Raw genomic sequence first — 144179 nt, 5'->3', positions numbered from 1 at the left:
CACGGTAGTGGGAATGCCTGCGATACCTCCACCAGATGGGATGGGAATGCTTGCGATTCCTCTGCGTGGCGTGAGTGGGAATGCCTGCAATACCTCCACGTGATGGTAGTGGGAATGCCTGTGATACCTCCATGGTGGTGGGAGTGGGAATGCTTGCGATTCCTCCACATGGTGGGAGTGGGAATGCTTGCGATTCCTCTGCGTGGTGGGAGTGGGAATGCCTGCGATACCTCCATGGGGGCGGGAGTGGGAATGCCTGCGATACCTTCACGTAATTGGAGTGGGAATGCTTGCGATTCCGCCACATGGTGGGAGTGGGAATGCCAGCGATTCCTCTGCGTGGCGGGAGTGGGAATGCCTGCAATACCTCCACGTGATGGTAGTGGGAATACCTGTGATACCTGCACGTGATGATAGTGGGAATGCCGGCAATACCTCCATGTGATGGGAGTGGGAATGCCGGCAATACCTCCACCTGATGGGAGCGGGAATGCCGGCAATACCTCCACGTGATGTGAGTGGGAATGCCGGCAATACGTCCACGTGATGGGAGTGGGAATGCCTGTGATACCTCCGCATGGTGGGAGTGGGAATGCCGGCGATACCTCCATGTGATAGGAGTGGGAATGCTGTCAATACCTCCACGTGATGGTAGTGGGAATGCCGGCAATACCTCCACATGATGGGAGTGGGAATGCCGGCAATACCTCCGCATGATGGGAGTGGGAATGCCTGTGATACCTCCATGTGATGGGGGTGGGAATGCCGGCAATACCTCCATGTGATGGGAGTGGGAATGCCGGCAATACCTCTACATGATGGGAGTGGGAATGCCGGCAATACCTCCACGTGATGGGAGTGGGAATGCTGGCAATACCTCCGCAGATGGGAGTGGGAATGCTGGCAATACCTCCACGTGATGGGAGTGGGAATGCCTGTGATACCTCCACATTATGGGAGTGGGAATGCTGGCAATACCTCCACATGATGGGAGTGGGAATGCCGGCAATACCTCCGCATGATGGGAGTGGGAATGCTGGCAATATCTCCATGTGACGGGAGTGGGAATGCCTGTGATACCTCCATGTGATGGGAGTGGGAATGCCGGCAATACTTCCATGTGATGGGAGTGGGAATGCCGGCAATACCTCCATGTGATGGGAGTGGGATTGCTGGCAATACCTCCACGTGATGGGAGTGGGAATGCTGGCAATACCTCCACATGATGGGAGTGGGAATTCCAGCAATACCTCCACGTGATGGGAGTCGAAAAGCCGGCAATACCTCCACGTTATGGGAGTGGGAATGCTGGCAATACCTCCATGTGATGGGAGTGGGAATGCCGGCAATACCTCCATGTGATGGGAGTGGGAATGCTGGCAATACCTCCACGTGATGGGAGTGGGAATGCCTGTGATACCTCCATGTGATGGGAGTGGAAATGCTGGCAACACATCAATGTGATGGGAGTGGGAATGCCGGCAATACCTCCACGTGATGGGAGTGGGAATGCCGGCAATGCCTCTATGTGATGGGAGTGGGAATGCCGGCAATACCTGCAAGTGATGGGAGTGGGAATGCCGGCAATACCTCCACGTGATGGGAGTGGGAATGCCGGCAATGCCTCTATGTGATGGGAGTGGGAATGCCGGCAATACCTCCACGTGATGGGAGTGGGAATGCTGTCAATACCTCCATGTGATGGGAGTGGGAATGCCGGCAATACCTGCACGTGATGGGAGTGGGAATGCCGGCAATGCCTCTATGTGGTGGGAGTGGGAATGCCGGCAATACCTCCATGTGATGGGAGTGGGAATGCCGGCAATACCTCCACGTGATGGGAGTGGGAATGCCTGTGATACCTCCATGTGATGGGAGTGGAAATGCTGGCAACACATCAATGTGATGGGAGTGGGAATGCCGGCAATACCTCCACGTGATGGGAGTGGGAATGCTGTCAATACCTCCATGTGATGGGAGTGGGAATGCCGGCAATACCTCCACGTGATGGGAGTGTGAATGCCTGTGATACCTCCACGTTATGGGAGTGGGAATGCTGTCAATACCTCCACGTGATGGAGTGGGAATGCCGGCAATACCTCCACGTGATGGGAGTGGGAATGCCTGTGATACCTCCATGTAGATGGGAGTGGGAATGCTGGCAACACATCAATGTGATGGGAGCGGGAATGCCGGCAATACCTCCACGTGATGGGAGTGGGAATGCCTGTGATACCTCCACGTTATGGGAGTGGGAATGCTGTCAATACCTCCACGTGATGGAGTGGGAATGCCGGCAATACCTCCACGTGGTGGGAGTGGGAATGCCTGTGATACCTCCACGTGATGGGAGTGGGAATGCCGGCAATACATCCACGTGGTGGGAGTGGGAATGCCGGCAATACCTCCACGTGATTGGAGTGGGAATGCCGGCAATACATCCACGTGATTGGAGTGGGAATGCCGGCAATACCTCCACCTGATGGGAGTGGGAATGTCGGTAATACCTCCACGTGATGGGAGTGGGAATGCCAGCAATGCCTCCACGTGACGGGAGTGGGAATGCCGGCAATACCTTCACGTGATGGGAGTGGGAATGCCGGCAATACCTCCACGTGATGGGAGTGGGAATGCCGGCAATACCTCCACCTGATGGGAGTGGGAATGTCGGTAATACCTCCACGTGATGGGAGTGGGAATGCCGGCAATACCTCCACGTGATGGGAGTGGGAATGCCGGCAATACCTCCACGTGATGGGAGTGGGAATGCCGGCAATACCTCCACGTGATGGGAGTGGGAATGCCGGCAATACCTCCACGTTATGGGAGTGTGAATGCCGGCAATACCTCCACGTGATGGGAGTGGGAATGCCGGCAATACCTCCACGTGATGGGAGCGGGAATGCCGGCAATACCTCCACCTGATGGGAGTGGGAATGTCAGCAATACCTCCACGTGATGGGAGTGGGAATGCTGGCAATACCTCCACGTGATGGGAGTGGGAATGCCGGCAATACCTCCATGTGATGGGAATGGGAATGCCGGCAATGCCTCCATGTGATGGGAGTGGGAATGCTGGCAATACCTCCACGTGATGTTAGTGGGAATGCCGGCAATACCCCCACGTGATGGGAGTGGGAATGCCAGCAATACCTCCACGTGATGGGAGTGGGAATGCCGGCAATACCTCCATGTGATGGGAGAGAGAATGCCTGTGATATTTCCGTGTTGGCGGGAGTGGGAATGTCTGCAAACCTCCAGGTGAGTCACCTGAGGAAGGAGCAGTGCTCCAAAAGCTACTGATTCAAAACAAACCTTTTGGACTTTAACCTGGTGTTGTAAGACGCCTTACTGTGCCCACTCCATTGCAACGCCGACATCACCACATTAAATCTACATTGCCAAAGGAAAATGCGCTTTAAAGCACCAATTGCTGTCAATGATTTTCCACATCCCCCGCTGTGTAATTCTAAGCAGCGGGAGGCAACCTGCCATTGGTCCATGGAAGGATCTTCTGGTCCCACCGCTGTCAAAGGGATTTCCCATTAAGTCTCCCCCCCCCCCCTCCCCGGCCCCCCCCCTCCCTCCCCGCCCCCCCCCCCCCTCCCCCCCCACTCCCGCCGGGAATCCCACATCCCACGGCAGGGGTTCACCGTTGGTGTGACTGGACGCTGCTGCGAATGGCTGGAAAATCCACCCCCCACTCCCCCCTGCCCGCCATGGACAGCAGCTGAGGCGTGAAAACTATGGCTGGTTTGGCAGAAGGTAGCAGGAACTGAGTGAGGACATGTTGACTGATCAGATAAACAGCAATGTTGGCGTTTCACAAAGAGTTTCTTTCCAGATCCCTCCTTAAAATGAGTTTCTCTGAAGGGTACGAGTTGTCCATTATTTCAAGGATAATGTATGCTCAATACCACTCTTTGACACTGGGGTTCAACTACAATTGCTAGAATGGATGTTTCCTCTTCATTCTGGATTTGATTGCTTTATTTTGTGTTTTTGAATGTGGTGTTGGAGATTCTGAAAGGGAACGGATGCATAACATTTACATTCCTATTGCTGTTTATCTGATCATTCAACATGTCCTCATTTTAAACTTTAGAAGTCAGTGATGAAATACTGCCTTAAAGCAGGCACTTCAGCAAGAAAAACCACATTGAGCATCCTTTGAACTCAGGATGGCGCAAAGTACACTGTGATGAAATAAATGAATAATCTATGTTTGATGATGTTGGTTTAGAGTTGAATATTGGCGACAGCAGCAGCAGAATTCTCCAACTAGACAAAGTGCCATTAGGCTTTCTTTGATCTGAACTGGCAGAAAATATATAACAATTCAAAAGATGGTGCAGCTGGGGAGACATGGCTCTAGTTTCCAAGTGAGGCCTGCCCCAAGTTTCTGATTCACAAGTAGTGTGGCGACTAAGTGATTTTCACACTAACTTCATTGCAGTGTTAATGTAAGCCAGCTTTTGACACTAATACAGATTCTTCTTCTTATTATTATTATTGACAAGCAAACATTCAAAAATTGAGAGAACAGGAAAATCCAGCTGCTCCATTGAGCCTATGTAACACTTTGGGCGGGATTCTCCAATATCGGCGCGACGTCCGCCGACCGGCGCCAAAAACGGTGCGAATCAGTCCGGCATCGTGCCGCCCCAAAGGTGCGGAATTCTCACCTTGAGGGGCTAGGCCCCCACCGGACTGATTTCCACCCCGCCAGCTGGCGGGAAAGGCCTTTGGTGCCGCGCCAGCTGGCGTGGAAATGACTTTGCCGTGCGGCGCATGCGCGGGAGCGTCAGCGGCCGCTCACGGCATCCCCGCGCATGCGGTGAAGTGGAGACCATGGCGAAGGCGGAAGGAAAAGAGTGCCTCCACGGCACAGGCCCGCTCGTGGATCGGTGGGCCCCGATCGCGGGCCAGGCCACCGTGGGGGCACCTCCCGGGGTGTCCCCCCCCAGGACCCCGGAGCCCGCCCGCCTTGTCCCGCCGTTCAAAAGGTGGTTTGATTCTCGCCGGCAGGACAGGCATTACAGCAGCAGGACTTCGGCCCATCGCGGGCTGGAGAATCGACGGGGGGGCCCGCCAACCGGCGCGGCGTGATTCACACCCCCGCCGAATATCCGGTGCCAGAGAATTCAGCAATCGGCGGGGGCGGGATTCACGCCAGCCCCCGACGATTCCTTTATAGTCGAGCAGCATTTTATGTTGGAATACCTGAATTTCAAATTGAAGTATGTGTTTCAATCCCTTTGCATTTTGAAGGAAATAATATACATCATACCTGCTCAATAATCACCCATTTTGTGACGTCTCTGATGATGCTGAGATTAATAAGAATTTTTAATAAGAATGCGGATACATGCACACCGGTTAAATAGCGGGAGAGGCCAAAATCGGAATCCGCTCTGGGTGCGAATCGATTCAAGATCTAAACAGCCTGCTCCCATTGACGGGTTCCAGATCACACCCAGACGTGGCAATATTCCACTTGAGACCAATTAAGATCAATTTCCATCTCATTGATGAGATGGAAAAGGCAGCAAGGTGGCACAGTGGTTAGCACTGCTGCCTCATGGCGTCGAAGTGCCAGGTTCAATCCCGGCCCCGGGTTACTGTCCATGTGGAGTTTGCACATTCTCGTTGTGTTTGCGTAGTTTTCACTCCCACAACCCAAAATGTGTAGTGTAGGTGGATTGGCCACGCTAAATTGCCCCTTAATCGGAAAAAATGAATTGGATACTCTAAATTTAAAAAACAATTAGTGAGATGGAAGCTCAATTTATTGGCCTCACAGGAACTAACTGGCTCCCCAGCGAGAGGCCACATGGCCGTTGTTTACCACTTCTATTTAAAAATGGAAACCTAGCGCAATGGCTACTGACGGGCTCGGAGGAGGTGAGTAGCCATTTTCATTTTCGGGGTTGCTGCTCTAGTGCCCATGGGGGGGTGGAAGAGTTTCCGGGGGGTGATGGTCGGGGGGATGAGCGCCATTGGTTGGGGGTCACAACAGGGCTCGGGTGAGGGGCTCAGCGCCTACGGGTCGTAAAAGTCATCCTCCAATATTGCCTGGACCCTGGGGGTGTCAACACCACAAAGGCAGCATCCAACAATCAAACACCCAATAGCTGGGCTTCAGCACGTGTGCCGGAGTGTGGCGACTAGGGGATATTCACAGTAATATTTCATTGCAGTAAGCCTACTTGTGACAACAATAAAGATTATTATTATATTATTATATTGCCCCAACTAGAGGGTGAGTGTGTGGATCAGGGGAGATTACCTGATCAGTGTTCCCGGCAGGAGTCTCGGGTCTGGAATCTAGGGGCACCTGATGTGTCCTGGAGTGAGTGTGTAGGGTGGGGTCCTCCAGCACAACTAGCTCGTTGGATGGCACTCTGAGAGAAGGTGCGACACGTAGGGTGGGAGAGGCTTGGGGAATTTGATGGTTGTGGGGTACAAGCCCTAACTGATTGTCGGTCTCTCTCTCCTTCATCAATTCCTTCCAGCAACCAAGATGGTTTTGACGCTGTAGTGGTAGCCCTCATGGTACTGGGTGGCAGCCCATGCAGCCGGACACTGGAGAAGGCAGCAGCAGTGTCGACGCAGACTCAAGGCAACACCCCAGGTGCAGAGGGCCGCTGCACTCCCTGTAGACCCTGCTGCCCATCATGACAGAGAGGGACCCAGAGCACGACGCTGAATATGCCCAAGGTGTATAGATGTCGTTGGTCGTTTGAGGAGATGTCGGACAGCATGTGCCGGAGAAGGCTCTGTATCAGCAAGAAGATGGTGCAGCACCTGTGCCATGTCCTTGCAGACTTGTCACCCCGTGGAGAAGGAAGATAGCCATTCCCGGTGGCCGTGAAGGTCACCACAGCCCTGAACATTTATGCAATGGGTTCATTTCAGAGCTTGAGCAGGGCCTTGTGGGGTATTTCACAACCAACAGCCCACAAGTGCATCCACGAAGTAAGTCATGGCTGCCCTGTTTGCTCGGGCAGGTGATTATATAAACTTTGAGCTGGACCGAGCCCATCAAGATGCCCGGGCAGCAGGATTCTCTGCCATCGCTGGGATGCCCCAGATCAAGGGGGTAATTGATGGCACACATGTCGCCTTAGCACGCATTGGGGATAAGGAAGTGCCCTTCATCAATTCCTTCCAGCAACCAAGATGGTTTTGACGCTGTAGTGGTAGCCCTCATGGTACTGGGTGGCAGCCCATGCAGCTGGACACTGGAGAAGGCAGCAGCAGTGTCGACGCAGACTCAAGGCAACACCCCAGGTGCAGAGGGCCGCTGCACTCCCTGTAGACCCTGCTGCCCATCATGACAGAGAGGGACCCAGAGCACGACGCTGAATATGCCCAAGGTATTCCTTGGGGATAAGGAAGTGCCCTGGGGTTTCACTCCCTGTATGTTCAACTCGTGCAACCACCATCTCCAGATCATGCACATGTGTGCACACTTTCCAGGGAGCCTGCATGACAGCTACATCCTGGGACACCCGGAGATCCTGGGCCTTTTCGAGGACCACCCCAGGATGACGGTTGGCTCTTGGGGATAAGGGGTGCCCGCTGAGGTCCTGGCTGATGACGCCAGTTCGGAGGCCGGAGACTGATGCAGATACCCGGTACATCAAGGCCCATTCTGCCACCGTGCTGTCAATGAGAGGTACATCAGAAAACTGAAGGTACAGTTCCGATGCCTGGAACGCTCTGATGGTGCACTGCAGTACACCCCAGAGGGTCTCCCACTTCGTGGTGGTCTGCTGTGCCCTCTCACAACCTGGCACAGCAGCGGGACAACATGCTGTCAGAGGAGGAACTTGTGGCCTTGTCTGAGGAGGATGAGAAGGAGTTGGACCAGGAGGGGCTGGAGGAGGATCTCGGGAAGGACCCTCGGAAGCAGCCAGCTGAGAACAAGCGGTGATATGCTCGAAGACCAGGGAGGCCCTCATGCTCGCCTGCTTTTCATAGGATGAGGCTTTGTTCATCAGCTCACCCCCCTCTCCCACGTCGCTCCTTAATCCCAATCCTTCCTTCCCCCAATCCCTTCCGAATCCCTCTAACTCCCCCACAATCACTCCCTTCCCCCATTGACCAACCCCACCCCATCCACAATCCTCCCACACACCACATTCTCTCTCTGACTACTCTGTTCCACCCTGTGTAGCATCATCCCAGGGTGATGGGCCTATGTCAGCACTGTCAGCGGGTCAATATACAAGGCAGGAGAGTGATGATAACCCGCTGCGAGGTAAGCTCTGGTGCTCCTCAGTCTGTGCCAAAATCTGAATCCTGCCTTTCTGTTGATAGCTCGGCCACACCCATCACCAGCATGTAGGCTGCATCAGGGGCTCTTGCTGTAGGACCACTATGCCCGGGGTGGTTGGGGGAGGAGAGGGCATCAGGTGGTTTGGATGTGGACCGGCCCACTGTGAAGAATAACATGCATCAGCTGTAACATGTTTCAATTGTGAACATTCAAAAACCTTATCGTCCCTAGTTACAGATGGTGCCCCCCTACACTGACCCCGCCAGTGCCCGCTCAGTGATCCTCAATCTTCTTAAGCTCTAGTGCTCTGCCGTTATGTGCAGGTGTTTCCCCAGGATACACATCCTGCTACTTCTCGTGCCCGATGGCATTTGATGCCCTTGGCGAGCATCCTCTGGGTGACCTGTAGCCGGTCGGCCCTGGTGAACTTACTGGTGTCACTGGCATCGCGGTGTCACTCTGTTCTGCCCGCTACCCTTGTGGCATACCAGTGTCAAGAGGGGTTGGATTCAGGTGAAATGGAGACTGCTGTCGTTTCCCTGCTTGAAGGCACCTGGACTCCAGCTTCCAGCACTTTATCCCCTGGATGGTGCCAATGGGGCTCTTGGGGTCTCCATGTGATGGATGGGCAGCTGGGCTGAGCTCCAGAGGCCTCAGTGTCATTTGGCTTGGCTGGTCCTGGCGTCTCTCCGTAGTCTGCACCATGGTGTTGCACCTCACTGACTGAGATATGCTCCGTAGAGCCTTAGCAATGTCCACCTGCATCTGGGACACGCGCCTCAGTGACTGGGACATGCTGTCGAGGCCCTCAGCTATGGCCGTCACAGGCTGAGCCATGCCTTGGACACCGCCACTCATGATTCTGACCTTGTGCTGCAGGCTCTTCACTGAGGTTTCCACCCTAGCAGTGTTGGCCTCAGTGCCACAAATTGTCGGCATGAACTCTTGCGCTCGTAGTCTTGGGGGCTCTGCTAATCAGTTATGCACTCACCGGAGTGTTGCTGACATTCTTCCTGAATTTGAAAGCCTTGTCCTTGTGTCTGCTTCAGCTCTGGGATAACCTTGCCCAGAGGCTTGGCATCTGACTGGAACTCAGCTGTGTCCTGGGATCCAGCAGACCTCCAACTTGGATGTTCTTGCTTTCTCCTCCCTCGGAATGTAGTGGAGGCTGGAAACCTCACAACCTTTAAAAAGAACTTGGATGAGCACTTGAAACACCATCACATTCAAGGATATGGGACAAGTGCTGGCAAGTGGGATTAGCGTGAGATTAGGGGTATGTATTGTAAGTGCAAACTTGATGCGCCGTGTAGCCACCTGGGTTGGCCAATTCCCGACGTAAAATGGAGAACAGCAAAGGCTGAAGGGAAATTCAGCCAACACAGGCAGAAACTAGCAGGTGCAAGTTTACTGTGTATTAGACTCTGCAAAAGCCCAGACAGCATCGATACCAGCAACCATCTGCATAATAATGTAGCAGCCATCTACATACTAATGAGCGATCCCCGGGAACAATCGAAACATTTGAGGTAAACAAGGCCAAGCCAGACTCCTCGGCGCCAGCAGGAGCCAACACAAAAGAGGTTAACGGACACCTAAAGACCGCCCAACGATCAGGGAAACGCTCCAGCATTGGAGAAATTGAACCAAGCGATTGGAACAAAGTCCAATCACTTGAAAGCAGGTACGGGATCCGCCCCGAAGGGCGGGAAGCCCCTGGGGACTATAAAGTAAAGCCCCCAAGTTCAAATCGTCCTTCTTGACAGGGTTACTCAGCAACGCGAACCAACCCTTGACAGTGACCTGTCCAGCTGCCTCCAAAGAACGTCTCACGTCAACGCTCGCTACGAGATAGGCGCTCCTAGCTACCAGTCCATACCAGCTTTTGAATCCCGCAGACTCAGAACCCGAACGATAGGCCATTTGTTCCCCTGACCTGGTGGGCCAGTCCGAAGCTAAGTATAGGCCTGTTAGTGATAGAAATAGCTTAGAACCTCTCTGTTCACAATAAATTTCAAAAGGCCATTTGCATTTTATCCATGCTAATTAAAGTGTTTTGTTGTTTTTGAGAAACTAGGATGGGGCCAGAATTCTCCGGCCATTGGGATTCTCTGTTCCTGCCAGCAGTGAATCCCCGCTCATAGGTATGTTGGGAACGTTTAGCTGCCAATCCTGCCCTTCCCTCAGCCAGGTCTCTGTAATGGCAACAACATCATAGTTCCAAGTACTAATCCAAGCTCTAAGTTCATCTGCCTTACCCGTTATACTTCTTGCATTAAAACATATGCACTTCAGGCCACCAGACCCGCTATGTTCAGCAACTTCTCCCTGTTTAGTCTGCCTCAGAGCCACATTGTCCCTATTCCCTAAATTTCCTTCAATGCTCTCACCTTCTGACCTATTGCTCCCGTGCCCACCCCCCTGCCATACTAGTAGCATGCAGTCCTTTGTATGACTGCATGTTTCAGCACGGGTCCCCATTTTGTGCAAGGATATTTAAATCCAACCTACATTACTGAAAGCCAATCTGTTTCACTTAAAGTGGAGTGCATTCTGGTTGCAACAGGTGCTGGAAGTTGCTGGAGATGAGTGTCTGACTTGCAAGAGGAATGGTTATGGGCCAGAGAGCTGGTATATTCCAAGTCTCTGATACAGTACAAGTGGTCTTGTTGCAGGTAGTGGATAGGAGGAAAGAGGCCTCCTCACAAAAGTCAGTTGGGCCAGATGGTCATCCGTGTCAATGTAAGAAGTGTGTCTTTGAGGATTTGGATGCGGTGCAGGAAGACAAGTTATCTCACAAGTGATATCATGCCTTTAGGAGAGGCAGTGGCAGAGTGGTATTGTCACTGGCCTTGTAATCCCGAGACCCAGGATAATGGTCTGGGGATTTAGGTTCAAATCCCACCAGGGCAGTTGGTGGAATTGGAATTCAATAAAAATCTTGAATTAAAAGTCTAATGACGACCATAATACCATTGTCGATTGTCGTAAATACCCATCTCGTTCACTCATGTCCTTTAGGGAAGGAACTCTGTCATCTTTACCTGGTCCGGCCTACATGTGACTCCAGACCCACAGCAATGTGGTTAACTCTTGAAAGATTCTGTCAGGGATGGGCAATAAATGCTGGCCTAGCCAGCAATGCCCACATCCCATGAACAAATTTTAAAAATAGTGTCCGTGGTCAGAGAATTCATTCAGAAATGTCATACAGTTACAGCTGAACCTCAAGCCCCATACTCTATTCACTTAACTACCAACAATCTCTATCAAACACATTCATAGCTTCACCTCACCCTACACACTTGGCACTACCCTCACATACATATCTCAGCTTGCACACATTGGCAGCTATTCAATCATGTCAGAAACATCACCAAACATATTGCACCACACCCACTGAAAAATGTCTGTGCCTCTTACAGAACAAGGAACAAAACTAACTGGCAGGAGACAGCGGGGTCGACTGGAGGGGACAGTGCTCACCTTTATTAGGATGGCCATGATTGATGCCGTGATCAGCAGCAACACTGAATCCTTTGAAGATGATAATGCGCTTATATCTGATGCTCCCCTCACTTTCTCATCAGTCACAATCTCTTCAGATTTAAAACAATCAATGCTACCCTTGTGCCTTTCTGCTTCCAGTTTACCACAAACCCCAACCTAGCCCAGGCACTGCAGTAGGTGCAAGAAGTGGAAGAGCACAAAGACATTGATGATGAAGAACAACATTATTGACTCTCACTCAAAGCCAGCGTCTCAAAAACTGACACTATACATATAAAGGCAGGGTTGGCACATGGTGAGACATCATGGCCTGCAGCCGTGGCAAGGGGGAAAGGGTGGCACAGGAGCCAGCTTGATGGAGAGTGAGTCACACATGAGTTCTGTTGCAGAGGTCTGGAGTGAGGAGTTTGGTGCAAGGTGAAGAAAAAGCCTGGTGAGCATTCACAAAAAATCTTGATGTATTGGTAGATCTGCCAGGAAACCTGCTGGCACTGCTGTGAAGCTCAGCTCCAACTTGACTCATTTTAGGAAGGATGTGGAAGCTTTGGAAAAGGTGCAAAGAAGATTTACCAGGATGTTACCTGGAATGGAGAGTAGGTCTTACGAGGAAAGGTTGAGGGTGCTAGGCCTTTTCTCATTAGAACAGAGAAGGATGAGGGGCGACTTGGTAGAGGTTTATAAGATGATCAGGGGAATAGATAGAGTAGACAGTCAGAGACTTTTTCCCCGGGTGGAACAAACCATTACAAGGGGACATAAATTTAAGGTGAAAGGTGGGAGATATAGGAGGGATATCAGAGGTAGGTTCTTTACCCAGAGAGTAGTGGGGGCATGGAATGCACTGCCTGTGGAAGTAGTTGAGTCGGAAACATTAGGGACCTTCAAGCAGCTATTGGATAGGTACATGGATTACGGTAAAATGATATAGTGTAGATTTATTTGTTCTTAAGGGCAGCACGGTAGCATTGTGGATAGCACAATTGCTTCACAGCTCCAGGGTCCCAGGTTTGATTCCGGCTTGGGTCACTGTCTGTGCGGAGTCTGCACGTCCTCCCCGTGTCTGCGTGGGTTTCCTCCGGGTGCTCCGGTTTCCTCCCAGAGTCCAAAGATGTGCAGGGTAGGTGGATTGGCCATGATAAATTGCCCTTAGTGTCCAAAATTGCCCTTGGTGTTGGTGGAGGTGTTGAGTTTGGGTGGGGTGCTCTTTCCAAGAGCCGGTGCAGACTCAGGGAGCTGAATGGCCTCCTTCTGCACTGTAAATTCAATGATTAATCTAGGACAAATGTTCGGCACAACATCGTGGGCCGAAGGGCCTGTTCTGTGCTGTATTTTCTATGTTCTATGTTCTATGTTGACACAGAGCTGTACAGAGCTTGAAATCTATCCTTCCCAGCTGGAGTTAGGGGCCAAATCCATGAGATTATCCACAGATCCGAGCATCATACCTCAACTTCCATTGCAATACGAGCAGAAGACACAGCACACCTGAGTGCTGCATTGAAAGACTCATATTGAAATAATGCAAACTCAGCTTGCTGTCATGCACACTCAGACTGGTACCATCATCGCTGCAGATACCAGTGCTTAAAGAGGCCTGCAGGGTCTCTCAGCAGTGCAGGAATCTGTGCTTTAGCAAGTTAAATGATTTGTGAGACACCATACTGGGCGCTGACTGAATCGGTGGAGCGCGTGCACTCTGTTCTCTCTCAGTGTGATAGCTTTCATCCTCCAACCACTGCTACTTTACCAGTGCCCTTGCTGTTGCCTGCCAGGCAGCCAGCCAGCCCAGACAGCTGGCAAAGTGCTGCAGTCCAAAACCAGCAGTCTAGGGATGGAACTGCCTGATCCCACAAGGCTATCTGTCCCAGAGCAAAGAAGTAACCTTCCAGCAACCATGCTGCTGTCACTGGAATAGCAAGTGCACAGGTGCATTCAGACAGACAAAGGCACACGAAAGATAGCCACTCAGAGAATGTACAAGGTGGTTAGTTAACTTTTGCATGGAACATTTGATGGTTTGATTAATAAAGTTGGTTTGGGGTATTTGTTTTGCGGTATATATTTTAAATACAGTAGTCTTAAGAATGCAGAAGTGACAAAAGAAACAGAAGGTGAGTGATGATTCCTGTAAGGGGAATTGGGTCTGTGGTCACTGATTCCACAGTCAGATCATCCAATCACAGACACCCTGACCAGGAAGTGGAAATGTTTGCCTCATCACCTTCCTCCTCTTCTGTCACTTCCTCTTCCTCCTCCTTTTCAGCTAACGGCAAGAGATGTCTTCTCATGATTATTAGGTGATACAAGATGCAGCAAACCTTGACAAATCAATATCCACACTCTGGAAAGTACGACAGGTTCTTCCACAGCAGTCCAAGCACCCCAATGATCTGCTCGCTGCAATTCCATATGGCAGTATGGCTGTTGTTATTTGCATGCTGCCCGCTAGAGCATGGGTTGTGCACCAGAATCATAAAGCAGATTGTCCATGCATAGCCCTTTCCCTAGGTCTCTCATTGTAGCTCATAAGCTCATGGTACTATGGTTATAAAGATAATAAAGGCACCACGACTGCTTACAGGACAGCAGGTATTGATTTTCATGATGCGCTGAGTATGGTTATACTCTGGATGAACATTAAGGGAGTGGAACCCTTTGCAGTTGCGGTCCAGTCCTGAATTTAAAAGTAGTTCCTGCAACACAATGGGTGGCATTCTGCATCCCGGCAGCTGGCCAATGGTATTACAAAATTGTGGGCACATCCACGCCGTCGGGAAATCCACAAGGCATGAGTGCGCTGCCGGTGAAATGGAGGATCCCGCCGACGGAGAATCCAGCCCAAAGAGTGTGCAATAAATACACACGGCTACTACCCAGATGAGCGCAGTCTTTGCCTGCTTCACTCAGGATAGAAGACATGTTTTCCCTCTCTCTACATCTGGTGCATCAGTCATCCCCCTGATACCCCCAGCCCTAGCAGCAGGCCCCCCCGCGCCCGCCAGCAGCACGGATCCCAAATGAGCGTGGTAGCACTGGACACTGTCCGCTGCCGGCACGCCAGGTTCCCGACCAGTGACCCACGCCATTGGGAACTCAGCCCATCGGGGGCGGAGCATCGTGAGTGGGCCGGCTGATAATGTGCCAACAGCGTTATGGATGCGCACCTAATCATCACGAACCGGCGTCAAGCTGGCACCTGCCCCGAAGCTATTCTCCGCCCATTCGCTGATCCCAATTTCTGGTCTGATTACGGTGAATCCCACCCCTTGTGTTTTCCTAGCAGTTGAATACAACCGAGTGGCTTGCTAGGCCACTTCAGAGGGCATTTAAGAGTCAACCAGATTGCTGTGGGTCTGGAGACACATGTAGGCCAGACCAGGTAAGTACGGCAGATTTCCTTCTCTTATTAGTGAGCATTAGTGAACCAGGTGGGTTTTTACTACGATTGTTTCATGGTCATCATTAGACTTTTAATTCCAGATATTTTCCTGAGTTTAAATTCGATCACATGCTATGGTGGGATTCGAACCCGGGTCCCCAGATCATTATCCTGGGTCTCTGCATTATTAGTGCAGCGACAACACCACAATGCCACCGCCTCCCCCTTCTGGCTGCTAAATGCACGTTCAGCTGTGTGAGGCTTAGCTGGGTCTTTCGGGTTAAGAGTGAAATCGGTGTTACACAATGACCGACATCAAAATCTCCATCTTCTGCTCCCGGTGCCCCAGCTGCGGACTTATCCAAAATCACATCCAGTGTGGTCACAAACAGAATCCTCCATTCAGTGCAGATGCTATTTTGGCCATGATATGGGATCTGTTCCCCCAAAACAAAGGCATCTCAGAACAGAGTTCTTCAGCCAAAAAATCTAAAGAAAATACACAAGGTGTTCAAAGTCTACTGAAGTAGATGGAGTACTCAGCTGGGGTATTTTGTCCTTTTCTGGGCAGCAAACTTTAAGAAGGATGTCAAGGTCTTGGAGAGGGTGCAGCAGAGATTCACTAGAATAATGCGAGGGATTGGGGACTTCAGTTGCGTAGAGAAGTTGGGAATTGTTCTCTTCCGAGCAGAGAAGTTTAAAGGGAGGCTTATGATTATGATGCATTTTGAATGAGTGAATAAGGAATAACTGGCAGAGTGATTGGTAACCAGGGGCAAAATTCTCCCCAAACGGCGCGATATCTGCCGGCTGGCACCCAAAACGGCGCCAATCAGACGGGCATCGCGCCGCCCCAAAGGTGCGGAATGCTCCGTATCTTTGGGGGCCGAGCCCCAACATTGAGGAGCTAGGCCGGCGGCGGAGGGATTTCCGCCCCGCCAGCTAGCGGAAATGGCCTTTGTTGCCTCGCCAGCTGGCGCGGAAATGACATGTCAGGGCGGCGCCTGCGCGGGAGCGTCAGCGGCCGCTGACAGTTTCCCGCGCATGCGCAGTGGGGAGAGTCTCTTCCGCCTCCGCCATGGTGGAGACCGTGTCGGAGGTGGAAGGGAAAGAGTGCCCCCACGGCACAGGCCCGCCCGCCGGTAAATAGGTACTTTAATTTACGCCGGTGGGACAGGCAATTTATCGGCGGGACTTCGGCCCATCCGGGCCGGCGAATCGAGCGGGGGGGCCTGCCAACCGGCGCGGCCCGATTCCCGCCCCCGCCAAATATCCGGTACCGGAGACTTCGGAAACCGGCGGGGGTGGGATTCACGGCGGCCCCCGGCGATTCTCCAACCCGGCGGGGGGTCGGAGAATGACGCCCAGCATGTCACGGATTTAAGATCATAGAATCATAGAACTTACAGTGCAGAAGGAGGCCATGCGGCCCATCGAGTCTGCACCGGCCCTTAACACCCATTTAAACCCACACTTCCAACCTATCCCCGTAACCCAGTCACCCCACCTAACCTTTTTTGGACACTAGGGGCAATTTATGATGGCCAATCCCCCTAACCTGCACATCTTTGGACTGTGGGAGGAAACCGGAGCACCCGGAGGAAACCCACGCAGACACGGGGAGAACGTGCAGACTCCACACCAACAGTGACCCAAACCAAGAATCGAACCTGGGACCCTGGAGCTGTGAAGCAACTGTTATAACCACTGCGCTACCGTGTCACCCAATATTTGCCGGAAGGAATTGCCAAGATATTTCCAAAGGAATTGGAGAGGAGTGAAGGAGAATTCTTTGAAGAAGCCGGTTGTTTTGATTTCGAGTGTTCCATTTTAAAGGACAGTAGAAGTAGATTCAATAGTAACTTTCAAAAGATAATTGGAGGTGTACTTGGAAGGAATTAACAGAGTTAATGAGGAAAGAGCAGTGGAGTGGGACTAATCGAGTGGCTTTCAACCAACTGGTATAAGAATGATGGGCTGACTGGCCGCCTGTGCTGTCGGATTCTGTGAACTTTTGATGTTATGATAATATATTAAACATCGGATTAATCTGAATTTGAATGTTCCTTATTTTGGTTATTTTTGTTAAATTGGGATGGAGTACGGACTGAGTTGTTAATGCTGAATCTGGATTTGAATACAGCTCAAAAATATTATTTCTCTCACTCCTTGGAAAAACTCAATTAGCTCCTCAATGATCCACAGCATAAAATTGATGGGGACTCTTGAACACTTTCAAGGGCATCTGCCGTATATTTGCCGCAGAGTATTCTGTTTTCTAATTGCTTATCATTGGGCCGTGTACCTTTATTGATTGCTTAATGAAATAATCATTTTATAGTTACCTCTGAGGGAAGACAAGAGATCCATCCATCACATTAATAGCTTGACAGAATTATAAATACTTTGAGATCTTCATTTAAAAGATTAAATTCCTTCCTCAATTTGATAATAGATTTGAAATCACCCGACTATAAATTCATCACTGAATCTGCACATTTATCATGCATTGACTATTAATTGTAACACATAGTTTGGACCAAAGAATTCACTGCCATAGAGTCATTAAAAATGGTTAATTTAGTGAAATTGTTAATAGATGTTCTTAAATTCCACTGAATTGTTAGTTGGGTTTTGGTTAAGAACACTGCAATTGTCTGAACTAAATGCAATGAGAATGAATGGAGAAGTCAGGCAAAAGGCATCTTTGTTTGTTATTTAGTCCTTCACCAAATGTTAACATTGAAGGCAAGGCCATCATGAAGCATACTGATGTTATTTGCAACGGTATCCCAACTTGAAACACTGGTTCATGGGGGTGTATAGTTTTGCCTTGGTATGAGGAGACAAGTGAAACCCCGGTGAGAATAAACAGCCCAGTCATTGTGTAACAATTATTAAAGACTACATATTGAAGTAAAGAAAAGACAAACCCATGCCAACAGGACTACTCTACTCTTCGTCAATACGATATATGAATTACTAAATCATATCCAGTTTATGTAGAACACACTCCTTACTCCAAAATATACCTGAGGCGGGATTCTCCGACCCCCCGCCGGGTGGGAGAATCGTCGGGGGTCGGCATGAATCCCGCCCCCGCCGTCCTCCTAATTCTCCCGCCCCCAAAAAATTGCCCCAGCGTGAGTTGCGCCGCCCGCCTCAGAGAATGGCGGGGTCCGGTGCGACTCAATGGGCCCCGGGGCTGACCGAATTCCCCGGCCCGCGATGGGCCGAAGTCCCGCCTGTTCTTTGCCAGTCCCGCCGGTGTAAATTAGATTAGGTCCTTACCGGCGGGACCTGGCGGCGCGGGCGGGCTCCGGGGTTCTTGGAGGTCGCGGAGGGATCTGGCCCTGGGAGGTGCCCCCACGGTGGCCTGGCCCGCGGTCAGGGCCCACCGATCCGCGGGCGGGCCTGTGCCGTGGGGGCACTTTATTGTTTCGCACCGGAGACTGTGGTCTTCCGCCATTCCCGGTGCGGAAGCAAATCCCTCTGCGCATGTGCAGGGTTGATGCCAGCACGTGCTGGCGCTCCCGCACGTGTGCCGACTCACGCCGGCCGGGAGGCCCTTCGGCGCTGGTTGGCGTGGCGCCAAGACCCTTTCCCGCTGGCCGGCGGGGCGCCAACCACTCCGGGGCAGGCCTAGCCCCCGGGAGGTGCGGAGGATTCCACACCTTTGGGGCAGCCCGACGCCGGAGTGGCTCACGCCACTCCGTCCTGCCGGGACCCCCCACCGGGTAGGGGAGAATCCCGCTCCTGGGGCGTCATTCTCCGCCGGCGGGAGTCTCCGTTTTGCCGGCGCCCGGGGGTTTCCCGACGGCGTGGGGCTGCCCCACAATGGGAAACCCCATTGACCGGCCGGTGTAACGGAGCATCCCGCCGGCGGGTCGGGGCAGAAATGTGGCGGGGTGGGATGGAGAATTTTGCTCCTGATCTCCATAAGACTTATCCAAACAGTATCCAAATTAAATAACCACCTTATAGTTATCACACAATACAGGGATGATACTCAAGTCTGGGAAATGTTGTTTCCTGGCCCAGCGAAGATATTTCAAACTGCCACAACGAAGGAGTTCTGCACTGCCTTGGCTCTGAGACTTAGAGATTTGTTTCATGTAAACCTAACCTCTAGGCTGCTTGCTGGAAAACTAGCTTGTCTGCTTCTGAGGCTGATAGATGTTAACTGCCTTCCTGCCTTCTGATCGTACAGCCAAATATACCTTTGTTCCGCTTTGATTATGCCTTCTGTGTATTTGGATGTCTGCCGCTATCAACTTCCTTGACCATACATTAACATATGTATACCTCATTGATCTTCCCAAATGCATATAAGTTGTCTCCCATAAGCCATTCATATTTGATTCTTATCTAAATTGCCTTTTAAATTCATTGTGGGGAGAGACGCATTACATTGGGGCCCTTTGAATACTTGCTATTGGTGTCTCCAGGCAGATTTCTACCTGTTTACAGACATCTTGCATCCTATTATGTTTTGTTAAATTCATTTTACTGCTGTTGCTAGGAATATTCAAGACAGCCAACATTTCTTGCTCAACCATAATTGTCCTTGGAAAACTGATGGTGAGGTGTATTTTTGAACCACTGCAGTGGTTTCAGGGAGATTAAAGATTTTGACAAAATGACAATAAAGGAACAAGCAGTTTTAAAAAAAATCAGGGTGGTGTATAACTTTGATGAAATTTGGAAGTAGTTGTGCTCCCATATGTATCTGCTGCCCTTGTAAAAGTTACAGATTTGTGAGGTGTTGTCAAAGAAACTGCATTTGATGCAGTACACCTGGTAAATGAAACATATTGGTGCCACTGTTCAATGGTGCATGAAATGAGTGTTTGAGTTGGTAGATGTGGTGACAACCAGATGGACCACTTTGTGCTGGACGTTGTTGAGTTTCTTGAGTGTTTTGGAGCTGCATTTCTCCAGGCAAATGTAGATTATTCCATCATATTCCTGACCTGTACTTGTTGGTAGTGGATAGGCTTTGCGGAGTCAGGAGGTGGAGTCACTTGCCACAAATCATTGAACCGCAGAAGCACAGAATAGTTACAGCACATAAGGACGTCATTCAGCCCATTATGTCCATGCTGGGCTGTGCAAGAACAACTCAACTACTACCATTCCCCTACCCTTTTCCCATAGCCCTGCAATTGTTTATTCTTCAGATGCTTATCTAATTCTCTTTTGAAAGCCAAGATTTAATGTGCCTACTCCACAATTTGAGGAAGTGGATTCAAAAGCCCAATGGCTTGCTGCATTAAAAATGCTTTTGTTATGTTGTAATTGCTCCTTTTGCCAAACACCTTATGATGTCCTCTGGTTCTCGACCCTTACCCCAAAGAGAACGCTCTCTAACTACACTCTTCAAACCCCTCATGATTTTGAACATATCTATTAAAACTCCTCTCAAGGTCCTTATCTCCAAGGAGAACAACCCCAGGTTCTCCAATATGTACAAGTAACTGAAGTCTCTCATGCAAGAACCATTCTTCATCACTCTTTCCTGGGCCATCTCTCAAGCCTGCATATCCATCCTAAAGTGAGATGCCCAGAATTAGACACAATTCCAGTTGAGGCCAAATGAGTGTTTCATAAAAGTTCATCATAACTTCTATTTATAAATCCCATGTTGTCATATGGCTTTTTTAAACTACTTCTTCAACCTGTCCTAGCAATGTCAATGAAGATCCAGCCTCTGACCTACTCTTAGAACATAGAACATAGAAAAATACAGCACAGAACAGGCCCTTCGGCCCACGATGTTGTGCCGAACCTTTGTCCTAGATTAATCATAGATTATCATTGAATTTACAGAGTAGAAAGAGGCCATTCGGCCCATTGAGTCTGCACCGGCTCTTGGAAAGAGCACCTGGTCAACACCTCCACCCAACACTAAGGGCAATTTTGGACACTAAGGGCAATTTATCATGGCCAATCCACCTAACCTGCACATCTTTGGACTGTGGGAGGAAACCGGAGCACCCGGAGGAAACCCACGCACACACGGGGAGGATGTGCAGACTCCGCACAGACAGTGACCCAAGCCAGAATCGAACCTGGGATCCTGGAGCTGTGAAGCAATTGTGCTATCCATAGAATTCATGTGTTAAGGTTCAGTTCAATGGTGGTCCCCAGAATTAATGATGGGCAATGTAATGCTCATAATTCCACGGAATATGAAAAAGGGGTGGTTGTGGTAGTCATTTCTTGACACTTGCATGAAGACAAAGTTACTTTGCCACGAATCAAGAACAATGAACAAAGAACAAAGAAATGTACAGCACAGGAACAGGCCCTTCGGCCCTCCAAGCCCGTGCCGACCATGCTGCCCGACTAAACTCCAATCTTCTACACTTCCTGGGTCCGTATCCCTCTATTCCCATCCTATTCATGTATTTGTCAAGATCCCCCTTAAATGTCACTATCGTCCCTGCTTCCACCACCTCCTCCGGTAGCGGGTTCCAGGCACCCACTACCATCTGTATAAAAAACTTGCCTTGTACATCTACTCTAAACCTTGCCCCTCTCACCTTAAACCTATGCCCCCTAGTAATTGACCCCTCTACCCTCGGCAAAAGCCTCTGACTATCCACTCTGTCTATGCCCCTCATAATTTTGTAGACCTCTATCAGGTCTCCCCTCAACCTCCTTCGTTCCAGTGAGAACAAACCGGGTTTATTCAACCGCTCCTCATAGCTAATGCCCTCCATACCAGGCAACATTCTGGTAAATCTCTTCTGCACCCTCTCTAAAGCCTCCACATCCTTCTGGTAGTGTGGCGACCAGAATTGAACACTATACCCCAAGTGTGGCCTAACTAAGGTTCTATAAAGCTGCAACATGACTTGCCAATTCTTATACTCAATGCCCCAGCCAATGAAGGCAAGCATGCCGTATGCCTTCTTGACTACCTTCTCCACCTGTGTTGCCCCTTTCAATGACCTGTGGACCTGTACTCCTAGATCTCTTTGACTTTCAATACTCTTGAGGGTTCTACTATTCACTGTATATTCCCTACCTGCATTAGACCTTCCAAAATGCATTACCTCACATTTGTCCGGATTAAACTCCATCTGCCATCTCTCCGCCCAAGTCTCCAAACAATCTAAATCCTGCTGTATCCTCTGACAGTCCTCATCGCTATCCGCAATTCCACCAACCTTTGTGTCGTCTGCAAACTTACTAATCAGACCAGTTACATTTTCCTCCAAATCATTTATATATACTACAAAGAGCAAAGGTCCCAGCACTGATCCCTGTGGAACACCACTGGTCACAGCCCTCCAATTAGAAAAGCATCCTTCCATTGCTACTCTCTGCCTTCTATGACCTAGCCAGTTGTGTATCCACCTTGCCAGCTCACCCCTGATCCCGTGTGACTTCACCTTTTGTACTAGTCTACCATGAGGGACCTTGTCAAAGGCCTTACTGAAGTCCATATAGACAACATCCATTGCCCTACCTGCATCAATCATCTTAGTGACCTCCTCGAAAAACTCTATCAAGTTAGTGAGACACGGCCTCCCCTTCACAAAACCATGCTGCCTCTCACTAATACGTCCATTTGCTTCCAAATGGGAGTAAATCCTGTCTCGAAGAATTCTCTCCAGTAATTTCCCTACCACTGAAGTAAGGCTCACTGGCCTGTAGTTCCCTGGATTATCCTTGCTACCCTTCTTAAACAGAGGAACAACATTGGCTATTCTCCAGTCCTCCGGGACATCTCCTGAAGACAGTGAGGATCCAAAGATTTCTGTCAAGGCCTCAGCAATTTCCTCTCCAGCCCCCTTCAGTATTCTGGGGTAGATCCCATCAGGCCCTTGGGACATATCTACCTTAATATATTTTTTAAGACACCCAACACCTCGTCTTTTTGGATCTCAATGCGACCCAGGCTATCTACACACGCTTCTCCAGACTCAACATCTACCAATTTCTTCTCTTTGGTGAATACTGATGCAAAGTATTCATTTAGTACCTCGCCCATTTCCTCTGGCTCCACACATAGATTCCCTTGCCTATGCTTCAGTGGGCCGACCCTTTCCCTGGCTACCCTCTTGCTTTTTATGTACATGTAAAAAGCCTTGGGATTTTCCTTAACCCTATTTGCCAATGACCTTTCGTGACCCCTTCTAGCCCTCCTGACTCCTTGCTTAAGTTCCTTCCTACTTTCCTTATATTCCACGCAAACTTTGTCTGTTCCCAGCCTTTTAGCCCTGACAAATGCCTCCTTTTTCTTTCTGACGAGGCCTACAATATCTCTCGTTATCCAAGGTTACAAACTCCTTACAAACTCCGCCCCGTCTAAGCCCCTGGCACCAAGTGAGTCCCAGTCAATATTGGGGAAGTTGAAGTCTCCCATCACCACAACCCTGTTGTTTTTACTCTTTTCCAAAATCTGTCTACCTATCTGCTCCTCGATTTCCCGCTGGCTGTTGGGAGGCCTGTAGTAAACCCCCAACATTGTGACTGCACCTTTCTTATTCCTGATCTCTACCCATATAGCCTCACTGCCCTCTGAGGTGTCCTCCCGCAGTACAGCTGTGATATTCTCCCGAACCAGTAGCGCAACTCCGCCTCCCCTTTTACATCCCCCTCTATCCCGCCTGAAACATCTAAATCTTGGAACGTTTAGCTGCCAATCCTGCCCTTCTCTCAACCAGGTCTCTGTAATGGCAACAACATCATAGTTCCAAGTACTAATCCAAGCTCTAAGTTCATCTGCCTTACCCGTAATACTTCTTGCATTAAAACATATGCACTTCTGGCCACCAGACCCGCTGTGTTCAGCAACTTCTCACTGTCTGCTCTGCCTCACAGCCCCACTATCCCTATTCCCTAGTTCTCCCTCAATGCTCTCACCTTCTGACCTATTGCTCCCGTGCCCACCCCCCTGCCATACTAGTTTAAACCCTCCCGTGTGACACTAGCAAACCTCGCGGCCAGGATATTTATGCCTCTCCGGTTTAGATGCAACCCGTCCTTCTTATATAGGTCACACCTGCCCCAGAAGAGCTCCCAGTGGTCCAGATAACGGAAACCCTCCCTCCTACACCAGCTGTTTAGCCACGTGTTTAGCTGCTCTATCTTCCTATTTCTAGCCTCACTGGCACGTGGCACAGGGAGTAATCCCGAGATTACAACCTTAGAGGTCCTGTCTTTTAACTTTCTGCCTAGCTCCCTGAACTCCTGCTGCAGGACCTCATGCCCCTTCCTGCCTATGTCATTTGTACCAATATGTACAACGACCTCTGCCTGTTTGCCCTCCCCCTTCAGGATGCCCTCTACCCGTTCGGAGACATCCTGGACCCTGGCAGCAGGGAGGCAACATACCATCCTGGAGTCTCTTTCACGTCCACAGAAGCGCCTATCTGTGCCCCTGACTATAGAGTCCCATATTACTATTGCTCTTCTGCGCTTTGACCCCCCCTTCTGAACATCAGAGCCAGCCGTGGTGCCACTGCTCTGGCTGCTGCTGTTTTCCCCTGATAGGCTATCCCCCCCGACAGTATCCAAAGGGGTATACCTGTTCGAGAGGGGGACAACCACAGGGGATTCCTGCACTGACTGCCTGCCCTTTCTGGTGGTCACCCATTTCGCTGCCTGCACCTTGGGTGTGACCACATTTAAATAACTGCGATCTAGGACGCTTTCCGCCACCTGCATGCTCCTAAGTGCATCCAATTGCTGCTCCAACCGAACCATGCGGTCTGTGAGGAGCTCCAGTTGGGTGCACTTTCTGCAGATGAAGCCATCCGGAACGCTGGAAGCCTCCCGGACTTGCCACATCTCACAGTCAGAGCACAGCACCCCTCTAACTGACATTGCGTCAATTAATTAAAATTTAAATTTAAAAAAAAATGTTTTAAAAAATATATATTTTTTAAAATTTCAAAGTTACTGCTAACTATCTGTTTCCTAGCACTAGATTTCTAATAGAAATGCGAAAGCTAAATATAGTACTCTCCGATCTCTGGCTTAGATACCCCTCTAAATTATAATTAAGTAATTATGTTTAATTAGTTACCAATGCTTAATTTTTTTAATTTAGTGTAGATTCCCAACCAGCCACTCAGGTCACAGCTTTTCTGTGATGTCACTTCAGTTTCCCCCGACACACACAATTTGAAAAAGGTATAAAAGTAAAAATGCGTAAAAATCACTTCCTTACCTTCTTACCTTCTGAGTGTCTTAGATGTTCTCAGGTTCTCTCCCTGACAGAGACTGCTCCTCCACCTCTGAACCTTGACCTGCACAATGCTCCCAGAAATCACTTGCGCACCGCTCCCGCTGAAATCGACCCAGGTATAAATATTGTCTGGTCTTGTAACATGTCAGAATACACTATTTTACTATTTGAAGAATTGAAAATGCTCAGTGTTAAAGCCCAATTGTTAGTGAACTGCCTTTATGATGGAGGAAAGCAGCAGAAAATGATTATGTCACAAACATTACCCTGTGTCTGACCTACTGTATCAATGTCCTGGGACTGAGGTGATTACCCTGCAACAACTACAACTATGTGCTGCGCCACAGAAAAGGGAGAACTCTTTACCACCCTGAACATGATTTGCAACAACACCAAACTGAATTTAACTGACTGGAACAAAGTTTGCGATTCTTCAGATTGCAGACCCCTGGGTGAATGTACTGACCCAGCTATCCCCTTGATGCTCTCTGGCAAAGCTCGTGGTGTCATGTTGATGGCCTTGGCCAGCAGTCAATCAGCTCATTTGAAATCCGGGCCTTTGACGGATTCTCCTTTGGGATTGGTGGAGCCTTTCAGGAGGTTCTGGGGCAGAAGAACCAACCTCCGTTTTGTCTCAGTTCTGTGAAATCCTAGGAATCAGCACACGACCTGTCTAGGCTCTCTCTATCAACTCCCGAGTGGGTGACTTAAATGCTTCCATCCAAGCAGGGAAAGTAACTTCTGCCTTAAATGTCCCCGCCGGGTTGGAGAATCGCCGGGGCTGCCGTGAATCCCGCCCCCGCCGGTTGCCGAAGTCTCCGGCACCAGATATTCGGCGGGGGCGGCAATCGGGCCGCGCCGGTTGGCGGGCCCCCCCCCCGCTCGATTCTCCGGCCCGGATGGCCCGAAGTCCCGCCGATAAATTGCATGTCCCGCCGGCGTGGATTAAACCACCTTTTGAACGGCGGGACAAGGCGGCGTGGGCGGGCTCCGGGGTCCTGGGGGGGGGGCGCGGGGCGGTCTGGCCCCGGGGGGTGCCCCCACGGTGGCCTGGCCCGCGATCGGGGCCCACCAATCCGCGGGCGGGCCTGTGCCGTGGGGACACTCTTTCCCTTCCGCCTCCACCACGGTCTCCACCATGGCAGAGGCGGAAGAGACTCCCTCCACTGCGCATGCGTGAGAAACTGTCAGCGGCCGCTGACGCTCCCGCGCTTGCGCCGCCCGGGGATGTAATTTCCGCGCCAGCTGGCGGGGCAACAAAGGCCATTTCCGCCAGCTGGCGGGGCAACAAAGGCCATTTCCGCCAGCTGGTGGGGCGGAAATTCCTCCGGCGCCGGCATAGCCCCTCAATGTTGGGGCTCGGCCCCCAAAGATGCGGAGCATTCCTCACCTTTGGAGCGGCGCGATGCCCTTCTGATTGGCGCTGTTTTGGGCGCCAGTCGGCAGACATCGCGCCGTTTCGGGATAATTTCGCCCCTGATTGTTAAAAGTGAAAATGACTTAAAGAGAGCTTTGTAAAGCCTGCAGGTTCTGGTTGAAGACCACTATTATATGATCGCTGGCTACAAGAACCGCTTCGCCGGCAGCAAAGAACCATCTCACGTCTTTTAATCCTTGTTATTTTCAGTCCTTTCCCTACCCCTTCCACATGTTTGTCTTGTGTGTGTCTGGTGGAGGATGAGACGGGGTTTGGGGAATAGTTAGATTAGCAGACCATTGTTCTGTTCTTACCATTATATATTAATCTTTTTTCTTGTTATAAATAAAGTTTTAAAATGTTTTACTTATGAATCTTGTGCGTACAATTCATTTGAGCAGTCAAAGGTTAAATATCTAAGGAAAATACACCAATTATTGGTTAATTCACTTGTGTTGGGATTCCGGGTTCTGTGGGACTGGAATTTGATTGCGCACTCGCCCAGGGTGTCGTAACACTATCCACATATTTACAGTAGGTATGGAGAGGACTCCTTTCTACATCCTTACACATTGCTATTCATATCTAGACTGGCCCTAGCTTGAGGTCACATGCCTTCATGCAACACCCTGTAGATGGTATTCAACTCAGTGTCATGTTACCCCTTTAGGTCCCAGATCGTTCTACTACACTTAGCTCTGTTTAGCGCATGTTTTATTTGCTGTTTAGCATGCATTTAGTCCTGTGTTGTAGCTTCAACAGGTTGGCACCTAATTTTTACGTATGCCTGATGCAGCTCCACGCATGCCCTCCTGCATCCTTTATTGAAACAGGGTTGGTTCCTTGGCTTTCTGGTGCTGGTAACGTGAGAGATATGCTGGGAATGAGGTGACAGATTGTGGTTGAATACAATTCTGCTGCTGCTGATGGCCCACTGTACCTCATGGATGCCCGGCATTTGCACAATATAGAGTTAACTGTAAAGATAGCTACCGTACATGTGTGTAAGGACCTTTGTCATAATAATGTAATTCACTGAGAGGAGATGATGTGCAGCATTTCCAAGAGTAACTCCAGATATGCCTTGGTCTTATTTAGCCTTTGTAACTAGTTAGCATGACAATAAATGATTTTGAAGAAATGAACAGTGCCTCCAGCAAGATCTCTTCCAGATTAAGAAACTGAGTAAAGTCTGTGATTAACCCACAATAACAGTGTTGAGCTACTGGATCTGTCCTGAAATGATTCCAATTTAGCACGGTAGCTTGCCACAAACAGGATGGAAAATTATCTTCCGTGTGAAGATAGAACTTTGTCTTCAAAAGGACGTTCTGGGGGTCAGGCTGACCAATACTGACACAGACAAATGCATCGGCAACAGGCAATTTGATGAGAATGTGTTTAAGTAGATTTTTTCCCTCCAGTTTGTTTTCGCACCATCTGCCCAGTTCGGTGTTTATGTCCTTCAGGATTCGGTCTGGTGCATGAGAAAACTCATGTTGTACATCTAGGATCCTGAAGCTGCCAACCTTTTCTGTCCTTAGAAAGCTTCAGTGCAATGAAACTAATTCAATAGCTCTGACCCTTGCAAGTAAATGGATATATTGAGTTGTTCAACCGATCAAAGGGGAACATGGGACTAGTCGACATTTCCAGGCTTTGTAAATAATTAATTAGGGAGCTTATGTTTATTTTAAGGTCTTGCATTCTGGAAATAAAGGAGGTCAAGCCATCAAATTGTTTCTGACTTTATAATACTGGTTATCCTGATATCAATGAGAATAAAGTAGCTCAATAATGAAGCCATGAGTAACGCCTGTGAGGGAAATTAATGGAACTATTAACTAGCATTAATTATGTTTTTGATTTTGCTCATTGACAGCCACTCCACTATTAATGAGGATCTGAGGTGTTGAGTTTTTCCCCCGAGTACCTGTAATAGAAACAGAAAATGCTGGAGAAGCTCAGCAGGAATTGGAACATCCATGGAGAGAGAAACACAGTTAATGCAACTCTGCTTAATGCATAGTTTCAGAATATCTATAGTTTGCAGCTCTGTGTTCATAATGTCCTACTATTCCTGACTATTCTTGTCAACTCTGACCACCATGTGGAGATGACCCAAAGCGTGGTACATTGGCGAGACCATGCAGACGCTGCGACAACAGATGAACAGACATCGCGCGACAATCGCCAGGCAGGAATGTTCCCTTCCATTCGGGGAACACTTCAGCAGTCAAGGGAATTCGGCCTCTAATCTCCAGGTAAGCATTTTCCAAAGCGGCCTTCAGGATGCGCGACAACGCAGAATCGCCGAGCAGAAACTTATAGCCAAGTTCCACACACATGGGGAAGGCCTCAACCGGGACCTTGGATTCATGTCGCATTACATTCAACCCCCACCATCTGGCCTGGGCGTGCAAAATCCTACCAACTGTCCTGGCTTGAAACAATTCACGCCTCTTTAACCTGTGATTATCCCTCTCTCCAGTTGCTCCGCCTGGACCTGTAGACTTAATTACCTGCAAAGACTTGCATTCAAATTGCATCTTTGTCTATATATGTTTCTGGAACCGACCTCTTCATTCACCTGAGGAAGGAGCAGTGCTCCAAAAGCTAGTGATTCAAAACAAACCTGTTGGACTTTAACCTAGTGTTGTAAGACTTCTTACAATTCTGACCACAAGTACTCTAGCTAGGGGAAATGGTGTATCAGACTTGATTGCACCAAATCCAATTCACCCACCTCCTCTGAGCTCCTGAACCTGTTTTGCCAACACATTGAATTTAAAATGTTCACCCTTGTTTGCCATCCCCTCATTCCTCCCCTATCTTTGCAAACTCCTCGAACCATAATGTGGTGAATGTATTATGCCAATAATCCATCATTGTATTTGTATCTGTGCTATGCTGTTGCCCTTGTGGGCTCCTCCTATGGGTCACTGTATGGCATTATCCATAGGGGAACATGTGGAGCGTGTATGGGCTCCGCCCATGGCTCCACCCCTTGAAGGGAGGTAAAAAGAGCAGTCGACCTGTAGGCGGTTCTCAGTATTGTTTCAGTCGCAGGCAGGCACTGTTCTAAGTTGATTAAAGCCACAGTTTACTTCTACTTCCGTCTCGAGTGAATTGATGGTCGCATCAATTTAAAAAATATATATATTTTTATTCTCCTCCTTTTTCACATTTTCTCCCGCATTTACGCCCATCAACAATAAACAATAATCAGCAACAGATATGTCAATCCCCATAAAAATAACAATGATCCCATCCTCCCACCAACCCCCAAACATCAGCCCGCATGTTTACATAAACAAATGAGAAAAAGGAATCAGGGATTACCCATAGTCACCCTTAATATACACAGCCCCCCTCCCCCCCCCAACCCTCCCACCCATCCCCCCCGCCAACTAATGTCCGATGTTATCCAGTTCTTGAAAGTGCATAATGAATAATGCCCTTGAATTGTAGAACCCCTCCATCCTTCCCCTCAGATCGAACTTAACCTTCTCAAGGGTCAAGTATTCCAACAGGTCCCCCCGCCACGCCAGGGCACTGGGTGGAGAGGCTGCTCTCCATCCCAACAGGATCCGCCTTCAGGCGATCAACGAGGCGAAGGCAATGATATCTGCCTCCGCACCCGTTTCCAACCCTGGCTGGTCTGACACCCCGAATATGGCCTCCCGGGGACCCGGGTCCAGTTTCACGCGCACCACCTTGGAAATTACCCTAAAAACCTCCTTCCAGTAATCCTCTAGCTTTGGACAGGACCAAAACATATGAATGTGATTACCACCCCCCCACCACCCCCCCCCCCCCACCTCCCCCCCCCCCCCCACCCCCCGCAATGCTCACACACATCTTCTACCCCTTCAGAAAATCGGCTCAGCTTCGCCCGCGTGAGGTGCGCTCTATATACCACATTCAGCTGTATCAGCCCCAACCTCGCACATGAGGTGGAGGCATTCACTCTCCGGAGCACCTCACACCAGACCCCCTCCTCTATAACCTCTCCCAGCTCTTCCTCCCACTTTGCTTTGATCCCTTCCAGTGGTGCCTTATCCTCTTCCAAAATAACTCCGTACACCGCTGACACTGCCCCCTTCTCCAGTCCCCTTGTCATCAGCACCTCCTCCAGCATGTGGAGGCCGGTTCCTCTGGGAAGCGCTGTATATCTTTCCTGGCAAAATCCTGAACCTGCATGTACCTAAACACTTCTCCTTGCTCCAGCCCATACTTCACTTCCAGCTCCCTCAATCCTGCAAACCGACCCCGAAGAAACAAATCTTTTAGCGTCTTAATCCCCCTCTCTTCCCATTTCCGAAAACTTCCATCCCACCTCCCTGGCTCAAATCTGTGGTTTCCCCGAATCGGCATTTCCCTTGACCCTAAACCCAACCTGAAGTGTTGGCGAAGCTGCGTCTAGATTTTCAATGAAGCTATTATTACCGGAGTCCCTGAGTATTTCCCCGGAGCTATCGGGAGCGGTGCTGCTGTTAGTGCTCTCAGTCCCGACCCCCTGCACAAACTCTCCTCCATTCTGACCCACTGGGAATCAACCCCTCTGACCCAGCTCCGCACCTTCTCCCCATTCGCCGCCCAGTAGTACTACATCAGTTTCGGAAGACCCAAACCCCCTGCCTGCCTTCCCCTCTGTAGCAGCACCTTTCTCACTCTGGCCATTTTCCCTCCCCATATGAACGAGGTAATCCTTCCCCCAATCTCCCTGAAAAAAGACTTTGGCAGCAAAATCGGTAGGCATTGAAAAATAAACAGAAATCGTGGCAACTCATTCATTTTAACCGCCTGTACCCGACCCACCAGTGACAGAGGAAGGCCATCCCACCTTGCCAGATCGGCTTTCACTCTCCCCACCAAACTAGTGATGTTGTACCTGCGAAGCCACCCCCACCCCCGGGCAACATGCACCCCCAGATACTTAAAGTGAGTCCCTGCTCTACGGAATGGCAGCCCCCCCACCCCTGCCCCTACCCCCGGCCGAGATGCCACAAAATACTCACCCTTGTCCAGGTTCAGCTTGTAACCCGAGAAAGACCCAAATATGCGCAGTGGCTCCAATATTCCTCCTATCGACGCACTCGGCTCCGGCACATACAGCAGCAAGTCGTCGACATATATATGCTCTATCCCCCCCCCCCGCAATATTCCTTTCCATGCTCCCGAACTTCTCAATGCGATGGCCAACGGCTCAATCGCAAGTGCAAACAGCAGGGGGGACATAGGACATCCCTGTCTCGTCCCACGGTGGAGAGAAAAGTATCTGGAACTGATATTATTTGTGCGGACACTCGCCTTCGGCTCCTTATATAATAGCTTTACCCAGTTCACAAACCTTGGTCCAATCCCAAACCGCTCCAGCACTGCCATCAGGTACCCCCATTCTACCCGATCAAACACCTTCTCGGCGTCCAATGCCACAACTACCTCTGTTTCCTTCCCTTCCACCGTTGCCATAACGACGTTCAAAACCCTCCTAATGTTCGAAAACAGCTGCCTCCCTTTCACGAACCCCGTCTGATCCTCCCCTATCACCTTCGGAAGGCACTCCTCCAGCCTATCCGGTAGAGCCTTCGCCAACACCTTTGCGTCCACATTCAGAAGTAATATGGGCCGCTACTCCGTCGGATCCTTAACTTTTTTTAGCAACAGTGAAATCAATGCCTGCCCCATTTGCGGCAACACCCCCTTCCCTATCGCCTTTTCAAACATCCCCATCTTCAGGGGTGCCAACCTATCCTTGAATTTTTTATAATATTCCACCAGAAACCCATCCGCCCTGCCACCTTCCCCGACTGCATCCTCCCAATCGCATCCTTTATCTCCTGCTCCACTATTGCTCCTTCTAATGTAGCCCTGTCCCCCTCCCCTAGCCTTGGGTACTCCAACCCATCTAGAAATTCCTGCATCTCACGGTCTCCCCCGGGTGGCTCTGACTTGTACAACCTCTCATAAAACTCCTCAAAAACCTTGTTAATCAGCACTGGAGCCACCACCAATTTCCCTGCCCAATCCCTCACCTGAAGAATTTCCCTTGCCGCTGCCTCCCTCCGGAGCTGACCTGCTAACATACGCCTGATCTCCATGTTCATAAACTGCATCCCTTGCTCGTCTCAGTTGGCGCACTCCCTTCTTGGTGGACAGTCGGTCGAAGCTCGCCTGTAGTTCCTTCCTCTTTTCCAACTTCGCTGGGTCCCCATCTTCTGCATAACTCCTATCTACCTCCAACATCTCATCTATTACCCTCTGCCGCTCCAACCTCTCCTCTTTGTCCACCCTGGCCCTAAACAAAATTACCTCACCCCTCACCACCGCCTTTAAAGCCTCCCAGATGACTGCCTTCGACACCTCACCCGTACAATTGAAACCTACATATTCCTTAATTACCTTTTCAATTTTCTCACAGAACACTTGGTTCCCCAAAAGCCCCACATCCAGTTTCCACCCAGGTCTCTGCGCTGCCCCCTTCTCTCGCACCATATCCACCCAATGTGGAGCGTGATCTGACACTGCAATTGCCAAGTATTCCGACCCCTTGACTCCAGCCAGCAAAGCCTTTCCCACCACAAAAAAGTCAATCCGCGAGTATGCCTTATGGACCGCTGAGAAAAACGAGTACTCCCGTTCCCTTGGGTACAGGAACCTCCAAGGGTCCACACCTCCCATTTCCACCATTAGCCCAGCCAACGCCTTTGCCCCCTCTGATGGGACCAGTGAGCGCGGCCGTGATCTGTCCAACCTTGGCTCCTGCACCAAGTTCCAGTCCCCCCCCACAATTAGCTCATGCGTGTCCAAGTCGGTAATGGCCCCAAACACCTTCCTCGCAAATCTCACATCGTCCCAATTGGGACCGTATACATTTAACAGCGCCACTAATCTCCCCTCCAGCGCCCCTGCCACAATCACATATCTACCCCCCTGATCTGCCACCACCTTCTCCATCTGGAAGCGTACCCTTTTGCTGACCAACACCGCTACCCCTCGAGCCCTTCCATCAAATCCGGAGTGAAACACTTGGCTAACCCAGCCCTTTTTAAGTCTCACCTGGTCCTTCACCCTCAAGTGAGTCTCCTGCAGCATTGCTACATCGGCTTTCAAACTTTTAAGATGCGCAAGCACCTCTTGACCGGACCTCCTAGCCCTCTCACGTTCCACGTGACTATCCTTACTAGGGGTCTCTCACCCCCCCCCCCCCCACCTTTCTTATCCACCATCATCATAACACCGGGCCCTGCCCCATAAGCCTGACCCGCCCCTGTCCATTGTTAACATCAAACCCCTTCCCCCCTCCCAAGAACCCCCCATACAAAAACATCCCCCAACATCCATCCCTTCCCCCATCTCGCTCGCCTCGTAGGCCCATTGAAGCCTGCTATCCAGGCTCCAACGTCCGCAGCCCACCTCTCACCTCAACCCCGTTCACTAGCTGACTTTAGTTAGCAAGCGCGGGTGGCTCCCCCCGCCAAGACATCTCGCCCCCTTCCATCCAGTCCCAGAGAAAGAAACACCAAAACAAACCCAACAATCCAACCCCGACAATTCACTAACGTCGTCGCAACACAGAATGTCATTAACTTGAACTTTGTTACAATGCAAAGAGAAGTAAATTGCAATACAAATCAGTAAAAAGAAAGTTGTAACATTTATACATTTTCCAGCTGCTCAAACACAGTCCACAGTCTCTCTTCCAGCTCCGCTCTTCACGTCTGCCCTCACGAACGCCTCAGCCGCCTCCGCTTTCTCAAAATAAAAGTCTTTGGCGTTATATGTTACTCTCAACTTCGCCGGGTACACCATGCCCAATCGCACCCCCTTCTTGTACAAAGCCGCCTTCACTCGCCCAAACGCCGCTCGTCTTTTTGCCAACTCGACCGTCAAGTCCTGGTAGATCCGAACCGCAGTACCATCCCACAGCACCTCACGCTCCTGCTTCGCCCAGCTTAATACCTTCTCCTTCATTCAAAACTTATGGAAGCAGACAATTACTGCCCTTGGCGGCTCGTTCACTTTGGGCTTCGTCCTTAATGACCGATGTACTTGGTCTAGCTCATACAGGGTGGGGCTCTCACCCTCCCCCATCAGCTCCGCCAACATCTTAGCGAAGTATTGCATTGTCCCTTCGGACAAGCCCACAATTCTCAAATTGTGCCACCTTGAGCGGTTTTCCAAGCCTTCCAGCTTTGCTTGGAGTCCTCTGTTAACCTCCACCACCCTCCGCAGCTCATCCCCCACTGAGGTGACCTCCTTCACGTCCTTCATCTTCTCGCCCTGCTCTCTCATCTCGGCCGATGCCTTTGTCACCGCCACCCTCACCGGGCCGATTGCCTCCTCCAACAATGACTTCAACGCGACCGCCGTCTCCTTCCTCAAGGCCTCCATGTGCCTCCAGCTCCACCGCCATCACCTTGGTCATCTTCTCCACCATAAGTAGTGCGGCCCCGCCTTGCAGTTCGGCTTCCTTCATCCTGTCAACACCTTTGCTCGTCTTCTCCTTCAGCGGCGAAACCGCGTTTCCTCCTTTCTTCGACGCTGCTCTTCGCATCCTTTAGCGGCTTATTGTTTTTTATCTTCTTTCTTTTCTCCTCTCTCCCCTTTCACCCTCCTGTCCTTCATCAATCTGACTTATTCTTTTTTTGAGAAAAAAAAAGGGGGAGAGAAAAAAACAACTTTTACCAAACTTCTTTAAACCTACTTTCTTTCTCCTCTGCATTCACCCAGAGCTCCCCTGGGACCAGGCTTCAGCCTTCTTTCTTCCTCCTAGGTGGGAGCCATCCAATGTGGAGCACCCTCCCTACATAGTGCCCTGGCCTCGGGCCTGCCGCCTCGGTCTCCTCGTAGCTCTGCCCCCGCTGCTCTGACCTCGACGTGCACTGGGCCAAGCGACTCAGCCCCCGCCGCCCGACGCCCGCGTGGGTTTTTCGCCGGTTTTTAAACCAGCCCCGTTGGCTGCTCGTGACGGCCCCAAAGGCCGACGATAGTTGGGGGGTACGTGAAGACTCGGGGATTTCCCCTAAATCACCGCGAATCGCGGCCACCAGCGGGAGCTCTTGTTGCTGCGGCCGCTCTGCTCGCCCACGCCACCGCCGCATTTGGTCGCATCAATTTAATCAACTTAAACGCAACTATGGAATCGGCCCTCAAACCTGACCGACCGGAACTCGATCCGCAGGCCGCAGAGGCGAAATACATTTTTTCACACTGGCTCCGCTGCTTCAAGGCCTATCTCGCAGCTTCCTCCACACCTTCTACCGACGAACAGAAGGGTGAGCCATCACATCCCTGTTCAACTCGACGAGGCCTCCTCCTACGCAGACGCCCTCGCGATGCTCGAACGCCTCTAGGTACAGCCCGTGAACAAGGTCTACGCGCGACACATCCTCACCACTCGCTGCTAGCGCCCTGGGGAATCGCTAGAAGACTACCTACGCGACCTCAAAGCACGCAGCTGCAACTCAACATATGGAACTCGCCATCCGAGACGTCTACATGGTGGGAGTCCAGTCCAACTACGTGAGACAGCGCCTACTCGAAAAGGGGGTCCTGGACCTGGATCAGACAGTAAAGTTAGCCTCCTCTCTGGAAGTAGCGTTCCAGAGCCTTAACGCATTCCGGGCTGACCACGCGACCCCCTCGTAGACCCCTGACCAAAGACTACCCCAGGCCTGTGCCGCGTGGCCGCCCGTCCACCATGGGGGGCTACCCTGCTATTTCTGCGGCCAGTCCCAACACCCCCGGCAGCACTGCCCGGCCCGGAACGCGAACTGCAGCAGCTGCGGGAGAAAAGGGCATTTCGCCAAAGTTTGTCTGGCCATGTCCAAGAACTCTAACTCACAGGCCCGATCCTCAGACTCACAGTCCCGCAGACCCCACAGTGTGGCAGCGTGTCTGCCGACTCCGCCCCCTGTAGATGCATCATTAGCCTCGTACTATCCGTGGGGGCAACCATCCTCCAGCCCTCACAGCACGTGCGACTCACGTGGGCCGCCATCTTGGCCATCCTCCCCAACGCGGTCGGCCATGTGCGATCCATGGGGACCGCCATCTTGGACGCTATCTTCTACACGGCCCGCCACGCTTGACCAATGGGGGCTGCCATCTTGGCCGCCATCTGCTAGGCTGCTCGACGCGTACGATCAACAAGGGCAGCCATCGCGGAACTGCCCCAGCACCTCCGACCACGCCGGCTACCCGCAACTCAGCGCGGTCACCCTGGACCAGTCACGACCCAAGCACCTCCGGAGCTCCATGATGGCTGTCTGGGTAAACGGAAATGAGATTCCTTGCCTTTTCGACTCTGGGAGCACAGAGAGCTTCATTCACCCGGACATGGTAAGACGCTGCTCGCTCCCAATTTTCCCGGCGCACCAAACCATCCCCCTCGCTTCTTGGTCGCACTCGGTGCAAATCCAAGGGTGCACTACCGCAACCCTACGCCAATTTTAAATTATATGTGCACCCAGACCTCTGGCTCGTCCTCTCCTATTGGAACTAGATTTCCAATGCAACCTCAGGAGCCTAACCCTGAAGTTCGGGGGGCCCCTGCCCCCACTCACCATATGCAGCCTCGCGACCCTAAAAGTCTACCCTCCCCCACTCTTCGCAAACCTCACCGCCGACTGCAAACCAGTCGCCACCAGAAGCAGGCAGTATAGCATACAGGACAGGGCTTTTATCAGATCCGAGATCCAGCGACTCTTGCGGGAGGGAGTCATCGAGGCCAGCAATAGCCCCTGGAGAGCCCAGGTGGTGGTCGTCAAGACCAGGGAAAAGAACCGGATGGAGGTTGATTACAGCCAAACAATAAACCGGTACATGCAACTCAGTGCGTACCCCCATCCCCGGATTGCAGACATGGTAAACCAGATCGCACACATCCGGGTGTTCTCCACCGTGGATCAGAAGACGGCATATCACCAGCTCCCAATCTGCCTGGAGGACGGCCACTACATGGCTGTTGAGGCAGACGGCCATCTTTTCCACTTCCTCCAAGTCCCCTTTGGCGTCACGAACGGGGTTTTGGTGTTCCAAAGAACAATGGACCGAATGGTGGACTAGTACGGGCTGCGGGCCACATTTCCATACTTGGACAATGTCACCATCTGCGGCCATGATCAGCAGGCCCACGACGCCAACCTCCACAGATTTCTCCAAACCTCAAAACACTAAACCTCACGTACAACAAGGAGAAATGCGTTTTCCGCACAACCAGACTAGCCATCCTCGGCTACGTCGTGGAAAACGGGATTCTAGGACCTGTTCTTGACCGTGTGCACCCCCTCTGCAACTCCCCCTCCCCCACTGCCCCAAGGCCCTGAAGAGGTGCCTCGGGTTCTTTTCATATTATGCCCAGTGGGTCCCCAACTATGCGGACAAAGCCTGCCCACTAATCAAGGCCACCATCTTCCCACTGGCAACTGAGGCCCGCCAGGCTTTCAGCTGCATCAAGGCGGACATTGCCAAAGCCGCAATGCACGCGGTGGACCGGTCCGTCCCCTTCCAGGTGGAGAGCGACGCCTCAGAGGTCGCTCTCGCCGCCACCCTCAACCAAGCAGGCAGACCGGTAGCGTTTTTTTTGCGCTCCCTCACCACCTCCGAAATTCGGCACTCCTTAGTCGAAAAAGAGGCCCAAGCCATCGTGGAAGCCATACGGCACTGGAGGCACTACCTCGTTGGTAGGAGGTTTATCCTCATCACCGACCAACGATTGGTAGCCTTCATGTACCATAATACGCAGCGGGGCAAAATCAAGAACGATAAGATCTTGAGGTGGAGGATCGAACTCTCCACCTATAATTCCGATATAGTATATCGTCCTGGGAAGCTCAACAAGCCCCCAGTTGCCCTATCCCGCAGCACATGCGTCAGCGCGCAAGATGACCGACTACGGGCTATGCACGATTATCTCTGCCACCCGGGGGTCACCCGGCCCGTCCATTATATCAAGGCCCGCAACCTGCCCTACTCCTCCGAGGAGGTCAGAGCTATGACCAGGGACTGCCAGGTCTGTGCGGAGTGTAAACCGCACTTCTATCAACCAGATAAGGCCCATGTGGTAAAGGTATCCCAGCCCTTTGAGCGCCTCAGTATCGATTTCAAAGGGCCCCTCCCCTCCAATAACTGCAATACATATTTCCTCAACATTATTGACGAGTTCTCCCGCTTCCCCTATCCAATCCCTTGCCCGACATGACCACGTCCACTGTCATTAAAGCCCTACATAGTGTCTTCACTCTGTTTGGTTTCCCCAATTATGTCCATAGTGACCGGGGCTCCTCGTTCATGAGCGCCGAACTGCATCAGTACCTGCTCAGTAAGGGCATCGCCTCGAGCAGGACTACCAGTTATAACCCCAGGGGAAACGGGCAGGTGGAGAGGGAGAATGCGATGGTATAGAAGACCGACCTACTGACCTTGCGGTCCAGGTATCTCCCAGTTTCTCACTGACAGGAGACCATCCCCGATGCGCTGCACTCTCACAAACGAGACCCCTCATGTCCACCTATTTGTTTTCCCTAGGAGATCCACCTCAGGGGCCTCGCTTCCGTCCTGGCTGAAGACACAGGGGCCAGTCCTACTGTGATATACATGAATGATCTGGACGAATGTATAAGTGGTCTTATTAGCAAGTTTGCAGATGATACTAAGATTGGTGGAGTTGCAGATAGCGAGGAGGACTGTCAGAGAATACAGCAAAATATAGCTAGATTGGAGAGTTGGGCAGAGAAATGGCAGATGGATTTCAATCCAGGCAAATGCGAGGTGATGCATTTTAGAAGATCTAATTCAAGAGCGGACTATACGGTCAATGGAAGAGTCCTGGGGAAAATTGATGTACAGAGAGATCTGGGAGTTCAGGTCCATTGTACCCTGAAGGTGGCAGGTCGATAGAGTGGTCAAGAAGGCATATAGCATGCTTGCCTTCATCGGACGGGGTATTGAGTACAAGAGTCGGCAGGTCATGTTACAGTTGTATAGCACTTTGGTTAGGCCACATTTGGAATACTGCGTGCAGTTCTGGTCGCCACATTACCAGAAGGATGTGGATGCTTTAGAGAGGGTGCAGAGGAGGTTCACCAGGATGTTGCCTGGTATGGATGGTGCTAGCTATGAAGAAAGGTTGAGTAGATTAGGATTGTTTTCATTGGAAAGACGGAGGTTGAGGGGATTGAGGTGTACAAAATTATGAGAGGTATGGACAGGGTGGATAGCAACAAGCTTTATCCAAGAGTGGGGGTGTCAATTACAAGGGGTCACGATTTCAAGGTGAGAGGGGGAAAGTTTAAGGGAGATGTGCGTGGAAAGTTTTTTACGCAGTGGGTGGTGGGTTCCTGGAACACTTTGCCAGCGAAGGTGGTAGATGCGGGCACAATAGCATCATTTAATTTGCATCTAGACAGATATATGAACGGGCGGGGAACAGAGGTAAGTAGATCCTTGGAAAATAGGCGATAGGTTTAGATAAAGGATCTGGATCGGCGCAGGTTGGGAGGGCCGAAGGGCCTGTTCCTGTGCTGTAATTTTCTTTGTTTGTTGTACTCAGAAAACACGTCAGGAGCCATAAGTCCGACCCTCTGGTAGAGAGGGTCCAGCTCCTACACTCCAACCCCCAGTACGCTTATACCGAACACTCCAATGGCCGACAGGATTCGGTCTCCCCCCGGGACCTGGCGCCCGCCGATTCCACCACCACCACCATCACCGCCTCTCCACCAAATCCCGCCCAACCTACCATGACCAGCACCTCCCCGCCTCTATATGTTTCCCACGCTCCCTCCCACCCGCCATTCCTCCTTCACCGATCTACAGGAATGAAGCTCCAGAAGAGATGCGCCTGGAGTCCTCGTCTGTACCCGCACTGGCGCCCCCACTACCGATGCCAGCATAGACGAGCTCGACACCCGGGCTAGCAACAACGCCAGAGCTTCAGCGAACGTATGAACCCGTCACCCCCGCCGGACTTCATTTTTTAAACTGGGGGTGAATGTGGTGAATGTATTATGCCAATAATCCACCATTGTATTTGTATCTGTGCTGTTGCCCATGTATTTGTATCTGTGCTATGCTGTTGCCCTTGTGGGCTCCTCCTATGGGCCATTGTATGGCATTATCCATAGGGGAACATGTCGGGGGCCTGTATGGGCTCCGCCTATGGCTCCGCCCCTTGAAGGGAGGTATAAAGAGCAGTTGACCTGTAGACGGTTCTCAGTATAGGATCAGTCGCAGGCAGGCACTGTTCTAAGTTGATTAAAGCCACAGTTTACTTCTACTCCTGTCTCGAGTGAATTGATGGTCGCATCACATGCAACCTTCAGATCTCTGTGCTCCTCTAAGTCTGGCCTCAGAGCATCCCTGATTCCGGTTGCGATGCCATTGGCAGTCATGCCTTCAGCAGATTAGGCCCGAAGCTCTTGTGTTCCCTCCCTGAACATGTTTGCCTCGACCTCCTTTCAGTTCCTCCTTAAAAGAATGCTTTGACCAAGCTCTGAGTTAACTGTCTGCTTTATGAGGCTTATTGACAAACTGTGTTTGAACACTGTCCTGTGCAATGACATGGGAAGTTCATACAATATTAAAGGTATCATATAAATGCAAATGGTTGTTGCTGTTATTGTGTGCTTAATTGGAAATCGGAGCTCTTGAGTGATAATGTAATGGACAGAGATCCAATTTAGAAAGTAGAGCCTCAAACATTGAAAAGTAAATAGTGCATACTTCACAGCCAAATTTTATTTTTGCATCACGAGAGTTCAAATAATAAAGTGCCTTCTGAACCAATTCTATCTTGTTTGAGTGAATAAGAAAGGTAAACTTTCCAGTCCATGGAAAACTTTGCAAACCAGTTTCAAGAATTTTTTAAAAATGTTTTAACACATTGGTCTAAAATTTTATTGCACAAAAAAATAGGTTGATAAGGGGCACAATATGTACTTCAAGAGTTTATTCAGCATTGATTCATATAGCATATAATATAATATTTTTGCTTCTTGCTCTTTATTATTACACTGCCACAAACCTGCACTATTAATGGCTATATTCCTGTTTTAGAGCGAGATATCAATTCACTTTAACACCACTTAAAGACTGTCAGCACTTCATTCAGGCGGCAAACACCAGGGGAACAACCCTGAATTGAAGCAATAGTTGCTGATCAGACTACCCAGGTTTGGAAATACTACATTTTGTCAGTCTTGGTTGAGGCAATGGACAGGAGAGAGATCCCTGTCGGCATCAATTCTATTGCCAGCGGGAATAAGTTGCAGAGTTAGCAGATGTCAGGAGATTAGCTCCAAGGATATAGTTGGAAAGAATTCAATCAGCTCATTAGAGTATTCAAGGTAAGTTTTGCTTCTTTCTTACATTCTGCTGACACTGCCACCACCTCCAGTTGTGCTGTTCACAATACTCTCCTCTGCAGATTCTCTTCATTCTACTCCAGTAGTTAAATCATATTAACGACATACCATTTGGAGCATCACATAACTCGCAAAAGACTTTCACTTCCCCACAGCTCAGATCGGACACATTGCATATCCATGACCCGTAACATCCGGCTAGTGGTGGCAAGCTACGGGCCGTCGGTTTTAAAAGTTAAAATGCTCACTGACCTGCTCTCAGATAATGCAATGAACCTTCCTCTCTGTGTGGCAGCCTCGAGCCTCGAGCTCCAGCATGGCGCAGGAGGAGTACAGCCTCGCCCCCTTATTACATTATTTGCATTTTTAAAAAATTTAGAGTACCCTATTATTTTTTTTTCCAATTAAGTGGCAATTTAGCGCAGCCAATCCACCTCACCAGCACATCTTTGGATTGTGGGGGTCAAACCCACGCAAACACGGGGAGAATGTGCAAATTCTACACGGACAATGACCCAGGGTCGGGATTCGAACCCGGGTCCTCAGCGCCGCAGTCCCAGTGCTAACCACTGCGCCACATGCCGCCCTTTATTTGCATTTTAAACACATTTATAAACTCCCAAACACTTAGAATATAAAACATTAACCTTCCAAAAAAATCTCCCGATGTCTCCTGCCTCTGTTTTACAAAAAAATGAAAGTTCCACTAAAAAGGTGCAAAAACTCACCTAACATCTGGGCAGGTGGTCCAATGTGGGCAGGTGGTCCAAGGTGGGCAGGTGGTCCAAGGTGGGCAGGTGGTCCAAGGTGGGCAGGTGGTCCAAGTTAGCGCAGCCCCAGGATTTGTCATTTAACAGCTTCAGTGCAGCTTCAAACTGAGAAAAAAAACAACCGGGAGTTTAAACGGCTCGCGTTTCAAGCACGCATGCCCATACGTCCGCACTTCCAAGTCATCACGCCGCGCATGTGCACTGCACCAGTGACCGAAGTCGCTGAGCGGAGAGGAAGTTAAAGGCCACATGACCTTACTATAAGCACACTCTCTAATATCTCACAGACTCTTCCTAATCTTATCAGAAAAGATCACCTCAGCTCAAGACATGATGACAAAGTGGCTAACACTGCTGCCTCACAGCGCCAGAGGCCCAGGTTCCATTCTGGTGACTGTCTGTGCGGAGTCTGCATGTTCTCCCCGTGTCTGCGTGGGTTTCCTCCGGGTGCTCTGGTTTCCTCCCATAGTCCAAAGGTGTGCGGGTTAGGTGAATTGGCCATGACAAATTGTCCCTTAGTGTCCAGGGATGTGCAGGTTAGGTTATGAGGTTGGGGCGGGGTGGATGAAGGGTTTGGGCCTAGGTAGGGTACCCTGATGGGCTGAATGGTCTCCTCTGCACTGTAGGGATTCTGTGACAAGAGTCTGCCACCGTGGAGGAAGAGGCTGTCTGTAAGCTCTCTTTCCCCCCAGCCCCATTGAAGAAACCTGCATAAAAAGAGGAAGAGTGCCAGTTGTGGTGACTGGCCATGCTGGAGGTGACATAATGCAAGCTTTTCTCGCACCTAATGCTCTTTTGCCTTTGTATTTGTCTCTCCCTTACATGTTCTGTATTGACAAAATATATCCACTTTCATTGCTCTTTGCTCTCCCTGCACATCTCAAAAGAACCCTAATTTCTCTCTCTCATTTTGGGGACTGAAAATGTGGATACCCCTTTCCTGTTGCTGCAAGAGGGGTCCAACCTTCCTGCTGATACCGCAACACTGATCTCACCCTCACAGGTACCGCATCTGCGGGAGATGTTAACAAACTCACTAGTAAGGGGTACCCTGCCGTTAACGTTGGCTCAGGCCTCAATCTCGCTGATCCCCAAAAAAGACATTAAAAAAAAGAGTACAAGCCCTACAGACCCATCTCACTCCTTAACACCGATGCTAAGATCCTGGTGAAGGTCCTGCCAAGGTGGCTGGAGAGCTGCCTGCCAGAGGTAGTCACGGAAGATCAGACATGCTTTGTCAAGGGCAGGCAGCGAACAGCGAACGTCAGGCACCTACTGAACGTGATCATGAACCCATCAGGGGAAAGAACACGAGAGTGATCATCTCCGTGGACACAGAAAAGACCTTTGAAAGAGTTGAATGGAAATTCCTCAAACATACTGAAACGGTTTGGGTTTGCGCCAGAGTTCACCTCCTGAGTGGAACTACTGTACTGCCCTCCCATGGTAAGCGTACAGGCAAACTCCACCAGCTATAGATCCTTCTGACTGCACAGAGGCATGAGGCAGGGATGCCTGCTGTCCCCTCTGCTGTTTGCCCTGGCAATCGTGCCACTGGCGATCACCCTTAGAGCAGCGAAGGGGTGGAGAGGTATCCAAGGGAGAGAGAGAGCATAGAGTCTGACTCTACGCAAATGACCTGCTGCTCTACATCTCGAACCCCCGGATCAGCATGGAAGGAAGAATGAAACTCCTGAAGGAGTTTGGAGCCTTCTCAGGTTACAAGCTTAACCTGAATAATAGCAAAATCCTCTCTGTGAACCTGCAAAGGGGGGGGGGGGGGGGGGGGGGGAAGAGGAGCAAAGCTGGAGTGTTTTGTTATGCTCTTGATGTAGCATAAGCTGCTTCCTTGTGTCATGAAGCGTGTGACGTAGTGCGTAGGAAGCGATTGCGCATGCGCAGATCGCTGTTCCTTTACTTGGGGCCTTGTTCTGAATTGCGCATGCGCGGCTTCTTGCGCATGCGCAAACGGACCTTCCCGTTCTGTGCGCTCTTCGCACAACTGCGCATGTGCAGCACCTTTTCCAAGATGGCTGCAATTCAAAACTACCATTCGTTGCTGCAATGAAAAAATGAAATGAAATGAAAGCCTACCTCGCGGTGAGTTTTGGCGCCTCTTTTACCTTTTCTTCTTGTATGTTCCTCGCAGAATTCTTGAAATTTGTCCAGGACTGCCTGGAAATCGCTCTTGTTTTGCCCCTTTGAGTATTTGAAGGTCTGGAAGATTTCAGCTGCTTCTGGACCCGCGATAGTAAGTAGGTTGCTGAGTTGAAACTATATGGATTTAACAGTCACTCCTGGAACCATGTTTTGTTATGCTCTTGACGTAGCATAAGCTGCTTCCTTGATGTGCAAGGAAGGTTCAGACTTGGAGATAGCTTTAACACGTTTATTAAACTATTAACAATTCTCCTACTTAGATTCGACGCTACTGTTAATCCTGCGATAGCTACTCAGACGGATGAACCAGTCTGCTACAATCCATGTGGTGGGAGTGATGTTCAATCAACCCTGTGTCTGTACTCACTGAGAGTCTCCACTGGAAAGAGACTGAGCATGTGTGATGTGTCCTTTTATATCGGTTGGTGTAATGTCCTCCTGTGGTAGTGTCACCTCTGTGTGTATCGTGAATGCCCATTGGTCGTGTCCTATCTTACTGATCTATTGGTTGACTGTCTGTGTGTCATGTCTCTGGTGTTCCCTTTAGTGTCTAGCTAGGTGCAGTGTATGTACATTAACCCTTTGTGTACTTACAGTGATGTATATCACCACAGGGGGAACTGCTGTTCAAACAGGTCCAGACCAAACTTCACTACCTGAGGGTCCAAGTAGCCCACGACTCGACACAGATTCACAAGTGGAACCTGACGGGTCTGGTGAGGAAGATAAAAAGGACCTGCAGAGGTGGGGCTCACTCCCACTCTCCCAGGCAGGGAGGGTGCAGATGGTCAAGATGAATGTGCTGTCCAGCTTCCTCTTCATGTTCAGATCCCTCCTGATCTACATTGCCAAGGCCTTTTTCAACACAGTTGATAAGATAATCATGACCTTTGTGTGGGGCTTTGAAAGAGCCCAAGGAAAAGGAAGAAGGTCAAGAAAAGGAGCAGAAATGTGGGAGGCCTGGCCCTCCCGAACCTTCAGTTCTCCCACTGGGCAGTCATCGCAGAAAGAGAATGGGGATGGGTCAAGGAATCGGGAGCAGAGTGCGTGACGATGGAGGAATGTTCCTTTGCAGGGACATTCCTCCGAATGCTAGCCATAACCGCACTCCCATCCTCCCCAGCCAAATACTTGAAAAGACAGGTGGTAGTAGCCATGCTCCGAATGTGTAATCAAATGTGGCAGCACTTCGGACTAACTGAAATGTCCACCATGGGCCCCATCTGCAATAATCACAGATTCACTCCCACAATAATGGACGCCTCCTTCAAGAGGTGGAGACAGGACGAGGGGACTGATGGTTAGGGACATGTACACAGATGGTTGAGTAGTGACCCTAGGGGAATTCACGGAGAAGTTTCAACTCTGGAGAGGGAACGACCTGAGGTACATACAGGTCAGAAAACCTCCTTCGCAAGGAAACGTCAACATACCCCCTGATACCAGAGCATTCACTATTGGAAAGACTGCTGAATGTGGGCGACCTAGGGAGGAGAACTGAGTGGGTATGAATGGAGAACCGTTAGAAGAGGTATGCTCACGCCTGGACAAGACAAAGAAAAAGTAGGAGGCGGAACGAGGCGGAACTAGGCAGGGAGATGGGGGAGGACTCTGGATCAAAGCACTGCATAGGGTAAACATCATCTCCACATGCGCAGGGCTGAGCCTAACACAACTAAAGGTGATGCACAGGGCGCGCAGAACGAAAACACGAATGAGTGGGTCCTTTCCAGAGGTGGAGGACAATTGCGAATGATTCCAGGCAGGCCTGGCCAACAACTCCCATATGTTCTGGGTGTGCCCCCAACTTATCGAGTACTGGACGTCCTTCTTTGTGGACATGTCCAGAGTTGAGGGACTGAGAATGGAGTTGTGCCCATGAGTGGTGGTCTTTGGGGTATCAGAGCAGCCAGAGCTCTTCAAGTGGAGGGGGGCTGATGCCCTTGACTTTGCCTCCCTGATCGCCTGCTGGGGATCCCTGGCTGTCCGACCTGGCGGAATTTCTCAGGCTGGAGAAGATAAAGTTTGGCATCAGTGGGTCGGAAGAAGGGCGCGGGGTGGGGGGGGAGGGGGGGGGGGGAGACACGCGACAGAGAAAAGTCAAGGAACAAGGAAGAGAAATAAAGGGGGGAACGAATGCACCCAAGAGAAACTCAGGAGACAGGCAGAAGGAGAGGAAATAATAAGAGACCGGTTTGCTGGCAAATTGATGCCTGAACCACAATGTACATTAACCATTATAAATATGTGTTTTGGCCCAGTCTGGCAATGTGAAGTCTGCAAGAGAAATATTTTTATTAAGGGGGTATCGGCTGGATCCTCTTCTTTTGCTGATATAAGAACATAAGAACTAGGAGCAGGAGTAGGCCATCTGGCCCCTCGAGCCTGCTCCACCATTCAATGAGATCATGGCTGATCTTTTGTGGACTCAGCTCCACTTTCCGGCCCGAACACCATAACCCTTAATCCCTTTATTCTTCAAAAAACTATCTCTCTTTATCTTAAAATCATTTAATGAAGGAACCTCTACTGCTTCACTGGGCAAGGAATTCCATAGATTCACAACCCTTTGGGTGAAGAAGTTCCTCCTAAACTCAGTCCTAAATCTACTTCCCCTCATTTTGAGGCTATGCCCCCTAGTTCTGCTTTCACCCGCCAGTGGAAACAACCTGCCCGCAACTATCCTATCTATTCCCTTCATAATCTTATATGTTTCTATAAGATCCCCCCTCATCCTTCTAAATTCCAACGAGTACAGTCCCAGTCTACTCAACCTCTCCTCGTAATCCAACCCCTTCAGCTCTGGGATTAGCCTAGTGAATCTCCTCTGCACACCCTCCAGTGCCAGTACGTCCTTTCTCAAGTAAGGAGACCAAAACTGAACACAATACTCCAGGTGTGGCCTCACTAACACCTTATACAATTGCAGCAGAACCTCCCTAGTCTTAAACTCCATCCCTCTAGCAATGAATGACAAAATTCCATTTGCCTTCTTAATCACCTGTTGCACCTGAAAACCAACTTTCTGTGACTCATGCACTAGCACACCCAGGTCTCTCTGCACAGCAGCATGTTTTAATATTTTATCATTTAAATAATAATCCCTTTTGCTGTTATTCCTACCAAAATGGATAACCTCACATTTGTCAACATTGTATACCATCTGCCAGACCCTAGCCCATTCACTTAGCTTATCCAAATCCCTCTGCAGACTTCCAGTATCCTCTGCACTTTTTGCTTTACCACTTATCTTAGTGTCGTCTGCAAACTTGGACACATTGCCCTTGGTCCCCAACTCCAAATCATCTATGTAAATTGTGAACAGTTGTGGGTCCAACACTGATCCCTGAGGGACACCACTAGCTACTGATTGCCAACCAGAGAAACACCCATTAATCCCCACTCTTTGCTTTCTATTAATTAACCAATCCTCTATCCATGCTACTACTTTCCCCTTAATGCCATGCATCTTTATCTTATGCAACAACCTTTTGTGTGGCACCTTGTCAAAGGCTTTCTGGAAATCCAGATAAAACACATCCATTGGCTCCCCATTATCTACCGCACTGTTAATGTCCTCAGAAAATTCCACTAAATTAGTTAGGCACGACCTGCCCTTTATGAACCCATGCTGCATCTGTCCAATGGGACAATTTCCACCCAGATGCCTCACTATTTCTTCCTTGATGATAGATTCCAGCATCTTCCCTACTACCGAAGTTAAGCTCACTGGCCTATAATTACCCGCTTTCTGCCTACCTCCTTTTTTAAACAGTGGTGTCACGTTTGCTAATTTCCAATCCGTTGGGACCACCCCAGACTCGAGTGAATTTTGGGAAATTATCACTAGTGCATTTGCAATTTCCCTAGCCATCTCTTTTAGCACTCTGGGATGCATTCCATCAGGTCCAGGAGACTTGTCTACCTTTAGCCCCAGTAGCTTGCCCATCACTACCTCCTTGGTGATAACAATCCTCTCAAGGTCCTCACCTGTCATAGCCTCATTTCCATCAGTCACTGGCATGTTATTTGTGTCTTCCACTGTGAAGACCGACCCAAAAAACCTGTTCAGTTCCTCAGCCATTTCCTCATCTCCCATTATTAAATCTCCCTTCTCATCCTCTAAAGGACCAATATTTACCTTAGCCACTCTTTTTTGTTTTATGTATTTGTAGAAACTTTTACGATCTGTTTTTATATTCTGAGCAAATTTGCTCTCATAATCTATCTTACTCTTCTTTATAGCTTTTTTAGTAGCTTTCTGTTGCCCCCTAAAGATTTCCCAGTCCTCTCGTCTCCCACTGATCTTTGCTACTTTGTATGTTTTTTCCTTCAATTTGATACTCTCCCTTATTTCCTTAGATATCCACGGTCGATTTCCCTCTTTTTACCGTCCTTCCTTTTTGTTGGTATAAATCTTTGCTGAGCACTGTGAAAAATATATGTGTTGGTCTTGTTTGACCCAGCGAAATTGTGATGTAAAATGTTAAAAGACGTATTAGTGAGAGGCAGCATGGTTTTGTGAAGGGGAGGTCGTGTCTCACTAACTTGATAGAGTTTTTCGAGGAGGTCACTAAGATGATTGATGCAGGTAGGGCAGTGGATGTTGTCTATATGGACTTCAGTAAGGCCTTTGACAAGGTCCCTCATGGTAGACTAGTACAAAAGGTGAAGTCACATGGGATCAGGGGTGAGCTGGCAAGGTGGATACAGAACTGGCTAGGTCATAGAAGGCAGAGAGTAGCAATGGAAGGATGCTTTTCTAATTGGAGGGCTGTGACCAGTGGTGTTCCACAGGGATCAGTGCTGGGACCTTTGCTGTTTGTAGTATATATAAATGATTTGGAGGAAAATGTAACTGGTCTGATTAGTAAGTTTGCAGATGACACAAAGGTTGGTGGAATTGCGGATAACGATGAGGACTGTCAGAGGATACAGCAGGATTTAGATTGTTTGGAGACTTGGGCGGAGAGATGGCAGATGGAGTTTAATCCGGACAAATGTGAGGTAATGCATTTTGGAAGGTCTAATGCAGGTAGGGAATATACAGTGAATGGTAGAACCCTCAAGAGTATTGAAAGTCAAAGAGATCTAGGAGTACAGGTCCACAGGTCACTGAAAGGGGCAACACAGGTGGAGAAGGTAGTCAAGAAGGCATACGGCATGCTTGCCTTCATTGGCCGGGGCATTGAGTATAAGAATTGGCAAGTCATGTTGCAGCTGTATAGAACCTTAGTTAGGCCACACTTGGAGTATAGTGTTCAACCGGGCAGCACGGTAGCACAAGTGATTAGCACTGTGGCTTCACAGCGCCAGGGTCCCAGGTTCGATTCTCCTCTGGGTCACTGTCTGTGCGGAGTTTGCACGTTCTCCCCGTGTCCGCGTGGGTTTCCTCCGGGTGCTCCGGTTTCCTCCCACAGTCCAAAGACGTGCAGGTTAGGTGGATTGGCCATGCTAAATTACCCGTAGTGTCCATAAGGGTTGGGAGGGGTTATTGGGTTGCGGGGATAAGGTGGAAGTGAGGGATTAATGTGGGTCGGTGCAGACTCGATGGGCCGAATGGCCTCCTTCTGCACTGTATGTTCTATGTAATCTATGTAATTCTGGTCACCACACTACCAGAAGGATGTGGAGGCTTTCGAGAGGGTGCAGAAGAGATTTACCAGAATGTTGCCTGGTATGGAGGGCATTAGCTATTATTATTAGCTGAATAAACTTGGTTTGTTCTCACTGGAACGAAGGATGTTGAGGGGCGACCTGATAGAGGTCTACAAAATTATGAGGGGCATAGACAGAGTGGGTAGTCAGAGGCTTTTCCCCGGGGTAGAGGGGTCAATTACTAGGGGGCATAGGTTTAAGGTGAGAGGGGCAAGGGTTAGAGTAGATGTACGAGGCAAGTTTTTTACGCAGAGGGTAGTGGGTGCCTGGAACTCGCTACCGGAGGAGGTGGTGGAAGCAGGGACGATAGTGACATTTAAGGGGCATCTTGACAAATACGTGAATAGGATGGGAATAGAGGGATACGGACCCAGGAAGTGTAGAAGATTGTAGTTTAGTCGGGCAGCATGGTCGGCACGGGCTTGGAGGGCCGAAGGGCCTGTTCCTGTACTGTACATTTCTTTGTTCTTTGTTTCCAATAAAAATATTTTCAAAAAAATATATTGTCAAAAATGGAGTATAAAGAGTTAGCAGATGCAATATGCTGATGTACGTCACAGATAATTATGTACCACTGACATCAGTTAGTCATATCTTAGACTTGAGAGAGAGAGAGAGAAATGTTGTAAAATTATGTACAGGAGGGGCGGCACAGTGGCATAATGGTTAGTACATCTGTCTTACAGTGCAAGGGACCCGGGTTCAATTCTGGCGCGGTGACTGTCTGTGTGGTGTTTGCACTTTCACCCCGTGACTGCGTGGGTTTCCTCCCACAATCCAAAGATATACAAGTTATAATAATAATAAATAATAATTAGGTGGATTGACTATGATAAATTACCCCTTAGTATTCAAAAGTTTAGGTGGGGTTACTGGGTTACAGGAATAGGGTGGAGGCGAGGGTTTAAGTTGGGTGCTCTTTCAATGCGCCGGTGCAGACTTGATGGGCCGAATGGCCTCCTTCTGCACTGTAAATCCTATGGTTCTATGGTCTCTGGTAATGGATAGGAAGAAACCAGAGGCAAAAAATTTATGGCGGTGATCTATAAAATCCCTACAATGCAGAAAGAGTCCATTTGGCCCATCGAATCTGCACGTACCCTCCGAACGAGCACACTACACACTACGTAGGCCCACTTCCCCACCCTATCCCCATGCATTGATCATGGCCAACCCACCTAACCTGCACAGCTTTCGTCTGTGGGAGGAAACCGGAGCACTCGGGTGAAATCCACGCAGACACGAGGAGAAAATGCAAACTCCACACAGTCAACCAAGGCCAAAATCGAAACAGGGCCCTGGCCCCTGGCAGTGCTAACCACTGTGCCCCTGGCAGTGCTAACCACTGTGTCAACTGTGGTCCAGCAGGTAGCAAGCCTTCTTCCAGGAGGCTACATATGTCCACAGCCCCTGATGTGAAAACCTCAGACTGTGGACGTGAGACTGCTTGCAAACCCAGTAACATGGGCTGTGTCTCCTTTGCCCTTTGTGTGCCTTCTCCTGCGCTGATTTTGAGCCAAAGTTTAAATACTATTGCTCAACTTTGCTTTTATTTCACCAATTAGTTTCCTAATACTTGGGAAACTGAGGCTGCATGCATTAAATATAAAATAAAGTAAAATTAAATTAAAAAACAACAACTCATTAACATCTCCTTATGGCTGCAATAAGTACTCGTTCATCTGCACTAATTGAAACACTGCCTTCGGCAAGTAGTTTATTGATATCTAAACATGCCTCCATTAAACCCCAAAATGGATGTGCTGTAGCTGGATTGCAGCCACAATCCAAAAATCAATTGTTTCAATTATCCACATCCTCTCTCTAACCACCAAATCTTGGAGGTTAAGCGTGCCCTATTCTGAAAGCATATCATGCCTTTTTGAGCACTGCTGGTTCGGAGTTGTGAGATTTCAGAAGTCGCTTATTTTGACATCAATAACCACTTTATGCATCTGGAGCTGTTTGGTTAATGTTGTTTATATTCTCCAAACAAGCCAGAAATATGGATTTTAGGAGCTGACGTGACCCATTTATTCATTCATAACAGTGTGCTTATCAAGGAGCATTCTGCACGATAACTTGCAGTCTCAAACACAATCCTGTCACAAATGCAGGTAGCTGTATCCTTGCATCTAAATGCGGGTGGGAGTGTAACAACAGGTAGGGGAATCTGACTTGCTTGACGTTCCTCCTTTGTTCCTCTTCCTGGTTCTCCCAGAAGCTTTATGCAGAGTGGGATTATCAGCAGTCCAATGTTGAAAGTGAGCAGAGTGTCAGAACGCGCGCGGCCTTCTGACGAGGTGATAAAAGGAAGAATTTTTCCAAGCTTATCTCAAAAAATAGTCATCCTGTTTCTTTCAAATAATATACTGACAGTTTCAGGATCATTGCATACTTGTTTGAATGGAACATTCAAAATGCAGCACAAGGACTAATAAAACAGTTTAAAAATTGAGTGAGGTTGCAAATTCTCACCCCTTGTCCCAACGCATATTGGTTGATGTCTGAATATTTCTTGAATGATTTATGTAGATTTCAAATCAGTTTGAGCATTAGGGTGAACTCTCAGACAGAAAATCAACTGATCTTTCTCTTTCCGAAGGTGGCTGGCCCAGACTTACAACATTTTCAGTTTCTATTTGCGAAAACTCAAATGCAGAGCTTGTAGATTAGGTTTTGTTCTGTAGGAGGGAGCAAATAAAACGTAGCAATAAGGTGAACAAGTTTGTCTGTTTAACTAACTGGTTCATCAACATTTTATTAAACCAATGGGGCCATAAATATTTTTATTGGGCCAACTGAAGTGAAGCAGCTTAATGAGTCCGTTTGGACCAGAGAACAGAAGCGCTGTGTGAAACAATCTTGCTCGTAATACAACAATAATAATTTACCACCTTCAAACAAGGGAAGGAAAATATTCCTTTATAATGGAATATAAGGCCCCAAACCTTTTTTTAAGGGAAATGAAAAGTAGAAAATTTAATTGGTCATCTTGGTAATGAAATTACCGAGAATGAAGAGGGTTGCAAAGATTCCTTTTATCGAGAATTCCATTCTTTTGGCCTGCGCAGCCATCAGTGGGACACCACTCCGGAGGTCAACAGCATCACAGATGTCGGTCTTCAGCAAATACGATTCACTACACATGATATCGGCAGCACGACAGCACAGTGGTTAGCACTGTTGCTTCACCACGCCAGGGACCCATGTTCCATTCCCGGCTTGGGTCACTGTCTGTGCGGAGTCTGCATGTTCTTGACTGCGTGGGTTTCGTCCGGGTGCTCCGGCTTTCTCCCACAAGTCTTGAAAGACGTGCTGTTAGGTGAATTGGACATTCTGAATTCTTCCTCAGTGTACTTGAACAGGTGCCAAAGTGTGACGACAGTGGGATTTCCACAGTAACTTAATTGCAGTGTTAATGTAAGCCTACTTGTGAAACTAATAAAGGTTATGAAGATGAAGACACTGGATACTGTAATGACAATGTCCCCTGACAGCATTCCAGCAATAGTACTGAAGACTTGTGCTCCAGAACTGGCTGTACCCCTAGCCAAGCTGTTCCAGTACAGCTACAACACTGACATCTACCTGGCAATGTGGAAAATTGCCCAGGTGTGTCCTATACACATGAAACAGGACAAATCCAACCCAACCAATTACTGCCCTCTCAGTCTACTCTCCATCATCAGCAAAGTGATGGAAGGAGTCATCAATACTGCTGTCAAGCGGCACTTGCTCAGCAATAACCTGGACCGGGATTCTCCTCTACCCGGCGTGGCGGGGGTCCCGGCAGGATGGAGTGGCGGGAACCACTCCGCCGTCGGGCCGCCCCAAAGGTGCGGATTTCTCCGCACCTTTAGGGGCCAAGCCCTCACCTTGAGGGGCTAGGCCTGCCCTGGAGTGGTTGGCGCGCTGCCGACCAGCGCGAAAGGCATTTGGCGCCACGCCAGTCCGGGCCGAAGGGACTCCGCCGGCCGGCGGACGTCCGCGCATGCGCGGGAGCATCAGCGGCTGCTGACTTCATCCCCACGCATGCACGGGGGGGGGGGTCACTTCCGCATCAGCCATCGCGGAGGCTATGGCCGAGGCGGAAGGAAGAGGCCCGCCCATGGATCGGTGGGCCCCGATCGCAGGCCAGGCCACCGTGGGGGCACCCCGCGGGGCCCGATCACCCCCCCCCAGGAGCCCACCCGCACCGCCAGTCCCGACGGAAAGGTAGGTGGTTTGATTCACGCCGGCAGGACTGGCATGACAGCAGCAGGACTTCGGACCATCGCGGGACGGAGAATTGCCTGGGGGGCCCGCCGACCGGCATGGCGCGATTCCCGCCCCCGCCGAATATTCGGTGCCGGAGATTTCGGCGGCCGGCGGGGGTGGGATTCAAGCCGCCCCCGGCGATTCTCTGACCCGGCGGGGTGTCGGAGACCTGCTCACAGACACTCAGTTTGGGTTCCACCTGGGTCACTCAGCTCCTGGCTGCATTATGGCCTTGGTTCAAACATGGGCAAAAGAACTGAATGCCAGCGGTGAGGTGAGAGTCACTGCCCTTGACATCAAAAGGTCTCCTGTGCCCTATTGAAAGGCCTCCTGTGATCTAACTGCCTCCCCAGTAAGCGGTCACGCATGCACCCTTTAGCACACCTATTTAAAAATGTGAAGCTAGCGCAATGGCTACATGGGGATCTGAGGAGGTTAGAAGCCAACTACAAAATTGGGCAATCAGCCTGGGCTACTTCCTCAGTGCTCGGAGAGGGTGAGGGAGCCCCTGGGGGGCAGGGGAAACGGGTGAATAGGGGAGCTCCCATGGGGGAACAGAGCTGGTCGAGGGGGTCGGTCGCCATCGGAGGGGTGTCACCCTTGGGCTAGGGGCTGAGGGACTCAGCTCCTGCTGGTCCATCATGCCACACCCTGGATCACGTATATCCATACCATGGGCAACTTCAGCTGTTTCCTGTCTGTCCCACCGAACACCTTCAGGACAGAGCCCTGTCCGTGGTAATACAGTGCAGGTCACGATAACTCCCTCTCTCCGTGCGATCTCTGGCTGCACAGCTGAAGAGTATCGGTAATCGGAATTGGCATTGTTAGTTATGTGAGCACTCCATTACTGCCAAGTGGATTCCTGCGAGTAGACGTGCCATGTTGTTGGCGGGTAATACTGCCCAGCATCCCAATCAGAGTGTGAGGCCTGGATACTCTGTCTGAACACTGCCTTAGAAACTTTTACGTTAGATCGCGCCTAACGCCTTTAGTTCGGATCTTGTGGCACCGCAGGTAAAATGTGTGCATGCTATCCTGCTGTCCAAGAGTGCTGTTAAAGCCACATTGCAGGTATGATGTGTTTTATTTAGCTATGCAAATGATCTCCTGCAGTTTAGGACAGGGATTGCGTTTAAGGCTACGTGTGTTCTACTTCACTGCATTTCAGTGTCAAGATAATGAATTTTAACATGGGTGAGCACTAGGGTAGGGTACATAGAATAGAATTCCTACAGCGCATAAGGGGACCATTCGGCCCATCGAGTCTGCACCTCTGAAAGAGCGCAGGCCACTCCCCCGCCCGTAATCCCACCTAACCTACACATCCTTGGACAGTAAGGGGCAATTTAGCATGGCCCGTCCATATAACCTGCACATCTTTGGACTGTGGGAGGAAACCAGAGCACCCAGAGGAAACTCACACAGACACGGGGAGAATGTACAAACGCCACATAGACAGTCACCTTAGGCTGGAAATCAACCCGGGTCCCCCGGCATTGTGAGGCAGCAGTGCTAACCACTGTTCCATCGTGCTGCCCTAACTACATGTGGAGAGGACCCACACTGAAAAAACTCAGAGCACTTCGGGAAGCTGGTTCCAACCCGTAGACTAAATAAATAAAGTAAAAGCCTCTTAACACTGTAACAAAACAGAAATATTTTAAAGGAAATTTATCAAGCTTTCAATTAAAATATGGTTCTGGGGGTCCACTATCCACCCGTGCATTAGATTATTTGCACATATTCCCCTTGGAAGAAGCAGTCTGTCAATTGAGATGTGTTAATTGCTCAATTAGAGCAGTATTGACATGGGTTTTGCAATTTAACTTGGAGTCCATGCATTTCTCACGCGCGATGGAACTCAGTAGTGAAAGCAAATTGAGAACACAGAGCAATTGAGGAGCTGAAGTTAGGACAGGAAAATATGCCGATAAGTATCTGCAGCTGCTTTCCCACCTGTTTGTGTGACATGGATCAGCACAATACTTCTGCTGAGACAAAAAGCAACAAACTGTGGAAACCTGGAATAAGATCAGAAAATGCAAGAAATACTTGCAGTTGGATTCTCCGTCAGCGGAATCCTCCGCTTCGCCGGCAGCACACTCATGCCCGCGGATTTCCCGTCAGTGTGGGGGTCCCCACAATGGGACACCCTATTGGCCGGTTACCGGGACAGAGGATCCCGCTGCCAGTGGGCGCACGCCGCACCAGAAAACGAGTGCGGCGGGAAGGAGAATCCTGTCCTAAATATCTGGCAGCATCTGTAGAGATAAAATCTGGAGTTAATGGGCGGGATTTTCCTGTCCCCCAGTCACGTGTTTCTCAGCGACGTGCCATTTGCTGACAGAGGGATTCTCTTCCCGCCGCTTGTCAATGGAGTTCTCCATTGAAGACATTCTATACCATTGGGAAACCATTGGATGAGCTGCCTGCGAAAAAAGAGAATCTCAACAGCTGGAGAATTCCGGTCAATATTTCAGGTCTGTGACCTTTCATCAAATCTGGAAAAGTTGGAAATATTACAGGTTTTGAGGAAGTAAAAGGGGACGGTGTGGGAAGAAGAACCAAAGAGAAGGTCTGTGAAAGGTCCACGGGCAGCAAAGATTAACTGAAACAAGGTTCCATGATTCAAGCATAAAGGGAATGGTAATGGGACAAGTAACTAAATAAACAAAATGTGTTTAGAGGAAGTGTGAATGGGAGGATTCTGAACAGCTTCCATCCGATGACAAAAGAAAATAAAAAGGAGAGAAAAAGAAAATCAGTGAAGAAACATAATCAAAATGGGATAAAGGTTCCCAAAATTGTTGAATTCAATACTGAGTTCAAAGGGTGGCAAAATACCCAACTGAATGATGACGTGGTGATCTTCGAACTTGTGTCAAGTGTCAAGTTTCATTGGAACAGTGTAGCAAGCCAAGGACTATGTAATTAACACATTCTGCTATCTTACCTTTATGCCAGTCTCAGCACCTTCTTTAGTCTCTATTACTACCAATAACACTCTCTTTGTCGTGTGCCATAATGAGGTTCGATTCCTGTCGGGTGGTTTGGCGACGTAAATATTGCAATCCACCAACACTTAGAAGTCTTTTGAAGGTTGGGGTGAGCTGCACCATTAATGAGGTATGTGGGACCTGAACACGCTGGCAGGCCCGGCTCCTCAGAGATTGGGATGCCCTCCTGATCTTAGACCTCTCGCCAGCAAAGGCTCCCCCACTTCTCACTGGCATCAGGCTCCACAGTATCAGTGGCCCCACCCTTCCAGGTGAGTGGCACCCTGATATGGGGTAGGAAAAAGCACCCAACCCCCTCATGCCCAGCTTCCCCCTTCAGGTGTCACTCCCTTCAGACAGTGTCAACCTGGCACTGAAAGGATTCCAGTGACAATGCCATGCCATGTTCCACCTGGGGTCGACAGTGGCTGCCGTGGTCCCCGGTGTATCAGGGGCTGGATTCTCTTCCGGCGGGATGCTCAGTTTTGCCGGCAGCCCGGGGGTTTCTCGACGACGCGAGGCTGCCCCACAATGGGAAACCCCACAGACCGGCTGGCGTAACGGAGCATCCCGCCGATTGGAAAAAAAGGGGCGTGGTGGGGCGGAGAAGCCAACTGCATGTCTGATCTACATTTGTTGAGACTAGTAGTGACTCACACCAGCTTCAAATTGCGCCGGAGGGTGTGAGAATTGCAAGAGCCTGGCGAATCTGGTTTCGAACAGATCCTACTTATTTAACTGAAGATTTAAACATGCTAATTTGGTTCACGTGCTCATGCCAGCTGGGGAGGCCGGGAACATCGGAATCAGCACGGTAGCACAGTGGTTAGCACAGTTGCTTCACAGCTCCAGGGTCCCAGGTTCGATTCCCTGCTGGGTCACTGTCTGTGCAGAGTCTGCACGTTCTCCCAGTGTCTGCGTGGGTTTCCTCCGGGTGCTCCGGTTTCCTCCCACAGTCCAAAGATGTGCAGGTTAGGTGGATTGGCCATGATAAATTGCCCAAAAACGGTGAGGTGGGGTTACTGGGTTACGGGGATAGGGTGGAGGCGTGGGCTGAAAATAGGGTGCTCTTTCCAAGAGCTGGTGCAGACTTAATGGGCCAAATGGCCTCCTTCGGCACTGTAAATTCTATGATTCTATGAAACTGTTTGATGCCAGGAGCATATCACGTTTTGGGACTCTCGCGGAATTCTCAAGACATAGAATGATTTGCTTTGGGTGCAACATCACTCGAGAATTGCCCCTGCCAACTCTGTTTCTCTCTCCACAGATGCTGCCAGTCCTGCTGAGATTTTCCAGCATTTGCTGTTTTTGTGACAGAATGGTCAGATTGGGAGCAAGATGCAGAATTAAAATGACAGGTGACTTGCGTAGGCCCAAACTGCTCAACCCTAACCATAAGATAACCTCTTCACCGCAGGAAATGGTAAAGTAAACATTCTCTGAGCCGCATCTAATACAATTATATCTTTTCTGAGGTAAGGAGACCAAAACTATGCTTAGTACTTCAGAAGTGGTCTTATTACATACAAAGAACAAACAAAGAACAAAGAAATGTACAGCACAGGGACAGGCCCTTCGGCCCTCCAAGCCCGTGCCGACCATGCTGCCCGACTAAACTACAATCTTCTACACTTCCTGGGTCCGTATCCCTCTATTCCCATCCTATTCATGTATTTGTCAAGATGCCCCTTAAATGTCCCTATCGTCCCTGCTTCCACCACCTCCTCCGGTAGCGAGTTCCAGGCACCCACTACCCTCTACGTAAAAAACTTGCCTCGTACATCTACTCTAACCCTTGCCCCTCTCACCTTAAACCTATGCCCCGTAGTAATTGACCCCTCTACCCTGGGGAAAAGCCTCTGACTATACCTAAGCAGCTTCAGCAACATTTCTATACACTCAATTGCCCTTGCAGTAAACACCTACATTCCATTTTATCCCAATCACTTGTGTGTGATAGCAGACATTTTTAACTTGCTGCAAGAAGACGAGCTGCCAACTGGACATGCTGGGCATGCTTCACCAGTAACTATCAAAGGCACGATCTAACAGCCACGCGGTATAGTAGTGTTGACAGTCCAGGCGGCCAGACGCCAGAGAAGGCGGCGGCGACAGCGTCGACAGCGGCTCAAAGTGGCAGCACATGTGTAGGGCCCCATCCCATACTCTGAGGACCCGGACATCCATCAGGCCAGGGAACGATCCAGAGGGGTAGGCCGGCGACAGCCCAAGGTGCACAGATGCTGCTGGTCATCCGAAGAGATGTCGGACAGCATGTGCTGCCAGTTGTCGTGATGCGTTATCCTGTAGCAGTCGACACTCTCTGTTCTCTTGACACCCCAAAACAGTTACTGGTTGCCTGCTCAGAGATCCACAGAAGCGATGCCTTCTGCACAAAAAGCAGGGGAGTTTGGCCGACTCCAAACCTGCACCATCCTGACAGGTCAAATCACCTCCATCTGTGCTCTTCGATTAGATAGGGTGAATTTGACAAGGGTGAGCTGCCTAGCAGGGTGGGTTGTAAAGGATTTCTGTTGAGAAATCTGGAAGTAGTTTGGGTTTCCCTTTATGTTGTGGAGTTTTAACTCCATAGCACGTGGTGTTTGTTTCAATGGGTTCACCCCCTGAAATTTGTTGAGAGAGGCAAAAAGTGCTGGCGAAACCAATGATGCCAACACCCCGTGGAAGAATAAAAAGCTATCAGTCTGATTGACAGGATTGTCTCCCTGTTGGATGGGGAAAATTCCCAACAGGCCAACGCCACAAATAAGTCTATGCTTAATGCTAGCGGCACTTGGGAAGGTGCGGTGGGTGGTCTGTGGGATTGGCCCTCTATCCCATCCCAACCTATCCACAACACTTGGGTTGCTGTTGTTGCAAGTGGGTGTATGTGGTTTTGTAGAATAAATTAGGGGACAAGGGAAAACAATTACCTTCTTCCTAGTGTTATGGACCAGGGTTCAGAGAACCCCAAAGTGTATCATGGAGTTCACCTGACCCACAACTTTTAATAGATTGTGGTGTGGGGAGCACACGGCCCACTCTACAGGTGTGGTACAGCAGAAATGGAAAAGTATTTTTTAAAGCAAAACAATGTTTATTCTATGAACTCAAGTTAACCTTTTTAAAACATACAGTGAACACTATAGCAACCATTAATTCAAATACAACCCCCAAAGAATACAACACTAAGTAATCCTTTAAGCTTTCCTTTTAACATCCATACGACTTAAAACACCTTTTACCAGAAGCACATCAGGTTAAAGTAACTACTGTTATTAGTTTTAAATCACCAGGATTGATTTACAGTCTTTAGGTTACAGAGAGACTCTAATACATCTTCTGGCTGTGACTGCAGCTATCCAGCTCTTTATTCGCTTTTCTTCTCATGTCCTTCATGATCTTTGAGCTGCTCGCAGAAAAATACTTTTCACTGTACCTCGGTACACGTGACAATAACCCAATCCAATCCAATCCAATCCAATCCAAAACTAAACTAAAACACACCCTGCAGCAAACAGCCTAAAACTAATGTCAACACAAGTGAATTAATCAACAATTCTTCGAAAAATACCCTAGCCCTTGCCTGCCCAATAATTACAGTCACCATGTTTATAAATGTAAACACGATTACTGTTTATTTAGAACAAAAACTAACATGAAATATGCAGCAAATACAACTGGTTAACTATCATTTAATTCCTGGCTCCCACGTTAACTGCTCCCAACCTCTTTCCACACACACAAGACATACAGATACAGGGGAAGGGGAGGGTGAGGGTGGGAGGGGGGAGGGGAGGGGGAGGGGGGAGGGGAGGGGAGAGAGGGCAGGGGAGAGAGGGGGAGGGAAGGGTAAGAGGGGAGAGAGGGGGAGGAGAGGGGGAGGGGAGAGGAGAGAGGGGGAGGGGAGGGCGAGAGAGGGGGGAGCGGAGGGGGAAAGAGGGGGAGGGGAAGGGGAGAGGGGGGAGGGAAGGGAGAGAGGGGGAGGGGAGGGGGAGGGGAGGGGCAGAGGGGAGAGAGGGGGAGGGGAGGGGAGAGAGGGGAAGGGGAGGGGGAGAGATGGGGAGGGGAGGGAGAGATGGGGAGGGGAGGGGGACAGGAGGGAGGGGAGGGGGAGGGGAGGGGAGAGGGGGAGGTGGAGAGGGGGGAGGGGAGAGGGGGGGAGAGGGAGGGGAGAGGGGGAGGGGCAGGGGAGGGGAGAGGGGGAGAGGAGAGGGGAGGGGAGGGGAGGGGAGGGGGGAGAGGATGGGGAGAGGGGAGGGGACGAGGGGGGAGAGGAGCGGGAGGGAGGAGGGGAGGCGTGAGGTGAGGGGTGCGGGAGGGGGAAGGGGAGGAGGGAGGGGGATGGGAGGGGGAGAGGGAGGAGGGGGAGCGGGAGGGTGGGGGAGAGGGGGAGGGGAGGGGGAAGGGGAAGGGGAGGAGGGAGGGGGAGGGGAGGGGGAGAGGGGGAGGGGGAGGGGGAAGGGAGGGGGAGAGGGGGAGGGGAGAGGGAGGGGAGGGGGAGAGGGGGAGGGGGGGAGGGGAGGGGATGGGAGGGGGGGCAGGGGGCGGGGAGAGGGGGTGGGGAGGGGGAGAGGATGGGGAGAGGGGAGGGGACGAGGTGGAGAGGAGGGGGAGGGAGGAGGGGAGGCGTGAGGTGACGGTAGGGGAGGGGGAGTGGGGAGGGGGAGGGGGAGTGGGGAGAGGAGGGGGAAGGGGGATGGGGAGGGGGAGGAGGGTGGGGGAGGGGAGGGGGAGAGGGGAGGGGGAAGGGAGGGGGATGGGAGGAGGGAGAGGGGAGGTGGGGGAAGGGAGGGGGAGGGAGGTGGAGGGGGGCATGGGTAGAGGGGGAGGCTGGTGGGGGAGGGCAGGCTGGACGGGGAGGGGGGAAGGGAAGGGGGCAGGGGAGGGGGCGGTGGAGGGGCAGGGGAGAGGGGAGGAGGGAGAGGGAGGAGGGAGAGGGGAGGAGGGGGAAGGGAGGGGGAGGGGAGGGGAAAGGGGGAGGGGAGGGGAAAGGGGGAGGGGAGGGGAAAGGGGGAGGGGAAAGGGGAGGGGAGGGGGAAGGGGACAGGGGAGGGGGAAGGGGAGGGGGGAAGGGGGAAGAGGGGAGGGAGAAGGGGGGATGGGGAGGGGGGGGTGGGGGGGAGGAGGGGAGAGAGAGGGAGGGGAAATGGGGGGAGGAGGGGGAGGTGGAGGGGAGGAGGGGGGAGGGGGTGGGGAGCAGGGGGAGGGGGAGGAGGGGGAAGGGGAGGAGGGGAAGAGGTGGGATGGGAGGAGGGGGAGGGGTGGAGGGGAAGAGGGAAAAGGGGAGGAGGGGGTGGGGGAGGGGAGGAGGGGAAGGGGAGGGGAGGAGTGGAGGGGAGGAGGGGGAGGGGAGGAGGGGGAGGGGAGGAGGGGGGAGGGAGAGGGGAGTGTGGGGAAGGGAGGGGAGGAAGGGGAAGGGGGGAAGGGGGAGGGGGTGTCTTTGCTTCAGGTGGCGTTTTTTAGCAGCTTTGCTTCAATCCCGACCTCGAGTTGAAGGCTTTTACTGTGGGTTCATTCAGGTTTCTGTGGTTTCAAGAATGCAGTACTCACAACGTTTAGCAGCTTTCTGAAGAGAGTTATATTGCTCACAGCAGCTTTCAGTTCACGGTATGTCTTCAGGCGTCTGTAGCCTCAGGACAACAGCACCCAGAGGCTTTCTGGAGAGTGAGTCAAACCTCACAGTGGTTTTCTGGAGAGAGTTAACTGGATCTTTCTGGAGAGAGTTTGTTGGATCACTTCACAGTGCTGCCAAAATCAAAACTCAAAAGAAGCTCAAACATTGAAACTCTGAAAAGTTTATCAGTGTGATCAAATCCAATCTCCACCTGTTACCAGGCAGATAACAGCCTTTTGGGCCAATCCACTGGTCACCAGCGAATCAATCAAACCGAGTCCCAACCGAGGTCTCTGTCATTGATGCCGGCCAGTAAGCAGATTCTGTTTAAACCAGCACAGCCTTCTGGATTCTTCTTGCTTGAACGAAGGATACTGAAACGCTTCTTGCCTTAAAAAGGCATGTCCAAGAATCATCCATGGATCAAAAATGCAACGGCAAAAATAAAAGAAAAGGGAAATGAGGGAATAAACAGGAAGAACCCTTACAACTGGGATTGGTTTGGGGTATTTGAATTTGCAAAATCTCACTAACTCTAATCTATCCGTTTCTGAGGTTAAAATTCTGCCCTACGATTGCACACAACTTTCAAAGCAGAAAAGTTCCGCAAAATTACAATCGGCTGAATGTTTTCCAAAAATATTTATGCACACTTAATCTTTGTAAATCCAAATTTAAAACCAATAAAGGTGAGTAAATAAGCCTTTATTGAATCTGTCAATTCACCAGGATTATGTTAGCTAAAAACCAACATACCTGCACCAATCCTTTGATTTAAAAGGTTGGAAAATCCTAACATTTAGCCTATAAACATATGACAGGATCTAACTTGCACAAGCGATTGATTTTGGCAGTTTATCCCACTGAGCTTTTTCTTTCTCTGCTTTCTATCTATTTTCAAACCAATTACAAGTTAATTTCTTCCTCCAGACTCTAGTTTTGTTATGCCAATTCTGAATGCACTCGGAGGCTCAAAGAAGCTTAACAAATTGTCCAAAAGGAGAAAAGAAAAAAATTGAAGAAATACACAGTTAGTCAATTGGTGTTGAGAAAGGCAATTGAGGAAGGCAAGTTAACCGCTGAAAGGTTCACTGAGAAGGGTTCAGAGATAAAATGACAAGAGCTTCCTTGGTGGCTCATTTGGCAAATGCAGCTTGTCAATGAGTCGTTCAGATTAGAACTTCTAGGGTTGACACCTCCATCCAAATTGAATTCATTGATCTCAGCAAGGATGGCTGCAAGAATGCTGTAATTGACTCCAGTGCATCTTAGCTCGGGAGCAAAAAGTCTCATTCATGATTATTGTCAAATAACCCGCCTGGCGTGTTACAAACGATGACAAGATGAACATTAGATGTGATGCCTTCTATGGTTTAGTATCCTGTCCAAACTCACAGATGAAAAATATTTAATCTGTGTGAGGGGCAGGAAGGTGCCAAGCAATATCCCAGCAAGAGTCAATAATCTCAGGAGGAGAGAAAATTATTTTTAAAAACTGGGCAACAGAAGCTGCATTTTAATGTAATTCACAAAATGAACTTCTCTCTCCTTTAACAGTAAGTTATTTAAGTAATGTGAGAAATGAACATTTTGTGTTGTTTTTACATGTATAAACTCTGGTTCACAATTAAGATGTCAACAATGAAGCATGATGGGAAAATTAACATGTCAAGTTCTGAGTAAGCTATGGTGAGCGAATTGTTGTAACTATGTACCAGGATGACCTTTGGGGAAGAACGGGATGTACAATAACAGAAATTGCTAAGCAAGGGGGAAGATAGCAGGTGCAAGCAGGGGGCCTCATTCATATCTTTAATTGACGGTCCAAGGATATACCAGGAGCGGACAGAAATCACTATGCAAGGGGGAGGCCAAATAAGGGATCACTGATAAGGGAACTGCCCTTTCTATAGTTTGTGGGATGTGTTTCTCACAGATTGTTTCTCACGGATTGTATTTTCATGGATTGTATATAACAAAGTGATGCTGTGTGAATTCTGTGTGTCTGCTATTGCTTACTGGCGGCACCCGCTCTTGCAAGATCGAAAATAAATACTTCTTCAGAATTTGACTAAGTGTAAATTATTAACAGGTGAGCGGTGTTTCACACAATTGGGGGCTCGTGGCCGAGATAGTTTTCATTGATCGAGGGGGGCGACTCAAGAGGAACCGAGAAGACTCGTCCCGTTATTTAAACGGTCTCGTACTTAATCTTGAGTAGTCACCCACGGTCAACTGAACACGTTCCTAGGGTAGTCATTCTGAAGAAGCAAATAACGGATTATAGTGGCAGGCACGCCGTGAGTGAAAGTCAGGCAACTCTGTGCACGGAGCAAGGGAAGAAAAACGACTTTTAAGTATTACCTTGTTGACTTGGGTTCGTATCTAAACATCCGCAAGGGCGGATTGATGATATAAGGACTCTGGAGTTTATATCTAAACATCCGTGTAAGTGTATGGGTGGATTGATGATATAAGTACTTTCAGAATTGTGATTATTTTGACGGACCAGTCATAACTAGACACTTTACTTAGAAATAAGTGAAAGTTGAGTACATTACAATGGGAAGTAAAAACTCGAAACAAGGAGCCGGCGCCGATAAGAAAATCCCTAAGAATATCCCACCAAAACGTCCAGTGGGTCGGATGTTAGTGAATTGGGATTTTGAGAGCCACGTACAAAAAAATAAGGACAGGAAAACAATGATGAAATTTTGTTGCTTCACATGGATAAAAGAAGCAATCCGTAAACTCTCAGTCTTTTGGCCGAAATACGGTTCGGACGAAGATTGGGTGTGCCAAATTTTGAATATATATGTCAATGATAAAAAACCCTGTTCCGATAAAGAAGTAAGCTACGCGAGTTGTTGGCTTTCTAGCAGGAACGCCACCCGAATATATCCATTAATCCCACAGGGCGAAGACGTCCTAGATAAACAATGGGACGTCCTAGATAATTTGCCACCCGCTTATAAGAATAAGTCAAACGACAAGGACTCGCCAAATGACCAACAAATGAATAAAGGCAAATCAGAGAAAGTCAAATGATATTAAGATCCGCGAAAGGACAGGGAAAGGAACCAGAAATAACAAAAATTAACCTCCTTCGGGAAGTCCCTATTGGAGAGGGAGAAGTAGGATTTGTAAATTCTCCTTTAAATTCAGGAGAGGTCAGAGCATTCAAAAAAAAAGATATCTATGTACGTTAATGGAAGACCCCTTAGGACTGGCGGAACAATTCGATCAGTTCGTAGGTCCTAATATATACACATGGACCGAATTAATGTCCATTATGAGTATCCTATTCACGGGGGAAGAAAGGAGTATGATTAGAAGAGCAGGCATGCAAAAGTGGGAGAATAGTCACCCGCCAGGGGTAAACGGACAAACAGCAGAAGAAAAGTACCCCAATCAAGACCCACACGGGAACTATCAGTCAGGGGGCCATAGAGATCAAATGAAAGATCTGAGAAATATTATCGTTGAAGGCATAAGGGAAGCAGTGCCCAAGGTACATAATCTAAATAAAGCCTTCAAAATTAGACAGGAAGGGACGGAAACCCCCTCAGCATTCTTAGAGCGACTTCGGGAATCAGTAAGGAAGTATTGGGTGTTGGGTGTCTTAAAAAATATTAAGGTAGATAAGTCCCCAGGGCCTGATGGGATCTACCCCAGAATACTGAAGGAGGCTGGAGAGGAAATTGCTGAGGCCTTGACAGAAATCTTTGGATCCTCACTGTCTTCAGGTGATGTCCCGGAGGACTGGAGAACAGCCAATGTTGTTCCTCTGTTTAAGAAGGGTAGCAAGGATAATCCAGGGAACTACAGGCCGGTGAGCCTTACTTCAGTGGTAGGGAAATTACTGGAGAGAATTATTCGAGACAGGATCTACTCCCATTTGGAAGCAAATGGGTGTATTAGTGAGAGGCAGCATGGTTTTGTGAAGGGGAGGTCGTGTCTCACTAACTTGATAGAGTTTTTCGAGGAGGTCACTAAGATGATTGATGCAGGTAGGGCAGTGGATGTTGTCTATATGGACTTCAGTAAGGCCTTTGACAAGGTCCCTCATGGTAGACTAGTACAAAAGGTGAAGTCACATGGGATATGGGGTGATCTGGCAAGGTGGATACAGAACTGGCTAGGTCATAGAAGGCAGAGAGTAGCAATGGAAGGATGCTTTTCTAATTGGAGGGCTGTGACCAGTGGTGTTCCACAGGGATCAGTGCTGGGACCTTTGCTCTTTGTAGTATATATAAATGATTTGGAGGAAAATGTAACTGGTCTGATTAGTAAGTTTGCAGACGACACAAAGGTTGGTGGGATTGCGGAAAGCGATGAGGACTGTCAGAGGATACAGCAGGATTTAGATTGTTTGAAGACTTGAGCGGAGAAATGGCAGATGGGGTTTAAACCGGACAAATGTGAGGTAATGCATTTTGGAAGGTCTAATGCAGGTAGGGAATATACAGTGAATGGTAGAACCCTCAAGAGTATTGAAAGTCAAAGAGATCGAGGAGTACTAGTCCACAGGTCACTGAAAGGGGCAACACAGGTGGAGAAGGTAGTCAAGAAGGCATACGGCATGCTTGCCTTAATTGGCCGGGGCATTGAGTATAAGAATTGGCAAGTCATGTTTCAGCTGTATAGAACCTTAGTTAGGACACACTTGGAGTATAGTGTTCAATTCTGGTCGCCACACTACCAGAAGGATGTGGAGGCTTTAGAGAGGGCGCAGAAGAGATTTACCAGAATGTTGCCTGGTATGGAGGGCATTAGCTATGAGGAGCGGTTGAATAAACTCGGTTTGTTTTCACTGGAACGAAGGAGGTTGAGGGGCGACCTGATAGAGGTCTACACAATTATGAGGGGCATAGACAGAGTGGATAGTCGGAGGCTTTCCCCCGGGGTAGAGGGGTCAATTACTAGGGAGCATAGGTTTAAGGTGAGAGGGGCAAGGTTTAGAGTAGATGTTCGAGGCAAGTTTTTTACACAGAGGGTAGTGGTCGCCTGGAACTCGCTACCGGAGTAGGTGGTGGAAGCAGGGACGATAGTGACATTTAAGGGGCATCTTGACAAATGCATGAATATGATGGGAATAGAGGGATACGGACCCAGGAAGTGCAGAAGATTGTAGTTTAGTCAGGCAGCATGGTCGGCACGGGCTTGGAGGGCCGAAGGGCCTGTCCCTGTGCTGTACATTTCTTTGTTCTTTGTTTGTTATTCTGGATTAGACCCTAACGACCCAGTAGGACAGGGACTACTGAAGGTCCACTTGGTGACCAAATCCTGGCCTGACATACATAAAAAGTTACAGAAAATAGAGGATTGGAATGAGAAATCTCTAGATGAATTACTAAGAGAAGCACAGAAGGTATTTGTAAGACGAGGAGGATACAAAAATAGTCAACAGGCGGGGTGTTTTAACTGCGGGAGAATGGGTCACTTCAAACGGGACTGCCCGGACAGAAAGAGAGAGAGAGACAGAGAGAGAGAGAGCTACAGAGAGAGAGACAGAGAGAGAGACAGGCAGAGAGAGAAAGAGACAGAGGGAGAGATACAGAGAGAGACAGGCAGAGAGATACGGAGAGAGAGAGAGACAGGCAGAGAGAGCCACTTTGTCACTTGAGATATCAAAGGGCAAAAGTGTGGAAAAAGAATAGTTGTGTTCGACTGCTACTATCTAGAAAAATAAATTATCCTGCATCTAAATTTGAGGAATGATATCTGAAGTGTAAGTACTAATTTTTCTCCTGTGAAGCTGCACTGTGCTGCAGTATTTGTTAAATTATATAGAAATCATGTTAAAATCTAGTAGACGAGTTCATCAAAATGAGATTGCGGATCTACTTAAGGCAGCATCTTCTCCGCTCAAATATTAATTGCATACTTGCATGACTGGAGCAGAACATTATGAGTCTGTTAAATTATTCATTGGTCTGACAACAGCCTGTGCAAGTGACTTTCATTTCCTTTAAACCTCTATGGTCACAGTTAGTTGGACAGCAATGGCAAAGTTGTGTGACACATAGCTGCTCCAAATAAAACTGTGTAATAGCTTCAGTACCACCCGACATACCATCCAACATCTGCCTATGCCTTACGGTCCTATTAAGCCACATGTGCATGGAAGAATGGATTAAACAGATATGACAGGTGAAAAGCTTACTGAATTAGGATACAATGATTCTGCTCTGTCTCAATTATTGATATTTCTGGGCAGCATGCGGCGCAGTGGTTAGCACTGGGACTGCGGCACTGAGGAGCCGGGTTCGGATCCCGGTCCTGGGTCACTGTCTGTGTGGAGTTTCCACATTCTCCCCATGTCTGTCTGGTTACGCCTCCACAACCCAAAGATGCGCTGGTTAGGTGGATTGGCCACACTACATTTCCCCTTCATTGGAAAAGAAAAATAATTGGCTACTCTAAATTAAAAAAAATATTATTGGTATTTCTGTTGGTACTGCAGATATTTGATGAAGAATAGGTGTTTCACTACAACCTGCTTAATTTTCATGGTTTGTGCAACTTGCTAAAAATAAGCAAGATGATTACTCAAATTAATGATATGTCAGATTTAAGACGATGATGTTTGATGGGACATTTCAAGGCACAGAGAACAAATAGTGAAAGAAATTTGACTGAAAATTTCAGCAGGTTTCCTGTGAAAGCCAGGAGAATTTGTTGAAAAATGATTCACACTTACTAAAGTAAATCCTACTGATAAATCATGACCTGCTTTTATCAGGTCAGTTTAATGAATGTTGAATTTGACATCCTTTTCAGCATATTATTCCATGCCAAAGATATTTGAGGGGATAATTTAATTAGCACCTGAAATCGATGGTATGGTGGTCACAATGCGTGATTAATATACCACAGTTCAATGGAATGTAGACAGCACATCCGTTTTGATGGCTTTAGTGCCCAGTCAACACCGCTGGAAGCTAGTCTTCAACTCTTACAGGGTGGCTGCATTGTGGCTCGAACAGGTGTTGGCAGTATTGTAGAGTGACTTTAACAGGGAAGGGAGCAAGCTCCAGGTTTTCCAAATGCTGCACTTTATGCCTTGTATACAGGAGAACCTTTCAGTTCAATATATAGAGGGTCCAATAAGGGATGGCACAGTGCTGGACCTAATCCTGGGGAATGAAGGCAGCTTGGCAAACACCACTGATAACACATTGCATGTATTACGGTACTGCCACTGTATTACAGGTACCACAGTAAAGCCCAGCCTGCCGGCTCCTCCCAGCAGGCAACGTATAAAAGTGTATGCTCTCCTGCGCTGCTCCCATTCTGGTTCCAGCTGCAGGAGGCACAACATCTTGTGCAATAAAGCCCGATTGTTTAACCATTCTCGTCTCGTGGTAATTGTCAGTACATCAATTTATGGCACAAGATTTTAAAAGATGAACACCTTAATCAAGCCTGATCATCTGGAGCTGAGCCATCACGCAGCCAACGCCACGTCCACCTTCGAGCACTGGCTAGCCTGCTTCAAAGGCTACCTCAGAGCAGCCACTGAAGAACTCTCGGACCCACAGAAGCTCCAAGTCCTCTACTCACGGGTGAGCCCTCAAGTTTTGCCCCTCATCCGGGATGCGCCCACCTACATAGAAGTGATGACGCTACTAAAAGGACACTATATTAAGTCGGTGAATCAAGTGTACGCCAGGCACCTCCTGGCCACGAGACGGCAACTCCCGGGGGAGACTCTGGACAATTTCTTGAGGGCTTTACAGATTCTCGGTAGGAACTGTGACTGCCAGGCAGTTTCGGCAGTCCAACACACAGAACTACTAATCAGAGAAGCTTATGTCACGGGCATTAAGTCTACGTACGTTCGCCAGCGACGATTGGAAGGGGGTATGCTCGATCTTGCAGGGACTGTGCAGCTTGCTAATTCCCTAGAAGTGGCCTCCCGTAATCTTGAGGCCTACACCTCCGACCGCGCGGCACCCTCGTGGGCATCGTGGGCCCCACCAGCTGCCGACTCGAGTGAACCGCAAGCCTGTGCCGCGCGGCAGCCAGCCAACTCCGGAGGGCTCAAATGTTATTTTTGTGGCCAGGGCAAACATCCCAGGCAGCGCTGCCCGGCGCGGAGGGCGACCTGCAACGGATGCGGGAAGAAGGGCTACTTCGGTTCCGTTTGCCAGGCCCGGTCAGTCGCCGCTGTTTCCAGGCCCGGCATTGCTACACCCACCACGTGCGATCCAAGGGCGCCGGCATCTTCTCCATCACAGGCCACGTGTGGCCCGTGGGCACCGCCATCTTTGATGCCGCCCGCCATGTGCGCCCCATGGGTGCCGCCATCTTCGGTGCCATTTTGGACCGCGCCTCAGGACTCCTGCTCGTCTGGCCGTTCGCTGCCCGCTTGATAATTCCACCACCGCTAATCAGCCCGGGACCTCCCAACATCTTCCACAGCTCGCCTCCATCACCCTTGATCAGTCTCGGCTCTGCAACCTCGTGACCGTTACGACGATGGTAAAGATCAACGGGCACGAGGTGACCTGCCTCTTTGACTCCGGGAGCACAGAGAGTTTCATCCACCCTGCTACGGTAAGGCGCTGCTCCCTCCCGGTACACCCCGTCACCCAGAAAATCTCCCTGGCCTCCGGATCCCATTCCGTGCAAATCCGGGGGTACTGTGTCACGACCCTCACCGTTCAGGGCATAGAGTACAGCAACCTCAGGCTCTACGTCCTGTCCCATCTCGGCACAGCCCTGTTACTAGGTCTTGATTTCCAATGCCACCTCCAAAGCCTTTCTTTGAAATTTGGCGGACCCCTGCCCCCTTCATCGTCTGCGGCCTCACGACCCTTAAGGCCGATCCACCTTCACGTTTTGTAAACCTCACCCCCGACTGTAAGCCCGTCGCCACTAGGAGCAGACGGCACAGTGCCCAGGACAGGACCTTCATCAGGTCAGAGGTCCAACGGCTTCTGTGGGAGGGGATCATTGAGGCCAGCAACAGCCCCTGGAGAGCTCAATTGGTGGTAGTGAAGACTGGGGAGAAGCATAGGATGGTCATTGACTAAAGTCAGACCATCAACCGGTACACGCAGCTCGACGCGTACACCCTCCCACGCATATCTGACATGGTCAATCAGATTGCGCAGCATCGAGTCTTCTCCACAGTAGACTTGAAGTCCACCTACCACCAGCTCCCCATCTGCCCGGAGGACCGCCAATACATTGCGTTTGAAGGAGATGGCCACCTCTATCATTTCCTTAGAGTTCCCTTCGGCGTCACCAATGGGGTCTCGGTCTTCCAGCGAGAGATGGACCAAATGGTTGACCAGTACGGGCTGCGGGCCATTTCCGTACCTAGATAATGTCACCATCTGCGGCCATGACCAGCAGGACCACGACGCAAACCTCCAAAAATCCCTCCATACCGCCAAATTCCTTAACCTCTCCTACAATAAGGAGAAATGCATATTCCGCACCAACTGCTTAGCCATCCTTGGCTACGTAGTGGAACATGGAGGCCTAGGGCCCGACCCCGACTGCATGCACCCGCTCCTGGAACTCCCTCTCCCCCACTGCCCCAAGGCCCTGAAACGATGCCTGGGCTTTTCTCATATTACGCCCAGTGGGTCCCGAATTATGCGGAGAAGGCCCGCCCACTCATCGTCCACAGTATTCCCCCTGACGGCTGAGGCCCGCCAGGCCTTCAACCACATCAAGGTGGACATCGCCAAGGCCACGATGCACGCAGTCGACGAGACCCTCCCCTTTCAGGTGGAGAGCGATGCATCAGACGTAGCTCTGGCCGCCACCCTCAATCAGGCGGGCAGACCTGTGGCTTTCTTTTCCCGCACCCTCCATGCCTCCGAAATTCGGCACTCCTCTGTCGAAAAAGAGGCCCAAGCCATTGTGGAAGCTGCGCGACATTTGCGGCATTACCTGGCCGGCAGGAGATTTACTCTCCTCGCTGACCAATGGTCAGTTGTCTTCATGTTTAATAATACGCAGCGGGGCAAGATCAAAAACGACAAGGTCTTGAGGTGGAGGATCGAGCTCTCCACCTATAACTATGAAATCTTGTATCACCCAGGGAAGCTCAATGAGCCCCCAGATGCCCTGTCCTACGGTACATGTGCCAGTGCACAAGTGGACTGACTCCGGGCTCTCCACAATGACCTCTGCCACCCAGGGGTCACCCGGTTCTTCCATTTTGTCAAGGCCCGCAACCTGCCCTACTCCATTGAGGAGGTCAGGACCGTAACCAGAGACTGCTAAGTCTGCGCAGAGTGCAAGCCGCACTTCTACCGGCCTGGTAGAGCGCACCTGTTGAAGGCCTCCCGCCCCTTTGAGCGCCTCAGCATGGACTTCAAAGAGCCCCGCTCCTCCACCGACCGCAACGTGTACGTCCTCAACGTAATTGATGAGTACTCCCGGTTCCCTTTCGCCATCCCATGCTCCGACATGACTTCTGCCACGGTCATCAAGGCCCTGCGCAGCATCTTCACCCTGTTCGGTTTCCCCACCTACATCCATAGCGATCGGGGATCCTCTTTCATGACTAATGAGCTGCGTCAGTTCCTTCTCAGCAAGGGCATCACCTCGAGCAAGAGGACCAGCTACAACCCCCGGGGAAACGGGCAGGTGTAGAGAGAGAATGGGACGGTCTGGAAGGCCGTCCTGCTGGCCCTTCGGTCTAGAAATCTCCCGGTCTCCTGCTGGCAGGAGGTCCTCCCCGACGCGCTCCACTCCATCTGGTCGCTCCTGTGCACCCCTACTAATGAGACCCCTCACTAACGTGTCTTTGCCTGCCCTAGGAAGTCTACCTCCGGGGTCTCGCTCCCAACATGGCTGACAGTTCCTAGACCCGTCCTCCTCCGGAAGCATGTGCGGAGCCATAAATTAGGTCCCTTGGTTGAAAAAATCCACCTCTTCCACGCAAACCCACAGTACGCCTACGTGGCACACGCCAACGGGATGTGCCCTCCGGAACCTGGCACCCGCTGGGTCCCCACCCACAACCCCCGACCTGATACCGCTCCCCTCACCGGTTGCCTCTTTCACCCCTGCGCCACCCACCCTCCCACCAGCGAACCTTACCGCAGCCCCCACCCCAGCAGGATCTGTCCCCCCACTGGATCCACTAAGGGGTGATGAAGGAGAGGACAACATACTCCCGGAGTCTCAGGTGACCACATTGGCGCCCACACCACCACCAGGACTCTAGGCGATCGCAGCGGAGGGTCAGAGCCCCCGACAGACTCAATCTGTAATGTTTTCTTCACCCCCGGCAGACTTTGTTTTTAAACAGGGGGTGAATGTGGTAAACACCACTGGTAACACATTACGTTACTGCCACTGTATTACAGGTACCACAGTAAATCCCATCCAGCTGGCTCCTCCCAGCTGGCGACGTATAAAAGTGTATGCTCTCCTGCGCTGCTCCCATTCTGGTTGCAGCTGCAGGAGGCACAACATCTTGTGCAATAAAGCCTCGATTGTTTCACCATTTTCGTCTCATGGTAATTGACAGTACATCAACAAGTAGTTGAGGTGGGGAGCATTTTAGTGAGAGAGACCACAACATGGTACAATTTAAGCTTGTCATGGATTAAGAAATAGACAAGTTGCAAAAAATGGTTTTGGAATCGGGGAGAGTTATGTGTGGGGAACTCTACAGAAGATTAGTGGAGGGTGGCATTCAAAAAGGAAATGGGGAGGTATAGGCCCAATATATTCCCTCTAGGGTAATAGAAGGAAGCAACAACCCCAGAGAACCATAGATGATCAGGGATATTCAGGATATGATGAGAAGGAAAAGAGAGGCTTTTAGCAAATACAAGGGGAGCAAATCAACAGAGATATTAGTGGAGTGCAGAAAGTGCAGGATGAAGCTTAAGAAAACAATTAGAAGAGCAAAGAGCAGATATGAGAAAATTCTGGTAAAACTAGGAAAAATCCCAAGATATTCTATCACTAAATCAATGGGAATAAGGTAATCAGGAAAAGCGTAGAATCCATTCAGGACCAAGGGGACAATCTGTGGGTAGAGCCAGAGGACATTGGTAGGATGTTGAACGAATACTCCACATCTGCCTTCACCCAAGAGAATGCGAATATAGATTTGGAACTCAGGGAGAGAGACTGTGAGGGTGACGAGGTATTGGAGGTGTTGGCAGGCTGCTGTGTGAGATGAGGGCGGGCATTTCAGGGGCTCTGACACAATTTTTTTATTTCTCTCTGGCCACGGGGGGTGGGGGGGGGGGGCGGGTTCCAGAGGACTGCAGAACAGAAAATGTGGTTCCACTATTTAAGAAGGGTTGTAGAGATAAGCTGGGGCACTACAGGTAGCATGGTAGCACAGTGATTCACAGCTCCAGGGTCCAGGTTCAATTCCCGGATTGGGTCACTGTATGTGCGGAGTCTGCATGTTCTCCCTATGTCTGCATGGCTTTTTCCGGGTGCTCCGGTTTCTTTCCACAGTCCAAAGATATGCAGGTTAGGTGGATTGGCCATGCTAAATTGCCCATAGTATACAAAAAGGTTGGGTGGGGTTACGGGGATAGGGTGGAGGCGTGGGTTTAAGGGGGGTGCTCTTTCCAAGGGCTGGTGCAGATGGGCTGAATGGCCTCCTTCTGCACTGTAAATTCTATGATTCTATGATACAGACCTGTGAGTCTCATGTCAGTGGAAAATATTGGAGAAAACTTTGAAGGAGAGAATCTATCTCCACTTGGATAGGCAAGGTTTGATCAGGAATAGTCAGTATGGCTTTGTCAGAGGGAGGTCATGCCTAACGAATTTGATTGCATTTTTTGAGGAGGTGACCAGGTGTGTCGATGAGGGTAGTGCAGTTGATGTTGTTCATATGGATTTCAAAATTGTCTGAGTTGTAGGAGATAGAGGGTGATGACAGACAGCTGCTTTAGTGACCATAGCCAGTGACCAGTGGCGTATCACAGGGATATGTGCTGGGTCACCTATTGTTCATCATTTACATAAACAGATGGCTATGGGGGCAAGGATCAGTAAGTTTGCAGATGACAGAAAGATTGACCGGGTGGTTAACAGTGAGGTTGAGTGTCTTGGATTACAGGAAGATATAGACGGGATGGTCAAATGGCAGATATGTGGCAGATGGAAATTAACCCTAAAAAGTGTGAGGTGATACATGTTGGAAGGAGAAATTCGACAAGGAAGTATTCAATGAACGACATGACACTGAGAAGTTAGGAGGAAGAAAAGGATCTTGGCGTGTTTGTCAATAGATCTCTGAGGGCAGAAGGGCAGGTTAATAGGGTGGTGAAAAAGGCATATGGGACACTTGCTTTTCTCAATCAAGGCATAGATTACAAAAGCAGGAAGGTCTTGTTGGAGTTTAAAACTTTGGTGGGGCCACAGTTGGAGCACTGTGTGGTGTGCAATTCTGGTCACCACATTATAGGAAGGATGGGATTGCACTGGCGTGGGTACAGAGGTGATTCACCAGGATGTTGCGTGGGATGGAGCATTTAAGCTATGAAGAGAGGTTGGATAGGCTTGGGTTATTTTCGTTGGAGCAGAGCAAACTTAGGGGTGACCTGATCGGAGTGTACAAGATTATGAGGGGCATGGGCAGGGTGGATAGGGAGGAGCTGCTCTCCTTAGTTGAAGGGTCAGTCACGAGGGACACAAGTTCAAGATGAGGGGCAGGAGGTTTCGGGGGATGTGAGGAAAATCTTTTTTACCCAGAGCGTGGTGACAGTCTGGAATGCACTGACTGGGAGGGTAGCAGATGCGGGTTGCCTCACATCCTTTAAAAAGTACCTGGATGAGCACTTTGCATGTCGTAAGATTCAAGGCTATGGGCCAAGAGTTGGCAAATAGGATTAGGTAGGTCGGGGTGTTTTTCGGCGCATACTCAGTGTTCCGAAGGGCCTCTTCAGCACCGTATTTTCTGTGATTCAGGTGGAAAGGGTGAGAGATGTTCTGTCATCACAGGAGTTTAGAAGACCCCAGAGATTTATACTCAGGAGGCAGTGGAAGCAGAGAAGCATGGGTGTCAATGCCGAGAGTCAAACCCCAAAATATGTGTGCAATGCTGTAAGAGGTTGAATGATCTCCTACAAGTGGTCAAGGTAAGTGAATGCCCCTTTAAATCACTTATCCTGCAAACTGCGCCAGTAGCCTATTAAATTCAGCACACCCCGATAACGCACCTTCAGCAATCTTTACCAGTCCAGGATACCTTACCTGTATATACACATTGCACCGTCAAACATTTAGCACTTCAGCAAGCCTCACATCCATATCTCATATTTGCACAACTGACAACCACAAACGTGACAACCACAGCTACAAACAGATTCAACAACACTCACTAGTGTAAGGGCCCTTTCTGTTTATTCCCGTTTTTCCCCTTTCTTTTATTTTGCCGTTATTATTTTTGATCCATGCATGATAAATGGACACGTGTCTTTAAGACATCAGTAGAAACAATGAGGAATTCAGAAGTTGCAGGAATGAACACTCTGCTAGTCTCTGTTAGTTTGAACAGCTTCAGACGTTTCGGCACCAGAGAGAGAAGGGGTGGGACATGGTTTGATTGATTAGCTGGGGGGCTAATGAATTGGCCCAAAAGGTCGTGCTCTGCCCGGTAGCAGGTGTTGATTGGATCCTGTCCCAGTGAAATGACTTTCAGAGTCCCAACTAGCTCAGGTTGAGTCCAAGACACAGAAAGGCAAGAGCCTGATTTCTCTCCCTCTCCAGAAAGGCTGTGAGTGCTGTATTCCTGAATCTGCAGAGAACCTGAATGAATGAATCTACAGAGGAACCATTAAAGGCTGCAAACTCAAAGACAAGGAGCTGCTTTCTCTCTCTCCAGAAAGACTATGATTGCTGTATGTCTGAAACAACAAGACCTGAATGAATTTACAGCAAAACCTTAAACTGAAAGTAAAGTTTGAAGAATAGTAAGGTGCTAAATACCACCAGTTAAAAAATTGGGCCAAAGACTTTGGGCACTTTTTAAAATAATTATTGGTTAATTCACTTGTGATATGACTTTGGGTCAAGTGGGGTCATAATTGACCGTGTACTTCCTTCTTTCTTGGAGGACAAGGTTGTGTATAACTGGAGGCAGAACAAGCTAACCAGATGGGGTACAATTGTAGCTGCATGTCCTAAACCATGGAGGAGACAATGGTGGCCATTATTCCGATGGCCATGAAGCCATAGTCAGAGATGAAACTGAAAGGAGTGATGACCTTGTGCTCATACCTAATTTTCCTTCTTAATTATCACCTCCCACATATCCTACTCTCTTCTGATTTCAAGATTGATATGGTTGATGCATTTGTATGCTCACTTGACCCCTTAATCACTTTGCATAATTCCCCAAATTTCTCCTTTTAGATACCCAAGTAGTGCAAATCGGCCACTTAGTGGAGGAACAGCAAGATGACCTGATGATGAAGATGCACCATCCTCAATTTCACACTTGCAACCAGCAGCTCAAATGTTGCAGTTAAGTCCTGAATTTTCACAAGGACAGAAATAATCACCTGCTGAGTCAGAATGGTGCCAGAGGCCTGATTTCAGACGTTCCAGCCATTAACTTGCACCCACCATTTTCACAAAGGAGGAAAGGGACTGGGTGATAGTTTGCACCTCTGTGGTTCATGGAAGCAGTTCCACACTGAAAAATGTTCCAATTTTCATCACTGGGAGGTCAAAAACATGGAGGATAAATTCTAAAACTGCAGTTATCTGGAGAGGGAGGGTACCCTTTAAAATGAGTCCAGATCCCTTTTGGAACGGTAAGTTGTCCTTAGGGAGAGGTAAGGTGCCTTTTGGAGAGAAAAGGTGCCTTTTGGGAAATGTAAGAATAGATATGAATCTGTGCAAGAAGTGGATAAACTCGGTGGACCTGACTAGCTTTTAAATCATTTAAATATCCTTCCCTTTCATTTTAAAAAGTCCATAGTTTTAAAATAAATCAGTGCTTGCAATTTCACTCTGTTGACATAAGCCTGAAGACTCTAAAAGACAGGCTCATTTCCCCCTCAACACCTCTTTGAGGCTTGCAAACCAGTACCTGGTTTACATTCAGTCTGGCCTCCATAACCTTCTATTCTTCAGGTTCTGGCTGTGGTCCCAGATGCGACCACCACTGAAACCTGGTCCTGCTGGGCTTACAGGCCTGCTGGAAAATCCAATTGGCCCGCAGTTCTGAAAGACAGAACTTTGTCCCCAGATGGAGGCAGAACTCATCCTGGGCTGATTGACATCCCACCAAGCATAAAATGGCTGCAGGGCTATCACCTTTGTTGTGGGCCTGTGCCCAACTGGCTTTTTGAGTCTGGAGATGGGGAACATGGCTTCCTGTAAAATCCAGCCCAATAATTTTGTTCCTCTCTCACATGCTGAGTATTTCCAGAATTTCCGGTTTTCATTTTGGGTCTGAATTATAGAACATAGATAGAACAATACAGCGCAGTACAGGCCCTTCGGCCCACGATGTAGCACCGAAACAAAAGCCATCTAACCTACACTATGCCATTATCATCCATATGTTTATCCAATAAACTTTTAAATGCCCTCAATGTTGGCGAGTTCACTACTGTAGCAGGTAGGGCATTCCACGGCCTCACTACTCTTTGCGTAAAGAACCTACCTCTGACCTCTGTCCTATATCTATTACCTATATCTGCAGGATGTTGCTTTAGTTGCAGGGTTGAATGACTGTTTTTGGACAGGAGGAAGATAGACAATGGAGATCGCCAGAGGTCAGTATTATTACCACTACTTTTCAGAATATTTATGAATGATCTCGACTTGAGTGAACAGGGCAGAATTTGAAAAATTTGAAGTATTGTGAACAGTGAGGATAGTGATGGATTCAAAAGGACAAGATGATGACACATCTGGGGCTGGATTCTCTGATTTTGAGGCTATGTCCTGATGCCCGTGTGGGAACGGTGGCTTTTAACGACCAAAGATTTGGAGCGAAACGGCCACCGATTCTCCGTTTGGCTGGGGGCTAGCATCCGAACAGCGTAGAGCACCCGGCTCTAGCTGCTGATATGGCTAGAGAATTGCCAGTTCTGTGGCCGCGCATGCGCAGGGCAGCCTGCAGCGGCCACGCTGTGCAACATAGCGCCGGCCACGCACGGACCGGGACTGCAAAATTGTGCCCCCCCCCTTTGGCCGGCTCGTGAGCCCAGGACCAGCCCTCCAACAGTGCTACCATCCACTGACAAAGTCCCCCCTGCCCGCGGATCGGCCCTCCCCCTGACTCGGCACTGACTCCGCAGCCACCGAGTTCCCGACGGATGATAGCACACGTGACCGACGCCAGCGGGAACTCGGCCGGCCTGTGGCGGAGAATCGGGGTTTGGGCCTCAGGTAACGTCCTGAAGCCGTCAATACGGCTGCGCCGCCCCCGATTTCACGGAAACGGGTGGTCTCCGGCCGATTACCGAATGCGATTTCGGCATCGCCAACTGGAGAATCCCACCCCTTGAATATTGGGTCCAATTCTGGGCACAATAATTTGGAATTATGTGACAGCTTTAGAGAGGTTGCAGAAAACATTCATGAGAATGGTTTGAGGGATGAGGAACATCAAGTTATTTGGTTAGATTGAAAAAGCTGGGGCTGTTCCTTCGAGAAAAGAAGGTTGACAAAAAGATTTGATGGCATTGTTCAAAATCAAGAGGTAGAATAGATAGAGAGAAACTGTTCCTAATGGCAGAAGGTTCCAGAACCAGAGGACACCAATTTAAGGTACTTGACAAAAGAACCAACAGAGACTTCTGGAAGAACCATTGAATGCAATGAATGGTTAGGATCCAGTATGTACTACCAGAATCTGATGGAGCGAGATACAATCATGGCTTTCAAAAGGGTAATTACGTGAGCAGAACTTGTTTGCCAGACCACAGGGAAGAGTGGGGGTTTGGGATGAGCTGAGTTGCTCTTCCAGAGAGCTGGCAAGAAGACAAAAGGCTGAGTGATTTCCTTCTGACCTGTAACAATTCTGTGTTTGCAGCCAGGACAGGAGCCAAGGATAGCGCAAGTCTTAGGTTGCACATGAGTTCAACAGAAAAGGATTCAGGTGAGCAATTTGATGGAGGAGCAGAGACGAATGCTAATGGGTAGACAGAATGAAATGCTCTGTGCCCTGGCTGGTCTCCGAGAACACTTCAGGTCCATGGAGGGAGTGTGAAGGAATTTACGTTTATTTTTTCTTGGGATGTGAGCATCGCTGGCAAGGCCTGTATTTATTGCCCATCCCTGAATGTCCTTGAGTACGTGATGGGGAATATTAAATGCCCCTAAATGTTTGCGAGCTGCAATGGAGGATCACACCACTGTCCTGCAGACTACTGACATGCAACCGGCTTCCACACTTACAAACCAGTGATTACTGTTCAAAACAATTCATTAGGTATGAAAATCTTCAGCTTGCTGCCATGCAAACTTACTACTATTGTTCGTGTCAATTTGCAGTGTTCAATAGGGACTCAGAGCATCTCACAGCAGTCCATAAAACAGCCCTCTGGTGGAATGCCAGGATTGCTGAGATGCCACATAAGAGGTTCTGTGGGCCACAAACCTGTCTTCCAATCGGTGTGACAGTATTCACCTTCACATTCCTGCCACTCTACAGACTGACAGACTGATGCTGCCCATGTCGTGGTGGTGCAGCCTGCAGCTGAGTTTTCTGGGTCCCGGGCTGCAAATGTTCGCAGGGAACAAAGAAAAGTACAACACGGAAACAGGCCCTTCGGCCTTCCAAGCCTGCGCCGATCATGATGCCTATCTAAACTAAAACCTCTGCACATCCATGGTCCATATCTCTCTATTCCCATCCTGTTCATATACCCGTCAAGGTCCCTCTTAAATGCCACTTTTGTATCTGCTTCCACCGCTTCCCCCAGCGGCACATTACAGGCACTCACCAACCTCCGGGCAAAAAACATGCCTCGCACATCTCCTCTAAACTTTGCCCCTCGCACCTTAAACTTAAGTCCCCTAATAATTGACTTTTCCACCCTGGGAAAAAGCGTCTGACTATCCACACTGTCCATGCCACTCATAATTTTGTAAACCTCTATCAGGTCACCCCTCAACCTCCATTGTTCCAGTGAAAGCAATCCGAGTTCATTCACCTCTCCTCATAGCTAATACTCTCCAAAGAACAAAGAACAAAGAAAAGTAGAGCACAGGAAGGCAGAATCTGCTGTACCCTCTCCAAAGCATCGAAGGCAATCTGCAGTCGCTCCTTCCACTGAAAGTCAGCAGTCTTTAACCAGCCATGCTGCAGCCACTGAAGTAACACTGTGAAAGCATACAAAAGTCAAGCACTAAGTGCATCCTGTATTTTTTTAAACTTACCCCTCTTGAACCTGGGGCGTCTTTCTCCGACCCCCCGCCGGGTTGGAGAATCGCCGGGGGCTGCCGTGAATCCCGCCCCCGCCGGTTGCCGAAGTCTCCGGTACCAGATATTCGGCGGGGGCGGGAATCGGGCCACGCCGATTGGCGGGCCCCCCCGCTGGATTCTCCGGCCCGGATGGGCCGAAGTCCCGCCGATAAATTGCCTGTCCCGCTGCCATGGATTTAACCACCTTTTGAACGGCGGGACAAGGCGGCGTGGGCGGGCTCCGGGGTCCTGGGGGGGGCGCGGGGCGATCTGGCCCCGGGGGGTGCCCCCACGGTGGCCTGGCCCGCGATCGGGGCCCACCAATCCACGGGCGGGCCTGTGCCGTGGGGGCACTCTTTCCCTTCCGCCTCCGCCACGGTCTCCACGGCGGCGGAGGCGGAAGAGACTCCCTCCACTGCGCATGCGTGGGAAACTGTCAGCGGCCGCTGACGCTCCCGCGCATGCGCCGCCCGGGGATGTCATTTCCCCGCCAGCTGGCGGGGCAACAAAGGCCGTTTCCGCCAACTGGCGGGGCGGAAATTCCTCCGGCGCCGGCCTAACCCCTCAATGTTGGGGCTCGGCCCCCAAAGATGCGAAGCATTCCGCACCTTTGGGGCGGCGCGATGCCCGTCTGATTGGCGCCGTTTTGGGCGCCAGTCGGCGGACATTGCGCCGTTTCGGGAGAATTTTGCCCCTTTTTCCTAGTTTCCAGCTTTGGTTGTAAAAACTGGTCTGACTTTTTGTCTAATATTCTGTTTCATTCCAGTCCGGTTACACACAGAGGAGTCTGAAAACCTTTAAACTTAATGATGGTGAGGCAATAAGATGCTTATGATTTCCAATCTTTGAGGAAAAAATATGAAGAATAGCTCATTAGCATCTCAACCATAAAAATTTTGCTCCTTTTATGAAGATATCTATTTTCAAATGCTTTCGAAACACAACTTCATAAGTAACTCTTTCTTTCAATTAATTTCTGTGAGAAAATGATAAAAAAAATCATGGAAGATCTTTTGCCTTGTCGTCTTTGAGTTCCTAATTGGTTGGCTTGTTTCCATGGTAATTCTTAGCTCTTCAACGTGAATAAACATTTGACTTTCCAAGTATCACTGAAAGGTGATACAAAATAAATAGAGAGCCAGAGTGTAATTTTAATTGGCGTAATTGCTAATACAAAATAATTTAATATTGGTTTGTGCGTGTCACTTCTGCTTCTAAATGCAGTTAAACTCCTGCTGAGGGAGGGCCTGGTGGAATTTGTTTGCCAGGTGTGTTGACGACTTCAAGATGTAGGGCGAAATTTTCTGAAAAAAAAATGGCAACATGTCAGTTAAGCCAGGAGGATGGCAGCGAGAAGACCAGCTCCCAGATCTTCGGGCCTTGACTCGATTGCTGGATTCTGTGGAGGAGAGAGGGGCCATAATTTACCCATGGGTTGGCAGGACGGCGTTCAGCAAGGTCACCAGACCCATCTGAGAGATGGTAGCAGCACTGGTCAATGCCAGCAGCCTGACCAAGAAGACGAGGGATCACTGTCGGAAAGAAATGAATGGCCTACCACGATCCATAAGGGTAAGGGCCCCGTCTCCCCTTGGAACTCAACCCTTCTGTCAACTCCCGGAATATCACCTTGAACCCACAGGCCACCACTTTGCAGATTCCCAGCACCCAACCTCCCAGCATCATCCTCAGACCCCCCTCCATGGAACTCCTCATCAGAACCCTCCCTGCTTAGCGCTGTGTCCGCATATGCCAGTTGTCATCGACATCTGACCCGCCGGGCGTCGGGCTCACAAAACCCCCTTTTGTGTTCCTCCAGGAGAAGATTGCTCACAACCGCAAAGAGAGAGAGAAGGCAGATGGTCGAATGCCTGATCTAAGGATCCTAAATCTTTTAAAGGGGAGGGCCATGGAGTTCACAAGGGAGGAACAGGAGCGGGCCTCCACAGATGCCAAGGGTGGCTTGTGACAGTAAAGTGAGGAGACACCGCATCTTTATCCAGGTGACCAGTCTCAAATGCGTTTTTTGTTCTCCAAACCCTTGACCAGGCTATCTACTAAAACCATATCCCTTGACTTGCAGGAACATCAACTGATGGGCCTTTGCTTTCAACCAGTGGTGCCTCCACTGGCCACCCTCTACAGCACCTCAGAGGAGATTTTGGAGGAGGACATGGATTTTGCATCCCAGCTATTACTTGTACCATCCACCATCGCAGAGACAAGCACCTATGTGGGTGAACTTAGCAGGTGGGCTTCTGGGTCACTATCAGATGAGCACCACATTGCACCTTATGTACATCCCAGGCCCTGCAGTGTCCCAAAGATCTGATAGTTGGAGGTCTGCTGCATCCTAGAACTCAGCTGTGGCCTAGTCAAGTGCCGTGCCATTGGACACATTCGTCTCTCAGCCGCTGGAGATGCAAAAGCAGAGTCGGGAATACCAGGAGGGGTGGTATGGTGGCACAGTGGTTAGTCCTGCTACCTCATAGCACCAGGGACCTGGGTTCGATTCTGACCTTGGGTGATTGTGTGGGGTTTGCACGTTCATACCGTGTCTAGATGGATTTCCTCCGGTTTCCTCGCACAGATGTGCAGATTAGGTGGATTGGCCATGCTAAATTGTCCTTTTGTGTCCAACGGTTAGATGGGGTTACAGGGTTATGGGGATAGACCCTCCTTCTGCATTGCAGGTATTCTATGGGTTGTCACTCACATTCCTGCGTCTGTCAGTTGCAGCAGATGTTGCTGGCATCATCTGGTACCCAGGCCAACACTGCAAGGATGGCGTTATAGCAGAACTGTGGAGAAAGACTCCAGAGCCGTGACTGGAGAACTCTGAAACCTGACTCAGTCTCTGAGGATAATGGCTGAGGGGATCAAAACCATGGTGCAGGCAGTGGTGGGTCTCCAGGACTGGCAGCACCTGATAACATTGAGGCTTCTGGAGTTCACTCCAACTGCCCCTCTCTTCCATGGAGAAACACAAAGGCCCATGAGCACTTAGAGGGAGGAGGAAGCGCTTGAGCACCTCCTGAGGTTTTCCACTCAGGAGAGACTTGGAGTGACCAGCTCTTCTGAATTCACCCTCCCCCCTTTCTTGATACCGGCAAATCTCGCGGGCAGCGGACAGAACAGAGTGACGCAGCAGCATCAGTGCCATCCAAACGTAGACCAGAGTCCTCCAGGTCCCGGCCCTCCAGAAGATACCCGCCAAGGGAATCTCAGGCAACAGGGTGTGGAAGGTAGCAGGCTGCCTCCCGTTCTGATGTGCATCCTGGAAATACACTGAGACATAGTGGGAGGATTAGCAAGAGTAAGGAGTTGTAGGGGCATTGAGTGGGCATGGATAAAGTTAGGCACAGATGGCTGGCATTCATACTGAAATGTCACAATTGCACTTGTCACTCTTATTGTTCACAACCTTAGGTTTCATTGTCTTTGACCCTCCTCCCACAGGGGTAGGTCTTCACCCCATCTGGACACAGCTTTTCTCACAGGCCCTCAATGTGAGGGAAACGGTTAGGCCATCAAACTGAGAGTAACATACATCCTGGAAGAACTCTGGCATTAATCAGTGAATCCTACACCCTCACCCCTAATTCCCCTCTACTGCTGTAGGACTAAGAGATGTCGGATCGAAGTTCATGTGCACAGGGGCAGCACGGTAGCACAGTGGATAGCGCTCTTGCTTCACAGCTCCAGGGTTCCAGGTTCGATTCCGGCTTGGGTCACTGTCTGTGCGGAATCTGCACATCCTCCCCGTGTCTGCCTTGGTTTCCTCCGGGTGCTCCGGTTTCCTCCCACAGTCGAAAGACGTGCAGGTTAGGTGGATTGGCCATGCTAAATTGCCCTTAGTGTCCAAACAAAGGTTAGGAGGGATTATTGGGTTATGGGGATTGGGTGGAAGTGAGGGTTTAAGTGGGTCGGTGCAGACTTGATGAGCCGAATGGCCTCCTTCTGCACTGTATGTTCTATGTACTATGTCTGTGTGGGTTTCCTTTAGGTGCTCTGGTTTCCTCCCACAAGTCCCGAAAGACGTACCTTTAGGTGAATTTTACATTCTTAATTCTCCCTCTGTGAACCCTAACAGGCGCTGGAATGTGGTGACGAGGGGATTTTCACAGTAACTTCATTGCAGTGTTAATGTAAGCCTACTTGTGACAATAAAGATTATTATTATACATGAGCCGGGGAGTCAGCGTGCTGGGAGCAGACAGACAGGAGTCAGGATTAAGGAACAGCTGAGGAGCATCAGAGCTTTTCTCGCTGCAAATCGTCATGGTTTCATGTGGAACTCCTCCCTTGGCCGCAGAGAGGTCACGAGGCTCTTGGGGTGGAGGGGGGGCGGAAGGTGTAGAGCTGTCAGCAACATGATAGGTCTGTTGTGCAAAGTGGGAATCGATGAGGACAACCCTGGTCTTCCTGCCCATTCGAACATGAGCCCCCACCTGATCTCCATCCTCCGGCTCCTCTTAGTGCTCTCCCTGCACTCCCTCCTGGATTTCCTCCGCGTCTGAGGAGATTTCCATTCGGTCTGGTCATCATCATCATCAAGGAAGTCGCACCAGTGCTGTACCAAGTTATGTAGGGCACAGCAGATCACAAGGATGCGGGAGATCCTCTGGTGACTGTATTGCAGGGCTCCACTGGATCTGTAGAGGCACCAGAAGCACATCTTAAACAGCCCGATCCATCGTCCAATCACAGACTGGGTGGCACTGTGAGCCCCGTTGTGATGGGCCTCAAGACCTCAGTGCGTATCCCTTGTCTTCAACATCGAAGAACAAAGAACAAAGAAAAGTACAGCACAGGAACAGGCCCTTCGGCTCTCCAAGCCTGCGCCGACCATGCTGCCCATCTAAACTAAAATCTTCTACACCTCCAGGGTCCATATCCCTCTATTCCCATCCTATTCATGCATTTGTCAAAAGAAAATGCATCCTTGCATTCTTGGTGACCTTCAAATATCCCAGGGAATTGAGATTGACAAGGATGAAGCTATCATGCACGCTCACTGGAAAATATGCACACCTGAATGATCCGCACCTGATGGTCTCAGACCATATGGACATTATGGGAGTGGAACCGCTTCCTGTTAATAAATGGAAGTCCCTGATTCCACATAAGACCACATGAGTGCCATCGATGGTCCTCTGCACCTGTGGCATATCAACTATAGTCCTGAATCCCGCAGCTCCTGTCTGATGGGCTGAGTACGGTAGTCCGTTGCCCAGGTATAAAATGCATCCGTGATCTCACAGATGCATTTGTGGGTGGGTGACTGCAAGATGCCACACGGGACACTTGTTGAGCCCTGAAATTATGCTGTGGCATAGAGGACTAAGGCTGCCATCGCCTACAAGGCCACAGGGAAAAGGTGCCCTCCTCCTCCACATAGTGCCACGTTGGCTAGAATGTCACACAGGTGCCTTATTGTCTGTGGTGTTCTTTCTGTTGCTTATTTAGGATGGATTGTGTAGTGTTCCACAAAGACCACTGTATAGCTTTTACCTAAACAAAGCTATGATTTAGTTTACATTGCTAAACTGGGTTTCGACACTTAGTCCTTCTACAGGGATGGTGCAGGCGGGAGGGTTTCAGATTTTTGGATAACTGGGGCTCTTTCTGGGGAAGGTGGGACCTCTACAGACAGGATGGTCTACATCTGAACCTGAGGGGCACAAATATCCTGGGGGGGAGATTTGTTAGTGCTCTTTGGGGGGGTTTAAACTAATGCAGCAGGGGCATGGGAACCTGGATTGTAGTTTTAGGGTAAGGGAGAATGAGAGTATAGAGGTCAGGAGCACAGATTTGACGTCGCAGGAGGGGGCCAGCGTTCAGGTAGGTGGTTTGAAGTGTGTCTACTTCAATGCCAGGAGTATACGAAACAAGGTAGGGGAACTGGCAGCGTGGGTTGGTACCTGGGACTTCGATGTTGTGGCCATTTCGGAGACATGGATAGAGCAGGGACAGGAATGGATGTTGCAGGTTCCGGGGTTTAGGTGTTTTAGTAAGCTCAGAGAAGGAGGCAAAAGAGGGGGAGGTGTGGCGCTGCTAGTCAAGAGCAGTATTACGGTGGCGGAGAGGATGCTAGATGGGGACTCTTCTTCCGAGGTAGTATTGGCTGAAGTTAGAAACAGGAAAGGAGAGGTCACCCTGTTGGGAGTTTTTTATAGGCCTCCTAATAGTTCTAGGGATGTAGAGGAAAGGATGGCGAAGATGATTCTGGATATGAGCGAAAGTAACAGGGTAGTTATTATGGGAGACTTTAACTTTCCAAATATTGACTGGAAAAGATATAGTTCGAGTACAATAGATGGGTCGTTTTTTGTACAGTGTGTGCAGGAGGGTTTCCTGAAACAATATGTTGACAGGCCAACAAGAGGCGAGGCCACGTTGGATTTGGTTTTGGGTAATGAACCAGGCCAGGTGTTGGATTTGGAGGTAGGAGAGCACTTTGGGGACAGTGACCACAATTCGGTGACGTTTACGTTAATGATGGAAAGGGATAAGTATACACCGCAGGGCAAGAGTTATAGCTGGGGGAAGGGCAATTATGATGCCATTAGACGTGACTTGGGGGGCATAAGGTGGAGAAGTAGGCTGCAAGTGTTGGGCACACTGGATAAGTGGGGCTTGTTCAAGGATCAGCTACTGCGTGTTCTTGATAAGTATGTACCGGTCAGACAGGGAGGAAGGCGTCGAGTGAGGGAACCGTGGTTTACCAGGGAAGTGGAATCTCTTGTTAAGAGGAAGAAGGAGGCCTATGTGAAGATGAAGTGTGAAGTTTCGGTTGGGGCGATGGATAGTTACAAGGTAGCGAGGAAGGATCTAAAGAGAGAGCTAAGACGAGCAAGGAGGGGACATGAGAAGTATTTGGCAGGAAGGATCAAGGAAAACCCAAAAGCTTTCTATAGGTATGTCAGGAATAAGCGAATGACTAGGGAAAGAGTAGGACCAGTCAAGGACAGGGATGGGAAATTGTGTGTGGAGTCTGAAGAGATAGGCGAGATACTAAATGAATATTTTTCGTCAGTATTCACTCAGGAAAAAGATAATGTTGTGGAGGAGAATGCTGAGCCCCAGGCTAATAGAATAGATGGCATTGAGGTACGTAGGGAAGAGGTGTTGGCAATTCTGGACAGGCTGAAAATAGATAAGTCCCCGGGACCTGATGGGATTTATCCTAGGATTCTATGGGAGGCCAGGGAAGAGATTGCTGGACCTTTGGCTTTGATTTTTATGTCATCATTGGCTACAGGAATAGTGCCAGAGGACTGGAGGACAGCAAATGTGGTCCCTTTGTTCAAAAAGGGGAGCAGAGACAACCCCGGCAACTATAGACCGGTGAGCCTCACGTCTGTAGTGGGTAAAGTCTTGGAGGGGATTATAAGGGACAAGATTTATAATCATCTAGATAGGAATGATATGATCAGGGATAGTCAGCATGGCTTTGTGAAGGGTAGGTCATGCCTCACAAACCTTATTGAGTTCTTTGAGAAGGTGACTGAACAGGTAGACGAGGGTAGAGCAGTTGATGTGGTGTATATGGATTTCAGCAAAGCGTTTGATAAGGTTCCCCACGGTAGGCTATTGCAAAAAATACGGAGGCTGGGGATTAAGGGTGATTTAGAGATGTGGATCAGAAATTGGCTAGCTGAAAGAAGACAGAGGGTGGTGGTTGATGGGAAATGTTCAGAATGGAGTACAGTCACAAGTGGAGTACCACAAGGATCTGTTCTGGGGCCGTTGCTGTTTGTCATTTTTATCAATGACCTAGAGGAAGGCACAGAAGGGTGGGTGAGTAAATTTGCAGATGATACTAAAGTCGGTGGTGTTGTCGATAGTGTGGAAGGATGTAGCAGGTTACAGAGGGATATAGATAAGCTGCAGAGCTGGGCTGAGAGGTGGCAAATGGAGTTTAATGTAGAGAAGTGTGAGGTGATTCACTTTGGAAGGAATAACAGGAATGCGGAATATTTGGCTAATGGTAAAGTTCTTGAAAGTGTGGCTGAGCAGAGGGATCTAGGTGTCCATGTACATAGATCCCTGAAAGTTGCCACCCAGGTTGATAGGGTTGTGAAGAAGACCTATGGAGTGTTGGCCTTTATTGGTAGAGGGATTGAGTTCCGGAGTCGGGAGGTCATGTTGCAGCTGTACAGAACTCTGGTCCGGCCGCATTTGGAGTATTGCGTACAGTTCTGGTCACCGCATTATAGGAAGGACGTGGAGGCTTTGGAGCGGGTGCAGAGGAGATTTACCAGGATGTTGCCTGGTATGGAGGGAAAATCTTATGAGGAAAGGCTGATGGACTTGAGGTTGTTTTCGTTGGAGAGAAGAAGGTTAAGAGGAGACTTAATAGAGGCATACAAAATGATCAGGGGGTTGGATAGGGTGGACAGTGAGAGCCTTCTCCCGCGGATGGATATGGCTGGCACGAGGGGACATAACTTTAAACTGAGGGGTAATAGATATAGGACAGAGGTCAGAGGTAGGTTCTTTACGCAAAGAGTAGTGAGGCCGTGGAATGCCCTACCTGCTACAGTAGTGAACTCGCCAACATTGAGGGCATTTAAAAGTTTATTGGATAAACATATGGATGATAATGGCATAGTGTAGGTTAGATGGCTTTTGTTTCGGTGCAACATCGTGGGCCGAAGGGCCTGTACTGCGCTGTATTGTTCTATGTTCTATGTTCTATGTTCTAAAATACCGAATTGATCAATAACATCTAACTACACTCACGTACTGCTAATCTCACTCACTGGTATAAACTATAATCTAACCTTCTCACACTAACTGCTCTTATGACCTTGTTGCTATTTTTAGCCTTAGTTTATTAGCCCTGATTATGTCACCTTTGCTCACGAGTCGCCAGGTATCTTTCTGATACCGCCACGTGGTTCAAGCTTGAGTTATGATTAATAAGTCAACACACCGCTTAGTAAGATTGAAATCAATGGTCATTTATTATGTACAGCAATCAATACTTACACAATAATCCGACTATCTATATCGAAACCTACCACTACTGGCCAATACTTAACTTTAGGAGATGGCCCACCAGGTCAGGGAAAAGAATGGTTTATCGAATTAGATCTGGCCTGCGGGATTCAAAAGGCTGATACGGGTCGATGGCTAGGAATCTCTATCGGGTAGCGATCGCTGGAGTCAGACTTACGGTTCTTTGTTGAAGGTTCTTGCGAAGGTTGCGAGCAGGTGAAGAAGGGAGAAAGAGAGAGATCTGAACTTGGCCCCTCACTTTATAGGGCCCAGGGGCTTCCCGCCTCTCCGGGCGACCCTTGACCCTGAGTCCCAAGTGATTGGACTTGTTCCCAATCACTGGGTTCGATATGCTCCAATAATGGGGCGATTCCTCGATCGGGGGGTGGTCGTTCACCTGTCTTTGTTTCGGCCACTGCAGGCGCCGAAAGGTCTGGCCCGGCATTCAATTGCTAATATGTTGCAATTGTTCCCGGGGATAGCCGATTAAACGGCAGATGTCTGTGTTGATGTGCTGCTAATAGTCTTAGGTATCGATCTGGGCCGACTTCCCCAGATCCGAATACGCTATTCTGTCTGCAGCTGTTCGTTTGTGTCCTGTTGGCTGCTTTTCCCATCAGCCTTTTCGGGTAGCCATTTTATATCGGGTTTTGGCCAAATTAAGAGGGAATCAGCCGTTTTAGGTGGCTACAACCTTCACTAGCTGTCTCCTGCTGACTCTCCTCCGCCAAGGCCAAGCACCACTGCTTTCCACAGTACTCTATGAAGCTCCCTCTAGTGGCTACCCTTGTAATGCTGATAGTTATGATAATACCACACTGCCTTTCTGTTGAGGTGGTGTCTCCTGAGGCACATGTTGTCCGACAGCTCCATGAAAGAAACCCGGGTCCTGTAAACCCTTGATCTCCTTCCTTCAAGGCCACCGGTCGGCTTGTGCTGCACCGGCCTTAGAGCCTGCCCCGTGGCACTCTGGTGCTGGGTTCTCCCTGGGTGCAGCTGTTCGTTGCTGCTGGATTCTGTGATCTTCCAGCATTGCTATAAGGAGAACTTCCAGCTCCATTGGCTCTATCCCGAGATAACTCGGCAGCTGCGAGGGCTGAGAGAGGGAGAGGGAGAAAAACAGTTTAGTATCAAGGATAATCCCGGGAACTACAGGCCGGTGAGCCTTACTTCAGTGGTAGGGAAATTACTGGAGAGAATTCTTCGAGACAGGATCTACTCCCATTTGGAAGCAAATGGTAGTATTAGTGAGAGGCAGCACGGTTTTGTGAAGGGGAGGTCGTGTCTCACTAACTTGATAGAGTTTTTCGAGGAGGTCACTAAGATGATTGATGCAGGTAGGGCAGTAGATGTTGTCTATATGGACTTCAGTAAGGCCTTTGACAAGGTCCCTCATGGTAGACTAGTACAAAAGGTGAAGTCACACGGGATCAGGGGTGAACTGGCAAGGTGGATACAGAACTGGCTAGGCCATAGAAGGCAGAGGGTAGCAATGGAGGGATGCTTTTCTAATTGGAGGGCTGTGACCAGTGGTGTTCCACAGGGATCAGTGCTGGTACCTTTGCTCTTTGTAGTATATATAAATGATTTGGAGGAAAATGTAACTGGTCTGATTAGTAAGTTTGCAGACGACACAAAGGTTGGTGGAATTGCGGATAGCGATGAGGACTGTCAGAGGATACAGCAGGATTTAGATTGTCTGGAGACTTGGGCGGAGAGATGGCAGATGGAGTTTAATCCGGACAAATGTGAGGTAATGCATTTTGGAAGGGCTAATGCAGGTAGGGAATATACAGTGAATGGTAGAACCCTCAAGAGTATTGAAAGTCAAAGAGATCTAGGAGTACAGGTCCACAGGTCATTGAAAGGGGCAACACAGGTGGAGAAGGTAGTCAAGAAGGCATACGGCATGCTTGCCTTCATTGGCCGGGGCATTGAGTATAAGAATTGGCAAGTCATGTTGCAGCTGTATAGAACCTTAGTTAGGCCACACTTGGAGTATAGTGTTCAATTCTGGTCGCCACACTACCAGAAGGATGTGGAGGCTTTAGAGAGGGTGCAGAAGAGATTTACCAGAATGTTGCCTGGTATGGAGGGCATAAGCTATGAGGAGCGATTGAATAAACTCGGTTTGTTCTCACTGGAACGAAGGAGGTTGAGGGGCGACCTGATAGAGGTATACAAAATTATGAGGGGCATAGACAGAGTGGATAGTCAGAGGCTTTTCCCCAGGGTAGAGGGGTCAATTACTAGGGGGCATAGGTTTAAGGTGAGAGGGGCAAGGTTTAGAGTAGATGTACGAGGCAAGTTTTTTACGCAGAGGGTAGTGGGTGCCTGGAACTCGCTACCGGAGGAGGTAGTGGAAGCAGGGACGATAGGGACATTTAAGGGGCATCTTGACAAATATATGAATAGGATGGGAATAGAAGGATACGGACCCAGGAAGTGTAGAAGATTGTAGTTTAGTCGGGCAGTATGGTCGGCACGGGCTTGGAGGGCCGAAGGGCCTGTTCCTGTGCTGTACATTTCTTTGTTCTTTGTTCTTTGTATCCCAGCTGGTTACCTTCAGACCCTCCCCTCACCCTTTGTCTTCATGGCCGAAAGCAGCCATTCCTATACTTTATTCGCTGGCTAGAGGTCACTCACATGTCTGGTGACCTTCCAGCTTCACCACTTGAACTGCCCTGTTCAATGCCCTCTCCCTTTCAGAGTCCCCTGTGGTCTCCCGTCTGATGGTCCCCTCCCTTAATATATACATCACTGGGTGATCTGTCAGGCTGTTTCAATGGTCACCCATCCCTCATGGGCAGAGTCAACTGGATACCTATGTGTAGCTAATGGATCCTCTATGGCAGACACTGGCAGTTATGCTTACACATTTCCTCTCAATCCCCTGCACCCAGCCTTTTATCCTTGAAACATAAGTTTTCACCTACATCCTTGATGTGAAAATGTGGACAGCTGCCATTGTTAAGAGTTAACTCATGATATCCAATTAGTTCGATGAGCGTGAGTCTCAGGAATGTTAGAGGACGCTATTACTCTCCGAATCAAGGATAGGCAAGACAAAGGGGTATATTGTTTACTGAGGCTGCACCATCCCGAGATCTCATTGCTGTCAGGCCTTTACACCGAAGACTCCTGGACAGCCACTCGATGATTTTGAAATGCTACCCACTTGCCCCCATGCTCCAGGCTGGCCACTGCTCTGCCTTCTGTCTCTGGGTCTCATCCAACCAGTCCCTTAGACCAACCTCCTTCTCCCACCTCATGAGCTCCTTACCCACAGACGCCCCATACCCCCATGCCATTAACAGCTGAGTAAATCAGTGCACATTTTCATTTCCTGACTACACAGCCTGCAGACTGACACAGTGCTCTGAAAACCTTTAAAAATACAGGGCGGGATTCTCCGAGCCCGCGACGGGTCGGAGATCCCCCGGGGGTCGCACGTATCCCGCCACGCCACTCCGACGCTGGAGAGCGGAGAATCGACGCCATTGGCGTCGGAACGGTTGGCACAGCGCCTGTCGGTTGCCGCTCCCCGGTGATTCGCTGCCGTACAAAAATACCCGAATCCCGCCGCCGCCATTCTAACCTGGTCTTACCTGGCAGTACCTTGGCGTGAATGGATCCGGGGGCGGCCTGGGGGTGGGGGAGAGGGGCCTCCGCTGTGGCCTTGTCCGCGATCAGTGCCTACCGATCAGTGAGCCGACCTCTCGGACTTGGGGCCTCTTTTGTTCCGTGCCGGCCCCTGTAGCCGTTCGCCATGTTGCATCGGGGCCGGCCCTAGAAGGGAGCCACCGCTCATGCGCGCTTTGGCGCCAGTCCCACTGCGCATGTGCAGACCGCGGTGCCCATCTGATGCCGGGATCAGCAGCTGGAGCGGTGTGGGTCACTCCAGTGCCGGGCTGGCCCCCTGTAGGGGTCAGACTCGCTGCTCCTGAGGCCATGTTGACGGCGTCAACACTTAGCCTCAGGATCAGGGAATCCCGCCCGCACATCTTGCCTGCCCACTATTAGGTTAATACCAGCAGTGCTGGGATGAGGCTCTTAAGTGGACATCCTGCAGGCTTCAGGACAGCACACACCAGGCGCGACCCCCATCCTGGAGGAGGCCCCCAACCCTCCCACTGCCCCCCCCCAACACCCTTGAAACCCCCTCCCCCCCCACACCCCGTATCTGACCAACAGGAACTGGATGTTCTGGTACAAGGATGAGAGGGTGGGGGGGTGGCTTGGTCACCTCCTTCCTCCCTCCCCGATAACATGACACCTGGTTCCATTTTAAGAAAAACAATAGTAATTCAAGCCCACGTGACATCACACTGGTGGGTGCGAAGATTCATTGAGGTCTGAAGATTCGACTTTAAACTCACTAATTATATTATAATTACCAGATCAGATGCTCGCCCTTCCTGGGTGATATATTTTGGCCATAACGGGATTAGTACTTGTGGCTTGCAGAACAGCAAAATCGAGCTCGTAATGTTGGAACCCTGAATATAAGTTGAAAGACAAAGGTCTTTGCGAGATTTAATTGTAAGATCAAGCCAAGAACTGTGCTGGCTGAATTAATCAGGGATACCTTCTTGAAGATAGTTAGAAGTACTGAGATGAACAAACATTGGGACGGATCTGCCTCAGTTTGGGTTTGTTAACTCCAAATCGATTAAGCACATGGCTGATGCAGCCAGAATCATTTCATTTCCCCCAATCCCCCCCCCTCCTGCCCATGCTGGAGTGCCAGCATGTGAAGATTGAGCATGGTCCATTGGCTTCCAGTGGTGGTTAGTGCCATTCTGTGAAATTCAATGGGAGGGAAGGTGGAAGAGTGCAGGGCTGCAGAATGCCCTCAATAACTTTTTAGACAATTTCTGTCATACGTTGAGCTACAGAGCCTTTTTTGCCAAACAGAAAAGCTGTTTCCTTCCCCATCTCCAACCCACAGGAATGAAATGTGGGCCAGTTCTGAATTGGTGCTGATTACAGAAGGCCCCATCCGCCAAGCTCCATCAGTCCTCCTGATTAGCATCTTCTGCTTGTTGATTTTATATCGATGAAGCTGAAGCCTGGTTTGCAATAAGACGTGGCCGCAATTCTTTTTTTCATCTTCATTACAGGGATGTGGGCATCGTTGGCTAGGTCAACATTTATTGTCCATCCCAGACCAGGTAAGGATGGCAGATGTCATAGAACATAGAACATAGAACAATACAGCGCAGTACAGGCCCTTCGGCCCACGATGTTGCACCGAAACAAAAGCCATCTAACCTACACTATGCCATTATCATCCATATGTTTATCCAATAAACTTTTAAATGCCCTCAATGTTGGCGAGTTCACTACTGTAGCAGGTAGGGCATTCCACGGCCTCACTACTCTTTGCGTAAAGAACCTACCTCTGACCTCTGTCCTATATCTATTACCCCTCAGTTTAAAGTTATGTCCCCTCGTGCCAGCCATATCCATCCGCGGGAGAAGGCTCTCACTGTCCACCCTATCCAACCCCCTGATCATTTTGGATGCCTCTATTAAGTCTCCTCTTAACCTTCTTCTCTCCAACGAAAACAACCTCAAGTCCGTCAGCCTTTCCTCATAAGATTTTCCCTCCATACCAGGCAACATCCTGGTAAATCTCCTCTGCACCCGCTCCAAAGACTCCACATCCTTCCTATAATGCGGTGACCAGAACTGTACGCAATACTCCAAATGCGGCCGAACCAGAGTTCTGTACAGCTGCAACATGACCTCCTGACTCCGGAACTCAATCCTTTTACCAATAAAGGCCAACACTCCATAGGCCTTCTTCACAACCCTATCAACCTGGGTGGCAACTTTCAGGGATCTATGTACATGGACACCTAGATCCCTCTGCTCAGCCACACTTTCAAGAACTTTACCATTAGCCAAATATTCCGCATTCCTGTTATTCCTTCCAAAGTGAATCACCTCACACTTCTCTACATTAAACTCCATTTGCCACCTCTCAGCCCAGCTCTGCAGCTTATCTATATCCCTCTGTAACCTGCTACATCCTTCCACACTATCGACAACACCACCGACTTTAGTATCGTCTGCAAATTTACTCACCCACCCTTCTGCGCCTTCCTCTAGGTCATTGATAAAAATGACAAACAGCAACGGCCCCAGAACAGATCCTTGTGGTACTCCACTTGTGACTGTACTCCATTCTGAACATTTCCCATCAACCACCACCCTCTGTCTTCTTTCAGCTAGCCAATTTCTGATCCACATCTCTAAATCACCCTCAATCCCCAGCCTCCGTATTTTTTGCAATAGCCTACCGTGGGGAACCTTATCAAACGCTTTGCTGAAATCCATATACACCACATCAACTGCTCTACCCTCGTCTACCTGTTCAGTCACCTTCTCAAAGAACTCAATAAGGTTTGTGAGGCATGACCTACCCTTCACAAGGCCATGCTGACTATCCCTGATCATATTATTCCTATCTAGATGATTATAAATCTTGTCCCTTATAATCCCCTCCAAGACTTTACCCACTACAGACGTGAGGCTCACCGGTCTATAGTTGCCGGGGTTGTCTCTGCTCCCCTTTTTGAACAAAGGGACCACATTTGCTGTCCTCCAGTCCTCTGGCACTATTCCTGTAGCCAATGATGACATAAAAATCAAAGCCAAAGGTCCAGCAATCTCTTCCCTGGCCTCCCATAGAATCCTAGGATAAATCCCATCAGGTCCCGGGGACTTATCTATTTTCAGCCTGTCCAGAATTGCCAACACCTCTTCCCTACGTACCTCAATGCCATCTATTCTATTAGCCTGGGGCTCAGCATTCTCCTCCACAACATTATCTTTTTCCTGAGTGAATACTGACGAAAAATATTCATTTAGTATCTCGCCTATCTCTTCAGACTCCACACACAATTTCCCATCCCTGTCCTTGACTGGTCCTACTCTTTCCCTAGTCATTCTCTTATTCCTGACATACCTATAGAAAGCTTTTGGGTTTTCCTTGATCCTTCCTGCCAAATACTTCTCATGTCCCCTCCTTGCTCGTCTTAGCTCTCTCTTTAGATCCTTCCTCGCTACCTTGTAACTATCCATCGCCCCAACCGAAACTTCACACTTCATCTTCACATAGGCCTTCTTCTTCCTCTTAACAAGAGATTCCACTTCCTTGGTAAACCACGGTTCCCTCGCTCGACGCCTTCCTCCCTGTCTGACCGGTACATACTTATCAAGAACACGCAGTAGCTGATCCTTGAACAAGCCCCACTTATCCAGTGTGCCCAACACTTGCAGCCTACTTCTCCACCTTATCCCCCCCAAGTCACGTCTAATGGCATCATAATTGCCCTTCCCCCAGCTATAACTCTTGCCCTGCGGTGTATACTTATCCCTTTCCATCATTAACGTAAACGTCACCGAATTGTGGTCACTGTCCCCAAAGTGCTCTCCTACCTCCAAATCCAACACCTGGCCTGGTTCATTACCCAAAACCAAATCCAACGTGGCCTCGCCTCTTGTTGGCCTGTCAACATATTGTTTCAGGAAACCCTCCTGCACACACTGTACAAAAAACGACCCATCTATTGTACTCGAACTATATATTTTCCAGTCAATATTTGGAAAGTTAAAGTCTCCCATAATAATTACCCTGTTACTTTCGCTCATATCCAGAATCATCTTCGCCATCCTTTCCTCTACATCCCTAGAACTATTAGGAGGCCTATAAAAAACTCCCAACAGGGTGACCTCTCCTTTCCTGTTTCTAACTTCAGCCAATACTACCTCGGAAGAAGAGTCCCCATCTAGCATCCTCTCCGCCACCGTAATACTGCTCTTGACTAGCAGCGCCACACCTCCCCCTCTTTTGCCTCCTTCTCTGAGCTTACTAAAACACCTAAACCCCGGAACCTGCAACATCCATTCCTGTCCCTGCTCTAGCCATGTCTCCGAAATGGCCACAACATCGAAGTCCCAGGTACCAACCCACGCTGCCAGTTCCCCTACCTTGTTTCGTATACTCCTGGCATTGAAGTAGACACACTTCAAACCACCTACCTGAACGCTGGCCCCCTCCTGCGACGTCAAATCTGTGCTCCTGACCTCTATACTCTCATTCTCCCTTACCCTAAAACTACAATCCAGGTTCCCATGCCTGAAGGACATTCGTGAATGAGATGGGTTTTCATGACAACCCGCATGGTCACCACTGGATTTAAATTCCAGGGGCGGGATTCCCCGTCGGCTGCAGATCTATATACCTCCCCCGAGGGGGCGGAGCCCACAAGGGCACCAACATAATACAATGTAATGTAATGTAATACAATGGTGAATGGTAGCAGTAATACATTCACCACACCACGGACAAGGACAGCACCATTGCCGCAGCCTGCAAGGCAGCCATGCTGCTACGCATCCCGTTGACTGCCCACTGTGAACTTAGGGCCACAGGCTCTATGGGTATCCCACCAGGTACCCTCTGGCCCCAGCCAACCCATCAGTGGTACGATTGTGCTCCAGTGCAACCAGTACCATCCTGTTGGCTGGGGTGGTGTAATTTGGAAGTGAAGTGTGTATATGTGCTGCAGCTTGTCAGCCCCCCGAGTGTCAATCATGGATCCGTCGAATCCCGCACTGTTTCCCATTGGAATCGATTGTGTTCCATGTGGTGCCGTGCTAGCCCTTCATCGAATCGGTCCAGATGCGGTGCCAGTTTTGCTGCCTTGGCAGTCCACGAATCCTGGCCTGGCATCAACACTTAGTCTCAGGAACAGAGAATCCAGCCGTAGATTTTGTTTACTGAATTAAAATTTTACCATCTACCATCTCTGGACCACTGACAATACCACTACCCGACTGCCTTCCTTCGCCTTCTTCAAGTGTACATGGGGCGGGATCCTCCGCCCCGCGCATCCGTTTCCTAGTGTGGCACACCCCCGCCGGCAGCGAGAGCCTCTGTCCCGGCAGACGGCCAATGGGGTTTCCCATTGTGGGCACCCCCACAAAATGGAGGATCCTGCCAATGGAGAATCCAGCCCATGATCTATCCACCTCACACCAGTCCCCGTAATGGAACAATTTCTTCCCCTATGAATTTAGAGTTAATTACTTCACGCAGAGGGTGGCGAATGGGTGAAAGTTAGTGGTGTTGAGGCAGTGTGTGAGGAAAAATATAAGGGAGAATGGTTAGGTATTTGGGGGAGTCCAGCTATGAGCCAGTTGGATTGGATTTCCTGGTTCTGTGCGTTCCTAATATTTGCTGCTCAATATGTTCTTTTTCTCTATCTCTTCAACATACAATAATCCCGTTGCTGATTACTAGAATTCCACTGGTCAAAAATGTAAGTATTCAAAATAGGGCAGACACTGAAGTGCAAAATGGTCACATGCCCTAGGGTCTGATCCCTAGGAAATCTTAGGTTCAAACATCATCAAAAATAGCAAACTGGTTAACACTGGCTGACCATTGGTGATGTAATTTAAGTGGTAAATAAAATTGGTGCAATCTTTACCCCTTGGAACTCATGGATTACGATACTATTGAAATGTCTAGGAATCTCCTGGTAACATGAAAAAAAATCAACATTCTAATCATTTTGAGACGTGATGGTTGCTTATTGACTCCCAACAACAGACTTCTGATGAATTGGACGGATGCCTTTGGCATTATTTGCTGGAAGCTCAAGCTCAGGTTCTGTACATTAATTTGCGAAGAAAGCGCATTGAGAGCAATGAATGCCAGGTACAAAACATTTATTTGCTCCATTTTGTATAATCTGCCTCCCATTGGCACAATTTACAAAACAGCCACCAGCAGTTTGTGTTCAGCATATTGGAAATTTAGGCTATTTTAGGCTACGGTTATCATCAATGAAAAAATTTATTTTTAATGAGGTTAGTGCTTCATTAGAATTTCACATTTCACCGTCTCGTTCCGTGCTTTAAAAACTCTATTTATTTCATATTTATTATCTATATTTCTTATCTATATATGTCCTAAAATTATAATTTCGGGATTAAAAATCCAGTCCCTTGTGGTTTATAGAACTATTTTTCTGAACTGAATTCAAAACCATGCAGTGCAATTCTACAACGAAGAAAATAATTTGCATTTATTTCACACATTCACATGCTGAGGACATCCCAAAGTTTTTTACAGCTAATGAATTGTTTTGAATTGTAATCACAGGTTTGTAAGCAAGTGTGACAGTTAACTTTGCACATAGCATGTTCCCACATAAGCAAATGTGATGAATGATCAGAAAAATATACTCTCCTGGATAAATGTCAGCCAAATCGTCTCCCTCATTGATATTTATCGTATATTAAACTGAGGATGAAGTGACAGCCTTAGGCGGACTTGTCTATCAGAAAAACACACTAAGGGTGGAATTTTAACTGTGAGGCTCCGTTCCTGATGGTAGAAGCTGAAGCCTGCGCCACATCTGCTCTCTCGCTTATTGCCACTTCCCATGCAATTCTAATTAAATTTGCTGGTGCCATGCATGGGAGACAAGTGCGATCCCACAGTTGGGAAGATTTCCTTTGGGAAACCTCCATCAGTCAACAATGGTGCAGGTGGGCCTTCTGGACAAATGGAGAATTTGCATGATGGCCAAAACTTTGCTGTGTTCCTCGATGTTATTATAATCTTGCGAAATCTGTTTCTACATCCTCTCCTAAACATAAGCCCCACCCCCCCCCCAATCTTTTCCCCTGTCATTCCTCCTCATGTTTCTTGTACCGACACCCTCATCTTATGGTCAGGGGAGATAGTGGTGTAGTGGTATTGTCATTGGACTAGTAATCCAGAGACCCAGTGTAAAGCTCTGGGGACCCAGGTTTGAAACCCACCATGGCAGATGGTAAAATGGGAATTCATTAAAAGTCCAATGATGACCATGAAACCCACTATTGACTGTTGCAAAAACCCACCTGGTTCACTAATGTCCTTTAGGGAGGGAATTCCTACCTGGTGTGGCCTACATGTTATTCCAGATGTACAGAAATGTGGTTGACTCTTAAATACCCTCTGGCGTAGGCAATGTTGGCCCAGCCAGTGACGCCCACACCCCCAATGGACAAATTAAAAAAATAATCCCTTCTGGTTGAGATGGCAGAGCATCGTCAGAGAGCAGTCCCGCAGTTCAGCGATGCCACGTTGCAGATTCTCTTCCAGGCTGTCAGGGTGCCATCCTGCCTGGTCAAAGTGGCCTGGGTAGTGGGGGCAGAGAATGTGAGCAGCCAAGGGGTCCTGAACACAACCTGAATCCAGTGCAGGAAATGGGTCGACAACCTGGTCCAATCTGCCAGAGTAAGTGTCAGTGTTGCATTTTCACAAGATGGAGCCATTAATAATTTATATATGTGAATGTGCAGCTATGTCAGAAGAATGAATGTGTGATCAACCTTCGTACCAAATGGCAACTCAGGCTAAAGCGTGTAGAAGTTTTGTTTTAGTGTGCTCTTGGACACAACGTGCAACTGACAGACGAGTATGTGTGATGGTAAGCATGCGGGCAAGGGGTTCCGGTGTCACTTACTAGGTCAGTAATCCGCCTTTATAATAATAATAATCTTTATTATTATCACAAGTAGGCTTACATTAGCACTGCAATGAAGTTACTGTGAAAATCCCCTAGTCACCACACTCCGGCACCTGTTCAGGAAGAATTCAGAATGTCCAATTCACCTAACAAGCATGTGTTTCGGGACCTGTGGGAGGAAACTGGAGCACCCGGAGGAAACCCACGCAGACATGAGGAGAACATGCAGACTCCACACAGACAGTGACCCAAACCGGGACTCAAACCCGGGCCCCTGGCGCTGTGAAGCAACAGTGCTAACCACTGTGCTACCGTGCCGCCCTCCTTCTGTGACTTTGTCATGCAGGACAATGCCAGGGAGAGGTCAAAGACAGGAGGGGAAGTGGCAGGCCTCAGCTCGACAGAGGAAGAGGCAATGGAGATTGTGGAAGAGAAGTGAGCACGATCATCACAGAGAGCAAGCTGGACTGGTCAAGGTGAAGAAGAAAGAGGCAACCATCCTGGTGATGGCATATGAGCATGCGGAAGGCACAGGATAAAACGTGAAGTGCTCATACAGTGATGACACTTCATGTAGTTCTGATTGTTCATCACTACAGGTCATGTCTCTGAAAGGTTGCAGACATTCCAAAGCCTGAAGACTCTTCATCTGGGGAGATGAAACCAATTCCCTAGAAGATGCACTGCCACGTTCCTCATCAGCCTCTGCCAGTGTAATTACACCCACATGGCCCGAGGAGGATTTAATAATAATAATCTTTATTATTGTCACAAGTAGACTTACATTAACACGGCAATGAAGTTACTGTGAAAATCCCCCAGTCGCCACATTCTGGCGCCTGTTTGGGTATACAGAGGGAGAATTTACAATGTCCAATTCACCTAACAAGCACGTCTTTCGAGACTTGTGGGAGCTAAACCGGAGTGCCTGGGGGAAACCCACGCAGACACGAGGAGAACGTGCAGACTGCGCACAGACAGTGACCCAAGCTGGGAATCGAACCTGGGACCCTAGCACTGTGAAGCAGCAGTGCTAACCACTGTGCTACTGTGGATTTGCATACAGGTTTGTGAGTACAATCTGATGAGTACATTGTGGACAGATCCCTGCAGCTGAGAGAGACTGTGACAGCTGGGTCCCTGACAATTGGAGGACTGCTGTACACCAGATCCCTGCTGACATGCTGATGACAGTTCTCTGGTTGCGACCACATGGAGCCTCCTTGATATGAAGCAGAGGCTAAGGGAACATATGGAAAAGTATCATGGGTTATGTGTAGCTTTGAAAGGAGTATGGAAGTGTCCATGCATGACGAAAATCTGCGCGGGCATAAGGAGGGCCTGCAGTAAGTCATTAACTAAACCCCGGTGGGATACTTGACCACACATAACCATGTCAGGTTGTTCTGACGAAATATCACTCAAATCGTCCCTTATTTGTTTCCTGAATCAAGGCTAAACAGCCGTGGCCAGGTGCGTCTTCATGGACAGGGGGACCACTAAGAAAACAGGCTGGATTGATAGTGGTACAGTGTTTAAATGTCAGACGTGGATTGTTCAAAAGGTATATCTCATACCTATTCTGACGAGCTGTGGTAAGATGCTGAGTCTGCAGTTGCCTCAGTAGTGCGATGACCGAGTGGGAGCTATACACCGTAATATCCTGTTGGAGAGTGAGAGCATGTAACGGTTGTGCGATGGCATTGATTGAACGTAAATCCTGTACTAATCAGTACTGGTCTGGCTTGGCTGGTTTAGGCACAGCAAGTATGGGGGTGTTACATTCTGATTGGTAAGGGACCAAAATACCTGTTGCAACAGCTCTCGGATTAATTTGTCCATAGACGGGGCTGCAGTCGAGTGTTAATCGTTTCAGGTACCTCAAAATAATTTATGGCAGTGCCGTCTGGCGTGACTTGAAGTGCGTATTCTGTTGGATCTGAATGATCCACTGCCCTCCTTACCATAGGCCCCAAATCCCTGGCATGGTACTGGTCGTGGACCTGACGTGTAATATGAGGGCTTACCGAAGCTGACTGTGGCCATAAATGTGGTGGTATTGTAACAAAATCGGCTGTACCTTCTTTTCCCGTGACTGTGGCTGTAACTTTGACTGGCCATTCGGTCCCAATTAATGGCCGGTATTTGTCCTCCAACTCCCTGTTTTGTTCGGTTCTGTCATAGGCCAGGGTAACGTGATGCAGTGAATGTTCAATGTCTAACGTCCACCACTGGGAGGTGATAAAAATATAGCACTGTTGTCTCATCCTCCATGATTTAACCGTTACCCCCTCGTCTCCGCACTCTAGCTGTAGCTGGAAGATAGACAGTAAATCTCGGGCCAACAAGTTACAGTCCAATCCAGTAGTCATGACAAACTGATGATCTGCAGACTTATTCTCGTAAGTGACTGTCACAGGTTCAGAAATAGGATACTCACACACCTGTCCATAGAACCCTGACAAATGCTGGGTGTGGTCAGATAGTGGTAGGCGAAGTTCTGATTGCAGAAAAGACATGGCTGCTCCAGTGTCGATTACAAATGGGTGATGTTCATCTCCTATCTGCAGAGAGATAATAGGTTCCCTGTCCGATTGGAGAATCCATATGACTAAATTAGCTAGTCAATCCTGTGTTGGGAAAGGGTTTGCCTGGGAGAAGTCAGTGTATCTCGTCTGTCTTCCCCTTGGTGGGTACCCCCTCCTTCTGCTGCCTGTCTTTTAAAGGGGCATTCCTGTTGCCAGTGATCTGCACGGCCGCAATTAAAACATGCATTGCTCCCTCTATATCTGTCCCGTCCTCTTCTCCCAGTAGACCAATGGCCCCTCAGAGGGGGCGGCGGTTGTAAAGCTGTTGGTGCATACGGTGGGCCATAAAAAGGAGCTGAGGGTCCCTTTGGGTGGGTTTGATATCCTCCCCCTCGCTGATCCACCCACCCAAAGTCACAATATTGGGGCTCCAGCTGGTAAGCTACCATTTCTGCCGCTTGTTGGGGTCGCAGATCATCCTTTTTCATTACATACTCAGTCTTAATCTTTGTAACTGAGCCTCCTTCCTGGCCTACACCCTCCTTCCAATAAAATCTGACTGCCCTTGCCATCTGGGAAGGGTCGTTCTCTGTCCAATTCATGTTATTACATTTCACAGCAGTAGACACGGAAGGTGGTAGGCAATGCATTAACATAGCACAATATTGAGGGGAATTCTGACCATTTTGATATGGCAAGTCGCCTGACTGCCCACGGTAGATTTCATTAAAACCTTCCAGAAATTCCTCTGGCTCTTCAATCTTCTTCGGTTTTAGGTCTAAGATAGCAGAAATATTTATGGGCTTTTGAAATGTGCTATTCACCGCATTCAGGATTTGTGTCCCTCTATCGTAGTCTAACGCATGGGCTTGCTGAAGTGCGGCGTGGCTAGCATAATTCAAGTGATTAAGATGATTGCGGTACTCTGCTGGGGTTAAAGCCTGCTGGACTAGGGCCCAGAGGTCCCTAGAATCAGCTTGATAAATTGAGATGGTAGTTCTCAGGGAATCCACGAAAGCAGCAGGAGATTCTTTTCTATCTGGGATTGTAGCCATAATAGCCATCATCTCACTGGGTGTCCCTGGGAAATAAACGTCTATCGTGGGCTGGGCCTCGGCAGTCACTGCGTCAAGGTTTGGTATCTTCCTAATCGGCAACTGTCTCCGAGTCTCACCAGGGGGCACTCTAGCTATTTCCTCTGGTTCTGCCAAGACTTCGACGCCCCTCCCTGTCACTGGAGGGAGTTCTTTCTCTTTCAATCATGGCATCTCCCTTTGTTCTCGAAATTTGCGGTTTCCCCTTGGTCTGAAGGGATTTAGGTGGTATGCTTAATTGTTTCTGGTTGGGATCAAGCCCTTCTCTCGCTGTCCGAGATCGGGTCCTAGAGCTAACTGGGCTTGTGGAACAGAGCTCCTCCTCCTCCACTGATCGTGAAGATGGCAAATCGGGACCCACGCTATCAACCAAAAGGGCTGGAGTGACTGGCATGATTGGGATCTGGGGAGCAGTGACTGGATATAAATTATTATACTCTGGTGGTTCTGGAATTAGTGCAGACAATGCTACAGGTGCAGTCAAAATCCTTTGCTGACATTTTCAAATTATCGAATTGGTCATTTTCTGTCAATTCAAGGCCAGCCATTGAACTACGTAGCCCATCTTTTGTTTGACCCGAGCCTTTCCTGTCTTTACTTGCGCATTTTGTTTTGAATACACATTCCTTTTTCAAGACCTGTAACGTTTTTTGGTTACCCTGTTCACTAATTGGAATTCCCATTTTAAGGGCATTGTCCTGCCAACTTGATAACGTGATCCTATCTCTTTCCTCTTGACAATATTGTTTCCATAATCTAATTAACTCTTTAGCTTTCATACTTTGGCTCTTTCTCTTTTTTTTAATTATATATATATTTTTTATTTGCTTATTTATAACCAATGGCAATTTTTGCTCCTTGGCAAAACGATTGAAAAGGTTCTAACAGTGTTCTTTTAAAACTTAAAATGTTTGAAAATTCAAATTGAATTACTGCAACTTGCAAGCTTAGCTCTGATCTCAACTCAGAACTAAATTTACGATTTGCTTAACACAAACATGTATAACATTTACAACTTAATTAATTCTTTATCTTAACAATTTTTCTTTTAACAAGTTTTTCTTACATTCTCAAAAATGTTGACTGCTATCAATGAGGGAGCAGTTAGCTGCGGTGATGTATACCGGAGCAAAGTCAACTGTCATCTCCAGATTTACACTTTTTAAAATGGTGTCAGTTAGTTTCTTTCACAAATAAAATGAGATAAACATTATTTCAAGTAAGTAAAACTTAAGATTCTGGCAATTTCAATCAATTGCTTTCGAAAATAATAACTTTTATCAAAGAGGTGGAGAAACCCACTGGTTTCCTTTAATTAATTCAAAACGTAACTTTGCTGGAGTTCACTAACTCAAAGGAAAGGTATCCGATTACACTACAGGCTGCTGCTGTTATCTCAAGGCCTGAGTGAGAAGCACTGTCTGTCGTCTTTAACTTTGGCTGCTGCTGTTAACCCTTTGAGAGACTTCTGCTTCAACCAACATGCAGCATCCAGCTCTATGAATGTTCTTTGTCTTGAAATTTATCCAAGCAATTCCCCACAATCTCAACTAGTCCTCAGAACTGCGTTTTTCGCCACTACAAGGGTACAATTTTAGCTTAATCAACTATAGATTTAAAACACTCGTGGAACTGAATCATCTTCCGATGTCCCATCAGTTAATCAACAACACTCGTAGAACTGAACCATCTCCCGATGTCCCATCAGTTAATCAACAACACAATTAACCCAAAACTGAACTATCAATTATGATATCCCATCAGTTTAATTTTCTAATCCCCAGACTGACCTTTGATTTCGTCGAGACGATCTTTCCGTACCAACCGCGAGTGACCAGGCTAATCAGATGATAAGAAGAGGGGAAAAAGCAATGCGCGGTCATTTTCCAGCTATACATTGTGGGCCCCTTCTTCCCACTCTCTATGTTCATAATCAGTCTAATTCTAATTTTGCGGTTGGTCAGAACCGTCTTGAGAAATCCCGGGTTTTCGGCACCAAATGACAAAATACAAATTTCTTTACCCGTCAGTCTGGCCTCAATAAAAGTCGAGATGGATTTGCAGGTACAGCATTAGTTATTTTATTTGGCTTGCAAGCCTGATTCATTTCACAGAGGTATAGGACACTTCCAGTCTCCTACACCCCGGAAAGCGAATGAACAAAGAGACAAAGGGATTTCTGCAAATAAATTCAAATGGTATCAAGTTTCACATACACGATTCCCATAGGTCAGCCTATACCCCTCCTGACCTGGTCATACATTCTGATTGGCTCACTTCTCATCCCTTCCTCTGGCCCCCTTATTACCCAGCATCCTTTTCTCCTCCTTTGGTGGACACACCTCCTCCTTGCTTTGCCATGCGGTCTGAAATCCTTTGTCTGTGAACTCACCAGAATGAGACTGGCCTATCTCTACATTACAGTAACTAATCTCTCTAAAGTAACTATTTTATATCACATTCGTCATGCATGCCCAGAGTTCTGCCATGTCCCACGCATGTGAGTACATGAATTCCTCCATGCAGAGGCTGGCGAGCGCAATGGAAATGGAGCTTTAGCATTCGATCCATGTGTGCTCTGGCCTACATTTCATCGCTCTGGCCATGGGCTCACTTTCAGGAGGGTATGAGGCACATTGACAACATTCCAGAGGCCCCTTCCAGAGACAGGGAAGTGCGATTATGCACCGGGATGGAGGTGGAGCATGTGCCAGCTGCCTGGGGGCCTTTGTCTCAAGACACTACCAAAGCATCTCCTCACTCCCTCCATCACTCACTCCAATAGCTCCAGCAGTCAACGCTGAGGGGAATGTCCCTGCAAAGTTGCAAAAGATCCCAAATAGGGTGGAGACATCAAGGCCCCATACGTCCAAAGAACACCAGCCACATGCATCAATGGCAATGAGAAAGCACAATAGGGAGACTGCTTGCACCTCAGTTACTAATCTCGGGACGGAACCCTGTAAATGTAACGGTGGAAAATTCAATCTTAAAACATGAGAAGCTCAAAGGCTGGTTTTCTTAAAATCTTTATCATTTGTAAATACTGCACTATATATTGTTTTTGCTATATTCATGAGTACGTATTCATCATTTTTGGGGAGTTCCTTAGCCTGAGAGTTAAATTTAATGGCAAGCCTCATGGTTGACACACACTGATGGTTCCAGAGGAAATAATTACGCCTATTGTGTAATACATTTCCGTGCTATCTGAATATTCTTGTGAATTTTTAGTTTTGTACTCACAGTCCATGGAACATGGCTTAACATCAGTCTCAGCTGCACCCCCCCCCCCCCCCCCCCACTCCCCGCCACCTCCCACCTCTCTGCCACCACTTCTATGCACTCTAAAGTTGGAATATAATCAGATGAATTGCTCATCATAGGCTGACAGATATACGGCCAAGTGCAGCAGAGGTGTCCTTGGTACCAGTGCTCAGCAGCAAGTGTTTGTGTCAAAGCTCTGCTCCACATTTTATCCTAGCTGGCAGAGGATGCAGGTTTACAGGTTTCTTCTTAAGGGAGTATGGCAGGGGCCCACATTCAAGGAAGACATCGAACTTTGGCCGATGGGATGATGGTTATATAGCTGCCTCAGTTTTGGGTGAACCATTTATAGATCAGATTGTCCCGTGAAAGTCACTCCATATCCTGGCACCTTTGAAGTGTAAATCACATTTATGGTTTCCTTCTGAGGCTTATATCCTCACCAGTGGAGGAGTGATAATCGTTGTGCTTGTTCATGGCCAGGTTATGCAGTGAACATCAGACATCAGCATTTCATGCTAACCCTCTGTGGTACATATTATATTACTTGTGTACTATATGTTACTCATTTGCTTCTTTCCAAGATGATCCTGTACTTGATGTTCATGAACACTCGAAGTCACCAATTAAAGCACATTGTTTATTGAGTATTGTTAACAAATAAACTGTGACTTTATTCTCTCTTCATTAACTAAACTAGAGATTAAATTAATAATATTAAAGTGAGTACAAAGGTGTACACCCGATACTGCACTGTATCGTTCTATGTTCTATATATTAACTATGATTAACTACACCTGCACTCTGAGCTACCTCTCTCTACTTCTGTCTACCAGTCACACCCAACACGAAGAGGCGGGAACTCGGCTTGAGCTTGTCTTTTATACCCATCCCTAGTGCTGCCATCTAGTGGTTATCTAGCTGTTACTTCTGTATATCAACCCTTTATATACATACAGATATGCAGATCACTACAGTACATACTGCTGTGCTCCTCCATGTCGGTAAAAAAGCGGAAGCACGTTTTCAGAAAGCCAATGATATGTTTGATGATGGCAGTGGTGAGTCCACGATGTGATCTGCATTGTACCACTCATTTGCTGTATTCTAATGTTGCTTCACTGGTATTGTCAACAATGTACACCTTGGATAGTCCTTATCATCCAAGATCCAGCTGTCAACCTGGGCTGGGACTTCAAAAATCTGTGGCAGCTGTGATTTGCACAAAATGTATGAGTCATGTGAGATGCCTGGGAAATGGGCACAGATCGGCATGATTCTTCTTCTGTACCTGTTGCATATTCAAGGATGAAGGCTCTGGCAACTCACAAATGCACCTAGCTGGTCCTGGGGGACTCCAATAGCCACAACAGTGCAGTCAATGACCCCTTGCAGTTTAAAGAAATGAATGATGGCCAATTGGCTACTGGCCTTTCTACCTGGCTGTCATCATCTCTGGAGAAATAAAGTTGTTGGCATGACCTGTGTATACCAGCTTGTGAGGAGCCACATAAGTTGCCTATAGCATCCTGGAATCCACTGCTAAAAACATTTGTCACCAAAGTCACTTTGAGGGCCACTGGCATGGGGTTCCTGCCAAATCTACATGGCTGAAGGCCTTGCTGAAAAATCGTGCATATCTCAGTGATCATTTCCGAGACTTCATCTCGAGCATTGCCTCTTTGAAATCTGCAGATAGTTTGCTACTGTCCTTTGGACATAGGAATAAGAGAAGCCGCCCTCTCTGGTGATGTCTACTGATGATATTGTAGCCTCTGTTAATGGTGAGCATGAAGCCTTCCATGTGGCAATCTCTCCTCCAATTCCCCCGCCCCACCGATTCTGTGTCCCTCCACCACCACCCACCCCCTCCCTTCCCCTGAAATTGTGATTGTTATCTCTGCCACCCAACATACTCAATTCGACCCACAGGACGTCAATACCAACTCTGTCCTTTAGGCATTTGATTCACCTTACTTTCACTGCCTGTAACCTTTGCATGCCGGAGGAGTCAGGCCTTGATTCCTTGTTCCCTTGTCAGATGCGGAAACAAATCAAAGGGTAGCCCAGGAACATCAAAGCCAAGAGGAAATTGGGAATAGTAAATTCTGGATCGTCATTCAGTCCTAAAGTGGTTAGCACCGCAGCCTCACAACGCCAGGGATCCGGTTTTGATTCCAGCCTTGTGTGACGGTGTGGAGCTTGCACATTCTCCTTCTGTCTGCGTGAGTTTCCTTCGGGTTCTCCAGTTCGCTACCACAGTCCAAAGGTGTGAAGGTTAGGTGGATCGGTCATGATCAATGCATGGGTTTATGGGGATAGGGCAGGGGAATTGACCCTAGGTAGGGTGTTCTTTCAGAAGATCGGTACAGACTCAATGGGCCAAATGGCCTCCTTCTGCACTGTAGGAATTCTATGAATTCCATGGATATATTAGTGGGGCTTGAACTGTGGCTCGACGTGCAGCCAGAAATGGGGCCCTCCTGTCCTTTAACCAAAGATAGCAGAGCCCCCAGGCAGAAAGCAACTGGTTGGGTTGCTAATTCCATCATTGCCTAGAATATCAGTATGTACGCATTGCGAGATTAAGGCACTTCAAAATCAGCGAGAGCATCAGAGATGTGCGAACATCTGGCTGACAAAAATAGAATTCAACGTTGTAAAGTTTAAAACTGTGACAGATCAATGAAAAAGCAGTTGAAATACTTTTCCTTCATTACTTTAAAATGAACATCAGAGACCGCTTCTTATACACAAGGAAAATCAAACCTCTGAGACAAAAATATTGGATTCAATACTGCGCTGAAGAACTAACTAGCTTTTCTGCAAAAAGCTCAAATTATTATCTTAAAATAAATTACATTGACAAATAGATAAAAGTCACAAGCTACTATTATGTTGTCTTAAAGATCACAAGTCACTCTTTTATCTTTGACTGGAATATATTGGACCTGATGTTCGGCTTCCCTTTGGATGAATTTTAGTTGGGGATTTATGTTCACAAATTATTGAAGGAGCAAGGCATGTTGAGAAAGCATGAAAGAATGCAGATGGGATTTCAGGCTCTATAAACTGGAATAACATGTACAAAAACAAGGAGATTATGGTAAATATTTATGAAACACTAGGTTGGCTTCAACTGGGGCATTAGGCAGGATTTTGCAGATTCTGAGTTTCCCACCAATCCCCACCCGAAGAGTTGGCAGATAATGCATCCTCTCTGATCAGAACAGCTTTGCAGCCATTTAATACACACTAATTTGCTGGAAACAGGACTTCCGCCCCTCACTCGGGTCAATGTCCCACCTCAGAGAGTTGCCGGCAACCTGATTGACTGACCAGCTCTTTAGTTCTGGCAACACCAGTGGCATCACCAGAATAGAGATGACACGCAATGCCCAGATTCTAAATCCCAGAGTCCAGAGCCAGGTAAGTGTGGGGTGTCTCACACCGGGAGGGAGCTGAGGCCCTGGGGAGTGGGGAGCGGGCATCTTGATGAAGACACCGGGGTGAGGGAAGGAGCACCTGAGAGGGGGTAAGACCTTGGGGAGGTGCACCCTTGAAGGAGAAACCACTCAATTTTCCTGCCTGAGGCTCGAGCACGGTGACTTGCTGGGCTTCCTCTCTGCCCTTAACACCTCCTATCAGCATCAAAGTATGGGTGACTTCCCCTTAAGTGGTCACTAGATCCCTTCCCCACTCCCTATAAAATTGCAAACAGGTCAGGAACAAGGGAGGGGGGTGCAGGCAGCACGAAGGCCACGCTGGGAATTTCATGGCCCTTCCTGCAAAGACATTGTCAGGGACTGAAACGTTGTCCATTTTGAGACAGTAAATAGTTACGCGACCTGCGAGTGGGGTATGGAGAGAATGCGGGAGTGGGATACTGAATTTGCATGATCAGCCATGATCGGATTGAATTGTGGTGCAGGCTCAATGGGCCGAATGGCCTACTCCTGCCACTATTTTCTATGCTTCTATGAGACATTCTGGAGAGTACACTTTAGGAAGGATGTGAAGGTGTTGGAGAGGGTGCATAAAATATTGAAAAGAATTGTTTCAGGAATCAGGGACTTCAAAATGATAAATCGGGCGAAGCTCCTCAGAGAAGAGATGGCTGAGAGGAGCTTCCAAAGAGATGTTCAAAATCATGAGGGGTCTGCTCAAAGTAATTAGGGAGAAGTTGCTCCCATTGATTGAAGGGCTGATGTCCAGAGGACACAGGTTTTAAGTGTTTGACAAAACAATCATGAGGAAAATATTTTTTAAGCTGTGAGTGGTTAGGATCTATAATGTACTGAGTGTGATGAAGGCTGATTAAATCATGACTTCAAAAGTAAGTTTGGTAATTATCTGAAGAGAAATGAAATTGCTGGTCTATGGCATAAAGCCAGGGAGTGGGGCTACTGAATGGCTCTTGCAGTGAGTTTGCAGTTATGACAAGCCAAATGGCCACCTTCTGTGGTGTAATCATTCTATAATTCTAATAACCCGCATCGGTGGCAGTGATTAACTTTCATTTAGCGCAAGCATGACTTGATAAATTACAATATCTATGCAGTTGCTTAAAAGTATAATTAAGCATCATATTACCTTATTTATGCCCTTGGAAAAAGTCATGGTAATAATTGCCTTCACCCCTAGCCCAAACCTCTCTCTTTGCATTTTCTCCATATTTTTCTGTTCAGAACTCCCTTGTAAACTCCTTTCAGTAATTCAACTATACTGAATTTCAATGGACCAATCATTAACTTTGAACAATCACCTAATTATCCACTGAAAAGATAGCATGTACACTTAAGAGCTGAGCTCCAGAGATTAGGTGAAAGTGGCCCCCTTGACATCAAGATACTATTTGCCAAAGTATGGCATCAAGGAGCCTTAGGAAAAGTTAAGTCATTGGGAGCTAGGGAGAAACTATCCACAGATTGAAGCCATACCAACCACAAAGGAAGAGATGGTTGTGGTTATTGAAGTCTATTTATCTCAGCCCCAGAAATCACGACACACGTTTCTCAGGGTCGTGTCTCAGGCCCAAACATTTTCAACTGCTTCAACAATTAACTTCTCTTCATCATAAGGTCAGAAATGGGGATTTTCGCTGATGATTGCATAGTGTTCAGTACCATTCACAATTCCACAGCTGCTGGAGATGTCCATACCCACATGCAACAAGACTTGGACAACAATCAGGCTTGCGCTGATACATAACAGGTAAGGTTTGCACCATGCACGTAGCAGGGAGTTGTAAACAACCAGGTGCTTTGGTAAACCCATCTATTTTTCTTTTTGTCTCTTAAAGCTAAGATGAGCTGGGAAGTAGTTTGAAAGAGGGCTGATTGATTTCCTTGTTAAGATCATTAGTTTCCAAGAAATTCCCTCTTGTCTTGGGTTTTCCTATGGAGGAAGAGCTAAGAATCAAAAGTCAAATGGAAAGTTAATTGTAGCGAGCCTGGATTAGCCTCTGTTTGGCACTCTAGAACAGATTTAAAATTTGTATCAGGAGGAAACAAGCAAGGCTCGCGCTGAATGGAACAGTTTAGCAGTTGTTATGGGCCAGGGTTTAGAGAACCCCAAAGTGTATCATGGAGTTCACCTGACACACAGCTTTTAATAGATTGTGGTATGGGGAGCACAAGGCCCACTCTACAGGTGTGATACAGCAGAAATGGAAAAATATTTTTTAAAGCAAATCAATGTTTATTCTTTGAACTCAAGTTAACCTTCTTAAAACATACAGTGAACATCTTAGCAACCATCAATTCAAATACAACCCCCAGAGACTACAACACTAAGTAATCCTTTAAGCTTTCCTTTTAACATCCATACGACTTAAAACACGTTTTACCAGAAGCACATCAGGTTAAAGTCACTACTGAAAACATTTATATTTCTGAATTCACCAAATGATCAAGAGATAGTCTTTTGATGGCAGAGAGAACAGCAGTACACCTGCTTGGTCTGGCTTCAGCTCCAGCACTGAAAATGAAACTAAAACACACCCTGCAGCAAACAGCCTAAAATGAAAGTAAAAAGCTGACAGGCAGCCTAGCTCCACCCACTCCCTGACATCACTGCAGTAGTAAACACCCATTTCTTAAAGGTACTTTCATTACAGATATTTATATACACACCCATTTATAAACACCCATTTCTTAAAGGTACTCTCACATGATACCTCCCCCCAAGAAAATATAAAAAACCCATCAACTTCAAGATGGATTCATTTTTCACCTTTTAACTATCCTTTAACACACAGTAAATATACTTTTTCATTTCAAAAAACAACACACGCAAACAGGTATAATAATATAGTCCATTTTTTTTTGTTTGTCTTACTCCAACTGAAATTGCTTCCGTTCATCACATTCGTGACAAAGCATCGGCTATCACATTTTCTCGTCCTGCCACATGTACTATTTTTAAATGAAATGGCTGCAACAATAAACTCCAGCGAAACAGCCGTGCATTGTTTTTCCGGAATTGCTCCAAAAACGTCAACGGGTTATGATCAGTATATATAACGGTGTCAGACGGATTGCTGATCACATAAATGTGAAAATGTTGCAAAACCAGCACCAAACTCAAAGTCTCCTTCTCAATCGTGGAATACTTTTTCTGGAGAGAATTCAATTTCTTTGAAAAATAACCACTAGGCCGCTCTAGCCCTTCATCGTCGTCTTGTAGAAGCACCGCACATACACCCACGTCACTCGCATCAACAGCCACTTTGAATGGTTTCGTACAATTTGGGATGGCTAACACAGGAGCAGTGGCACAGCCTTCAGGCTGTCAAATGCCTGTTGACACTCCACTGTCCACTGGAATTTGTTAGGCTTCTTGAGTAAGTCCGACAGTGGAGTGACCACACTGCTAAAATTGGATACAAATTTCCAGTAAAATCCACTCATACCAAGAAATTGCATTATTTCCCGTTGTGTCGACAGTATCGGAAACTCCCCAATAACTTTTGTTTTCACATCCCGTGGGACCATTCAACCCTGTCCGATTGTATGGCCAAGGAATGTGACTTGGGCCTTTCCAAATTCACTTTTGGCTAGGTTTTTCACCAAACCCGCCTCCAGAAGTCGACCGAATAACTCCATCAGATGTTTCAAATGTTCTGTCCACGTCTGGCTGAAAATTACCAGATCGTTGATGTATACCGCACAATTGGGTAATCCTGAAACAACTTTGTTAGTTAACCGTTGAAATGTGGCTGGTGCGTTTTTCATGCCAAATGGCATAACTTTGAATTGGTATATACCATCTGGAGTCACGAAAGCTGAAATCTCCTTCGCCTTTCGGATAAAGGTACCTGCCAGTAACCTTTAAGTAAATCCAGTTTGGAAATAAAAGCTGATTGTCCCACTTTCTCAATGCAATCCTCCAAACAAGAGTCCGTTCATGTAACTGCATGAACCTTTCTATAGTCCACACCCAACCATTGGGTACCGTCTGGTTTAGGTACCATCACTATGGGTGAGCTCCATTGGCTGCAACCCACTTCAGTTATGCCATTTTTAAGCATACTCTCAATCTCTGTTAACCTGTGCCAATTTTAAAGGGTTAAGTCTGTATGGATGTTGTTTGATTTGAACAGCCTTTCCCACATCTACATCATGTGAAGCCATTTTAGTACTTCCCAATTTATTTCCACAAACTTGCCTATCTGATATCAATAACTCTTTCAGGTTAGTCCGTTTTTCCTCTGGAAGGCAACTCAACAATTTATCCCAATTTTTATGAAAATCCTCATATTCCAATTTAATTTGAGGTATGTCAAATTCTCAGTCATCTGGATTTGTTTCATCACTTTGAGTTAGAATCATTAAAACCTCCTCCTTTTTCTCTCCTTCCCTCTCAAAGTACCTTTTAAGCATATTCACATGACACACTCGGTGAGTCTTCCTTCTAGCTGATGTTTTTACCAGATAATTCACCTCACTTAATTTCCTTTCAATCTGATAAGGTCCACAAAACCTAGCTTTTACAGGCTTTCCTACCACTGATAACAATACTAAAACTTTATCTCCACTGGCAAAACTATGAACTTTGGATTTCCTGACCACGACACGTTTCATCACATATTGTGCAACTTTCAAATGTTGTCTAGCCAATTCACCTGCTCTGTTTAATCATTCCCTAAAATTTGACAGGTAATCCAATAACGTAATTTCCGATTTCTCACTCACCAATTTTTCCTTAATCAATTTAAGTGGTCCTTTTATCTCATGACCAAATATTAGTTCAAAAGGACTGAATCTGGTTGACTCATTGGGTGCATCCCTAATTGCAAACTGTAGGAATAGAATTCCTTTATCCCAATCCTCTGGATAATCTTGACAATAAGCCCTCAACATTGTCTTTAATGTCTGATGCCACCTTTCTAACGCTCCCTGTGATTCTGGATGGTATGCAGTTGATTTAAATTGTTTTATTCCCAAGCTATCCATAACTTCATTGAATAACCTTGAGTTAAAATGTGATCCTTGATCCGATTGTATTTCTGTGGGTAGTTCACATCGAGTAAAGAATTTAAGTAACTCCTCCACAATCTTTTTAGCTGTAATATTACGTACTGGAATGGCCTCTGGAAACCTAGTAGACACATCCATTACAGTCAAAAGAAATTGATTCAAACTCTTTGTTTTAGGAAGCGGTCCTACGCAATTAATTAGGACCCTTGTAAAAGGTTCCTCAAATGCTGGAATGGGTATTAAGAGTGCTGGTTTTATCACTGCTTGAGGTTTCGCTATCACTTGACATGTGTGACATGATTGACAAAATTTAACTACATCTTTATGTGGTCCAGGCCAATAAAAATGTTTCTGGATTTTAGCTTGAGTTTTCCTTATTCCCAAATGACCTCCCACTGGTACCTCATGTGCAACTCGCAACACCTCCTTTCTATATCCTGGCAATACTACTTAGAATCATAGAGTCATAGAAGTTTACAGCATGGAAACAGGCCCTTCGGCCCAACCAGTCCATGCCGCCCAGTTTTTACAATTAAGCTAGTCCCAGTTGCCCGCACTTGGCCCATAACCCTCTATACCCATCTTACCCATGTAACTATCTAAATGCTTTTTAAAAATACTTGATGAACTTCTGCCCACTTTTCATCCGCCTGCATATGTAAAGGTCTCCATTTTCTCATCAAGACATCACTTTTACAGTAATAACACTCTGGTATACATTCAGATTCCTCTTCTATGCATGCTTTCTGATACATCCGGTTTATTTCTACATCTGTCTGTTGTAACTCCCCCAATTTTCCTGAACTAAAAATATCTGCCTCATCCTCCACCTGTTCTTGTTCTTTTTCAACCATCTGATCAAAAATCATTTCTGATAATTGCACTTCCACTTCATCTTCACTCTTTGATTTCTCCTCTTGTCTTAACCTGTGACTTTGTGACCTTGTTACTATCCAATCCGGAAAAATCCCAGGATATTCATCCTTCAATACTTCAGTTGGCTGATTTTCCACTGGCTTATCAACCACAGCAGGCATCACTCCCACCTGCATTCCAGCGATATCATTACCCAAGATAAACTGTATTCCTGGACAAGATAGTTTCTCTATTACTCCGATTATCACTTCACCACTCTTCACTGGACTTTCCAACCTTACCTTATATAATGGACACTACTCCTCTCACCCTGAATTCCACATATTACCACCTTTTCTAGCAACATTCTTCCCAAACTTCATAACTCCTCATCTCTTACCATTAAAGATTAACTAGCTCCCGTATCTCTTTAAGTTGTGACTTCTTTACCTGCTTCTCCTGATACATATGAGTAAACTTTACCCACACAAGTAAATTCTTCAAAGAGATCTGACTCCTTCTTATCAATCACCTCTTGCTCAGGCTGTACAATCTTTTGCACCTCCTTCCCCTCACTTGGGCTTTCCTTTACCACTTTAACAAACCCCACTGTCTTATCCTGTTTTACCACATCAGCCTTCCCAGTGCTTTTCTTCAACCATCAACACTGTGACTTTACATGACCGAATTTATTACAGTGAAAACATTTGAAATGTTTCATGTCTCTTCCACCCTCCTGGATTTCTTTTTTAATCTGAGGTACACTCTCCTTACTATCTCCCATCAGATCACCTTTACCTTTACCACTTGAGTATTTCTCATGTCCCCAGTTTCTATCCCTCACCGGCTGAAACTGATGTCGGAAACCAAGCTTTGATTTATGAACGAATTCATAATCAACTGCCATTTCTGCTGCTAACCTCACAGTTTTAACTCTCTGCTCTTCCACATGATTTCTCACTACATCAGGAATTGAATTTTCAAACTCCTCCAAAAGTATTATTTCTCTGAGAGCTTCATACTTTTGGTCTATTTGCAAAGCCCTTATCCACCTATCAAAATTACTCTGGTCCTTTCAAACTCCATGTACGTTTGACCAAATTATTTCCTTAAATTTCTAAACCTTTGTCTGTAGGCTTCAGGCACTAATTCATATGCACCTAAGATGGATTGTTTCATCTCCTCATACGTCTCAGGTATCTCCTCCGGTAGTGATGCAAACACTTCACTTGCTCTACCTACCAGCTTTGTTTGAATCAGTAATACCCACATGTCCTGTGGCCATTTCATTTGTTTCGCTACCTTTTCAAATGAAATGAAAATGGCTTCCACTTCCTTCTCACCAAACCTTGGCAATGCTTGGACATATTGAAATAGATTCCCACCAAGCCTTCGACTTTGACGCTCTTTCTCACTATCCTCATCACTATCATCCAATTGTACGTATCCCTTTATGTCTGCCAATTTTAACTGACTGTTATGTTTCATGGCCATTGTCTGAAGTTGAAACTCTCTTTATCTTTTTCCCTGATCTGTATCTCCCTTTTCTTTCTTTTTGTTCTGCTAGGGCTATTCTTTCTTTTCTCCTTTCTTCTCTCGCCTTTTCTTTTTCCTCTCTCCCTCTTTCTTTTTCCTCTCTATCTCGTTCTCTTTCTTTTTCCACTCTCTCTTTCGTATTCAAGCTGCTTTAATTCTTTTTCATGTTCCATTTGTTTAATTTGTAACTGAAGTTTTGCCATTTCCAATGAGTCAAACTGTATCTCAGGCAACTTTAAATGCTTAGCCACCGCCATAATTACCTCATCTTTTCGCATTTTGTCAGGTAATGTTAACTGCAATGTTTTTGCCAAACCTAACAGTCTGCTTTTAGCCTCGGTCCGTAAGGTACTGCATGTGACCGTCTCCACCCCCAAAAACTTCAGAGCCTCTGAAAGAGCCATTGTCCACAACACACTCCCTATTTAAACTAAAATACCACACCTGAAAAGCAACCACAATATGCTCACTAAGTTCACTAAGCCAATCCAATAGATAGACTTTTATCCCGGTAGAGCCCCCAATTTGTTATGGGCCAGGGTTTAGAGAACCCCAAAGTAGATCGTGGAGTTCACCTGACCCACAACTTTTAATAGATTGTGGTATGGGGAGCACACCACCCACTCGACAGGAGTGGTACAGCAGAAATGGAAAAGTATTTTTTAAAGCAAAACAATGTTTATTCTATGAACTCAAGTTAACCTTTGTAAAATATACAGTGAACATCTTAGCAACCATTAATTCAAATACAACCCCCAAAGACTGCAACACTATGTAATCCTTTAAGCTTTCCTTTTAACATCCATACGACTTAAAATCACCTCTTTCCAGAAGCACATCAGGTTAACGTCACTACTGAAAACATTTATAATTCTGAATTCACCAAATGATCAAGAAATAGCCTTTTGATGGCAGAGAGAACAGCAGTACACCTGCTTGGTCTGGCTTCGGCTCCAACACTGAAAACAAAACTAAAGCACACCCTGCAGCAAACAGCCTAAAACGAAAGTAAAAAGCTGACAGACAGCCCAGCTCCACCCACTCTCTGACATCACTGCAGTAGTAAACACCCATTTCTTAAAGGTACTCTCACTATAGATATTTATATACACACCCATTTATAAACACCTATTTCTTAAAGATACTCTCACATGACACAGTCTTCAAAGAGTTCTTGATGTTGAAGCAAGTCTCTGTGAATTCAGCAGAGCCTGTGTTACTGTGTGGGCTATACAGTTGGAAAGAACAGAGAGTGGAAGACGGGAAAGGCATGGGATTGTAGATTGGACAACACTCATTGCTGCTGTCTCATTGTTGTCTGAGCCAACCAGACCATTTAAAGAGTTCGTGGAAAGAAGTTTTGGTGGATTTTTTATCATCCGGACTGTCATGACCTCTATGGGAGAAGGTTCTTGGATGTGTGCCTTGCCAATGGTAACCATACCCGGGGACTTTTGGATGACAATACATGGGCCAAATTTGATGGGAAAGAAGAGATCCTATAAAATGGAGACCATGTTAAACAGACTGTCAGATTATATTGTCCAATATCTGTGTGAAGTAATGCGAGTGCTTGTAACTTCATGAGGTGTGTCTTTGCTGTATTTACTATTTCAAGTGAAACTTATCTTTTTATTTGAAATATCGTTCAACTGTTAATGTTTGAATTATGTTGATTTTAATTGGTTTGTTAAAGTAAAAGCTTTAAAAATGAAACCTTGTCCGTTGGTTTTCTTTCAACTAACTTTTTGTGGGTTCCTCCGTTTTACAAGCTTTCAGTCTCTACGAGTTTCATAACAAAATGACCACCTTCAATAAAAGAGAATCTAATCATCACCTCTTGACTTTCAATGACATTATGATGGCCGATACCCCACAATAAACATCTATTGAACTGGATCAGCAACATGTGCACACAAGAGCATGTCAGAATCTGGGAATTCGGCAGCGAGTAAATCACCTCCTGACTCACCAAAGTAGTCCACCCTCTAGAAGACACAAGTGAGCAGTGTGATGGAGTACTCTCCACTTGCCTGGATGAATGCAGCTCCAACACTCAAGGAGCTAAACCCTATCCAGGACAAAGTAGGCCATTTGCTCAGCATCTCATCCATTCCCTTTACCAGTGGCACACAGTTGTAGCAGTGACTGCCATGTACAAGGTGCAATGCTAGCAAATCACCAACCCCCCTTAATATCTTCCAAACCCTTGATCTCTAGCAGTTAGAGGACCAATGACAGCAGACATATGGGAACACCTTCACCTGCATGTTCCCTTCCAAGTCACACACCTAACTTGCAACTATGTCGCCGTTCGTCCATGTTACTGGGTCAAAATCCTGGAACTCTCTTTCACCAGCACCGTGGATGTATCTGCACCACATGAACCCTAGAAGCTCAAGAAGATGGCTCATCAACACCTGCTCAAGGGAAATTAGGGATGTGCAACGTATGTTGGTCCTGCCAGTGGCACTCACAACCTGTGCATTAATAATGATGACAAAGGTTTTTTCCTTTGGCTAGATTTCAGTCTAATAACTCCTGACATCACTTGTTTTCTTACTCGTGAAAGGGTGATCAGTGTAGCTGCAGCAATACTAAGGGGTATATTCTAACCTGTAATTATGTAGCGTCCTTGATGGCATAATTATTCTGACTAAAGGTGCACACCCCGCCCCCACGCCCCCTCCTCCCCCAATCCTGTCTCGAACCAGGATTCCAGACTTCCCTTATTCCTGAGCTGCATAGTCCATGTTCCCATGGGAACAAAGCTGCCTGTTTGCGGTCCTTTTTCCCGATTATTTCTAATTTTCTTTTTATTTTATTTAATTAGCCATATTACCCATTCAAAAGAGAGGTCATCGTCCCTCTTCTGCTTCTACTCTTTCCCAAATGTTGGGCAGCACACCCCTTAGGTTAATATAACAATAAAATAAAACATATGTGTATGCATATGCTTGTAGGTATTCTTGGGATTATACGAATGCAGTATTCTAATTCATATGATTTCTAATCCAGCTGCTAACCTAACAAGCAACTGGTGAATTTTGATGACTGAGGCTCTTGCAAGTTGTTGTGTCAATTCATAGATACAACGGGTACGATTCTCCGTTGCTCGACGCTGATATTGTAATCGCCGATTGAGCGGAGAATCCCTGTTTACGACCGAATTGGGGGCTGCGCCTGTTTTTGGATGCTCTGCCCTCTCGAAAACGGCGTCATTGAGGCGTACGCCGCATGCCATTGGGACAGCCTCCGAACGTTATCTGAAGGCCCACCGTCGGTGCTCCGCCCCAGATGGACCGAGTTCCTGACAGCGCGGTGGACGTGTGCTCTCAGTTTTCAGGAACCCGGCGTGGCCGCTACGGGCTGTGTCCAGCGCCGCCACAGTTTGAGGCGGGGGGGGGGGGTACTGTTGGCTGAGGGGACTTCGGCAGAAGCTGGGGGCACTGGTGGGGGGGTGTCCAGGCAGACACTATCTGGCAGATCAGGTCCGGGAGCGGCCGGCACCATGTTGTACGGCGCGATGGCTGCAGATCGTCGCCGTGCGTATGCGCGGCCATGGACCCGGCAATTCTCCAGGTGTTTATATCGGGAAGTCCGTGCGTTAATTTAGCATCGGTGCGGGGTTGACACCTTTTTGTTGTAAAACCAGACACATCCTCTGGACATAGCCTCAAAATCGGAGAATTCAGTCCAACAACCCCTACCTCCACCTGATGTACCGGAGCTGCTATGAGGTGCACACCAAAGGGGTTTCCAGGAGACTCTTCACTAAAGTGCCCTACGATGTGAGTATCTCTGGATGGTGCAGGGTTTTGGAGACAGCTGCGGTGGGAAATCTGTGTCACCCCAGACTCGAACTCCAGGGTGTCTTGGCTCACAGGCATATGGCTTCCATCCGTGTCACTGTTCTCGTCGCTGGCTGGCACACGGGAGGCTCAAGTTGTGGCACAGGCTGGGGGCGGGGGACATCAGATTGACCCACCCCATCACTGGCAGGTCCTGTGAAACCTGACAAGACGCATTATTCGGCCGTGGGCTGGGGGAGAGTGGGGATGCTGTGGGTTCAAGGGTGTGGGGGAGGGTGGTATGGGCATGAGGGTGGGGGTGAGGGTGTGGTGGGGTGGAGGTGAGGTGAGGTGGAGGTTTGGGTGGTGGGGGTGGTGTTGGGGGGGTGTTAACGCACGTATCACGGGGAATCGCAACTAAGTGGGGCCGACCTCCACCCCGGCGTCTTCCCTTTCCTTAGGGCCGCCAACAACGCCCAGGGCTCACTGCTCTGCCATGGTGAACATAGAACATAGAACAATACAGCGCAGTACAGGCCCTTCGGCCCACAATGTTGCACCGAAACAAAAGCCATCTAACCTACACTATGCCATTATCATCCATATGTTTATCCAATAAACTTTTAAATGCCCTCAATGTTGGCGAGTTCACTACTGTAGCAGGTAGGGCATTCCACGGCCTCACTACTCTTTGCGTAAAGAACCTACCTCTGACCTCTGTCCTATATCTATTACCCCTCAGTTTAAAGCTATGTCCCCTCGTGCCAGCCATTTCCATCCGCGGGAGAAGGCTCTCACTGTCCACCCTATCCAACCCCCTGATCATTTTGTATGCCTCTATTAAGTCTCCTCTTAACCTTCTTCTCTCCAACGAAAACAACCTCAAGTCCGTCAGCCTTTCCTCATAAGATTTTCCCTCCATACCAGGCAACATCCTGGTAAATCTCCTCTGCACCCGCTCCAAAGCCTCCACGTCCTTCCTATAATGCGGTGACCAGAACTGTACGCAATACTCCAAATGCGGCCGGACCAGAGTTCTGTACAGCTGCAACATGACCTCCCGACTCCGGAACTCAATCCCTCTACCAATAAAGGCCAACACTCCATAGGCCTTCTTCACAACCCTATCAACCTGGGTGGCAACTTTCAGGGATCTATGTACATGGACACCTAGATCCCTCTGCTCATCCACACTTTCAAGAACTTTACCATTAGCCAAATATTCCGCATTCCTGTTATTCCTTCCAAAGTGAATCACCTCACACTTCTCTACATTAAACTCCATTTGCCACCTCTCAGCCCAGCTCTGCAGCTTATCTATATCCCTCTGTAACCTGCTACATCCTTCCACACTATCGACAACACCACCGACTTTAGTATCGTCTGCAAATTTACTCACCCACCCTTCTGCGCCTTCCTCTAGGTCATTGATAAAAATGACAAACAGAAACGGCCCCAGAACAGATCCTTGTGGTACTCCACTTGTGACTGTACTCCATTCTGAACATTTCCCATCAACCACCACCCTCTGTCTTCTTTCAGCTAGCCAATTTCTGATCCACATCTCTAAATCACCCTCAATCCCCAGCCTCCGTATTTTTTGCAATAGCCTACCGTGGGGAACCCTATCAAACGCTTTGCTGAAATCCATATACACCACATCAACTGCTCGACCCTCGTCTACCTGTTCAGTCACCTTCTCAAAGAACTCAATAAGGTTTGTGAGGCATGACCTACCCTTCACAAAGCCATGCTGACTATCCCTGATCATATTATTCCTATCTAGATGATAATAAATCTTGTCCCTTATAATCCCCTCCAAGACTTTACCCACTACAGACGTGAGGCTCACCGGTCTATAGTTGCCGGGGTTGTCTCTGCTCCCCTTTAGAACAAAGGGACCACATTTGCTGTCCTCCAGTCCTCTGGCACTATTCCTGTAGCCAATGATGACATAAAAATCAAAGCCAAAGGTCCAGCAATCTCTTCCCTGGCCTCCCATAGAATCCTAGGATAAATCCCATCAGGTCCCTGGGACTTATCTATTTTCAGCCTGTCCAGAATTGCCAACACCTCTTCCCTACGTACCTCAATGCCATCTATTCTATTAGCCTGGGGCTCAGCATTCTCCTCCACAACATTATCTTTTTCCTGAGTGAATACTGACGAAAAATATTCATTTAGTATCTCGCCTATCTCTTCAGACTCCACACACAACTTCCCATCCCTGTCCTTGACTGGTCCTACTCTTTCCCTAGTCATTCGCTTATTCCTGACATACCTATAGAAAGCTTTTGGGTGAGAGGCCGCAGGTCCGGTGGTTCCCCTCCAGTTTTCTCCTACACCCGGCGATTATGGGTGGCCTTCTCCTGGGGGGGGGAACAAAAAACACCAGTGTTAGACAACCCGACCGACGCAAGCAGCCCAGGGAGTGGGTAGCTGCTGGCCTCAGTGGCCAGGGCACCAAGCTACACTGTCCGGTATGGGTGCCGGCATGTGGTGCAGGGTGGGGTTCGGCCGTCCTCCTGGTCCGGGGTGGAGGGGGGGCTGTCACGGGCATGTGAGACAGGGGTTCATGCCAGGGGGATGGTGTTGCCTACTCACCCTGGCCACCCTGAAGTCCGGATGGTGTTACTGTTGGGGCTGATCGCGTCTGCCACCTGCTCCCAGGCATGGCGAATGATGGCGGCTGGCAGCCTCCTTCCAGGGCCGGTGTACAGGAATCCGTGGCCGCGAATGTGCTCAGCGACGATCTGCAGCGGTCGCACCGTTCAACATGGCACGACTGCGCGGACCCATCCTGCCAGATAGTACCCTCCTGGACACACCCTCACTACCCCTGGGCCACCCCACACCAGACCCCCCTGTCATGATACGTATATTGAATGGGATGTAAAGGTTAACAAGTTAATGATAATGATTCATACCACTAGAGGAACCACAGAACAGTCATATATTTATATCATGGACTCGGGGATTCTGGGATTAGAAGATTGAGAAGATTAGATTGTAAAAGGATTAGATAGTAAGGTGGGAGAGAGAGCAGTTGTATACTTGAGAGTTCTGTAAGCTAGAGATAGCATAGTGACAGCACAGTTATATATAATAACCTTCTACTTTAGGAATGTGAATGAATCTTAGTAGTGTAAATAAATGTATAGTTATGTTTGTAACAAAGTTTTTGTGTTCATTATTCAACACTCCGCATCTGAGTCATCCAGGTAAAGCAGAATAGGGAACACGACACCCCCGGCCAGCAGCACTGCCCCCCTTTGACTGTGGTGGTGCTGGACACAGTCTGCAGCCACCACACTGGGTTCAAGAAAACTGAGAGCACACGTGTCCCGCAACGTCGTGATGTGTTGGGTCCTCTGGATCCGTGGAACACATGCAGGCCACCAACACTTCAAATAATGCAACACTATTTTATTAAGTTAGAAACTGTTGAACATACTTTCACTGTGGGTTAACACGATGTTAGGTTAAACTAAAGACCTATGCCTGATCTAACCAGTCTATGCACTCAGCACATGGGGAAGATCTGTGCTGTAAGCTGTAAGCTCTGTCCTTGTAGGAGGCTGCATCCCGAACGAGCGGGAACTCTGATGCCCCCTGTCTTTATAGTGAGTGTGCTCTAACTGGTGATTAGCTGCGGTGTTGTGTGTGTTGATTGGTCCCGCTGTGTGTCCATCAGTGTGTGTGTATCTGCACCATGATATACTGGTGTATATTATGACATCCCCCCTTTTATAAAACAATGCATGGGTGTGGCAATACGTAATGTATGGTGAGAATATTCCTAACTCCGTGTGGGGTGCGAAGACATATTTACAGCACTACGTACATGAGAACTAAGCTATTTACATGGGAAGGTGCCTGGTGCAGAAAAGCAGTATGCAACAAGAATAACGAGATCAACACTATATACAAACTAGGGAAACGATCAAACAAAGCAACGAATCAATTCAGAGAGTCTATAAGTCCGCAAAGTTCATAAATTAAGTCTCTGAGGTGGGCGACAAATTCTGGTTGACCGCCTCAAGGGTGGGTCGAGAGCTGCCGGTTCAGGAGCAGGCTGGACTGCGTCAGAGTCAGGGGGGTGCAGAGTGACAGGGAGCTCTGCATAGTCCATGGCAGGGTGAGCAGGAGGGCAAGGCGACAGTGGAGAATCACGTGGCGAGCGTGGAACGAGACAAAGGGCGTGTCGATTGCGGCGCAGAATAGAGCCATCCGGTAGACGAACCAGGAACGAGCGGGGGACCACCTGCCGAAGGACAGCAGCGGTTGCAGACTAGCCACCATCCAGAAGATGGACGCGGACGTTGTCATCTGGAGCCAGAGCAGGGAGATCAGCTGCACAGGAGTCATGAACCGCCTTGTGCTGTGCACGAGACAGCTGCATCCAGCGAAGGACTGGAGCGTGTTCGAGGTCTGGGACATGGATGGACGGCACCATCATCCTCAGGGTACGACCCATGAGTAACTGGGCTGGCGACAGGCCAGTGGACAGTGGGGCATAGCGATAGGCCAGCAAGGCAAGGTAGAAATCGGACCCAGCATCGGCAGCCTTGCATAGGAGCCGTTTGACTATATGTACTCTCTTCTCCGCTTTGCCATTGGATTGGGGGTACAGGGGACTGGATGTCACATGGGCAAAATTGTACCGCCTGGCAAAGTTGGACCATTCCTGGCTGGCGAAGCAGGGGCCATTGTCCGACATAACCGTGAGCGGGATGCCCTGTCGAGCAAAGGTTTCTTTACATGCATGAATGACTGCAGGCGAGGTGATGTCGTGCAAACGTATCACCTCTGGGTAATTCGAAAAGTAGTCCACGATCAGGACATAGTCTCCACCCAGCGCGTGGAACAGGTCGATGCCCACCTTGGTCCATGGTGACGTGACCAACTCATGGGGCTCAGGGTCTCACGTGGTTGGGCCGACTGGAAGCGCTGACAAGTGGGGCAGTTGAGCACTGTGTTGGCTATGTCCTCATTAATGCCGGGCCAGTACACTGCCTCTCGGGCCCGTCGGCGGCACTTTTCCACACCAAGGTGGCCCACGTGTAGTTGTTCCAGGACAAGCTGGCACATGCTATGCGGGATGACAATGCGGTCCAGTTTTCGAAGAACCCCGTCTACTACCGCCAGATCATCTCTGACATTATAGAACTGAGGGTATTGGCCCTTGAGCCACCCGTCCGTTAGGTGGCACATGATACGCTGTAGCAAGGTGTCAGCCGCCATCTCGCGGTGAATTTGGACGAGGCGTTCATCCGCAGCAGATAGGTTGGAGGCCGCGAATGCCACATGGGCATCAACCTGGCAGACAAATCCCGCTGGGTCACATGGAGTGTTGACTGCCCTGGAGAGAGCGTCAGCAATGATGAGGTCTTTGCCTGGGGTGTATACCAGCTGGAAGTCATATCGACGGAGCTTGAGAAGAATAAGCTGGAGGCGAGGCGTCACGTCGTTCATGTCTTTCTGTATTATATTGACCAGCGGGTGATGGTCGGTCTCGACGGTGAATTGAGGAAGTCCGTAGACATAATCGTGAAACTTAACCACACCGGTCAGAAGGCCCAGGCACTCCTTTTCTATCTGCGCGTAGCGCTGCTCCGTGGGGGTCATCGCAGGTGACGCATATGCAACGTGCCCATGATGAGGCCTCATCACGTTGAAGGAGCACTGCCCCAATGCCGGATTGACTGGCATCAGTCAAAATTTTGGTCTCCTTTTCTGGATCAAAGAAAGCTATCAGTGTGTGTCTGCACCATGATATACTGGTGTATATTATGACATGTCGGGAACTCAGCCCATTGCTGGGTGTTTGGGAGGGAGGGCCTTCAGGTAACGTCCTGAGGCCATCCCAACAGCTTGCAGTGTACTTCTCGATGATGCCGTTTTGGAGGGGGCGGAACATTCGAAAACAGGCGCCGCCCCCGATTCGATCATGAACAGGGATTCTCTGTCTGGTCACCAATTACGATAGGGGCAGGGTGGCATGTGGCGCAGTGGATAGCACTGGGACTGCGGTACTGAGGACCCGGGTTCGAATCCCGGCCCTGGGTCACTGTCTGTGTGGAGTTTGCACATTCCCTCCATGTCTGCGTGGGTTTCATCCCCACAACCCAAAGATGTGCAGGTTAGGTGGATTGGCCACGCTAAATTGCCTTTAATTGTAAAAAAAAATTACGATAGGGGCATCGGGCAACAGACAATCCCACCCCCTGTCCTTGGTCTCAGGAATAGAGAATCCAGCCATTAGTCTTTAAATAAAATGGGCTGGATCATCCGCTGGTGGGATTTTACGTTCCTGAGGCTACGTGCCTACGCCAAAGGAGGATCCGTAGTGTTTCACGATGGAAAAATCGGTGCGAAACCCACACCAATTCCGCCGCCAGTGAGGGGTAGCACTGGCCCCATATACACACATAAATGGTCCTATTCGGCTCTAGCTGCCGATACGGCCCTCAGCACTTCCAGTTCCGAGGCTGCGCATGCTCACGGCGGCAGCCTGCAACGGCCACGCCCTGCTCTATGGCGGTCTCAGCCCGTAGACCCAGACCACAAAAGTAGTGCCCCCCGGACCGCCCACCTGCTCACAGTGCCTCCAGCCCCGAATGAAGACACCCTCTGCTCGCAGACCGGCCCTCCCACGACTATGGAGGCTCTGCACTGAGTCCGCAGCCGCCATGCCGAGTTCATTAACGGTGTGAGCACACGTAACCCACGCCGTCAGGAACACGGCCGGTCGGGGACTGAACATCGCGAGGCGGGCCTCAGCCAATGGCCTAAGGCCATGGATAATCGGCGCGGTGTATCCCTAGAGTACCCTGCTTCTCAGAGGCGGAGAATTCAAAAACCAGCATCGCTCCCGATATGGCCGTCAAAATGGATTCTCTGCCCCGTCGCCGAATGCGATTTCGGCATCAGGAAGTGGAGAACCCTGCCCAACAACTTTATCTTTAAATCAAATCATGGGTGGGATTCTCCCACCCCCCGCCGCGTAGGAGAATCGCCGGGGGGCCGGCATGAATCCCGCCCCCACTGGCTACCAAATTTTCCGGCGCCAGGGATTTGGCGGGGGCGGGAATCGCACCACGCCGGTCGGCGGCCGCTGGCAGGGGCTCCCCCCCCGGTGATTCTCCGGCCCACGATGTGCCGAGTGGCCACCCATTTTCGGCCAGTCCCTGTGGCGTAAATTACAACAGGTACTTACCGGCGGGACCCGGCTCTGCGGGCGACCTCTGGGGACCTCGGGGGGGCGTGGGGGGATCTGGCCCTGGGGGGGGTGCCTCCATGGTGGCCTGGCCCGCGATCGGGGCCCACCAATCCGCGGGCGGGCCTGTGCCGTGGGGGCACTCTATCCCTCTGCACCGGCCGGTGTAACGGTCCGCGATGGCCGGTGCGGAGATGAACCCCCCCCTGCGCATGCGCTGTGATGATGCCAGCACATGCTGGCGCTCCCGCGCATGCGCCAACTCGCGCCGGCTGGCAGAGGCCCTTTGGCGCCGGTTGGCGTGGCGCCAAGCCCTTTCTGCGCCGGCTGGTGCGGCGCAAGCCACTCCACCGCCGGCCTAGCCCCTGAAGGTGCGGCCCGACGCCAGAATGGTTCACGCCACTGCTTCGCGCCGGAGTTACCCGCGCTGCCAGTTTTCGCAGAATCCCGCCCCACGCCTTTATTCGGAAAATGAAAAAAAAACTTCAACACTTATGACTGCACACTTAAATGCTTCTATGCCCTTCTAAGTCTACCACCATAGGTTTACAGGCATAGGTTTTAACTGCTAACACTTAACTAATGGACCAAGAGGGACGTCACTATCCATTCGCAGTAGTTGGGCGTGGAGACGGTTTGGACTTCATCAAACTCAGATCTTGAGGTTGCTTCCTTCTGCGATGTTATTCCTCGGGATTACGCCGATGAAGTCTCTTTGTCTCTCTTTCTTATACAGATCTCATGCTTCCAGTAACATGCTCACAGAGTAGCACGAATCAATCACTATCTTTTTTGGTCACGAATGTTCAAATAAATCGTGACTCATTCAGGGGTCGTATTTCTTCTCCAGAGGACAATGCACAGGGGTCTGTGTTCAAATTAGTTTATGCAGGTTGCCTGATCTTAGGGCCAGTTGTCCTTGATCGTTTAATATTTCCTTCCTTCTTCCTGTCCATTTGATCAGCGATTCGGATAAGTTTATTATCAGGGACATATGTTGCTTTTCATCCTGCTAATTCATCATGGTCAGCCTTTCCTTTGAAGACATTTATTGTCCAGTCGCCTGCTGACTCTTTATGGTTCATCGTAAAATCAAAGACATCTGTGGTGAATCAGGTAGGTCGCAGCCGAAAGTCATTTGTTACGTTGACCAGTGGCTGGATTCTCCACCCACCGACACCAAAATCACATTCAGCGACTGGGCGGAGAATCCGTTTTGGCGCACGAAATCGGGGACGGCGCCGGTTTTTCAATTCTCCGTGTCCCCCCGAAAATCGACATTCTCATGGAGTACGCCGCGCTACGTCCCGACCGGCTGAATGCCCGATGGTGTGGGACCCATGTGGTCCCACCATCCGTGATCCTCACGTGGCGGCTGCACACTCAGTCCGAGACTGCCACATTTGGGGGAGGGCCAATCGGCGGGCAGTGAGAGCTTAATTCGGGGCTGGGGGCAATGTGTGCGGACAGTCCGGGGCGCGAGAGTGGCCAGTGTGGGGCACTATTTTGCCAGTCCAGGTCTGCAGGCTGAGTCCGCCATGGAGCACAGGGAGTCCGCTGGAGGCTGCCGCCGTGCGCATGCGCGGCCTCTGACCCGGAAGTGCAGAGGGCCGCATTGGCAGCTAGAGCTGCAGGCCCCAGCTAAACGGGTAATCGATGGTCTTTTGATGCCAGTTCACCTGCCGTAAAAGATCACAGTTTTCCCGAGGGCGTGGAGACATAGGACATGATTCTCCGCGAACCGGCGGGCGGGCGGGCCACTCCGGCGCCGAGGAGTAGCGTGAACCACTCCGGCGTCAGGCCGCCCCGAAGGCGTGGAATCCTCCACACCTTCAGGGGCTAGGCCGGTGCCGGAGTGTTTGGCGGCGCCAGCTGGCGCTGAAGGGCTTGGCGCCACGCCAACCTGCGCCGAAGGTCCTCCGCCGGCCGGCGCGAGTTGTTGCATGCGCGGGAGGGCCAGTGTGTGCTGGCGTCATCCCAGTGCATGCGCAGGGGCGTTCTTCTCCGCACCGGCCATGGCGGAGGTTGATAGCGGCCGTTGCGGAGGAATAGAGTGCCCCCATGGCACAGGCCCGCCTGCGGATCGGTGGGCCCCCGATCGCGGGCCAGTTCACCGTGGGGGCAACCCCTGGGGCCAGATCCCCCCGGACCCCCCCCCGAGGACTCTACAGGCCGTCCATGGAGCCAGATCCCGCCGGTAAGGACCTGTTGTGATTTACGCCGGCGGAACCCGCCGAAAACGGGCGGCCACTTGGCCCATCGCGGACCGGAGAATCGACGGCGGGGCCACTGCCAGCATTCGCCAACAGGCGTGCCGCGATTCCCGCCCCCACCATATCCCTAGCGCCGCAGAATTCGGCAGCCTGTTGGGGGGGCGATTCATGCCGCCCCCCCGGCAATTCTCCGACCCAGCGGGGGGGTCGAAGAATCCCGCCCATTGTCCCGAAAACGGAGAATCCAGCCCCATATTCTTGAAGTTAAAATCTCTCAGTTAGCCACATTTCCCATCAGGCCATAGCAGTGTCCTTTCTTTTTCTTGATGAGAAGATGCCGGCGTTGGACTGGGGTGAGCACAGTAAGAAGTCTTACAACACCAGATTAAAGTCCAACAGGTTTGTTTCGAATCACTAGCTTTCACCTGAGGAAGGAGCAGTGCTCCGAAAGCTAGTGATTTGAAACCAACCAGTTGGACTTTAATCTGGTGTTGTAAGACTTCTTACTTTCTTTTTCTTGACCATTTTGTATCAGGCTGCAAATGGCTGGCTACAATGTACTGAGGACCCACAGGCACCCTGACACTGACACGATGTTTGAATGCCAACGTCATGCTCCTGGTGCAGTAAACTGTTCCCAAATTACTCCTTGCCAGTGCCAGGATAGGAAAATTGCCCTTGATCTGTCCAACAATATTAGACCCTCAATTTCGCCTTAAACCATCAGTTTTCCTACTGTGTCTGGATTATAAGCATCAAAAGAAGTATGACAGGAATATTCAATTCCTTTATTCTTTGTAATAATAAGTTTCTCGTAGTTATTTGAAGCAGTTTGAACAAAGTATGCGCCATGGATATATTCTCAGTTTATGTGTTTTTATTTAAACATTAACATTTACGAAACTTGATTTCATAGTCATTAAACAGACGGCAGCTTTATCCCATAAGTCTGGGCAGGGTTTGTGAACAAAATTTCCCTGAGATGAAGGGCCGAATGGCCTAATTCTGCTCCTATATCGCATGTATTATGAACAAAGTGTTAACCCACTCTGGTTCCACTTTAGCTTTAATTGCACTCGTATTCAGATCAAAGTTTCTCTTCTCCAATGATCTAAGTATTAAGGACTATATTTTGTTTCCAGAATGCTGTTCCTAACTAGCAATGGGATGCTATTTGGTTTAAAAGTGGCCATGGTAACACCCTGATGTGCATCAGTGTAATAGTTAATACTTTTGCATGACACTATGTTTTGCGTCTCACTGCATCGCAACTCTAATACATTCTGATATGGTTGATAGAAAGCTTAGACCCGCAAGAACTAATTTCCTGAGTTTGTGTTAATAAGATTAGACTGTATTTATAGATGAGCTTATGAAACCAAGTCAGTTATCCTTTCTGAATAGCCCTGCTAATCCATCAAGAGCATTAACATTTTCAGATTAAATTTTTTATTTGCCAGCCACTACTTTTACTCAAAATGCTCCATCATAAACATAGACAAAGGAAACAAAATCATTTAAATGACCACTGCAGTTTCAGCACTGATTGAGGTTGTGTACCCTATTGTAGCTGCACAGGGAGGTTTCCAAAATTGCAGCCTTCATTTAAAAACTTCAGATTTATATAGCCTGGGTTATGAAGCACCTTTTGGGGTATAATCACTTGGCATGTTGGTTCTGAAAAAGGAACATTCCTATTTCATAAAAGTCAGACAGGACAGAAAGAAGCATTAAGTTATTGCAATTAATATGGATGTAAGATAGAAAATGAAAGCTACTTATACCTCATCCCATACTCATCCTCCTTCTGAGAGTCAGAATTAAAACAAACAAGTTCACGTTAATTCATTCCTTCTTTTAGTCCAGTAGGGAATGGTTATTTGTTTCCTTCACTTGATTTCTGAGGCAGATTTCTCCGTCGGCAGCACACTCATGCCTGCGGGTTTCCCCATGGTGTGCGGGTGGCACAATGGGAAACCCCATTGGTTGGCTGCGGGAACAAAGAATCCCGCTGCTGGCGGGGGCATGTCACGCCGGAAAACGGAGCTGGCGGGCTGGAGAATCCCATAGCTATCCTTTTAGGCTGCCTTGACTCCATCAATTCATTCGGACTTTTGCATTCCTGGACGTACACCCAATAATGCAGTTTTAGACGCACTTGTGGACTTGAAACTGGATTAAACGATATGATGGTAGAGAAGCAAAACAGACATCAAAATAATTAATTCATAATTTTCAACAAATTAACATTCCATCAAGGAAATTTAAGAAACATTGAAAGTTGTTTATGTGTGGCTAACAAGAAAAGTTAATGACAGGATTAGATGAAACGCATAGCAGGTCTGAGGATTGGGAGGATTTTTGATTTCTGCAAAGCATGACCGAGAAATTAATAAAAACCAGAGAAAATATGGTCTTACCGTTAATTAGCAAGAGATATAAACACAGAATGTAACATCTTCTCGAGGTATGGATTGTTATGGGCAAGAGAACCCCAAAGTGTATCATGGAGTTCACCTGACCCACAACCTTTACTAGATTGTGGTGTGGGGAGCACACGGCCCACTCTACAGGTGTGGTACAGCAGAAATGGAAAAGTATTTTTTTAAAGCAAAATAATATTTATTCTATGAACTCAAGTTAACCTTTCCTATTAACATCCATAAGATTTAAAACCACCTTTTTACAGAAAGACATCAGGCTTAACTTCATGACTGAGAACAGTTATCACAATGAAATCAGCAAATGGACATTCATAAGCTTGCAGAGATTCACACACATCCTGCTGTGATTGCAGCTTCTCCAAAATTAAAATGAAACCAAACCCACCCTGCAGCAAAAAGCCTAAAGCAAAAGTAAAAAGCTGACAGACAGCCCAGCTCCACCCACTCTCTGACATCACTGCAGTAATAAACATTAAAGGTACTCTCACTACAGACATTTACATACACACCCATTTATAAACACTCATTTCTTAAAGGTACTCTCACATGACATGGATACAGATTTGTATCTGCTTTTATGATGGAAGACACAAAGAACAATCCAGAACTAGTGGGAAACCATTAGTCCAGGGAGAATGAGAATTGTAAATAAATTAGTAAAGAAACAGCACAGGAGGAATTAATGAGCAAATGGCCAACAAATCCTTTGTACCTGTTGGCCGATTTCCTAACATTCTAAAGTGGCGGCTACAGAATTAGTGGATACATTGTTTTAGATCTTTCAGAATTCCCTGGATTCTCGAAGAGTCCCCATGGATTGGAAGGTAGTAACATAATCATGTTCTTCGGGAAAGGAGGAAGCGAGAAAACAGGGAATTGCAGGCTAGTTAGCCTAATATCAGTAATCGGGAAAATTCTATTATCAGGAACATGGGCACACTTACAAAATCATACCGGTTGAAATCACCTGACCTCTGGATTGTCACAGATGGGAAGCAAGTCGGGAGATGTGTGTCAGGACCCTGCGGAGGTCCTAATGCACTCACATACACTGTAACAGTAAGTTTAAACTTCTGATGGACTGATCTGTGTTGCCTGTATCCTTCTTGAATGCGCTGGGGCGGGGGGGACTACTTGGGCCAGATACACATCTTACCTTGAAAAGGTAAGACAGTTTAATATCTGGTCGAATTCCATGATCAGTGAGCATAGCTCACCTAACACCCCCCCACCTGCACCACACCCCCCCCACCCCGCCAAACCTCCCACGTGAATCGTCTCTCCAAGCTGAATTGACTGCTCCACTTTCCACCCGAGAAACTCGGCAACCATCCAATACCATCCAATTACCTCCCACCCAAATACCCCCACTTTTCAAATCCTCATTCACCCATTCACTCAATCACCCATTGATCCATTTATCCATTCACAAACTCACTAATTCCCCACTCACCCATTCATCACTCGTCCATTCACCCACTCACCCACTCACCATTCACTCCTCATCCATTTGCTCACTTACCATCACCCATTTACTAACTTATCCATTTACCAATCACCCATTTACCCACTCATTACTCACCCATTCACCCACTCATTACTCACCCATTTACCCACTCACCATTCACTCACTCATCTACTCACCCATTCACTGACGACTTGCCCATTCATTCATTCACTTTTCTTTTTATAAATTTAGAGTACCCAATTATTTTATTCCAATTAAGAGGCAATTTAGCGTGGCCAATCCACTTACCCTGCACATCTTTGGGTTGTGGGGGCGGAACCCACACGAACACGGGGAGAGTTTGCAAACTCCACACGGACAGTGACCCAGAGCCGGGATTGAACCTGGGACCATGGCGCTGTGAGGCAGCAGTGGTATCCGCTGCGCTACTGTGCTGCCCCGATTCACTCACTCACTGATTCATGCATACAATTTTACCACTCGCCAACTCACCCATTTACCCACTCAACATTCACCCACTCACTACTCACCCATTCACTCACTCACTGATTCACACACTCAATTTCACCACTCAAGATAGCGATCAATAGGTTTTTTGGATACTCTGGAATCGAGGGATATGGGGTTAGTGTGGAAGGGTGTGTTTATGTAGAAGGTTGCCATTATCTTATTGAATGGTCGAGCAGATGCGAAGGGCTGAAAGGGCTACTCCTGTTCCTATTCATATGTTCTTTTATTCCTAAGTGATATACTGGACACTCATTTTGGAAAATGCTGGAATTACAGCATGTATATTCCTACTTACTATTGTTAACTTGGAATGTTTGTCCTTCCAAACTAAAACACAGTGACTGGGATTCTCCGATCCTGTTCGCCCCGCGACCACTGACAGCGAGAATGGAGACTTTGACGCTCAGTCAAAACTCCTTTCACTGCAGCGGGTCCGGAGTACCCCAGCCGCTGGTGAGGTCAAGATCAGAGAATTCCAGCCAGTGGCATTGTTGCAGCATATTCTATAAGTTCAGGGAGAAGTTGGTTTGTGAAGCATCCACTTGTTAGGCAGTAAGTGGCCTGCTAATGTATATAATCATAGTCCAATGTGCATGCACACATGATGAGCACTGTGCAAGACAGCATCTTGGTACAGAGGTTTACACTTGAACACCTAACAACAGTTGGCAGCCTGCTGAGCAAGCAGATTATGTCAGTGCACAATATTGATTTGACGTCAGGGCTGCCATTTTCAGATGTAATAGTGCAGCACTGTCTTCATAGAATCCCTACAGTGCAGAAGGAGGCCATTCGACCTATCATGTCTGCACCAATGCTTTGAAACAACACTCGACCCATATCCACTCCCCTGTCCACCCCACCCTATCCCCATAACTCCTAACCTGCATATCCCTGGACACGAAGAGGCAATTTAGCATGGCCAATCCACCTATCCCACACATCTTTGGACTGTGGGAGATCTTTGGACAACCGGAAGAAACCCACGCAGACACAGAGGGACACAGGAGAAATGTGCAAACTCCACACAGACAGTCACCCAAGGTTGGACTTGAACGTGGATCCCTGGCACTGTGAGACAGCAGTGCTAACCACTGTGCAACTGTGCCAGCCTTACCTTCTAAAGCTGAAAACATTATATGGCATGAAGATCTCCCTAACAATGACATTCAAAGAGACAATGAACTAATTACAGTTAATCTCTGGATTATTTATTTTTCCTACTGGTGCAATGCACATGGTTTTGGAACTTTCTGATACGTGCATAAAGAATAGCCAATGAAAAGCAGTTGGCTGGAGCTAAGCCATTATTGTTCCTGCAAAAGCTTATTTGAAACAACAACTTACTTCTTGATGTAGCTGCCCGGTTGGTCTTCCCATTGGAACTAGCCCTTCTCCACCCCCCCCCCCCGCCCCCCCCCCCCCCCGCGTGGATACGGTCTCCAGCTCAGAGCCCTTCTTCCCCCCCTCCCCCCCCCCCCGTGGATATGGTCTCCAGCTCAGAGCCCTTCTCCCCACCCCCCCGTGGATATGGTCTCCAGCTCAGAGCCCTTCTCTCCCCCCGCCGTGGATGTGGTCTCCAGCTCAGAGCCCCTCTCCCCACCCCCCCCCGTGGATATGGTCTCCAGCTCAGAGCCCTTCTCTCGCCTCCCCCCACCCCCCCGGTGGATATGGTCTCCAGCTCAGAGCCCTTCATCCCTTCCTCCTCTGTGAATACGCCCTCCAGCTCAGAATCTTTCTCCTCCTCCTCCTCTGTGGATACCTTCCAGCTCAGAACCCTTCTCCCCCTCCTCCTCTGTGGATACGCCCTCCAGCTCAGAATCTTTCTCCTCCTCCTCCTCTGTGGATACCTTCCAGCTCAGAACCCTTCTCCCCCTCCTCCTCTGTGAATACGCCCTCCAGCTCAGAATCTTTCTCCTCCTCCTCCTCTGTGGATACCTTCCAGCTCAGAACCCTTCTCCCCCTCCTCCTCTGTGGATACGCCCTCCAGCTCAGAATCTTTCTCCTCCTCCTCCTCTGTGGATACGCCCTCCAGCTCAGAATCTTTCTCCTCCTCCTCCTCTGTGGATACCTTCCAGCTCAGAACCCTTCGGCCCCTCCTCCATTCTCCTGGCAAATGTCCTCCCTTTAATCTGATGTTTGCCTCGCTTACACGACTTTCCATCCACAATCTTCCTCTTTCCATTTCAGAACTCCCCTTCAGTCCCATGATCTCTCCCCAGACCTCTCTGCAGCACGGCAGTGTTTTGTTATGCTCTTGGCATAGCATAAGCTGCTTCCCTGATGTTCAATAGAGATAACTTCAACACGTTTATTAAACATTTACAATTCTCCTACTCGGATTCGACGCTACTGTTAATCCTGCTATAGCTACTCAGACTGATGAACCAGTCTGCTACAATCCACGTGGTGGGTGTGATGTTCAATCAACCCTGTGTCTGTACTCACTGAGAGTCTCCACTGGAAAGAGACTGAGCATGTGTAATGTGTCCTTTTATATGGGTTGGTGTAATGCCCTCCTGTGGTAGTGTCACCTCTGTGTATATCGTGACTGCCCATTGGTCGCATCATATCTTACTGACCTATTGGTTTACTGCCTGTGTGTCATGTCTCTGGTGTTCCCTCTAGTGTCTAGCGAGGTGTAGTGTATGTACATTAATCCTTTGTGTACTTACAGTGATGTATATCACCACAGGTGGCATGGCAGCTCAGTGGTTAGCACAGTTGCTTCACAGCTCCAGGGTCCCAGGTTCGATTCTCAACTTGGGTCACTGTCTGTGCGGAGTCTGCACGTTCTCCCCGTGTCTGCGTGGGTTTCCTCCCACAGTCCAAAGATATGCAGGTTAGGTGGATTGGCCATGCTAAGTTGTCCTTAGTGTCCAAAGAAGTTAGGTGGGGTTACTGGGTTCCAGCGGTAGGGTGCTCTTTCCAAGGGCCGGTGCATACTCAATGGGCCGAATGGCCTCCTTCTGCACTGGAAATTCTATAAAAAGCTGCGGCAAACCAGGACAGGCCTTCTTGCCTGACAGCCCCTTGATATGGCTGGCTAGCTGTCGGTTGGGGCATGAAGAATTGTTTTTAAAACTAGGTCCTGGTCATTTTGATGAAACCCCCCCCTTCTTCCGACAATCCAGCCCCCCTTCCTCCTTCCCGACAAATATAGGGGCTTTCGGGTCTGCAGAGGGTGGAAAAGATAGAGGGTGGTAGCTATCATAATATTCACATATGTTATTGGTATCATATGTTATATTAACCTAGAAAATCGTTATGTACCAGTGTATAATCGTGCTGCAACACCAAAAAGGATAAGGAAATAATAAAGGCAAGACTCAGCGTGCTGAATGACAACCTTCTGTGGCTTATTGAATATTATCATCAGGGGAATAAATGGTGATGACAAAGCTATACCAGTGATCTTAGATATAGTGAAAACTTTCAACATGATGGATAGGTTGGGATTTCAGAATTGATGTTCAAGGCTAACATAGCGATTAGTTAGAAGGGTAAGATGAATCGCTGTTCTTGGGGATGACATGAATATGTTCAAGGAAAAGGAAAAGTAACTAGGAGCAACAGTAGACAAAGAAATAGCATAAGCTTGGGATAGAATTCAGAATTGAGCTATTGAGTACCTTCCTTCATGATTTAATACAAACACTCAGATTTATTTTCTATACCGTATAAAACATTCCAAAATATTACAGCCTCAAAATGTGGCACTATTTTGATTCTGTATATATCTTAAGTTGAAAAACATTTGCTTTCTCTGGAATAAGGAACAGGTGCTAGTTTCACTTTCATTTACTGATAGTTCTTCTTAAATAGGCTCTTTCAAAAAGGCATTTTTGCAACAGAGGTAGCCTGCCCGAACTTTACATTTCTTTTCATATCTAATTCTACATTGTGCATCTGCGTAACCTGCAGGCTCTGTAAATCTGTATGCAATAGGAGTGCAACCAGTCTTGTGTTTAATGAAAGCATATGGGCTGATGTTTCTTCAGGTCTATTTAGCTAAATCTTTAATTACAAGTTTTTGGACATACAACAGGCAGCCCTATAATTTTCTGGTAAACCATTCCAAATTTTATTATTATCTTGGTGGACATATTACGATTCTCCCTGTTGCAGGCACAGTGTATATTCTCAATTAGAAGAACAGGCCCAAGTTAATTCAGTGCTGGCAGCACTTAACTACAATTTTTCTTTCTTGTAATTAACAGTGACGGAGATGAACTTGAGGAATGACTGAGTGCAGTGGCCGAGTGATCACTTTATACGGTATATAAAGTGAGGAGAGAGAAGCAACTCAGGGACTCACCGACAGTATTCCTAGGTGAAATAGCAACCGCATAGTTAAAGCTGGGGCGATACGCGCCAACAACAAATGCAGCATCTGCAAAACAGCCTCAGAGCAGTCAAAACAAGAAAAGGAGCTGAAGGGTGAGTAGCTAATAAGTGTTTCCACCTAATTGTCTGGAAAGGAAAGATATCCCAGGGCACCTCGCTCCCATGGAATGCATATTCTACAGCATGTGGAAAATTCTGGTTACTTATCATGCCTTGGGCACTCTTATCTGCAGGAACGAAATCAAAAAGGAAATTAGGAAAGCAAAGAGAGGGAATAAAAAGCATTGCCAAGTAAAATTAAGGAAAACTCAAGCCACAATCACATTTTATGGTCATCAGGCGGATAATTGCTGCAGTCATGACTTCCACCCTTCCAGGAGGGGGTGTCCTGCCTCAGTCAGAGGGCTGTTGGCTCTTCAGCCCCCTACAGCAATATGAGTGGCAGTGGCCACTGCAGCAGCAGTGACATGGCTTGCCAGGGCCACTCTGGCAGACCCCAGTGAGAAGGATCAATTGCCAGGGGAGGGAGGCTCTTACCACTGGGGTAATCCTCCATTGGTCACAGGGTGCCCGATCTGGAGCCCGTAGGGAGGCTGCCATTCTTCCCCATCTCCCAGCCTGCTCGAAGGTGGGCCATAAAATCTCTTCTATACAATCATAGAAAGTTACAGCACAGAAGAAGGGTCAATCTTTCCATCTTGATCTCATTGGCTGACAGGTAGCTTCATTTCATTTTCCAGCTCTTGGTTCACAGTCTTGCAGGTTATGACATGTCAAGTGAATATCCAAGTACTGTTTAAATGTTATGAGGGTTTCTGCCTCGACCTTCCTTGAAAATAGTGCTCGCCAAATCCCCAACATCCTCTGGGTGAAA

The sequence above is a fragment of the Scyliorhinus torazame genome, chromosome 9 (assembly GCF_047496885.1).
Source record: "Scyliorhinus torazame isolate Kashiwa2021f chromosome 9, sScyTor2.1, whole genome shotgun sequence".
Lineage (NCBI taxonomy): Eukaryota > Metazoa > Chordata > Chondrichthyes > Carcharhiniformes > Scyliorhinidae > Scyliorhinus > Scyliorhinus torazame.
Note: the sequence above shows the minus strand (reverse complement) of the source record.